This window comes from Oncorhynchus mykiss, chromosome 4 (assembly GCF_057628025.1).
Source record: "Oncorhynchus mykiss isolate SJ-2025 chromosome 4, ASM5762802v1, whole genome shotgun sequence".
NCBI classification, from domain to species: domain Eukaryota; kingdom Metazoa; phylum Chordata; class Actinopteri; order Salmoniformes; family Salmonidae; genus Oncorhynchus; species Oncorhynchus mykiss.
Window position 1 is genome coordinate 34,207,791 of NC_143025.1, and position 121,896 is coordinate 34,329,686.

General features: G+C 42.5%; 1 protein-coding gene across 4 annotated transcripts; it reads left to right on the top strand.

The window, feature by feature from the left end:
- The first annotated feature begins 30,700 nt into the window (after positions 1-30,700).
- Positions 30,701-116,929, top strand: LOC110520992 (pre-B-cell leukemia transcription factor 1). Of its 4 annotated transcripts, XM_036968787.2 has the most exons (10): positions 30,701-31,540; positions 32,880-32,953; positions 102,255-102,502; positions 104,143-104,205; positions 106,015-106,205; positions 107,407-107,542; positions 108,722-108,881; positions 109,745-109,857; positions 110,314-110,403; positions 113,421-116,929. In XM_036968787.2, the coding sequence occupies exons 1-10, from the start codon at positions 31,356-31,358 to the stop codon at positions 113,511-113,513; spliced, it is 1,353 nt and encodes a 450-aa protein (XP_036824682.1). In that variant the 5' UTR covers positions 30,701-31,355; the 3' UTR covers positions 113,514-116,929. The 4 variants fall into 4 exon arrangements, with proteins under 4 accessions (XP_036824682.1, XP_036824684.1, XP_036824683.1 ...); XM_036968789.2 differs by lacking the exon at positions 109,745-109,857; XM_036968788.2 differs by lacking the exon at positions 104,143-104,205 and having other exon boundaries at positions 30,711-31,540.
- Positions 116,930-121,896: the final 4,967 nt, after the last annotated feature.

The window sequence follows — 121,896 nt, forward strand, 5'->3', positions numbered from 1 at the left end:
TGGGTGTCGATATGTTCTCCACTCAGATTTGTAGTGTGGGCAGGTTCGCCAAATATATCACTCACTATAAAGGGAGGGAGTCAGCCTAGGGAAGGGAGAGAGAGAGAGAGAGAGAGAGAGAGAGCGGAAGAGAGAGCAGGAGAGTGAGAGAGGTAGAGAGAGAAGTGTGGGGGAGAGAAACCGACCAAGAGGCCACTGTTGTTTTTTGTAAAACAAGAAAAATAGGCTCCCCTGATGCCTTTCGTGCGGAGCCAGACGGAAGTTATTTCTCATTTTAGTGGCTCTCTCAGTAAATACCATGCCTGGGCGTCTGTGGTCCTGGCTTGAACCCTAGCGTGACCTCCCTCTCCCCTCACTTCTCTCTGATGATCCTCCCATGGTTCTGTGCTCAAGGCTGTCCAGGAAGTCGGGGCGCCGTTGTGAGGTAGGCTTCATCCCAAATGGCACTTTATTCCCTATATAGTGCAGTACTTTTGACCAGAGCCCAATGTGTATATAGTGTATAGTGCACTATATAGGGAATAGGGTGCCATTTTTGACTTAGCAGCCGCAGAGTCCAGGGCCTGTAATTCACAGCCTGCTAGATCGTCTGACACACAGTATTGATTTTTGTTCCCCCAATCTCCAGGAGAGAAGCAAAGAAAAGATTAAAAACACTGTCAGTTTGGAGTTGAATAAGAATGCTGCACAGGGGAGATACCTTGGAGAGCAGGGGGTCAGGGCTGAGGTATGTCTCCTTATGGGTTTCTTGGCCCCAGCTCCAGCCCCATGTCTTTAAATGTTGACTTTATTTAACTAGGCAAGTCAGTTAAGAAAAAAGTATTATTTACAATTACAGCCTTCCAGGGAACAGTTTAGGAGCAGAACAACAGATTTTTACCTTGTCAGCTTGGGGATTCGATCCAGCAACCTTGCAGGTATTGTCCCAACACTCTACCCACGAAGCTACCTGCCACCCCATTCCACAAACAATGCAGTCAATCCAAAGCCATACACTGGCTGAAATCAGTTGATGATAAGACTTAAATGCAACAAGTACTGATATTGTATAATGTAATAACACTCACAATTTCTGATGTATCGTATGGTTTACTTCTATTGTCCTGCATAAGTACAATCAGGACTATGCCTCTACTGTCTTTAATTCCAATTAGACTAGTTTGTATTTCTCCCTGACCAATATGGCTGCCATTTTTATTTTATTCTGGAACTTTGAGGGTTTATTACATGCCCCGTCTAGTAATTTAATAGGATCTAAACTCAGCAAAAAAAAGAAATGTCCCTTTTACAGGACCCTGTCATTCAAAGATCAAATAACTTCACATATCTTCATTGTAAAGGGTTTAAACACTGTTTCCCATGCTTGTTCAATGAACCATAAACAATTAATGAACATGCACTGGAACTGTAGTTAAGACACTAACAACTTACAGACAGCAGGTAATTAAGGTCACAGTTATGAAAACTTAGGACACTAAAGCGGCCTTTCTACTGACTCTGAAAAACACCAAAAGAAAGATGCTCAGTGTCCCTGCTCATCTGCGCGAACGTGCCTTAGGCATACTGCAAGGAGGCATGAGGACTGCAGATGTGGCAGAGCAATACATTGCAATGTCCATACTGTGAGACGCCTAAGACAGCGCTACAGGGAGACAGGACGGACAGCTGATCGTCCTCACAGTGGCAGACCACATGTAACAACACCTGCACAGGATTGGTACATTCGAACATCACACCTGGGGGACAGGTACAGGATGACAACAACAACTGCCCGAGTTACACCAGGAACGCATAATCCCTCCATCAGTGCTCAGACTGTCCGCAATAGGCTAAGAGAGGCTGGACTGAGGGCTTGTAGGCCTGTTGTAAGGCAGGTCCTCACCAGACATCACCGGCAACAACGTTTCTTATGGGCACAAACCCACTGTCACTGGACGAGACAGGACTGGCAAAAAGTGCTCTTCTCTGATGAGTCGCGGTTTTGTCTCACCAGGGGTGATAGTCGGATTTGCATTTATCATCGAAGGAATGAGTGTTACACCGAGGCCTCACCGAGGTACTCTGGAGCACGATCGATTTGGAGGTGGAGGGTCTGTTATTGTCTGGGGCAGTGTGTCACAGCATCATCAGACTGAGCTTGTTGTCATTGCAGGCAATCTCAATGCTGTGCGTTACAGGAAAGACATCCTCCTCCCTCATGTGGTACCCTTCCTGCAGGCTCATCCTGCCATGACTCTCCAGCATGACAATGCAACCAGCCATACTGCTCGTTCTGTGCGTGATTTCCTGCAAGACAGGAATGTCAGTGTTCTGCCATGGCCAGCAATGAGCCCGGATCTCAATCCCATTGAGCACGTCTGGGACCTGTTGGATCTAAGGGTGAGGGCTAGGTCCATTCCCCCCAGAAATGGAACTTGCAGGTGCCTTGGTTGAAGAGTGGGTAACATCTCACAGCAAGAATTGGCAAATCTGGTGCAGTCCACGAGGAGGAGATGCACTGCAGTACTTAATGCAGCTGCTGGCCACACCAGATACTGACTGTTGCTTTTGATTTTGACCCCCCCCCCGTTTGTTCAGGGACACATTATACAATTTCTGTTTGTCACATGTCTGTGGAACTTGTTCGGTTTATGTCTCAGTTGTTGATTCTTGTTATGTTCATACAAATATTTACACATGTTAAGTGTACTGAAAATAAATGCAGTTGACAGTCAGAGGACGTTTCTTTTTTTTGCTGAGTGTGGAACAGCAATTGAAAAATATTTGGTTCTACTACCTGATATCTTTTTTAAAAAACACGTTAGAAAGGATTACCTACACATACTGACCAGCTCATGTTATATACAGAAGCATGCTACATGGCAGACCAATCCGCACTCTTCTCTCGGGCATATCCAGCCCATTCATTATCTCAGCCAATCATGGCTAGCTGGAAGGTTCCTGTCTTTTCCATGGCTAAACCAACTAGGCTCGTAATTTAACAATTGTATTTGTTTTTACATATCCATTCAAATTTGTTTTTAAGGCCCATTAAAGGTCACGTGTTCCAGAAGGCAGTTATTCCCAAAAACGCATTTTGATAAAAAAATAAAAAAAGTTTACGTTCAAATGGCTCTCCTGTGAAGTAGTGACGTGCGACAGTACTTTACAGTACTTTCCTGAAACTAGTCACATATGTTATAACATTAACTTCAAATAAGAGCAGAGGATCACATGTGAAATTCACATGTTTTTTCTGTAAGGGAGGACATGTATGGTGAAATGCCATCATAAATTCAACACAACAAATTTGCTGGTTGTTGTTGTTTGAATTTTTGTATATTCCCTGCTGTTTATTGTGTTGTCTGGTAGGTCAGATTTCCAATGTATTCATTACATATGGCAAAATAAACTTGCAACAAATAAAATGTAGAGACATGTCCAGTAAAATAAACGACATAAAGATTAATAGTAAATGACAGTAAAGGGCATTACTGGGGACATGACTTGCAATGTCGAGCCATATCAGTTTTGTGACCTTTCTGTAGCTTCCTCAAACAAAATACATGCTTCAAAGGAAATTCTAGTTGGTGTGCTCCATGAATTTCAAACTTACGTATTGTACTTTTCTAATAATGTATATGATTTATGAGATTTATCAAAAATATTTCCACACTTCTTAATGCTTAGACAATAAAGCACATAGCAGAACTTAAGGAACATTATCTTGAACTATAATTTCACTCCCTTTGAATCAGGTTACAAAAGACAATGTGTGATTCAACCAATTTATTTACACCTTCAAACAACACAAGATAGACAGACAGCACAAAGCACAAGGTGTTCCTCCTTGCTTGTAAGGCCTTAAATATTTAAAGAGCGAACATGTGTTTGGGCAAGGGTGCTGCAAAGCATGTCAGATAAACTTCTAAGACTACAGATCTGCTCTGTCTATGTGAGCATAACAAACAACATCCCAAAGGAAAGACGGCACTTTATCAAACTTAAGCCAATAAATAATAGAACAAGCAAGTTGAACATATGTACCTTGTGTGTCAACATCTAAGGGAAAACTGCCACACGCTAATTTGGAACCTTGTATTACATCCTAAGAACTATATAATTTGTGTCTATCATTGTGTCTGTCAAAAGTAGAGAGAAAACAATGTGAACTTTTTAAACCAAGGCCTAGCTTTATTTCCATTACTTGGGATCAATCCCTGCAAAAAGAGATCCACTGCATTAGATAGACAGAAAGATTGACACTATGGACAGTGAGACAAATGCAATTGATAGAACGATAGAGCGAGATGTGCTATAGAACGATAGAGTAATAAAACAATAGACTGATAGATAGATTGAATGACAGAACAGCAGATATACAGTGCATTCGGAAAATATTCAGACCCTTTCACCTTTCCAAATCTTGTTACGTTACAGACTTATTCTAAAATGTATTTTTTTTTAAACTATCTCATCAAACAACTCACAGTACCCCATAATTACAAAGCACAAACAGGGTTTTAGACATTTTAGCAAATAAAAAAATAAATAAAAATAAATATCACGTCATGTCACATTTACATCAGTATTCAGACTCTTTACTCAGTACTTTGTTGAAGCACCTTTGGCAGTGATTACAGACTCGAGTCTTCTTGGGTATGACACTACAAGCGTGGCACACCTGTATTTGGGAAGCTTCTCCCATTCTTCTCTGCAGATCCTCTCAAGCTCTGTCAGGTTGGATGGGGAGTGTCGCTGCACAGCTATTTCTGAACGCACTGTATTTTTATGTGTTACAGCCTGAATTTAAAATAGTTAAAATGTAGATTTTGTGTGACTGGCATACACACAATGCCAATCATATCAAAGTGGAATTACATTTTTAGAAATTTGTACAAATTCATTACAAATTAAAGGCTGGAATGTCTTGAGTCAATACGTATTCAACCACTTTGTTATGGCAAGCCTAAATAAGTTCAGGAGTCAATAACCTTAATCATTGAATATCCCTTTGAGCATGGTGAAGTTATTAATTACACTTTGGATTGTGTATCAATACACCCAGTCACTACAAAGATACAGGAGTCCTTCCAAACTCAGTTGTCGGAGAAACTGCTCAGGAATTTTACCAGGAGGCCAATATTGACTTTAACATGTTTACAGAGTTGAATGGCTGTGTGGAAAACTGAGGATGGACCAACAATATTGTATTAACTCCACAATGCTAACATAAATGACAGAGTGAAAAGAATGATGCCTGTACATAAGAAAAATATTACAAAACATGCAACCTGTTTGCAATAAGGCACTAAAGTAAAACTGACCAAAATGTGGCTAAGAAATTAACGTTATGTCCTAAATACAAAGCGTTATATTTAGGGCAAATCTAGCACAACACCTCAATGTGCACCACCCTATATATTTTCAAGCATGGTGTTGGCTGCATCATGTATGGGTATGCTTGTCATCAGCAAGGGTTAGGGAGTTTTTTAAATTGTATAATATATATATATAAAGAAACGGAATAGAGCTAAGCACAGGCAAAATCCTTCAGGAAAATCTGGTTCAGTCTGCTTTCCAACAGAAACAGGGGAACAAATTCAACTTTCAGCAGGTCAATAACCTTAAAGACAAGGGCAAATATACACTGTTGCTTGCTTACCAAGCTGAGTTGCTTACCAAGACGACATTGAATGTTCCTGAGGTGCCTTAGTTAAAGTTTTGACTTAAATCGGCTTGATAATCTATGGCAAGATTTAAAAATGTATCTTGCAAAGATCAACAACCAACTTGACAGATCTTGAAGAATTTAAAAAGAATAATTTGCAAATAATGTACAATCCAGGTGTGGAAAGCTCTTTGAGACTTACCCAGAAAGACTCACAGCTGTAAACACTGCCAAATGTTATTCTGACATATATTGATTCAGTGTTGTGAATACTTGTGTAAATAACATATTTCTGTATTTAATTTTCAATATATTTGCAAAAATGTCAAAAAACACGTTTTCACTTTGTCATTATGGAGTATCGTGTGTAGATGGCAGATAAAATAAATGTTTTAATCAATTTTGAATTCTGCCTGTAATAACAAAATGTGAAATTAGTCAAGGGGTATGAATACTTTCTGAAGGCACTGTACATAGATAGATACTGTAGATATCTTGTGAGAAGTGATTAGACATGGCTGGTCCATGAGGAGACATTTAGGAGACAGAGAGTGACAGTACGCTGTTTGTGATCTCTACAGAGGGAGGGTGGGTGGGAGGGAGGGAGGGAGGGAGGATAACTGAGAAGGAAAGGAGAGCAGGAGAAATGTGCCATCCCTAATGCCTCATGGCAAATCATGTTCAGCTGATAAGACAATATTTCATGTGGGGTCAGGGCCAATAAGAGCCCTTTTCAACACCATAGAGATGAATAGAGCTTGACTGTCCTATGTGATCAAGATGCAGACAGCAAACAACCAGCGCTGTGGTTGTGACCGAAATGGCACCCTATTCCCTATATAGTGCACTACTTCTTGACCAGAGCCATATGGGCCCTGGTCAGAAGTAGTGCACCATAAAGGGAATAGGGTGCAAATTGGGATGCAGTTGTGATTCTAACATGGGTGGGCAGGAGCACTGACAATCTCACTCACTCATAATAATGCTAACTGTTATGTAGCTTGGAATAATAAAACCTTTAAAAGTGATTGAGAGGTGAAAGCAGTGTGAGATCATTAATCGGGACATCTCAGTGTGTGTGTGTGTGTGTGTGTGTGTGTGTGTGTGTGTGTGTGTGTGTGTGTGTGTGTGTGTGTGTGTGTGTGAGCATGCATGCGTGTGTGTGTTCACTATAGTGTGTTGAGCGATTGACAAGAATAAGTCTGACAAAACAGATGCTTGTTTTATATTGTCAGCTGTAAATGAAGGGTTAGAGGGTGATAAAAGATTGGCTATACAGTCCATTTAACAGTGTAGCTAAAATGCCAACCATAGCCCCTAGCACTACAAAATAACTATTGCACAGTTAGAAATGGACAACTGTAAAATTGTCAGATAGATAAACATGTGAAACAAACAAAAATAAAAAGATACTAAACATGTCCCCGATAGATACGAGACATATTAGTGTTGTGGTCCTTGCTGTTCAATACACACACACACACACACACACACACACACACACACACACACACACACACACACACACACACACACACACACACACACACACACACACACACACACACACACCTTTTTAAGTGGGAGAACTTGCACAATTGGTGGCTGACTAAATACTTTTTTGCCCCACTGTAACACGTCTCTGGATTACATCTTCAAACTAAGGGCAACTATGGCATTCATGACATAGATGGAGGTCCATCAATGTATATGGGTAAGATAGTCTAACTAGCTACATTTTCAGATATTATACGTTTCAAATTTGGTCAGAAAGTCATTTTCATTTCAAGTTAAAGCGTACTGTTAGCTAGCTAATGTTAGCTGGCTGGCTCGCAAGTTTAGGTTACATGTATGATCTGTGTAGTAATATTATTTGTATCTCAGAGCCATTTGCATTACCAGTTATATCCTAATGTTAGCTAGCTAGCTAACATTGAACCTGGTTGGTTAGCTACCTGCAGATCCATGTAGGGTGGTAACGTTATGAGTTATCATTATGGTTCATTGTTTAGCTAGCTACATGTCTAAACAAAAGACTCCACTATGCAAGTAACCATTTCACTACACCTTCTGTGTCCTGTGCATGTGACAAATACAATTTTATTTTATTTGATATAGTATGTATTTACCAGAGACGGTAAAGTCAGACTAGGATTTGACTTTAAGCCAACGAGAAAGTGTGTACAAGTTTGAAAATGATCCTGTAGAATGCCCTGCTAATATTTCGTCACTCTCACAACCCTAAGTTATTTTCTGTAATTGGCTCACCATTAACTTGTAAATAATGATCTTGCTGGGAGTTTATTTTCCTATAATAATGAAGACAAATGAGCTAAAGTGAAGCCGTTCTCAGCTACATGATATGGTCATTATTTGAACTGGTTATTATTTCACCACTATGGCCTAATCTCCCTAATCTTACTACATTTGCACACACTGTAGATATATTTTTCTATTGTGTTATTGACTGTACGTTTGTTTATCCCATGTGTAACTCTGTGTTGTTTGTGCCGCACTGCTTTGCTTTATCTTGGCCAGGTCGCAGTTGTAAAAGAGAACTTGTTCTCAACTGGCCTACCTGGTTAAATAAAGGTGAAAAAAAAACAACAACATTTAAACGGATGCATTTATTGGTGTTAATACCCCACAATAGAATGTTCCTGATGTCACTGCGACAACTGTCGATATAAATATTATAAACCAGACTTTAGTCTTGAAATCTTTGGTTGTTTAGTACATGGCCCCACATGTGAATCCTTAAAGAGATGGGTGGGGCTAAGGCTTAAGAGGGTGTGAACGATGCTGAATGGGTGTAGACACGGAAGAGCTCTCCAGTAGGTGTACCAAAATATTCAAGGGCCCTTTTCTCAAAAGTGAGGTAACAAGTTGATCAACTTTCAAAGCAGAATTACTTTCCCATTGTTCTTCAACTGTAGTGTATGATATACTATTTTCTAGCCCTGAGTCTCTACCATTATCCAATGTAAAAAACACAATTTCAAATTTTGCTACATGAGACCGAATCGAACCGGTCAGCCACATATGACAACATGTAAAAGCAACATGAAACGACACGTGAAAACATTTGAGCACATGTAAAAACAGGTTCTGTGCTTAGTTCTATTCCATTTATTTTTTCCTAAAAATCTCCCTAGTCCTTGCCGATGACAAGCATACCCTTAACATGATGCTTGAAAATATGTAAAGTGGTATTCATTAATGTGTTGTGTTGGATTTGCCCCAAATATAACGCTTTGTATTCAGGACATTAAGTTAATTTCTTTGTCACATTAGTGCCTTATTGCAAACAGGATGCATGTTTTGGAATATTTTTAATTCTGTAAAGGCTTCCTCCGTTTCACTCTGTCATTCAGGTTAGTGTTCTCCCATCCTCTCCCGTAACTGTTTTAAAGTCACCTTTGGCCTCCTTGTATGTGTGGGGTACAGAGATAAGTTAGTCCTTCAAAAATGATGTTAAACACTATTATTTTATACAGAGTGAGTTCATGCAACTTATTATGTGAGTTGTTAAGCAGATTTCGACTTCTGAACCTATTTAGGCTTGACATTATGGGGTATTGTGTTAAGGCCAGTGACACAAAATCTCAATTGAATGAATTTTAAATTCAGGCTGTAACACAACAAAATGTAGAAACAGTCAAGGGGTGTGAACACTTTCTGAAGGAACTGTATTATTCTGTTTTATTGTTACTCCTGAATCACTATGATAAGTATAATATTTTATCTTGGGTCTATTTTTAACAAAGCTGAGATTTACTTTGGAGTCCAAAGTGTAGGAATACATGAGAAATCAGTTATTATCACAGGCATGGCGGCATTTCAGGAAGATCAGAATGCCATGAACCAGGAGGTTGTGAGTTCAAATTCCAGATGAGGACATGTTGAATAATAATTACTGTATAAATAAACATACACAATGTAGTCATGTATGTCAAAGTGTGTAAAACATGTAAGTTAAAACCTCTGAGACTGTTTTGTGACATTCCAGAGACATCCTAACAACTTACCTAGTTTGCAAGTTAAAATCTGTGAAAAATATTCTAATATCATTTGAATCCACATGTGAAAGGTTATGTGATTGCATGTGAAAATCCAAATGTGAAATATCATCACATGTGAAGTGTTCAAGAACCACATGATTTCACATGTGGAAGGTTATGTGATCACATGAAAATCCGTGTGAAACTTCACGTGAAATTTGATCACATGTGAAGTGAACCAAAAACATGTGGTGCAAAACATGTCGAAATGTCACATGTAAAGTCATGTGATTTTCCACATGTGAAATCATGTGTTTTCCCTAAGGGCTGTGCTGCTGACAATAATATAAGATTTTCAAATATCAGAAACACATGCATATACTGTAGGTGAATGTTCACTAGAGTACAATCGTTGATTTATGATTTAATTCCATGTAACACCACATACATACTGTGCATGTTAATATCTTATCTGATATTAAAATGTACTTTATTAAAATAAGCTTGCTTCGGGGAAAATGGGACAGCTTCAAGTTGCACACACCCACACCCACACACACACACGCACGCTCACACACAGCAGCTGCCTGCCACCCTTCTCCTGACAGTAGGGCCTGCTCCGCTCATTCTCACAACATTGGAAGGTGCAGTGCCCAGTTGATAATCACTGTGATAATTGCCTTGAAACGGAACCTAAACAGTACAGAAACTAATTTCACACATGCACTATCGTTCAAAAGTTTGGGGTCACTTAGAACTGTCCTTGTTTTTGAAAGAAAATGAATTTTTTTGTCCATTAAAATAACATCAAATTGATCAGAAATACAGTGTAGACATTGTTAAGTTTTATTGCTTCTTTAATCAGAACAACTGTTTTCAGCTGTGCTAACATAATTGCAAAAGTGATTTCTAATTATAAATTATCCTTTTAAAATGATGAACTTGGATTAGCTGACACAACGTGCCATTGGAACACAGGAGTGATGGTTGCTGATAATGGGCCTCTGTACGCCTATGTAAATATTCCATAAAAAATCATCCGTTTCCAGCTCAATAGTCATTTACAACATTAACAATGTCTACACTGTATTTCTGATCAATTTGATGTTATTGTAATGGTTAAATGTTTTGCTTTTCTTTCAAAATCAAGGACATTTCTAAGTGACTCCAAACTTTTGAACGGTAGCGTATATTGTAACCACAGGTTACATAAATGAAGTAAAGTCTGATGAAAGAGAAAGGGGGAGAATGGGTTGATGAGTTGATGAGTGAGGGGAAGCACACGATGCATTATTATGTAATCATCGATTATGAATGAAGAACAGGGCAGGCCATTCTATTGTATTGATATATTCTAATTATAACGTCAAAATGGTATGTACCCTATATCAGTCCACCAAATCAGTCTACTCTGGCGTCCTTGGAGGACACAGTGAGAGTGTGCATCATTTACAATGGCAAGAAGACCAAGACTTATGGATGCACACTAGATGCTACAAGATCTGAATGAAAATGGCTCAGATGTTGGGGAAGAAATGAATCATGACATCGCTGATGTTTATTCTTCTGATTCTGAGCCTCAGCCTGAACCTACACCTCAGAGGCCACGGTCATTGGCGAACAAGTAGCTTGCAAATAAAACAAGTCTGGCCGGCACCATGAACAAAGTGAGTTGGGAGCTCCCTCCGCGCAATATAAGGCACCTGCACAGCCATTGTATTGACGAATAACAAGACAAAAACCGGATACTATTACGCACTACTATCGAACAAAGGTATGTCTAAGTAAAGCTCATAAAGTGTATGAGCATCTACAATGATTCAGACTGGACACACTTCACCCTCCCCCTCATCATGCCTTTACTCCTGCCTCAGAGGGGTGATTATGAGGGGCCAAAATGTATAAGATAGAATCCTTTTAAATCCTGAGAAATCTCATTTTCTTGATAATTTCTACATGATAGCATGTAAACGACAGAGGGCTAATCCTGCTTGCTATATTTCTATATATATATATATATATATTCTATGTTCCCATCTTTCCTTGTCTCTTTCTACCCCTTTTTTTGTGCTCTTTACAGTGCATTCAGGAAAGTACTGAGACCCCTTCTCTTTTTCCACATTTTGTTACGTTACAGCCTTATTCTAAAATTGATTAAATAAAATAAAAAATCATCAATCTACACACCATTCCCCAAAATGACAAAGCAAAAATAGGTTTTTAGAACTCTTTTCACATTTATAAAAAAATTTAAAAACTGTTTCTACAACTTGATTAGAGTCCACATGTGGTAAATTCAACTGATTAGACTTAATTTGGAAAGGCATTCACCTGTCAATATAAGGTCCCACAGTTGACAGTGCATGTCAGAGCAAAAGCCAAGCCATGAGGTCGAAGAAATTGTCCATAGAGCTCCGAGAAAGGATTCTGTCGAGGCACAGATCTGGGGAAGGGTACCAAAACATTTCTGCAGCATTGAAGGTACACAAGAACACAGTGGCCTCCATCATTCTTAAATGGAAGAAGATTGGAACCACCAAGACTCTTCCTAGAGCTGGCCACACGACCAAACTGAGCAATCGGGGAAGAAGGGCCTTGGTCAGGGAGGTGACCAAGAACCCAATGGTCACTCTGACAGAGCTCCAGAGTTCCTCTGTGGAGATGGGAGAACCTTCCAGAAGGACAACCATCTCTGCACCAATCAGGCCTTTATGGTAGAGTGGCCAGACGAAAGCCACTCCTCAGTAAAAGGCACATGACAGCCCGCTTGGAGTTTGCCAAATGGCATCTAAAAGACTCTCGGACCATGAGAAACAAGATTCTCTTGTTTGATGAAACGAAGACTGAACTCTTTGGCGTGAATACCAAGTGTCACATCTGGAGGAAATCGGGAGGAAATCATCATGCTGTCGGGATCTTTTTTAGAGTCATGGACTGGGAGACTGTTTAGGATCGAGGGATGAACGGAGAAAAGTAAAGAGAGATCTTTGATGAAAACCTGTTCCAGTGCTCAGGACCTCAGACTGGGGTGAAGGTTCACCTTCCAACAGGACAACGACCCTAAGCACACAGCCAGGATAACACAGGAGTGGCTTCGGGACAAGTCTCTGAATGTTATTGAGCGGCCCAGCCAAAGCCCAGACTTGAATCCTATCTAACATCTCGGTATAGACCTCAAAATAACTGTGCATTGACCCTCCCATCCAACCTGACAGAGCTTGAGAGGATCTGCAGAGGAGAATGTGAGACACTCCCCAAATACCTATGTGGCTAGCTTGTAGCATCATCGCTGCCAAAGGTGCTTTAGGAAAGTACTGAGTAAAGGTTCTGAATACTTATGTAAATGTCCTATTTCAGTTTTTTGTATTTTATACATTTGCAAAATATTCTAAAAACCTGTTTTTGCTTTGTCATTTTGGGGTATTGTGTGTAGATTGATGAGGGGGGGGGAAACAATTTATTCAATTTTAGACTAAGGCTTTAACGTAACAAAGTATGGAAAAAGTCTGTTTACTTTCCGAATGCAGTGTATAAGGGAAACTTTTATAATGACTACTGATATTTGGGTTGTTCCACGAAATGAGTGCTGATATTTTTTGTAGATATTTTAAAAGCCTGTTATATTTAATGAAGTGCCCTTTAAATTAACACTCAGTGGTATAAAATAACCCCATTATTAGTATTAATAACCTGATTTGAACCGAAACGATGCCCATCATTATCATATTTCCCAGCATGCTCTATTGCTGGTTGATTTTTAGAATTGTTTGTTTCAATATCTATGTTTTTGCATGTACATTGATTGATTCATTAATCTTATGCTACTCAAATATAAATAACATACAATTTTTCTAAACTATTCCAATCTGTTACTTGGACATTTTGCACACGTTACTGAAATAGTTGTTCCAGTTAACATGCTTAAGGTGGGTCTCATACTGTATCATAGACTTCTTTACACTGGTAACCATTCTTAATGCAGGTTGAGAAATACACATCATTTTGCAAGCAAGCAGAATGTGCAATTTAAATCATGAGTTTAAAACTGTATTGGGATAAAACAAAACTTAAAAAAAAAAGAATTTATTGAGTAAGTATTGTTGTAAAGAACATAATATAATGACAACATTTTCACAAGCATGTCTCTGTCACTAGAAAACACAGTAATGGCTCGTACTGGTAACTAAGACATTTACTTGAAAAGGACCCTGGGAAATATGCAAATAAGGCTTAAAACCCTACAACAGGGCTGTACAATTCAAGTCCTGAAGAACCATCCCACAAAGGGTTCCCCTATGGCATCGCTCTCAATAACCTTATTTGCTTCCAACTTGCACATTTATTTTCAATCTGTCCTTCAACACATTCTAATGAAACAGTGTACATGTATTGACATGTTTTTTATTAGCTGTCTGCGGTGGGTAAGAGTTTGTTTGGAGACTGTCTATCGATCCATTGCTAAACACTTGACTTTTAATCAATCCATTTTTATTTCATACAATGCCGTTTAGCATTTTAGATACAATAGATCATGTTAGAATCTGATATGAGATCTGAGTGGTGATTATATTGACGTCGAGGTATATGACAATGTGATGCAACACATTTGACAAGGTATTAATGTATATTCATTTTCTTATAAGCTCTCATTACCGGAGCGCCAAGTCTAGGTCCAAAAGACTTCTAAACAGCTTCTACCCCGAAGCCATAAGACTCCTGAACATCTAATCAAATGGCTACCCAGACTGTACAGAGTACCCCACCCTACCCCCCTGTACCGGTACAGAGTACCCCCCTATGTACCCCCCTGTATAGTATCGCTGTTGTTATTTTGCTGCTGCTCTTTAATTACTTGCTACTTTTATTTCTTATTCATATTTTTTTTTCAACTGCATTTTTGGTTAGGGGCTCGTAAGTACTGTAAGCATTTCACTGTAAGGCGTATTCGGCGCATGTGACTAATACAATTTGATTTGATTATATAAATATGTAATATAGCTTATATCTGCCACTGTGTATTGTACATTTTTATTGTGGTAATCTTAGTAGTCGTAGAATCATAACTGCAGTCATTACAATATTAACCATTTTTTATTTTAGTATAGCACTAAATTGCCGATTCTGTTTATGCAAGCCCATTTTCAAATGTGTAGGCCACGCACGCACACACACACACACACACACACACACACACACACACACACACACACACACACACACAAACGCACGGGCCTCTACAGCACATCACAAACACACAGCTGAAGCCCAGGTGGATTGGGGAACAAGCTGTTTACACCAGCATCCTTCCCCTCCTCCTCCCCTCCCTCCTCCTCCTCCTCCACTCCCTCCCCCTCCCCCAGTCAGCAGAGCTGTCAGACAGGCAGCGCTTATAACGAAGGAGAAAATATTTTATTCAGATTTATTAATTTGAAAATAAAGCATGCCTGTCGACGGAGGGACAGTTCTTCTCAATCTGTCATCGTGGAGCCACTCGGCACTGACACCGGGATTCATTTGTCTTGTCGGCTCTGACAGTTGGATTCTCCCGGCGGTCCGAGGAGAGGGATCGCCCAGGGATTGTGCGAGCCGGATAAAACACATTCCGACAAGGAACAGCCTCTTCATTAATGCAAATGAGACCAGAAAAATGCTGGCTACTCCAGCTCCTGCAACAGCTACTTGGCTGCACCCTCCTGGATCCGTCTCTGTTATTTTGGGTGGGTATGGAGAGTGGCTCTGGGTATGTAAGGGCCTAGAGCTGTGACACTCAAACACTCTGCAGCTGTGACACTCAAACACAGAAATGGACATCAGGACAAACTTCTGGATCTCTTACTTCACTTTTACTAGTACTTTCCAGGTAGGCTAGTGTTGTTTGCGTATTGAGGAAAATATGACACGCGAAACCTCTGTTCTTTCTTGAGATTTAAAAAAAGAATATTAGAAAAAAATCACAGAGACATGCCAACTCCACAATATAACACCTAAGAGTGTGCACACATGTTCTCATGTCTCCCCATTCTCCCTAACTGGATACTACAGGCCCATTTCAATTGACTGTTTCCTCTTGATCCTTGTTTACACTGTGATTGAATATCATATATTGTGTAACATGTCAAGGGTTTTCATGTTACTGTGACTGTGTCTCCATTTTAACCAAAGGGCAGGGGACTCAGAGGCTGTGGTTGCGTGGTGCCTCGCTGTAAAGGGCTGGATGAGCAGAGAGCAGGACGAGTTGTATTTTATTTTGCCGAGAGTCCTTTGACATTTATCTCTCTCCACCTGCTCTATGACGCTGATTCCAAGTGACAGGCTCTCCTTTCTCACCCTCTCTGTCTTTCTCTCCATCCTCTCTGTCTCTCTGTCCTGCTGTCTCTCTTCCTCTCTGTTTCTCTCCATCCATCCATCCTCTCTCTCGCCCTCTCTTACTGTCTTTCTCTCTATCATCTCTGTCTTTCATTCTCTCACTCTCTTTTTCTCTCCATCCTCTGCTTGTCCTCCCTGTCTTCAATATCTCTCATTGCCCCTCTTCCGCATCACTTGTTCTCTACCCCCCGCCCCCCATGGCTCAGGTAGTTTGTACCTCTCAACCCCCTCATGCCCCCTCCACTCCAACTAGCCACTCAAATCACAATAACATAAATATAACCCAGTGGGGACGTGGGAGGATAGTTAAAAATAAATAGCTGTCAATCAAATATCATGTGACAGGAGAAAGAGAAAGTCTGCATCCCGAACGGCATTCTATTCCCTATGTAGTGCACTACTTTAGGTCAAAAGTAGTGGACTTTATAGGGAATAGTGTGACATTTAGGACGAAGACTCAGAGAAAGTTGGGGATGGTCATGGCGAAGACATGCGTGATGGGATTGCTTGCTCCTCGCCATTCCTAAGGTTTAAAGTGGGATAGCTTTTCCAATCCTTCAATTATCTAAATGGAGGAGATGGGGATAGAGCAGGCCTTGCCACTGTAGCTATCCTATAATGCTCAGATTGGTTAATTGGTTATCTGCTGAAACAAGGAGTTGAGTCCCAAATGGCACCCTATTCCCTATATAGCGCACTACTTTTGACCAGAGAGCTTGGTCAAAAGTAGTGCGCTACATATGGAATAGGGTGCCATTTGGGGCACAATCGAGGTAGCAGCAGTATTTCACTCAGAGGCCTCTCCTTGTCAATAACACAGACAGGAGGAGAGTGCAGGGGGCCTCTCAACACAATCTCTCTGTATCTCTGGGTGACCTGTATGTACAGTCAGTATCATAAGTATTCACCACAATCTGATTTGTTTTTACCTGTTGTTGCATTAAAAAGTGGGATTGAAATAGATTTAAAGGTTATGTTTTTTTGTCATTGATCTACACAAAATACTCCATAATGTCAGAGTGAAAATAAAATTATACAAATTTTGTCACGCTCTGACCTTTATTTCCTTTGTTTTGTCGTTATTTAGTATGGTCAGGGCGTAAGTTGGGGTGGGCAGTCTATGTTTGTTTTTCTATGATTTGGGGATTTCTATGTTTCGGCCTAGTATGGTTCTCAATCAGAGGCAGGTGTCATTAGTTGTCTCTGATTGATAATCATACTTAGGTAGCCTGGGTTTCACTGTTTGTTTGTGGGTGATTGTCTATGTTAGTTGTTTGTGTCAGCACAGTTCTCATTATAGCGTCATGGTCGTTATTCGTTTATTGTTTTGTAGTCAGTGTTCAGTGCTTTCTTTAATTAATAAATCATCATGAACACATACCACGCTGCATTTTGGTCCGCTCCTTACGACGATCGTGACAGAATCACCCACCACAACAGGACCAAGCGGCGTGGTGACAGGCAGCGGCAGCAGGAGCAGCGCAAGGAGGACTGGACATGGGAGGACCTTTTGGGAGGAGCTCCTGGCGGGAAGAGATCGCCTCCCATGGGAACAGGTGGAGGCAGCTATGAGAGCAGAGGCAGCCGGAGAGAGGAACTGGCGATACGAGGGAACACGGCTGGCAAGGAAGCCCGAGAGGCAGCCCCAAAAATGTATTGGGGGGTGGCACACAGGAAGCGTGGCGAAGCCAGGTAGGAGACCTGCGCCAACTTACTGTGCTTACCGGAGGGCGAGAGAGACCAGGCAGGCACCGTGTTATGCTGTGGAGCGCACGGTGTCCCCAGTGCGGGTGCATAGCCCGGTGCGGTACATACCAGCTCCTCGCATCGGCCGGGCTAGAGTGGGCATCGAGCCAGGTGCCATGAAGCCGGCTCTACGCATCTGGTCTCCAGTGCGTCTCCTTGGGCCGGCGTACATGGCACCAGCCTTACGCATGGTGTCCCTGGTTCGCCAGCACAGCCCAGTGCGGGCTATTCCACCTCGCCGCACTGGCTGGGCGACTGGGAGCATTCAACCAGGTAAGGTTGGGCAGGCTCGGTGCTCAAGAGCTCCAGTGCGCCTGCACAGTCCGGCCTATCCAGTACCACCTCCACGCACCAGCCCTCCAGTGGCAGCCCCCCGCACCAGGCTGTCTCTCCGTCTCATCCCTACAGAGCCCCTCAGTCCAGCGCTGCCGGAGCCTCCCGCCTGTCAGGCTTTGTAGGTTATTGTCCCTCTGAAAGGTGAATTCCTCTCCCAGTTTCTGATGTAAAGCAGACTGAAGCAGGTTTTCCTCTAGGATTTTGGCTGTGCTTAGTTCCATCCCATTTATTTTTATCATAAAAACTTCCCAGTCTTTGCCAATGTCAATCATACCCATAACATGATGCAGCCACCACCATGCTTTAAAATAAGGAGGCAGTTACAACACAGTGTAGTGTTGGATTTGCCCCAAACATGAGGCTGTGTATAAGTGTATTTCTTTGCTGTCTTTTTTTGCAGTATTACTATAGTGTCTTGTTGCATACCGATGCATGTTTTGGCAAAATGTTATTCTGTATATTTGTATTCTTTTTTTTTGTATGTCATTTATTGTGGAATCACCACAGTTGTGTTTATCCATCCTCAGTTTTCTCCCATCACAGCCCTTGAATTTAACATCACCAATGGCCTTATGGTGACATCCTTGAGCAGTTTCATTCCGGTCCCGCAGCTCCGTTCAGAAGGATGACTGTATCTTTGATGTGTCTGGGTGTCCCGCAAGATGATCAGGCTGAAAGCGAAGGAGATCTACTCCACCGTGAGTGACAGTGGGGCCTCTGATTTTTCAGCTAGCGCAGGCTGGCGTGACAAAATCCTCGAGCGCAATGGCTTTTCAGTATGATGGCACACCACTGTTAGAAATAGACACTGGCTCAAATTGAAGCCTGTTCCTAATTAGCGCCGGCTGTGTTCAGTGATCGAAGTAAATAAACGGCCGGCTATTAATTGAAGTTTTACGGTGTGTCAACATTTGGTTCAGATACCTTTTTCAATACAGCGGCCGTATGAACATCCTGTACATAATGTATCAACATGATTAAAACACCTGAAATTAAACATATTTTCCAACAGGGTGTGTTTCACTCTGTTTTCATTGTGATTTGAACGTAGCTACCTTGAAAAGTAATCTTAATAGCAAAGGCTTCAGCACTTGACCCTCCCCATCAGTTCGTTAACCTGACAATAAAATAAGTTCTCATGCTTCCAAAACGGCATCCAGTCTGCCCATTCAAAAACCATCTGACACCCCTCCTCCTCCTCACACATTCTCCGATTGAGCAAATGACTCCACCGGCCACTTACTTCATCAATTGCCTTCAATAATTTTAAAAGCCTTTTTTATGTTGTTGTTTTTCCTCTCGTATAGTAAATGGTGCCATAATTTAATATTTTTTAACGCATGTTAATGTGTTGTTTAACCTTCTCGCAACAATCAGGCGTCTCTAAAAGGTTAACCTTGAACGTGAGCCAGTGCAGGCAGCGGTACAATAATGCGTCAATCTTTGAAAAACATCTCTGTCTAATGGATTGGTGGTTGATTGCCCGGCCCCGTCTCGAGGTAGATGCCGTATATATTGGATAGGCATTAAAACCAGCATTTCTCAATTTTCTCCCTGCCACCCCTCAGGGTCAATGGATCGCTGGGGAGACGAAAGGCTGAGTCAGCTGTACTGTTCTGTTGCCTCTTAATTTATCTCCGGGTTAGATTAGAGCTTCATTTAAGGCTCCACCACTCCACTACCACCACAGGCGGGAAATTAAGGGAGATTTTCTTTGGACTAAGAGACATTTTGCAAAGTTTGGGATGCATGCAGGCAGCGTTAACATGTGCATCAAATGGAGCTCAAGTCGACATGTTATTTTATCAAAGGTCTTTCTACGGGGAAAGGGGAACCGGATATATATATATATATATTTTTTTTTTGTTATTTTTTTGTTATTTTTTTAATTTTACCCCTTTTTCTCCCCAATTTTGTGGTATCCAATTGTTTTAGTAGCTACTATCTTGTCTCATCGCTACAAGTCCCGTACGGGCTCGGGAGAGACGAAGGTTGAAAGTCATGCGTCCTCCGATACACAACCCAACCAAGCCGCACTGCTTCTTAACACAGCCTGCATCCAACCCGGAAGCCAGCCGCACCAATGTGTCGGAGGAAACACCGTGCACCTGGCAACCTTGGTTAGCGCGCACTGCGCCCGGCCCGCCACAGGAGTCACTGGTGCGCGATGAGACAAGGATATCCCTACCGTCCAACCCCTCCCTAACCCGGACGACGCTAGGCCAATTATGCGTCGCCCCACGGACCTCCCGGTCGCGGCCTGTTACGACAGAGCCTGGGCGCGAACCCAGAGTCTCTGGTGGTAGATTACTTTCTATTGCTTAAGTAAAAAAAAGAATAATAGCTACCATACAAAAAAAATATCCTTTGTGTCTATCAGCAACATGAATGCTATGTGTTGCTGGAAGCTACAGAATGTGAATGGATGCTATGTCACACACACTTTGTACATAACCTTCTCTGCAACTAGTGAAACACTATCAATACTGCAAATAAACAACGTCATGATGTATGTGACAGGCAGCTTGTACAGACACCCTCAGACTTCAATGGCTAAATGAAAGAAAGTAAAGGCTCTCCCTGTGTATAACTGGTTTCTAATGGTACATAACAACACATACAGTATCTGACAGAGAATGTCTCTCAATGGTTAAGCTATTAGAAGTCACAATGATGCAGCATTTCAGCTACGTTATCAAGCTTTAACCACCAAGCCACAGCATCAATACTCCATCCCCAGGCTTCCTGGTGTGTTCCACTGCTCATTCACTCATACAGTTGTCTGTCTTCACCCTAGACTATTTACTGAGCCCCAAATGGCACCATAAAGTGCACTTTATAGGGAATAGGGTGCAATTTGGGACGCAGATGGTGTGTAAAAGGGGCCTCTAAGCTGTGAACGGTACATGTGAGATGCCTGTGATACACTACTGTGACAGTGGTTGAGCTGGTTGAGCAATGGGGCCTGTCGTGTTCTGGAGCCCCTGTCCAAGTACAGTTCCCTTTTGTTCCATGATGTATCGATCCTTTCAGACCTCCCTTCCCCAATGTACTCCACACTCTGGTTCTCTCTCTCTCTCGCTCATTCTCTCACTCTGCTCCAATACCAGCTTCTGTCGTGTCTCCCATTTCAGACCTCCCTTCCCCAATGTACTCCTCTCGTTCTCTCTCGTTCTCTCTCTTGTTCTCTCACTCCGTTCCAACCAGTTTTTAAATCCCTCCTTCATTTTCATTCACAGTTCACACCTCAGAAGCCTTCCCCACAAAACAGACCCCCCCCCCCGTGGCATAACTTCCTCAATGGGAGATCCCCTGCTTCCTTTGTTTTTATGCTCCACTATGTGACTGATGGGCTGTATGTCCCAAGACTCCTGGCAGTATGTAAGGGTTGTGGAACGGTGGGTCTTCTTGCTTTTATCAAAAGCAATTAATGCACAGAAACTATTACATAACATGAAGGTGAATCTAGTTGTCCTGATCACTCATAGGCTACAGTTTTATATATTTGTTTTGTGTGATGTGATATCGTTTGTCCAATATTAGTCTCTGGTGACAGACTGTTAGATTTGTTTCTGGGTTTCAATTTTTGTCCGATATCTATAGTTCTATCTTGAACATACAGTAGTTGCAATAGCTGCAGGGATATAGATCTGTCTCCCCGATACTGACTGTAGATGACACTGTTCCTATTTCTTGTTATCATTGATGGATGAATTACTCCATTATTTGCTCATCGATTGATAGGCTCAGCCCCATCCCTGTCTTGTAAAAGAATGTACCATGTACCAATGTATATATATATATATATATATATATATATATATCTGTTACTGTCTCAGGGGAGGGCAGACATCAATGTGTTCACCTCACCATCTATTGTTTTGAGAAATAAGGATGTTATGTTTTTCTGTACACAACTCCAGACAAGAAAAGTCACAAGTCAGAAAGAAGATGACTTTGAGAGTCAGCCGTCCGTCGTCTTAGTAAACATAGAAGCAGTGAATAGATGAGGCCTCATTCTCACACTTTGTCCCCCGGACTCTCTCTCTCCTATCCCACGCCAATGGAGGGACCGATCAGTCTGAAGAATTGTAAAGTGACTGTTCTGCAGTGCTTTTCTGATTAAATGTTCTTCCATACTTTGGGTGAGATCCCAATCCTTTTATTTCCTTTTCCCCCTGACAATATCCTACATGGCTTTAGCCACAAGAATCAAAGACAGACACAAAAATGCAGGGAAGGGAAGTCCTAAAGCCATTCGGAGTGAGACAGAGAGATGTTGAGTTGACCTGAAGCCAAGAGTTGACCTGAAGCCAAGAGTAGAGGGGAAAGAGCAGCACTGTGTCTCAGCTACTATACACTGGGCCAGGGTTTCCCAACTGGCAGTCCGTGGGTGGTTTTATTTGCCCCACGCATAATAGAGAGAGAGACAAGTGATCATATACAAATGTAAGCCAGGTTTAAAATGATTATGTTTTAGTCAAATATTATTATTACGATCAATTTGTAGTGTACAAATGATTTGTAATTATGTTTTAGCCCCTCGACCATCTGCTTCAGAATCTAGTTGATGAGCCCTGCAATAGGCACTAGATGGGGACCTACACTACACTAGCTAGGGGAACTACACTACACTAGCTAGTGGAACTACACTACACTAGCTTGGGGAACTACACTACACTAGCTAGGGGAACTAGGGCAGCAGGTGTTTAGGGCATTGGGCTAGTAATCGAAAGGTTGCTGGTTCAAATGCCTGAGCTGACAAAGTGAAAAATCTGTCGATGTGCTCTTGAGCAACCCTAATTTGCTCCAGGAGCACTGTACTGCTATGGCTGACCCTGTAAAAAAAACACATTTCACTGCACCTATACGTTATATGTGACAATAAAATAATACAACTTACACTGCACCACTGTCAGCTCTCATTTGCTTCAGCCAGATCTGAGCCTAACAAACAGGGGTGAGCACTGCACACACACACGATTTGTGGCTGATAATGGTAGAGAGTGTGTTTTCTGTTGCATTGTGTTGTCTCCCTGGCGTGATTAACATTGAGGCTCTTTCATAGATGAGAAACGTGATATAAGGCATGTCATGAATCAATGTCTACTGAAATACAGCGATAGTACTGTTAAAGTCCATCTTTTTCAAATGCTACCTGTCAGGTGTCTCTCTTCATGTTGTATCAGAGAGAACTGATACCACATTTGTATAATTTCATTACTTTTGTATAATTTCAGCCAGTAGTTTAAAAAGTGGTGGTCACGAGCATAAATGGGTCCCTGTTTTTTTGTGTTCGAATTTCTTGTGCTTATTATCCCGAAGTGCATTTTTTAAGTAGTCATGAGAGTGATACACTATAGGTAATGGTACAAGTCAAATAAATCTACAGAATGCGAATGAATTTGATAGAGTCTTTGGATTACACTTTCTACATAGAAAATGCATTCTGTTATGTTCTTCTAAACACAACCTTGAGATAAAAAGTCATCTCTCTTGCAAAAGAGATTTAAAAAAATGTTACGTTATCGACAGAAGAAGCAAAGCAAAGCCACCCTAGTTCTATATGTACGTGTGAGGGGCTCGGGCTGCTGCTCCCCCCATAGTGTTATATTTGACAGGACTGTTAGAAGCTGCTGCCGTCGTAACTTATAATAACTGGGATTATATTACAGAGAGTCATATTAGCCAGGGCAATATTGTCTCATATGAAATGAACAAATACATTGCAAAGACAATCCTTATTATACAACTGATCACTGCTGCAGTTAATGTCGCCATTTTGGTTTATTAGCATTTTTTAAAATTGTATTTCAATTGGTTTGTGCATGAATGATCACGTGTTCTTCCTTATGGTTTTGAGAGTGTGGTTTTACCTACACTACCGTTCAAAAAAGTTTGGGGTCACTCAGAAATGTCCTTGTTTTTTAAAGATAAGCACATTTTTTGGGGCCATTAAAATAACATTACAACACCAGTTTCAACGTCAACAGTGAAGAGGCGACTCTGGGATGCTGGCCTTCCAGGCAGAGTTGCAAAGACAAAAGCCATATCTCAGACTGGCCAATAAAAATAAAAGATGACGATGTGCAAAAGAACACAGACACTGGACAGAGGAACTCTGCCTAGATGGCCAGCATCCCGGAGTAGCCTCTTCACTGTTGACGTTGAGACTGGTGTTTTGCGGTACTATTTGAGTTTCAGAAGAAAGGTATTTGTTTCTGCCCATTTTGAGCGTGTAATCGAACCCACAAATGCTGATGCTCCAGATACTCAACTAGTCTAAAGAAGGCCAGTTTTATTGCTTCTTTATCAGAACAATGGTTTTCAGCTGTGCTAACATAATTACAAAAATTATAAACTTGGATTAGCTAACACAACGTTCCATTGGAACACATCAGTGATGGTTGCTGATAATGGGACTTTGGTTTGGACAACAATGGAGGCCAAAATTGAACAGAGAGTAAGAGGGGTGAGAACTAGAGGAGGCCGAGGAGGAGGAAGAGGAGGACGAGGAGGTGAAGAAGTAAGAGGAGGAAGAGGTGACGTAGGATGGGGGAGAAGGAGAGGATGAGGAAGAGGAAGGGGAAAGGGAGTCAGGAACACAATAACTGATGAAATCAGAGCTCCTGTGGTTGACCATGTTGTCAACAATGGAATGAGCATGAGGGAGGCTGTGCAACGGTTTCAACCAAATCTGAACCGCTATACTGTTGCAGGTATCATCCGGATATTTCTAAATGAGAACCGGTAAGTAACTGTAAATGCTGTAGTCTTACTGGTACAGTCATATGTACTATACTTTCATAATGAGAAGGATCACTGAAACCATTCAAATGTTTTTACAGAATTGGTGGAAGAGGTCGACTGTTCACCCCAGAGCAGGAGACCCACATTGTAAATATGGTCATTGCAAACAACTTCATCAGACTCAGAGACCTGCAGATTATGGCAGATAACACCATATTCCAAAACGTCAACAGAGTGAGTCTCTCCGCACTGTCTCGTCTACTGAAACGCAAAATAATTAGGATGAAGAGGCTGTACAGATTCCCTTTCAAAAGAAACTCAGACCGTGTAAAACAACTGAGATATGAATATGTGCAGGTAAGCTATACTATCCTGTCATTGGTACTGGATCTGGAAGTGTATGGTGCTACATCATATTGCCTGATCCCTGTCATTTCATACTGTGTTACATTGTTTTGTCTTGTCTCTTTCAGAGAGTCAGGGAGCTAGAAGCAGATGCAGTGCATCATAAGCTAATATATGTGGACGAGGCAGGTTTCAACCCTGCAAAAACAGCAGAAATATCATCAGACACCGTGCCATCATCAACGTCCCGGGACAACATGGTGGCAACATAACAATGTGTGCGGCTATTAGTAAAAACGACGTCCTTCACCATCATGCAATCCTAGACCCATACAACACTGCACACATTATCACATTTCTGGACACCCTCCACAACAGACTAATCCCTAATGACCAGGGGCCAGAGCATCCCAGGTACTTTATCATCTGGGACAATGTTAGTTTCCACCGGGCTGCTGTGGTTCTCAATTGGTTCACAGGTCACCCACTTTTCATCGACACTCAATCTCCCCCCATACTCTCCGTTCTTGAATCCTATTGAAGAATTCTTCTCTGCATGGCGTTGGAAGGTGTATGATCTCCAGCCCCACGAACGCATGCTCCTTCTACAGGCAATGGAGGAGGCTTGTGGAGACGTCGGTCAGGGGTCATGCCAGGCCTGGATAAGGCACTCCAGTCGATACTTTCCACGCAGACTAGCTCAAGAAAACATCGCATGTGATGTGGATGAAGTCTTATGGCCAGACCCACAAAGAAGGTAGGATGTAGCCTCATTTTTTTCTGTTCTTTTTTTTCTAGCCCAAATGTTTTTGTTTTCTTCTACTGCACTGTTGTTTGAGGAGTGTTAGGACATTTTGAGAGAGAAAAATATTGAACTTTTTTTTCTTTATTTGTATTGACAGTGTGTTACGTTCGTAATACACATCCGTACTTTACACATTTGGGTACCTTGGTGTATGTGTGTTTACTACATGTATGACAAAACTTTATTGCAAACGGCTATTCCCTGCACACAGAAAAAGCAAAAGCCACAAGTTTTTAATGTAGCGTAGTTGGTGCTTTCAGTGCTTATTGAAATGATGGTTTGTGTGTACTGTATTGACTCAACTACACCATTTATTTAAAGAGTTTGAAGAGTTTTTCAAGAATTGTTTGCTTTTGCAAGAGATGTATAATATTATGCTGGTCTTAGTGTGTAGAGTTTTGCAGAAATAGCCTATTGTTTCAAAGATAGTACCTAAGCACTCAGAAATGACTGTAAATAAGAATGTATTATTGGTTAATGTGTCTTGTGGCATAGAACAGAATAGAATAACATCAGCATATGTTTAGCTAGCTAAATATCTTGGCTGATAAGAGAGCTCAGCAGATGTTACTTAGTGTAAGGATGTCTGGTGCTGCAACAACATACACCCCCTCAGGTATTCTCATTATTCTCTCACTTAGCAGATGGCAGGAAAACTTGCTACACTTACCCCTTCTACATCATACATATTCTGACTTCTATTTACATAGCCACTGACTCACAGGCAGCTGAGGCGAGTAAGAGAGAGAGAGAGAGAGTGTGTGTGTGTGTGTGTGTGTGTGTGTGTGTGTGTGTGTGTGTGTGTGTGTGTGTGTGTGTGTGTGTGTGTGTGTGTGTGTGTGCATGCGTTTGTTGTGTGTGTGCGTGTGTGTGTGTGTGCATGCGTTTGTTGTGTGTGTGCGTGTGTGTGCACACAGCAAGAGATAGTACCAAGCTCAAGGATACAACTGCAGCTTACTGGCTTCACCTGGGACTGTAGGAGAAGAGAGTCTGACATGTCACTGTCAGTACAGCTCAAACTTGATATGCTAAACAGCTGTATTCCAATGGGCTCAGCTCATTTGTATATTTTTGATTGTACTGTAAATGTTATTCTTGTTATAGTCAAGAAAAATATATGATACAGCACATTCAGCTTAGAACACTGTTGGGTTCTAGGGAACATGTCCGATTTGATTGAAAAATTAAGTGGTTTGTTACTCTAGACAATTTTTGCCTACATGAGTATTCTATTCCATTCTATTCAATTCCTAAAAATCTCCCTTTTTAACCTGAGTGCAAATCTAGCTTTCTGAATAGTACAGCATTGTTCATACTTTACTTCCACACTAGAGAGCTTGGCTCTCCCCCTAGCATCCTCCCTTAGCTGTATATGCCCACTACAGCAGCAGGAGGAGTGGTACTAAAGGACTGAGGGCTGTGCTGTGGGTTGTGTCCCAAATGCCCCCTCCCCCCCATTCCCCATAGGGCTCTGGTCAAAAGTAGTGTACTATATAGGGAAAAGGGTGTCATTTGGGACAACGCCCTGTGCTGTGCAGCCTGGGCCTTAAGGGCACTTTTCAGCCTGGCCAGACGCACGCGGGCCTTACTGCTTGGCTGCGCACCATGGGTCACCGGCTTACATTAGGAGCACCCAGCCAAACCCAGCCATGCGGGGCCCTCCAACATACAGACAGCACTGTAGACCTACCTACCTGAAATACTAACAAACAATGTGAGAGCAGTGTGTAGTCTCAGTGCACCAAAATGCAAATGTAAATTTGCACAGATACAAGCATGGTTATAGGCTATTCTAAATAAAATGTGACATTGTATCAAATTAAATATGAATAACATATGGCAATGTTGTTATTAAAAGGTTGCCTTCAATGTATTTCAGTGGGATCATTCTACTTAGTAGGTGGATTCTTCTTCTCTGGTGTTAATCTTTAAATAAGTAGGCCTACCTTATCTATCTAATAATTTTCCTAAATGAAGGGGATTGTCAATTGTTTTGATTCATGTAGGCTACCTAGGCAACAGGCAGGGGAAATGAAATGGACTGGTGTGGAGAGAAAATGGAGACACGTCTGTGGTCAGAGGGGAAAAATACAGCAGACCTCTTGTGTCAACCACTATTATTTATTTGTAGTTCAGGTTCTATCCATCACATGGCTGCCACTGAACAGCCTAGTCTCATAGACTAGACGTAACATAGCAAAAGTATATCCAGGACACTTGAATTAGCATGATATGTTACATTTGGTATGGTTACATAAGACAGAAGATTACCTAAGTCAAAAACTAAAGGAGTTTGGTTGGTCGGGTGTATAACGAGAAAGTCTAGTAACCGAAAGGTTGTGTGTTCAAATCTCATCACGGAGAACTTTAGCATTTTAGAAACTTCCTAACTACTTACTACTTTTTTAGCTAATTTGCAACTACACAGCATGTTAGCTATGTTAGCTTCCCTTAACCTTAAACTTTTTACACGTTTGTCCAAATATCTCTAACGGTCGCCCTAGCGTGAGTTGTTTCATGCACGTGAAGTAAGAATGCACTCACCGTCCAAAATGTGATTGTTACGCAACAAGACAGTTAACACAGGTTACCTACTAATTATCTATAGGCTATGTTTCAACTTGTCAATTTACAATTATTTTCTAACAAGTTGTATTTTCTAACAACAGTTTGAAATGAGGTGTGTTCCGCCTCCTCATTAATTCACATAGAAGTAGCCCATTTCAGTGTTTGAGGGCAGTTTATGTTTGAGGCTTACTGAGTCAGACAAACTTCCCTCTTCTAGAAGAGCCCTTTCCCATTTTTTCTGCACATCAAGTATGCAGACATTTGCACAGTCTTGCACGAACTGGCACATTTTCTGGCTGGCGCTCACATTGTTACATTGTTGTTTTCTTTACAAATCAAAACTTTGGACATGCGTGCGTTCCTATCAAAATAAGTGCCTTATTTTCTGTATATCGTGTTGTCGTTTGTACTGTAGCATACAGTATGTATGTATGTATGTATGTATGCATGTATGTATGTATGTATGTATGTATGTATGCATGTATGTATGGAGAATAATGTATTTATAGTTTTATTCACGTTTTCAAGTACTGGTGACAAATAAGGCATATTGCATAGATTGGATTGGACACCTATGATGTGTGTAAAATACTTTTTGGGGTATTTTGTTGCACTGATTATAATGAGCTAACGCTAAGCTATTTGCAGGCTTTGTGTATCGCCATGTTTATTGACATTATACAATGCATTCTGGGTGTCACTTAAATATATGTCAGACCAACGATGTTATAATGAGGTGAGGGAATGGTTCACTTACCTTTTGAGTAAACTTCCGGAAGTGAATGATGGGATGTGAAGGATCGTAGACGACACACCCCCTTCAACATGCATACTGCAAACTGACCAAACTCATCTTGTCTCCAATTATTGTCTTTGGTTGAAGAGGAAAAAAATGTGGCGGTGCGCACAAACTACCATTGTCAGATTACTTTAGATCTTTTAGAAAGTGCTTGTTTCGATCAATGTTGAGCTCACCCGTGATGTGATGAATTATAAACATGAATTGCTATTAGCTAAGTCATTTTGTGGTTTCTGTCAGACCAGAGTTCTCTAAATATGACCGCTTATGTTACGTCAATCTTTCTTTAGTTAGCGCTAGGACTACTGTAGCCTACATTTTCCGGTTTGGATGATTGTGTATGCTGTGGCTACTTATGTGAATGTCTGAACATTCCCAGCTAGCACAGTGGATCTGGGGCGATTCCGGCTGAGAGTCGGGGCACTCGGCTGGGAGTCAGACTCAGCCGACTCATGTGTTTTACAAGGGTATGTTTGGCAGCATGAGTGAAGGATGCTTTTATGCGAAATAGGAAACCAATTCTAGATTTAACTTTGGATTGGAGATATTTGATGTGAGTCTGGAAGGAGAGTTTACAGTCTAACCAGACACCTAGGTGTTTGTAGTTGTCCACATATTCTAAGTCAGAACCGTCCAGAGTAGTGATGTTGGACGGGCGGGCAGGTGCAGACAGCGATCGGTTGAAGAGCATGCATTTAGTTTTACTTGTATTTAAGAGCAATTGGAGGCCACGGAAGGAGAGTTGTATGGCATTGAAGCTCGTCTGGAGGTTTGTTAACACAGTGTCCAAAGAAGGAATAGGGTCGCTTCTAGGCCGATTCCTCATTGTTAGCTGGTTTGCATCCAAAAATAAACTGGTCACATTCAGGACATAACTTTGTAAGGACTGTGATTGTGCAAAATGCTTCTGTGAAAAAACAGTGTGGTTAGCTCAAATGCTCACTGTTGCGTCAATCGAAACTGGACGTTCTAAATAAGCATTTGAATCATACCCGGTTTGAGCGTAAGCTGCAGGGACCACTGTAGAATGATCACACCTGTTTGTTGGTACATGTGAAAAGGTTAACCCTTCCCCTAACCTTAACCTTTTAACCTAACTCCTAACCTTAACCCTAACCCTTAACCATAACCCATAGCCTAGCTAACATTAGCCGGCTAGCTAACGTGTTCCACCTAGCCACCTAGCTAATGTTAGACACAACAAATTGGAGATCATAACATATCATACGTTTTGGAAATTCACAACACTTTGTAGGATTTGCAATGCGTAACAAATCATACAAAAAACATATATTGGGTTAACGTACATAATAATACGAAATGCTCTGAAACCAGGTTGCTCCCAGTGCTTGCATGTGGCAACATCTGTGGCAACATCTCCTGCATCCCTCCTTCACACAGCGCTATGATTGAAGTTTCACGAGAGGCACCTCAAGGTGGGGCTAAATGGTCTCTATTCCCAATAATTTCGCGTAGGCGGAGTCTCACTTTCATACTCTAGCTATGTGCTGCCTTTCAGTGACTACCGTGCGGTACTGTAGCCTACTCAGCAAAAGCAAGCGGATGGGATAAGTCGAAATAGCTTGCACTTCAGGTTTCCAAAACCCTCCTTCGATACCGCCCAGTCTCTCGGAGAAAAAGTGATTGTGTTTCGGGAAGACACAGGCTCTGACACATGAAAGGAAAACGCATACAGATTCCAATGTTGTAGTTGAAGACAGTTTATCTTTTCCACGCACAGTCTGATCTGCTAAAGGGAGTATTTCATATCAGATTTCACGTTCAGTTCTGACCAGCTGGGAGAGCAGAGAGAGGGAGAGAGAGGGCTTGTTTCTCTTCCCCTCCGACTCTGGGTCTTGGAACTCAGGAAAGCGAACCACGACGTGGAACCCTAAACCTGTGTAGGCAAGATAAAACGTACGTCAGAAATTGTTAAGGATTCTCTTTTGCGAGATTGACACAGAGGTGAGAACAAATAGATCGTAAGAGATGGACGAGCAGCCGCGGTTGATGCACTCTCATGCCGGAGTAGGGATGGCAGGGCATCCCGGCCTGTCTCAACACATGGAAGGCACCGGAGGAACGGACGGCGATGGGAGAAAACAGGACATTGGAGACATTTTACAGCAAATAATGACCATCACAGATCAAAGTCTGGACGAAGCTCAAGCTAGGTAAGGTGCTCGGGACCTACCTGGTCAGAATGGACAGCGATTCGTTACGGCAACTACTCTATGCATTCAATAACGATGGATAATAAGACATTTCAAGAAAGTCAGATTTGTAGTGAAAAATATTATATTGATGAATTGAAAATAATTCGGTTTTCGCGCCCAACAGCCTACAATAATGATAAGCGGGCAAGCGGGCATTTGGAAAAATGATGACATCCAAAGTGCACCAGTTACTAAATGTACACTTTGAAGTTCTATTATTATTCATATTTAGAAAACAGATACTTTTTCTCCTGACTTCCAGAAATTATACACAGTAAAATTGCAGCAGTTTAGCCTACAGGCTGCAACTATAGATTCAAAGTGTTTTCACACTACTGACAAATCAATAAAGACTCGCAAATTTGACATCTCAAGTTTGTGCATGCGATTTGTCATCAAAATAACAAGCATCACGTTGATTGACAACATCATCATTTTGATGAACTTTTGTGCAAACACACCTCTCTCTGTCACTCCAGGCACAATATAACTGATAAGACATAGCCGTAATCTAATATAAATCGATACTAAACTATTAGGTTATCATTTGTTATTTACATGGAAAATACAATGGGCTATTGATAGTAATAGCAGAAAATAATTTGCATCCTGTTATTAGATATTTTGTTGACTCAGACGCTAAAGAGAAGTGCTCAGACGGGCACGGTGCGCGTATTGTATGTGTTTAGCCTACATCGGCGAGGACGAGGAGCAGAGAGGAATCTGATAAAATGCCATGAAACTCTTTGGACAACATTTTCCGCTGTCGCCTGTTTCACTGCAATATACATGACTGTAATTTATACAAAGTCAACAACCAACAAGACATATGATAATTGTTGACAAAACTTTACCTTTCTAAACAACAAAAATACATCTTCAAAGATATAAATTGTTGTTGGTATTGTTGCTCAATCAGTCCATAACTCAGCATGATTTTTTTGCATTATATTTTTAGGCAGTAACAAGTAGCCATATATTCTAGTTTACTTTCTTTACTTGCGTCCAGTAATAATAATACTATTATTTATAATAATAATAGGCCTATACATATTAACTTTTCATTTTTAAATAGTACATATGCTATTTTGCTTTTGAAATTAAGCATGCATGTACAAAACACAGCAGGCTCTCAAAAAAATGTTGACGTGATGCGCAATTGTATCACATAATTGCCAGTCTCAATAATTTGCGGCCCATGTTTCAATAAACCCGTTATAGCATACATATGTTTTTAAGATATAACACTTTTGTGATTTACGATCATTTTTTTTTTATTTACTTTGTTTTGTTTTAGGAAACACGCCTTGAATTGCCACAGGATGAAGCCTGCTCTCTTCAACGTCTTGTGTGAAATCAAAGAAAAGACAGGTAGGCCCAATGTTTCATAAAGTTATCTACTGGTAAGGTATTGATTGCACATCAAATATAGACCTAGCCTGCACAATTTGAAGCGGAAACTATTTATACTATTGGCTACAGAAGCCCGCGTAAAGGGGATATATTGTATGCGCTCTGATGCGCGCATAGGACTCATAAATGTCTTCACTGAAAGCGCGTTTTACAATTCACAGCCATTCCTATCCACAAACTTGTTGCAGGACATGCATGATTGTTTTTCGATGTGCTTTGAATTACATATAAGGTATACAAATGGTTTATTATACTTGTGTGTTTGCCTTGTGTTGTCGTGTGATCCATTTTGTGCTGTTACACACTATGTAGGCCTACAGTCAGTGCTACTACATTGGAAATCCTTATCAATTATTGTGTCAAACATCTGAGCGCTAAATTACCATCTGCATCATCATTTTTCCCCCTTGTGTGTTAGCTGTCAAGTCTCTCTGCTGAGTGTGTCTCATTTAATTCACTTGTGTCTGTTTTTTCATTTGTCTGTGCTGTTGTGAGAGACATTGTCGCCAGAACAATTTCACCAAGAGCAGATGCAGTGACATTAGGCTTAGGGAGAGGCATAACATACGTCCTCTTTCCAGAATACAAACCCCTTTTCCCTTGACATTTCTGAAATTGGCACAGATAGAATTCAGCTTTGTTTGGTGTGTATATAAAGTACTGTGCCTATAGAAAGTGTACACTCTCTTGAACTTTTTTCAAATTTTGTTGTGTTACAAAGTGGGATTGAAATATATTTAATTGTACATTTCTGTCATTGATCTGCACAGAATACTCCATAATGTCGAAGTGAAAATAAAATTCTACAAATGTTCACACATTTATAAACAAGTAATGACTAAAATATAGTTGTTGCATAAGTATTCACCCCCTTTGTTTAGGCAAGCTGAAATTAGTTCAAAAGTCAAATTTGGCTTAACAAATTACATAATAAGGTAGATGGACTCACTCTGTGTGAAATAATAAGGGTTGACACCAGTGGCAGTCAGTGCCGTTTTAGATTAGAGAGGCCAATTTTCTTACGAGCATAGTCTTATTTCTATTACATCATATTGGATCACAGTCATTCATATTCCATTCACCCAGCTCAATGTAACACTGATAGGTTTAGGTTACTATATGATACTCGAGTTTGCCCTATACCCATCATGTGGTTGCTACAACCTAGCCTACAAATGAAAGTTTATAACGTAGGTGCACAGGTCCCGAACCAAATTGGATGAATCAAGGTGACAGACAATGGGGCCTTCTGAGTGGCGCAGCAGTCTAAGGCAATGCATCGCAGTGCTTGAGGTGTCACTACAGACCCGGGTCCGATCCCGGGCTGTGACGCAGCCGGCGGTGACCGGGGGAACCATGAGCCGGTGCACAATCTGCCCAGCTTCGTCCGGGTTAGGGGAGGGTTTGGCCGGAAGAGATAGCCTTGTCCCATCACGCTCTAGCAACTCCTGTGGCGGGTCGTGCGCATGCATGCTGACACCATCGGCAGTTGTACGGTGTTTCCTCTGACACATTGGTGCGGCTGGCTTCCGAGTTAAGCGAGCAGTGTGTCAAGAAGCAGTGCAGCTTGGCAGGGTAGTGTTTCGGAGGACGCATGGCTCTCGACCTTCGCTTCTCCCGAGTCCGTATGGGAGTTGTAGCAATGCGACAAGACTGTAACTACCAATTGGGGTGAAAAAGGGGTAAAAAAACTGCAAAATTTTTGTCTGCCAAAAATTCCCGGATGTCGTACTACATTCTCCAAAATACGAAGTATACCAACAGTGGACACTATTTCAGTGCTTTTAGGGCCCATAATGCAATTCTTCAGAAAATGGGCGTGGCTTCACATTGTTTTCAAATTTGAAGAAAATGGCAGAAAATATGCAGCCGAAGTACAACGAGAGCATATACAAAATAATTGCTTTAACTAATTATGAGAAAAGTTTTAAAAAATGTTGAGTAATATAATAAAGTAATGCCTTTTCAAATAAGTTACCTTACACGTTATGTTGGCTGACAATTTGTTTGCAACTCTATCCTCACAAACCACATAACATATCATTACAGCAGTATGTACCGATATGTTAGCTAGCTACCTAACGTTAGTTGGCTACTAATACATCAACTTACCAGCATATTAACTATATGCTATCTAACTAACTACCCAATGTTTATTGACGTGATTATTCCCGTCATTCTTAGCTTAGCTGTGTGGTATAGTCGTTGTGTGTTCTCAATGGACATTCAGGTGCTTTCGTATATTCACTCTGACTATCTACTCTGATTTCAGAGCACTCTCGTCTGAGTGTGCCAGAGCGCAGAATAACTGATGATGATTTTACTTGCGCTCAACACCAGTTGAACATGCCCGGTGTCAGTAAACGTCGGCAAAAAAGCGTAATTCAATTGTTGCCAGCAGCACAGTTACAGTCACCAACACTCTGGATCAGTGGTGTAAAGCACAAAAATACTTTAAAGTACTACTTATTTAGTTTTTTGGTGTATCTGTACTTTACTATTTATATTTTTGGCAACTTTTACTTTTACTCCACTACATTCCTAAAGAAAATGATGTACTTTTTACTCCATACATTTTCCCTGACACCCAAAAGTATTAGTTACATTTTGGCAGGAAAATGGTCCAATTCACACACTTATCAAGAGAACATCCCTGGTCATCCTTACTGCCTCTGATCTGGCAGACTCACTAAACACAAATGCTTCGTTTGTAAATTATGTCTGAGTGTTGGAGTGTGCCCCTGGCTATCCGTCAATTTTTTTAAAAACAACTAGAAAATTGTGACATCTGGTTTGCTTTATATAAGGAATTGGAAATTATTTATACTTTTACATGAACTTTTGATAGATAAGTACATTTTAGCATTTCATTTACTTTTGATACTTAAGTATATTTACAACCAAATACTTTTAGACTTTTACTCAAGTAGGATTTTACTGGATGACTTTCACTTTTACTTGAGTCATTTTCTATTAAGATATATTTACTTTTACTCAAGTATGACAATTTAGTACTTTTTCTACCACTGCTCTGGATAACATGAAAACTGCCTTACCAGCTCTGCTAGGGCGAGTAAAATGGTCAGAGTGAGGTCATTTGTGTCTGGAAGTAGTTAGAAAGCTAGCCAACATTAGCTTGGGTGCTTGACTGTCATTGTAACGCCAGAATGCTCGAATCAACCCTATTCGTAGGCCCGGGCATCTAGTGTGCGCTCCGGGAGCGCACTGCTAGTGTGTTTTCATCAGTTATTTGGTGACGTGAATATATTTTGTATAGTTTTATCTAAAAAGCATAACTTTTTAAATGTTTCACTATTTATATTTTTATAAAATTCACTGAGTAGGATGGTTCACCACTTCCTCCTCTGAGGAGCCACCCCTGGTTGATCTGATTTTTGAATGACTACCCCTTCCTCTGTTCCCAATATATATATAGCATCTGTAAGGTCCCTCAGTCAAGTATTGAAATTCAAACACAGTCAACTACAAAGACGAGGGAGCTTTTCAAAAGCCTCAAATAAGGGCTATGATTGGTAGATGGTAATAATAAAAAATCTGACATTGAATATATATTTAAGCATGGTCAAGTTAACAATTATGCTGTGGATGGTGTATTAAACCACCAAGACACATCAAAGATGCAGTCGTACTTCTGAACTGAGCTGCAGGACAGGAAGGAAACTGCTTAGGGATATCACCATGAGGCCATTGGTGATTTTAAAACAGCTACAGAGTTCAATGGCTGTGATGGAAGAAAAATGACATTGTAGTGTCTCCGCAATAATGACCTAAATGACAGAGGGAAAATAATAATACAAATATACAGAATATTCCAAAAAAATTGCTTATACTGTATGTATGCAACAAGGCACTAAAGTAATACTGCAAAAAAAACATGGCAAAATAGTGCACTTTTTGGCCTATATGCAAAGGCTTATCTTTGGGGCAAACCCAACACAACACATCTCTGAGTAACTGCCTCCTTATGTTGAAGCATGGTGGTGGCTGCATCATGTTATGGTTATGCTTGACATCGGCAAAGACTGGGGAGTTTTTCGGGATGAAAAGAAACAGGATGGAGCTAAGCACAGGCAAAATCCTGGAGGAAACCCTGCTTCAGTGTGCTCTACACCAGACACTGGGAGAGGATTTGACCTTTCAGCAGGACAATAACCTACAACACAAAGCCAGATCTACACTGGAGTTGCTTACCAAGAAGACAGTGAATGTTTCTGAGTGGCCAAGTTAAAGTTTTTACTTAAATCTACTTGAAAATCTACAGCAAGACTTGAAAATTGCTGTCTAGCCATAATCCCCAACACCTTGACAGAGCATGAAGAATTCTGAAAAGAATAATGGGCAAATATTGCACATTCCAGGTGTGCAAGGCTCGTATGAGACTTACCCCAGAAGATTCACAGCTGTAATTGCTGCCAGAGGTGTTTCTAACATGTACTGACTAAGGGGGTTGAATACTTATCTAATAAAGGTATGTTGGGGTTTTATTTTTCATTAATCGTACCAACAACAAGAAATCCACTTTGACATGACATTTTGTGTAAATCGTTGACAAAAAATGACAATTAAATCCATTTGAATTCCACTTTGTAACACAATACAATGTTAAGGAATCCAAGGGGGCTGTAGACTTTCTATAGGCACTGTGTCTTGTCCATTATTTGCCCTTTCTAAGACATGGCGTGGAATAGGGACTCGTTTAAATGTGCACTTAGATGTATTGAAATTCTATCGCTGTGTGCGTTTAATATGGAAGCATGTCCACTGTGTTTCATTGTCATTGGTGCATTAAGTAAAATTGGATAGATAGATAGGTAGATAGGTAGATAGATAGAGGCCACCACCTTCCACCTCCACCCTCCCACCAACCTAGTCCTCCTGCCCCATGTAGCTCACTCTCAATCTGGCCAGTGTCTCAGGAGAGCAGGGGGCCTTTTGAGGCCTGCTGGCTCTCTCTCCTTTCTCTGTTCTCTAGGTAGGGTTTTGGAGGGGGAGTGAGTGGCACAGTTATGCATAGTGTTTTACTCCCTGTCGTTTCTCTGAGTTCATCCAAAGTTCGTCTCTGCATGGAGCAGAAAGTAACTTGGATCTGGCCCTGGCTGGGAGTGCTGTGCACCCTATGCTTATTTTCTCTCAGTCTCGCTCTAAGCCGGCTACGACCCCAACAACCCAATAGCCCAGGTTTCTGTTTCTCCTGAAGGAGAATACTCTGACTCTGACCCCCTCCTCTTCTCAGAGGAGGTTTAGTTACACATACCCACTGTGGGTGGAGGACATTAGGGTTCATTGCATCAAGTGAATATAGATATATGGATGTACAAGATAGATGGTTTTGTACATCTCTACTCTTTTATATACTGTGTGAGACATTGTTTCATCTGCTCCCTAGTGTTGCTGTATAAGGTGTTAGAATTAAATTGTCACCAGTAGTTTTGAAAATATTTTTTGAAAATGTCTGCTGCTGAACCCTGGAGTATATCTCTGTCAAGTAAACCTTGACTGGGTCCTCTTGGCTGGGTACCAAAGTATTAAAAACGTTATGATGATTCTCCATGTAAAAAGAGCTTACCTGTTAAAAAAACAACAACATTATTACGACTCTACCTGCCACAGTACAGACTACAGACTAGCCCTAGTGAGGCTATGTAGGGTTGAGCCGGTTTGTCGGTGAGCACGGTTACTGTTAGGTCTTAAAGTAAATAAAGCTCAGCGCAGAACCTACTGACTGCACAGACCTCTGATGCTGCAACTCTGGAATCTGTCTTGTTTTTAACCATTAAATATGTATGAATGCACCAGATGCATTAGAAAGGCTATTTTGTAGTCTGGTTTTTACACCACCTGATTTTCACTTAGGATAATTGTGTTGTTAACATCTTATTGTAACATTTATTTATTTGTATAATTTTGTCATAGCAAAATTGAGGTCTAAGAATTGAGATAAGTGCATATAGCACATTACATTATATATTTTTTTATTAAATGAAAAGTGGCCTAGTTTTTAGTCAGAACCTTCATTCACAGTTTTTTGATTTTGTGAATATATCATTATTCGTGGAATTTGGTTTTAGCAAATGTAATTGTCTTTCCCCTCAATCTCCACGACGCGTTTTACTTCTCTGACTGTCCACAGTACCAGAGCAACTGACATCACCTGCAGGAGTCAGGGCAGAACATAATGCCATGCTCAGGGAGGCAGGACAGGCAGGCAGCGCTGTGTAACCCAGTGCCTGAACTCTTGACCCACTCTGTGTATTTGTACTGGGATAAAGCGGTGTGGTGTGGTGAGCGAACGGTGCCTAGCAGAATGACTGCTCACTATAAACAAGCACAATGCTGTGCTCAGCTCACACCCCACAGGAAAGGAGAAGAAGAACGAACAGTTGATTTTTTTCCCCCTGCCAGGCATCTTTCTTTTCTTTTTCTTTTTTTTTATTCTCACAGACACTGGTTTATTTTTTCCCTCCTTGACCTCATATTTTGGTTGTCTTTCTCTACTGAAAGGAATGCTGCTGTTCACTAAAAGGCCTACCGTGTGTGCATGTCTGTGTCTCTGTGTGTGTGTGTGTGTGTGTGTTTCTCTGTCTGTAATACGTAATAAAAAGAGACAAGAAAATGTCTAATTTACTTTCATAGATTCTTAGAACTAAACATTGTTTGACCACTTACCCCTTAGGTCACGTTGGAGTACAGTCAGAGTAAGGAAGATAAGTTAAAATTAGCCTTAGGGTCTTGTCTATGACAGTAGGCTACATGTCCCAGCAATACCCACCCAGAACCATGTAATAAGAGGTTTTGGCACAGGGTACATTCCACAAATATACCCAAACAATTTGACTCCAATGCTATTGTGCCATGAAACCTTAACCTTCTGCAAACTCAACGCATTATAACATATACAAACTCAATCTAACATCAGGGTTTTTCAAATAAATAACATGTTTTAAGTGTCATTCATTTCCTATCTTAAACACACAATTAATTCATCACAAAACCTGAATATAGAGGATTGCAAAAATATATGTTTCTATCGTGTTTTAAAAACATTTCCACAGTTTGTTTTTTGGAACTGTTCTAAAGAACTGTCCTTCTCCTTTTTGAGAAGCAAACTGTTGACATCCAAAATTGTGCTTTAGAACAAGTTCGAAAACGAATTGACTTCTGTAAACACCTCATCAACGTCATAAATCTCCACCAGTGTCAAACAACCTCTCTGGGACTGAGATGCTCGCTCACTAAATCTTGGGGTGTGTCCCAAATGGAACGCCAAACATTTCTTCCCGACTACTAAAAGTAGTGCACTATATATGGCGTAGGGTGCCATTTGAGACGCATCCCTACTGCTCTGACTGGCTGTTTCGTTTTTTTCCCCTCTCAACCTCAACAAAAGGCTAGTTTTCTGGTGGCCCGTGTTTGAATAGTGTAAGGTTTCACGCCTGGGGGATGCTCCATTTATAAAAATGACTAGTGGAATGATGTAATGTTATTTTTTGAAGGGTGAAAATGGGGTGTTTTACAGAGGGCAGCGGAGTAATAATTGACGTGGGTGAAATGAGCCAGAGATCTGATTATAGATAGGTGTATTGTACAGTACATTACATTGAGTTGTCAGTCCATTCAGATGGCTTGGCATCTGCCTATTTTTACTAGAGAATATAGAGTCTATTCAGAACCCTACACACTATAGCACACCATTGTCATATAAACCATTTATGTCAGCCGTCATGATCCACAGAAAATATAATATTAATTTTACCTTCGTAAACCAGTGTGGTATAGAAACTCATAGGAATGAACAATTTGACTGTATATACAGTATTTTTTAAAGATTAGCACAATGGTGTATTTTGAGTGTGTATCTAAGTTTATTGCCAATGCCAAACTGATGGTAGTCGAAAGATTAATGTTGACACATCAGTTCTCTCTCTATATAAATCCCCCTGGTGTCACTTTGGTATGTGATGTAAAGTGTGTTTCCCAAACGCACCCTGTTCGTTCTATAGTGCACTACTTTTTGACCAGGGCCCCAGCATTTGGGATGCTGACATAGGCTAGGCCGGGGCCTGTTCAGAGGTAATGTAAACTAGCAGCCTGTAACAGTTTATTTTCCATCCTATCAATGCAGGATGATGTAAATGTCTACTCAGAGTGTTGTGTCACGGTGATATGCATCCCCCTCCCATCCCTGTCTGTTTACGGACTAGCTGGGCGTGTTGCTAATACGTGCAGCAGCTTTTGTCTTTCCTTTTATCCAGCCCACTCTTCTATGCTGATGCTGCAGCATTCAGTGTGTGTGTGTGTGTGTGTGTGTGTGTGTGTGTGTGTGTGTGTGTGTGTGTGTGTGTGTGTGTGTGTGTGTGTGTGTGTGTGTGTGTGTGTGCTTGCAGCACTCACAGGAGAAACAGAAACACAAAGCTGTACTCTCCTCCACAGCTGTTTCCCTCCTATCTCTCTGTTTAATCATCCATCCAGCTGAAGCTCTAATTCTACTGCTCACAGAGTCACAGAAACACAGGCAGTGGCAAAGTGGGAAAATGTGACAATGTGCGTTTTTTTGTTGTTGAGAAGCCTTCAAAAAGCTTTGCTCTTCACCTCTTTTTATTAGCAGCATTATTATGAATACAGTATGAAGGGATTCGTCGTATTATTGAGTCCCATGCTATGTTAGGTTTGTGTTTTTCCCTCCAATCTTACAGGATCACCTTATCAATTATGGAAATGATCAGAAGGCCTAACTGATACATGTTAACCACATTAAGGGGTTTAATCATAGAATTATTAGTGTGATGTGATTGGGTAATTAACAATGGCATCGCAATGGTGGTGACTGTGAAATTGATCGAGCTGTTTCGCGTTGATTTGTTGTTTTTCCCCTCATTATTTTTGTGTGATATTATCCCAATGATGATAACAGGGAGCAACCTTCTATGTTGTGTGTGAACGTGAGTAGCGAAGACAGAAAGACAGAGAGGCCTGAGAAAAAATAAACACAAGTGGAATGACTAACATAAGTCAAACTCCTATTTCATAGGCTGGTGACCTAGCTACTAAAAGCACTGTAATTTGTTCCTATTATAGCATCAGCGGCAATGCTAAATGCTATTCATTAAAAATGCAGATTATGTGCTTGTGATCTCCAAAATAAAGCATGTTCCAGTCAGGGTGGTGAATGAAATTTATCAAATGGATAGCTGTTTGGTTGGATTTAGCCCTCATGCCTCACCAGACTGAATTAACAGACCACAGTATCCACTGCTTTTTTAAGATGGGGATATGGTAGCTTAAATCGGACTCTGCTTGCTTTCAAAATAGCTCTATTTGCAATAAGGTTTGGTCTGCCATAGCTTCCTCTAATATGTTCTGAATTTAATCAAATCTGCAAATGTGTTATGTACATTAAATTGAACATGCAATTGCACTTTCGAATGCGGTTGCCATACCAACCCCCCAGGAGTTCATTTTTCTTAATGCAGGGCTCGGAATCTAATTTCTTACACTCTCCCCTGCTGCTAGGAGCTGCTCCGAGCAGGCGCTACCTCAAGGCTTCCACGGTACCACTGACAGAGCCCCGGTCTACTATCACAGCCTTCAAACACTGGAGCTCTTATAGAGAGAGATGGTGAGAGAGGGGGGGGGTGAGAGAGGGAGAGAGAGAGCAAGGGAGAGGGAGAGCAGAGAGAGAGAGTGACAGAGCAAAGAGAGCGAGAGAGAGAGAGAGAGGAAGATGTCTCTCTCCACGTAGTGGAAATGACACAAATTAATATACACTACTTAAACCAGACTAAGATTAATGGTTGCCTTTCGTGGCAGCTTAGTCCCACTGTCAGTTGCAGAGTGCTCGTTGGACAAAATCAACACTAATCAACATTTATTCCACTTTTGCCCTGGGCCCTCAGGAGTCTTGCAGGCGGCAGGACTGTGTTACCCCTCTCCCCCCCTCGCCTTCCCCCGTCCGTCTTGCTACGCTTTTCACCTCCAATCCAGCTCCTTCATACATCACCCTGCTCCCTCCCTCCTTCCCGCCCCCCGGCCTGGCTCCTCGCAGGGGAGATCGCCCCCTCCCATCAGGACACATTACAGTCATGATAGATTTTTTATTTTCATTTGCCTCTGATATTTAACACTTTAAAGCAGTTGCTCTGGCACTTTACATTACAGGAGGTGTGTGTGTGTGTGTGTGTGTGTGTGTGTGCGTGCGTGCGTGCGTGCGCGCGCTTCTGAGTATATTTTGTAATCAGAGTGATCTGTGACATTATCTGTCCTCAATCTCACATTGAATAATCACTAGCAAGATGTGTGTTGCGTTGTGTGTATGCATTATGTACATATTTGAGTGTGTTTTTCTGAAAGTAACATTATGTATGTGTATGGCCCATGACTAGGAAACTGAGCACCTCTTTCTCTCCCAATAGGGCTTGTATTTCCTTCAGAGTGAAAGACAAGGCGATCTCCCGTGTATATATGTGTCCTCATTTCAAAGAAACATAATATCAATTTCTGTGAAGTTATCAGATTGCGTTGCTGTCTTTCATTCTAGTGTTGCCCCCAATTTTGTTGTACTACATATTGTATATACACTATGCAGACCTAGACCAAGTATCTATCCGTGTTTGACTAAAATTGAATTATTGTAAGGATATGGATTTTTTTCAGCATTCATTAGATTAAACAGACTACCTTTCACATCACTTGTGACATTGATCATTGTACAGATAACATTGCTACTGTTTCATCTGTGTTCATGCAGAGTAGGGATGTGACAAATCAAACATTTTCTTAATGTTTTAAAGATTTTTGGGTTTTCTGTTAAAACGATACAAAATATTGATAAAATTCCATGTGAATTCACAATGCATAAAAAAGTCCCATTGCGCAATCACAGATATATACCGCAGTTCTAGATAGTCATAGATACATTGGGCTTTCTGTAACCAGCGCTGTGATTTTCTTACGCCGTCTCTTATTGCCTACAATGCATCGTCTAAAAAGTAACATAGGCCTACACATAGTGGCTCCATTTTTTAAATCCTAAAACACCAAACTAGGCCTACATAATTATAAATTAGGCCATCATCACTGCCAAGCGTGAATGATAATTCTTCACGTTTTACGTGTGAAACATCCATGCATCTGCATGCCAACCATTTGATCCCAATCAATTTCAAGGGAATATGCATTTCGATCTTATTCTGCTTGAATGATGTAAGTAGCCTAACTATTGTATAATCAACGTTTAAAGCAGAGGGAGTTAAGAAGCTACTCTTCCACCTGTATTTTGTTTCAATCAAATCATAGGGTGCTAGGGGGTATCTAGCCCCCCCCCCCCCCTAAGGACAATGTCTAATTGCTGAAACAAAAAATATACATTTAAAAAAAAATGGTATGTGGATGAAGGTCATGCTTAGGTGAAAAATCTATAAAGGGAAATAAATGGTTACAGTTTACACTTTTTTAGTTATTTCATTAAATGTTGTTTTTTAGAAAAGGAGAGTTTTTTTTTTACCCCCCGGGGGTGCCAGTTACAAATATTTTTATTTATTTCACATTTATTTAACCAGGTAGGCCAGTTGAAAACAAGTTCTCATTTACAACTGTGACCTGGCCAAGATAAAGCAAAGCAGTGCGACAAAAACAACAACACAGAGTAACACATGGGATAAACAATTTTCTGAGTAGAGTGTTGGAGGCTATTTTGTAAATGGCATCGCCGAAGTCAAGGATTGGTAGGATAGTCAGTTTTACGAGGGTATGTTTGGCAGAATGAGTGAAGGAGGCTTTGTTGCAAAATAGGAAGCCGATTCTATATTTAACTTTGAATTGGAGATGCTTAATGTGAGTCTGGAAGGAGAGTTTAAAGTATAGCCAGACACCTAGGTATTTATAGTTGTCCACATATTCAGTCAAGTCAGAACCATCCAGAGTAGTGATACTAGTCGGGCGGGCGGGTGCAGGCAGCGATCGGTTGAAGAGCATGCATTTCGATTTACTAGCATTTAAGAGCAGTTGGAGGCCACGGAAAGAGTGTTGTATGGCGTTGAAGCTCGTTTGGAGGTTTGTTAACACAGTGTCCAAAGAAGGGCCAGATGTATACAGAATAGTGTCGTCTGCGTAGAGATGGATCAAAGAATCATCCGCAGCAAGATGACATCAGTGATATACACAGAGAAATGAGTCGGCCCGAGAATTGAACCCTGTGGCACCCCCATAGAGACTGCCGGAGGTCCGGACAACAGGCCCTCCGATTTGACACACTGAACTCTATCTGAGAAGTACTTAGTGAACCAGGCGAGGCAGTCATTAGAGAAACCAAGGCTGTTGAGTCTGCCGGTAAAAATACGGTGATCGACAGAGTCGAAAGCCTTGGCCAGTTCGATGAAGGCGGCTGCACAGTACTGTCTTTTATCGATGGCGGTTATGATATCGTTTAGGACCTTGAGCGTGGCTGAGGTGCACCTGTGACCAGCACAGAAACCAGATTGCATAGCGGAGAAGGTACAGTGGGATTCGAAATGGTCAGTGATCTGTTTGTTCACTTGGCGTTTGAAGACTTTAGAAAGGCAGGGCAGGGTGGATATAGGTCTGGAACAGTTTGGGTGTAGAGTGTCTCCCCCTTTGAAGAGGGGAATGACCGCGGCCACTTTCCAATCTTTGGGAATCTCAGACAATACGAAAGAGAGGTTGAACAGACTAGTAATAGCGGTTGCAACAATGGCGGCGGATAATTTTAGGAAGTGAGGGTCCAGATTGTCAAGCCCAGCTGATTTGTAGGGATCCATATTCTGCAGCTCTTTCAGAACATCAGCTGTCTGAAATTGGGTGAAGGAGAAGCGGGAGGGGCTTGGGCCAGTTGCTGCGGGCGGTGCAGAGCTGTTGACCGGGGTTTGGATAGCCAGGTGGAAAGCATGGCCAGCCGTAGAGAAATGCTTATTGAAATTCTCGATTATCGTCTATTTACAGTGCCTTGCGAAAGTATTCGGCCCCCTTGAACTTTGCGACCTTTTGCCACATTTCAGGCTTCAAACATAAAGATATAAAACTGTATTTTTTTGTGAAGAATCAACAACAAGTGGGACACAATCATGAAGTGGAACGACATTTATTGGATATTTCAAACTTTTTTAACAAATCAAAAACTGAAAAATTGGGCGTGCAAAATTATTCAGCCCCCTTAAGTTAATACTTTGTAGCGCCACCTTTTGCTGCGATTACAGCTGTAAGTCGCTTGGGGTATGTCTCTATCAGTTTTGCACATCGAGAGACTGACATTTTTTCCCATTCCTCCTTGCAAAACAGCTCGAGCTCAGTGAGGTTGGATGGAGAGCATTTGTGAACAGCAGTTTTCAGTTCTTTCCACAGATTCTCGATTGGATTCAGGTCTGGACTTTGACTTGGCCATTCTAACACCTGGATATGTTTATTTTTGAACGATTCCATTGTAGATTTTGCTTTATGTTTTGGATCATTGTCTTGTTGGAAGACAAATCTCCGTCCCAGTCTCAGGTCTTTTGCAGACTCCATCAGGTTTTCTTCCAGAATGGTCCTGTATTTGGCTCCATCCATCTTCCCATCAATTTTAACCATCTTCCCTGTCCCTGCTGAAGAAAAGCAGGCCCAAACCATGATGCTGCCACCACCATGTTTGACAGTGGGGATGGTGTGTTCAGGGTGATGCGCTGTGTTGCTTTTATACCAAACATAACGTTTTGCATTGTTGCCAGAGGGACGGCCAGGTCTTGGTAGATTTGCAGTGGTCTGATACTCCTTCCATTTCAATATTATCGCTTGCACAGTGCTCATTGGGATGTTTAAAGCTTGGGAAATCTTTTTGTATCCAAATCCGGCTTTAAACTTCTTCACAACAGTATCTCGGACCTGCCTAGTGTGTTCCTTGTTCTTCATGATGCTCTCTGCGCTTTTAACGGACCTCTGAGACTATCACAGTGCAGGTGCATTTATACGAAGACTTGATTACACACAGGTGGATTGTATTTATCATCATTAGTCATTCAGGTCAACATTGGATCATTCAGAGATCCTCACTGAACTTCTGGATAGAGTTTGCTGGACTGAAAGTAAAGGGGCTGAATAATTTTGCACGCCCAATTTTTCAGTTTTTGATTTGTTAAAAAGTTTGAAATATCCAATAAATGTCGTTCCACTTCATGATTGTGTCCCACTTGTTGTTGATTCTTCACAAAAAAATACAGTTTTATATCTTTATGTTTGAAGCCTGCAATGTGGCAAAAGGTCGCAAAGTTCAAAGGGGCCGAATACTTTCGCAAGGCACTGTATCAGTGGTGACAATGTTTCCTACTCAGTGCAGTGGGCAACTGGGAGGAGGTGCTCTTATTCTCCATGGACTTTACAGTGTCCCAAAACCTTTTGGAATTAGTGCTGCAGGATGCAAATTTCTGTTTGAAAAAGCTAACCTTTGCTTTCTAACTGACTCTGTGTATTCGTTCCTGACTTCCCTGAAAAGTTGCATTCGCGGGGACTATTTGATGCTAGTGCAGTAAGCCACAGGGTGTTTTTGTGCTGAAAGGGGCATGCTTATTTAAGATGAGGAGGAAAGCACTTTTAAAGAACAACCAGGCATCCTCTACTGATGGGATGAGGTCAATATCCTTCCAGGATACCTGGCCAGGTCGATTAGAAAGGCCTGCTCGCAGAAGTGTTTTCTGGGCATTTGACAGTGATGAGGAGTGGTCGTTTGACCGCGGACCCATAACGGAGATCCTGGTTGAAAACAGCAGAGGTGTATTTAAAGGGCAAGTTGGTCAGGATGATATCTATGAGAGTGCCCATGTTTACGGATTTGGGGTTGTACCTGGTATGTTCCTTGATAATTTGTGTGAGATTGAGGGCATCTAGCATAGATTGTAGAACGTCCGCGGTTTTAAGCATATCCCAGTTTAGGTCACCTAACTGTACGAACTCTGAAAATAGATGGGGGGAAAATCAATTCACATATGGTGTCCAGGGCACAGCTGGGATCTTCTGGAGAGATGGATCTTTAAAAGTAGAAGCTCAAACAGTTTGGGCATAGACCTGGATAGTATGACAGATCTCTGCAGGCTATCTCTACAGTAGATTGCAATTCCGCCCCCTTTAGCAGTTCTGTCTTGACCAAAAATGTTGTAATTTGGGATGGAAATTTCTGTATTTTTGGTGGCCTTCCTAAGCCAGGATTCAGACACGGCTAGGACATCAGGGTTGGCAGAGTGTGCTAAAGCAGTGAATAGAGCAAACTTAGGGAGGAGGCTCCTGATGTTAACATGCATGAACCCAAGGCTTTTACAGTTGCAGAAGTCAACAAATGAGAGCCCCTTGGGACACACAGGGCAGGAATAAAGGAGGACTAGGATGAGGCTACGGCTAAAGGCTATAAGAACTGGTCGTCTAGTGCTTTGGGAACAGAGAATAAAAGGAGCAGATTTCTGGGCGTGGTAGGATAGATTCAGAGTATAGTATACAGACAAGGGTATGGTAGGGTGCAAGTAAACCTAGACATTGAGTGACGATGAGAGAGGTTGCATTTCTGGAGGCGCCAGTTAAGCTAGGTGCAGTCTCCGCATGTGTGGGGGTGGGACAAGGGGACTATCTGAGGCATGTTGAGCAGGACTAGGGGCTCCGCAGTAAAATAAAACAATGAGAGCTGCTCTAAACAACAGTATTCAAGGCATATTGACATAGAGAGAGGCATAAAGCAATCCCAGGTTTTGATTGAGAGAGCTAGACAACAACGGGTGAGACGGCAACGGGTAAACAGCTAGGACAACAACAACGGGTAAATGGCGATGAATGGGCAGAGAGGGTCAGTTTGCTACACACAGGGCCTGAGTTCGAGGCTGTGGCCGACAGATAAACTAAATGAATTACCGTGTTAATGAACAGTCCAGCATGCATCAGCTGTGTAACAGAGTGATCATAGGGTCCAATGAGCAGCAATAGATGAAACAGGGAGCCGTTCGGTAGTCGATTACTATGATAGGCGAGCGGGAGACACAGCGTTCAGGAAGCTAGCGGGCTGGGGCTAGTAGATGGATCATCGCCAACATCCACGACGCAGAGGCCGGTTGAGAGCACATCGGCCGAATTATGTCAGCAGACCAGCAGACCCGTCGTGATGGAATCGGCGAGGCATAGGGTTTCACACAAGTGTGTTAAAATCCATTTAATCAGTTTTATTTAGAAATTCTTTAGTAACTAATACTATAAAGTAACATTAACTGTAAAGCTATCAGTCACTAGTAGAAACATTTACAACTGCATTTAAGTTAACTTTTTTCTGTATTTTACCTCAGACGATCTGATAGTAAGGTTGCTAGCTAGCACTCCTAGCAGCTTATGCTAACTAGATAGCTAGCTAGCATTTACTGCTAGTGAAGTTGCTAGCTAGCAAGCCTCTAGGGGCCAGTTAACCCCCTAAACACACTCATCCAACATATTACTAACGTTACCTTTCTCTCTCTAAACAAGTGGATTTTTTTTTTTATCTTAAGGCTTTCCTACTTGTATATCTAAAAAAACAATTATAGATATAACTTCATTTAAATATATCTTCAACTTTTTCTGAATTTAACTTACCACAAAATTGTTTTGTTGAAATATCTAAAAAAATTGTGATGAGGTAGAGGACATTTGGCAGCAGTGGCAGCCAGTGAAATTTGGTGACATCTAGTGGTCTTAATGTAATTACAGGTGGGGGGTAGGGAGGGGGCGGGGCAGTTACCCCAGGAGGTTAGTTACCCCAGGAGGTTAGTTACCCCCCCACAGTATTTAGCCTAGTGGCTGTTGAGTTATGGCCACATGAGAAAAAAATGTAGCCTAATTGTGTGGTGTTTTTGGTTTAACAATAGAGCTTAACATTATACTAGGCTATTTATTCTATTTGGTTTGTTATGTAGAATACTGATTAATCAGTAAGTGATCTTGTAAGACATATTGATGAAACTTTAATCTAAACTTTATTAAACGAGCACCATTCTGAGAAGTGGCGGGGACAGAATCGGTTTGGGTCTCACATTACGTCCTCCTCAGATGGTTAAGCATTGTGCCTGTACTATCATTACTGTACCTCAATTCCACCTCACAACGTTTGCATTTCACCACCTTCTCATTTAACTTCTCAAAAGTGTTCACTGCTATTGCTTGCCTTTCCATTTCTCCAACTGTTAACGACGATAACGTGTGAAGTGCTTTATATCCGTGGCAAATCATTTGAAGGATGCATACAGTGCATACAGTATTTGTTTATTTTAAAATGTTCCCTTTACGATGATGACTGGGACCTGTTAGTGGTAGTTTTGTGATAACTGCACTGTGGTTTAAATTTTGTGGGAAAAAAACATTGTTTTTCAGTCAGTGATTTTTTCTTAACGTTAACACTACCAATTTAGTATAAACGTTTAAACGATCACACCCCTAATGCAGAGCAAAGATGAAAAGATTCCTCTGTTTCACAGAACAGCCTAAATATCCTTGGTAGAAACCACCCGTCTAACGTTATGCAAATCTTTTCTAATTAGACAGTCTAATGCATGGCAGTAATCAGCTGCTGGTGCTCATTATATCTTCCTGTCTCCCCACTGTGTCACTGGGAAACATGCTCTGGAGGAACATTTTATCTCTACCTTTTAGTCTCTAAATATGCTGGATTCCCAATACAACAGAAATGAATCAAAGTCATTTAAGGCTAATAGTACCACAGAGTTAAATTGTATTTTCCTACACATCCTTTGATGACAAAATAAGTTTAACAAAACAATTATATCTGCGCCCGCTGAGGACAGATACATGTGCTGGTATCTATCCTTTACATAATGTATTCGACCCTGCGCCCTCTCAACTGTCTTTATAAGGTTTGAATACAACCATAGTCATTGTTGTGCCACCAACTGGCATCCTCGAAGCGACACCAACCAAGAGCTTTGTCAGCTCTCCATGACTAACGTCACAAATGGCAACCCTATTTGCTATATAGTGCATTACTTTTGACCAGCACCTTATGAGCCCTGGTCAGATGTGGTGCACTACTGTATATAGGGAATAGGGTACCAATTGGGACAGGCACTATCTCAGGTGCCAATCGGAATAGATCAGCCAGCTTCATGGCATGGCCGCTTGGCAGGGGAGTGTGTGTGTCTGTGTCTGTGTGTGTGTAAATGTAGAAGGAGTGTGTTGGGCCTCGTGCCCCCTGAAAGGAAACAAATGTTCCGTAGCAGAAACGCAGCGCTGTGGTGGTTTTGGACAGTTTCCCGTTACACAGACACAAGTGACATTTCGGGTAACTTTTAGCACGGGAAGAGAGGGGGGAGGAGGAAGGGAGGAGGGGGGAGGAAGAGAGGGGAGGGGGAATGCTGCTGTATCAGTGGAGGACAGGGCAGTGTGGTAAAGTAGGGTTGGTGAGTTAGGAGTGTGTTATGATATGTAGCTAATGTAACAATAATGTAATCAAAAGCTCACTGATGAGTGGAAGTGTTTTGGGTATTTCAGATAGCTTAACAATTTTATTTTGAATAACTCATGCATGTCATGCAAATATATACCAACATGCAGAATTGTACTAAATATGAATTCTGCGTATGGATTTGATCCTAAAACCTTTTAAGAGACTCTTACATTAGCTACATTAAAACCCATCCAATGCTTTGTTTACTGTACCTTTCTAAAATATATTTCTCCCAGTGTGGAGAGGTAATGATTGCTTGCTAAACCGATATTGCATTTTATGTCAGAGTCCCTAAACATTTAAAGACAAAACAAACAATAGCAAAGCAATTGTCTGCTAATATAGAATTTTCCATTTTCACTTAGGGCTGTGATTAGGGTTGGTGTAAACTCTGCTTTGTGTAGGGAAGCTTTTGTCGTGTTGCATTTCTCTGAGCATGAGATGTTATTATAAGCCAACCTTGGCCCTGTTAGATTAGTTGACAGGTCTTTGTTATCCATCGAGGGCCTTGTACAGTAAATAGTTATTCTTACTGAAGTCCAGTTTGTGTTCTATAAATGGCTATCGTTTCCATTCGGTGATGCTGTGCAGTAATACACACCAGCACCTTTGGCTTGGAAGGAGAAAGAAAAAAAGCGGATGTACGATTCGACTGATGACTGAAGTGACATTCAGTGTTTTTCACTATAGGCCTTGGATAAAAATAGTGCAATGTAGGGAATAGGGTGCCATTTGGGAAACACACTAGGACTTTCTTGTGGGAAGAGTTGGGATGGTGTGACTGTGACGATAGACGGGTTTATATACAGACAATTGGCACATCTCCAAATTGCGACCTTCTCGGCCTCACCTCTTTTCCCCGGGCATGTGCCCTTGAGCGTGTGATTCCTGTTAGAACTCAGGCTGCGTCACAAATAGAACATTATTCCCTAAGGGCCCTGTTCATCCGGAGTGCACTATATAGGGAATAGGTTGCAATTTGGGATCTATTCTGAGTGTCACTCCTGTGGCCCTCGCTCCTTTGTTCCAGAGCTATAGCTGGCATGGCATTTTTATGACTGGTACTGTAGTGCTGCCTGAACTAAAGGTGGAAGTGCAGGCAGAGGGTCTACTCTGAAATGGAGGAAGTGTACGCTATAGCTATAACTATGCCACATGCAATGGCAGAAGGTCTAATCACACACACAATGGAAAATACTGCTCTCTGTCCTTGGGGACAGTGTGGACTGTCTATATACTGCAGAAAATATGACAGAATGTGAAGTGTGCACAATAAACATTTCATTTTTACATACATGTGAACTAGAGCAGGTCAAGAATGGAGATTTGGTGTTGGTGAGTGATGTTTCTATAGTTATTGTGTGTAAGATGTTGCGGATTTTGCTGTTAGCGGTAGGATCATTGGAATTTGATTGTGTGCTACAATCGCCCCTGTCCTGTTCGTATCAATGTTGTTTTACTCAATTGTGTGCAAGTGTCCATTGATAACATTGTCATTGGTTGCTTGCGCCTCTGAAATGCGCATCACCGCTCCAGTGTTTTCTTATTTCCCTCTGCTATGAAGAGATTGTGTTGATAGCTTTATATTCTGTCAACAGAGGCAAGATAAAGAGGGGTTTAGGAGTTTGGAGGATAGGATAACCTTGATAAAACGTTCATCTCAATGACACTGATTTTCTCCATCTATCTTCATCCATTATGAAATATGCAAATGGCACTGTGGGATGGGAACGGATGGGAGTACAATACAGTGCTGTTAAATGGGCCATTTCAAATGTTCTGTGTACCATGCTGACTTCCAAATTTACCACCATCCAATTCAGTGCATGCTCAAGTGTTTTTCCCGCTCTCTCTCTCTCTATCTCCTACACTTCACTCTCTTTTATCATTTATCTCCCGCTCTCTCTCTCTCGCTCCCTCCATCTCTCTAGATTTGGTCGTGTCTTCTTTCCCCTTTTTTCTCCCTCCTCCCCCACTCTGTCTTTCTCTTCCCTTGCCCCCTTTCTCTTTCTATCCTGCCTTGCCTTACACATTACAGATATACTGCACAGTGTCAGAGTGGCTACTTATAAAATATTAACAGCATGTAGAGAATTTTATATCGACACATTGCTTTTCATTTTTAACTACAGTACCAGTCACAAGTTTGGACACACCTACTCATTCAAGGGTTTTTCTTTATTTTTTACTATTTTCTACATTGTAGAATAATAGTGAAGACATCAAAACTATGAAATAACACATATGGAACCAAAAAAGTGTTAAACAAATCAAAAAATATTTTATATTTTAGATTCTTCAAAGTCGCCCTCCTTTGCATTGATGATAGCTTTGCACATTCTTGGCATTCTCTCAACCAGCTTCATGAGGAATGCTTTTCAGTCTTGAAGGAGTTCGCACAAATGCTGAGCACTTGTGTCATGCATAAATTAGATGTCCTAACCGACTTGCCAAAACTATAGTTTGTTCACAAGAAATTTGTGGAGTGGTTGAAAAACGAGTTTTAATGACTCCAACCTAAGTGTATGTAAACTTCCGACTTCAACTATAGTACTGTAGTGTTTTTTTATACAGTATGTAAAAAAATGTTATCCAGTTTAATGTTAGAGAATATTTTGTGTATTAAATCCATTTGAATCCCACTTTGTAACACAACAAAATGTGGGAAAAAGTCAAGGGGTGTGAATACTTTCTGAAGGCACTCTGAAGGCATCTTTTTCTGCATACTATCTGTTCAGTGTTAAGACGTTGCATATTATGTATCCTTTTGTGATTTAGGCTAGGTGTTTATTGGGACTTTTATCATCTCAGTTTTTATGCTTTTATGAGAGAGGACCAGACCCTTTTAGAAACACCACTGCTCACATTTGGGATAGTGTTTAACAGATGGTATTTGACAGATTATTAATATACACATAACTTTTAATAGCCAAGATAAACAAATATATAGGTCCAATTAAAATTTGAGCGTGCTCGATAGGCAACCAGCTTATAACGAGGAAGATATTACATCACAAAATAAAGGATGGTGGTGCTCAGTGCTTGTGGATTAAGAATTGTATTGTACTAAGCGTCAGTTTAAACTGAGTGTGCGTCCCAAATGACACCCTATTCCCCGACACCCTATTTATATAGTGCACTACTTCTGACTAGAGCCCCTTATGGGCCCTCTGGGCCCAAATAGGGAATAGGGTGCCATTTGGGACGTATCCTGAGTGTCTGTGAGGGAGGTTGGACTTTTGGAGATTTACAGTATCTGCTCATGCTGATGATTGATTCAGTGCCTCTATTTTATCTCTCTGGTTCATAACTGGCCTCCCGGAGCACTTTGGGCCCTGTGGGCGGGTTTAGGGGATGGCCTCTGGTGTCTACTGTTTGGTTGGATGATGGCTTCCTATAAAGAGGGAGCTGTCAATCAAATGATGGGCCTCCCAAATCCTAATGTACGTCCAAAATGGCACCCTATTCCCTATATAGTACGCTAATTTTGACCAGGGCCTGTAGTGCACTTTGTCGGGAATAGGGTGCCATTTGGGACTCTGCCCTAAAGAGGAGCGTTGGTTTGTTCTGAGGCTGTTCTGCTATTAGAGCAGGGACTGGAGCAGAATAATGACTTTTGTTGCATCAAGTGCATATCTGTATCTGTCTGCTGGCCAGGCTATATGGCCAAACCAGAGGTTACCATACAAATCCCATGAATGTAAAATTTCAATTTGAATATACATAATAGCACAAAGACAGGCACAAAGGTGGAGAGATACAGTTCCATGGATGAAGGTGATATAGTGATGTAGTTTCAGTCAATACATTCAGATGTAATGCCATCCATTTGGTTTTTCATTGATGCGTTTTGACAGAGGAAAAGGAATGATGTTTTGTTTTTAGCAAAGGTGTGGTTAAAAATTCATAATAACGCTCGATGCTTGGTAATCCACAAGTTGTGTTTGTGCCGTAAAACGGTATGAATTATGTAGCCACTCCTAGTGAATGGGATGCCTGTTAACACTTGAATGGATTGCATAGAGGACATTTGATTATCGCACACAGTATTGCAATGGGAATAGACTTCTTCAAAAGTAGTGCACAATATAGGGAATATGTTTGGGTGGCGTAGAGATATCGGCAGCGCGGTGCAGAGGGGAGGCGCTGCCACTTGTTTTACTCTCTGACCGGAGTCACAGGAAGATGACAAAGTGGCTCAGTTTTCCTTTTAATTAATCCTAGCTTGCTGACAGCTACCTGTGCTACACATCATCATTAGCAGAGAGGAGAGGGAGGAAGACCCGTCCACACATTAACGATAAGAGAGGAGGATACACCTCGTTAACTCATTTTTCTTCCTCCGTTTATTGGCTTTATTTATTATTTTACAGCAACACAGTCATCCCACATACAATATTTCCTTGGAACACTCTGACGCTGTTGCCTTCTCCCAGACATAGAATCGGCACCCAATTTTCTACATAGTGCACTACACCACTATGGGTCCTGCTCAAAACTAGTGCACTAAATAGGGAATTGGGTGCAATTAGGGACATATTCAGAGACTGCCAGTGGAGATCAGCACTGTGGGAAAGGGCCAACGAATGACACCGGAGGCTCAGGAGGCAGTAGTAGCAAAGACAGTACCGTTTGAAGATATGCAGAAACTGCTTCTCCAATAGAAATACCCAATCACGCTTTCAGGCGACGTCATGGCGACGTTGGCTAGCTATGCTCATTCACAGAAAACATCATCGGGTCTGACGGTTGTCTCGCGCCGAACTTCGCTTGTGCAGGCTGTCAAATCAAAGGCACTCCTTCAATATGAAGTTGGTTTTGACGAAAATGAAAACGTATCAGTTTGTCACTTTCACGAGGTTGTAGTAATAACATGTTCAACTACTTAAGATATTATTTTGAATCTAGGTTGTGCCTTTAAATTTCTAGAAAATTAACAGCTAAAGAAGAATTGTTCTCTTCTCTCATTGATTTCTCAAACCCCAAAGCATTTTCTGGTCTGCTTGGTCTGCTTTGCAAGCATTCCTGGAAGTTTCGCAATGTTGCACCTCTGGGTTTAGAAACTATTCGGTAATAGATTGCAGAATCCGATGAACTTCTAGACCTAGTGCTTAGATGTAGATTATTTTATTTATTTACTTTGCCTGCGACCTGCCTTTTTGCGAGGAATGGAAAAAACACCCCAAAAAGGGTCCAGCATTTTAGAGGCAATTTCATCCACATCTTCCTGCTGTTCCACCTGCCAGTACCTGACACATTTATTCAAAGAAGTGACATGAAATACTGGAAGCCAAAACGACTAATGCTATTCCCCTCCTCCACCGCTTTCTCACGAACTGCGTCCCAAATTGCACCCTATTCCATATATAGCGCATAATTTACCAGAGCCCCATTGGTCCTGGTCAAAAGTAGTACTCTGTATGGGAAAAGGGTGCCATTTAGGATGCAGCATCACATCTTCTTATTTTGTGGCTAGCGGTCCCATTACCTCTCCACGGATTATTTTTGTAGTCATTTGAATTGATCTGCGGTGAAGCCAGACAAAGATTGCTACATATTTAATGTCTTTCACCAGGTAGGCACGTTGAGGCTGTCGGTTGAATAGGAATGCTGTGACATTAATCAATTAATTGCAGCCGTGTATCTGAATGCTGCTGCACTGTTAAAATGAAGTGCTTTGCAACACCAAAACTAGTGGCAACTGAGCTGCCACCAACTTGAAGGAGACAAAACCTTAACTTTTCTGGAGTATTGAAACACATCATCCTGAGATGTTTTGAAACACTACATGGTGTGTTGTAACACCACTTAATCAAGTGTTGTGCAATACCTTGCACTATCGAAAATGGTTGAAAACACTATTTGTGTATTCCAGGTTCCATTTAGTGCAGAATTAGATACCTTCTCTTTTGGTGTCGTTTCCTCTCTCTATAGCGTCAAAACACTATTATGGTGTTTCAAATCCTGTCTATTGCAGAATTAGATCACTTCTTCTGGAGTATTTTAATGTTTAACATAGATTTATCTGTATGATCATTTGCCAGTTTGACCCATTTTGTCAGACATTGTTGCGCACAGTGCTCAATCCACCAGCAGTAACTAGAGATTTTACAGCAAGCATTGCAGGATACTGTACTTGGAAATGTACATCATTGAACGTAATTTTGTCTAAAGTTTTGATATCCGTTCGTCATGATCCAGTACACCTCATGTCACAACAAGCTGATTAATACTAATAAAGAAATATAATTTTCTTTCTTTAAACATGCATACAACATTGTGTATAAGAAAGTCAAAAATGTTTGAATACCCACAATCCTCTGAAAACAGAGCCATGTGGCAAAATAGGAAATGCAAGGAGATAAAAGCCAGTTGTCCAATGAGTTCAATCACTCAATCTTCTCTATCTTTGGTTATCCTCATAAAAGATACTTACATTTTGAGAAACATAATAAATTAGATTTTTCTTAAATGTTTTGGTAAAATGAAATAATAATAATTGAAATGACTTGCATTCATTTATATTTTTTTAATCCGTTTCAAATTGTCTCCTTCTGTTTTTCTAATCTGTATAAATAAATAACTGAAATAAGTGGGATTCCACAAAAAATATTCTCCATAGGCCCTTATCATCAATCAATATTTAGGCTATAAACCATTTCCATTTCTAAACCACTGATTGCATGAGAGATACAGTCTGCAAATAGTTTTTTTGTATGTGTGTTTTGATGCTGCCTTTTACATGCACTGAAACCCCCAAAAGTGTTTTCACAACACTCTCTTAAAAACACCAATATTCAGATGGAAGAACCACTTCGGGTGTTTCAGAGTACTTCTATTCTGTTTTAAAACACATTCTATGTATCAGAACACTGGGTTTATATTGGGTTTACAGTCAAACACCCTCCAGATCTCAGGCTAGGTGCACTACTTTTCATGGTTTCATTATACAACGTGGTGTTTTGAGTCTTTCTATTTTTATAGTGTGGAGTTCAAAGTGATCTTTTTTTATGATGTAAATGAAGAGTGAAGGCTAGGTGGATCAACGACGGCGTGTCAACACAAACACACACACACGCACGCATGCACGCACACACACACAAACAAATAGAAAATAAAATAGAAACGTCCTCTCAAGCAAAAAAGAAATGTCCTCTCACTGTCAACTGCGTTTATTTTCAGCAAACATAACATGTGTAAATATTTGTATGAACATAACAAGATTAAAAAACTGAGTCAAAAACTGAACAAGTTCCACAGACATGTGACTAAATGAAATGGAATAATGTGTCCCTGAAAAAGGGGGGGGTCAAAATCAAAATCAAAAGTAACAGTCAGTCTCTGGTGTGGCCACCAGCTGCATTAAGTACTGCAGTGCATCTCCTCTTCATGGACTGCACCGGATTTGCCAGTTCTTGCTGTGAGATGTTACCCCACTCTTCCACCAAGGCACCTGCAATTTCCATGACATTTCTGGGGGGAATGGCCCTAGCCCTTACCCTCCGATCCAACAGGTCCCAGACGTGCTCAATGGGATTTCGATCCGGGCTCCTCGCTGGCCATGGCAGAACAATGACATTCCTGTCTTGCAGGAAATCACGCACAGAACGAGCAGTATGGCTGGTGGCATTGTCATGCTGGAGAGTCATGTCAGGATGAGCCTGCAGGAAGGGTACTACATGAGGGAGGAGGATGTGTTCCCTGTAACGCACAGCAAGCTCAGTCCGATGATGCTGTGACACACCGCCCCAGACCGTGACGGACCCCCCACCTCCAAATCGATCTTGCTCCAGAGTACAGGCCTCGGTGTAACGCTCATTCCTTTGACCATAAACGCGAATCCGAGAACACCGCGAATCGTCAGTGAAGAGCACTTTTTTCCAGTCACCTCTGGTCCAGCGACGTTGGGTTTGTGCCCATAGGCGACGTTGTTGCCGGTGATGTCTGTTGAGGACCTGCCTTTTAACAGGCCTACAAGCCCTCAGTCCAGCCTCTCTCAGCCTATTGTGGACAGTCTGAGCACTGATGGAGGGATTGTGCATTCCTGGTGTAACTCAGGCAGTTGTTGTTGCCATCGTGTACCTGTCCCGCAGGTGTGATGTTCCGATGTACCTATTCTGTGCAGGTGTTGTTACACGTGGTCTGCTACTGCGAGGATGATCAGCTGTCCGCCCTGCCTCCCTGTAGCGCTGTCTTAGGTGTCTCACAGTACAGACATTGCCATTTATTGCCCTGGCCACATCTGTAGTCCTCATGCTTCCTTGCAGCATGCCTAAGGCACGTTCACGCAGATGAGCAGGGACCCTGGGCATCTTCCTTTTTGGTGTTTTTCAGCGTTAGTAGAAAGGCCTCTTTAGTGTCCTAAGTTTTCATAACCTTGACCTTAATTGCCTACTGTCTGTAAGCTGTTAGTGTCTTAATGACCGTTCCACAGGTGCATGTTCATTAATTGTTTATGTTCATTGAACAAGCATGGGAAACAGTGATTAAACCCTTTACAATGAAGATCTGTGAAGTCATTAGGATTTTTACGAATTATCTTTGAAAGACAAGGTCCTCTATAGGGGCCGTTTCTTTTTTTGCTGAGTTTACATACAGTGAATTTGGAAAGTATTCAGACCCCTGATTTTTTCCACGTTTTGTTACGTTACAGCCGTTTTCCAAAATGGAATAATTTTGGGTTCTCCGTCATCAATCTGCCTTTGGCTGCGATTACATCCTTGAGTCTTCTTGGGTATGACGCTACAAGCTTGGCACACCTGAATTTTGGGAGTTTCTCCCATTCTTCTCTGCAGATTCTCTCTAGCTCTGTCAGGTTATATGGGGAGTGTCGCTGCTAAGCTATTTTCAGGTCTCTCCAGTGATGTTAGATCGGGTCAAGTTCAATCTCTGGCTGGGCCACTCAAGAACGTTCAGAGACTTGTCCCGAAGCCACTCCTGCATTGTCTTGGCTGTGTGCTCATGGGTTGTGGTCCTGTTGGAAGGTGAACCTTCGCCACAGTCTGAGGTCCTGAGCACTCTGGAGCAGGTTTTCATCAAGGATCTCTCTGTACTTTGCTCCATTCATCTTTCCCTCAATCCTGACTAGTCTCCCAGATCCTGCCTCTGAAAAACTCCCCTGTAGCATGATCTTGCCACCACCATGCTTCACCGTAGGGATTGTGCCAGTTCTCCTCCAGATGTGACACTTGGCATTCACGCCAAAAAGTTCAATCTTGGTTTCATCAGACCAGAGAATCTTGATTCTCATGGTCTGAGAATCCTTTAGGTGCCTTTTGGCAAACTCCAAGCGGGCTGTCGTGCTTTTTACTGAGGAGTAGCTTCCGTCTGGCCACTCTACCATAAAGGCCTGATTGGCGGAGTGCTGCAGAGATTGTGGTCCTTCTGGAAGGTTCTCCCATCTCCCCAGAGGAACTCTGGATTTCTGTCAGAGTGACCATCGGGTTCTTAGTCACCTCCCTTTTTTGGTTCCCTTCCCCAGATCTGTGCCTTGTCACAATCCTGTCTCGGAGCTCTACAGACAATTTCTTCGACCCCATGGCTTGGTTTTTGCTCTGACATGCACTGTCAACTGTGGGACTTTATATAGGCAGGTGTGTGCCTTACAGATCATGTCCAATCAAATGAATTTACCATAGGTGGACTCCAATCAAGTTGTAAAAACATATCAAGGAGGATCAATGGAAATAGAATGCACCTGAGCTCAGTTTCAGGTCTCACAGCACAGGGTCTGAAAACTTACAGTTGAAGTTCTACAAAATCATTTTGTATTTTTTCCTGTTGAGGGCTATAAATCCATCTGTGAACATCACAGTGAGATGAAACTGCTATTGTTGCATCCGCTAGACTCTCATGTTTCATATATGCTAGGTTCACAGGCTCAGGAAATCGTCCCTTTCTCTGGATAGGCCAGAAAATGTGACGTGTGCAAATAATAATTTGTGAACCTCCCAGTTGTGCCGTTCACAGAGCGTGCTCTACATAGAAATATAGTTTGGAACTGTTCCAGAACCGCTCGAAGTTTAGGTCTGGGAATTGCTAGGTACCTCACGATACGATATTATCACAATACTTAGGTGCCGATACGATATGTATTGCAATTCTCAGGATTCTATATGTATTGCAATTAGATACTGTGATTTTATTGAGATTTTGATGTTCCCAAACATATTGGTCAGCTATGTCTGCTGTAGAGAGAAAAGAGAGAGCATGAGAAAATGAGTTTTGATCAGTCATGGAAATAAATGTGCTGAAAACATGTTGGCTCACTATTCAAAAAGAAGATGGATAACAAGCTATAGGATGGAAAATGCAGGAGTTTTGGTGCTGGTATTGCTGACAAGCGCTAGCTAATGCGATCTAGATATATGTATTTTACAAATCGATACTTGGAGTCAAAGAATGAATATAAAATTGTCCCAAATTTTTCCCCCGTCATACATTTTTAAGGGCTGACAGACCAAGAATGTATTGTTTCGGTCCTAATGCCGTTTGCTTTGATCTTTGGGACCTAAGGTCTGAAGGTCTTCGGCCCAGATGACTCTGTCCCCTTAGCTGCTGCTGTCAGGGACTGACAGACCTCATGTTTATTTCATCCTGCGTCTTCCTGGGCTGTCTCGTTTCCATATTTTCCCATGTCATTAACGTGGGGAGCGAGGAGGAGCGGTGGGAGGGGGAGTGAGGAGGAGCAGGTACCCTGTAGTGGCTGCTCCTAATGAATTCCACTGTGGCTGCTCCCCTCAACCATGGGGCGAGAGAGGGAGGGAGGGAGAGGGAGAGGGAGAGGGAGAGGGAGAGAGAGAGAGTAGTATGAGTAGTATGTGTGTGTGAGTGAGTTCACATGTATATGTTAGCATGTGTATACACCCACATTTGTTGAACCAACTCTTGTCCAGGGCTTAGGATTTGGACTAATGAATGAATGGTTGAAGCCTGAGAGATTCAAATATACAGTATGTGTACAGTGGTCAGGAAGACAACTGAAATGAAAGATTATAGCTGTGTACTTAGACCAAGACAAAAAACCTCACAGCAGAAGTTGAACGACGTGAGTGAATTCACCTACATCAATGAAAGCATGAGTCTGTCGTCAGAGGCATCGAGAGCGTCTTGGTGATCTGCTAATTGTGCTTAAGTTGTCAATGTTATAAGGCTAACGAGAGTAGACGGGCTATTGAGCTGCGAGGTGCCTGGGACAGGCATAGCAGTAGCATTGCTTCTCTGACTGGGACTGACTACAGAACAGGGTTACATACTGGAAGGTTGCAAGTGCTTTCGGGCAGTACATGAGGGTAGTCTGTTTGGGAGAGGGCTAGCTATTGTTACAATACCAGGTAGCGCTTGCTAGTCACGATATCAGTAGTGTTCGGCTTGCACCAGGCTTGTGCTTCTCTATAAACATATCTGGCAGCTAAGTGAGGCTAGCTCTGTGACGTCCACTTATGTGCATTTCCCAGTGGACTAAGTAAAAATCAGAAATGACCGCTACTGGGCAATCTGAGGAGGAGGAGGCATCCCTATGTGTCTTTCTCTCTCTCTGACAGTGTCAGCAGATGGAAAATTGTGTCTATCAATTCACCATAGCAGCGTGTCTCTCTGTCTCTGTCTCTGTCTCGACTGGGACTGGGACTGGGAGGAGAGCTGGGGGTGTGGTGAGGATAACGTATCTGTGCTGGTCATAGGAGGTGGCGATGGAGACTGCCTGGTCTGCAGACTAGAACATGGGAAAGTCCACCCCAAATATCACCTCAAAGACCAATCCATCATTGAAGACTAGAGGTCGACCGATTATGATTTTTCAACGCCGATACCGATACCGATTATTGCGGGACCAAAAAAGCCGATACCAATTAATCGGCCGATTTAAAAAAATATATATTTGCAATAATGACAATTACAACAATACTGAAAGAACAGTTATTTTAACTTAATATAATACATCAATAAAAATCTATTTAGCCTCAAATATATAATGAAACATGTTCAATTTGGTTTAAATAATGCAAAAACAAAGTGTTGGAGAAGTAAAAGTGCAATATGTGCCATGTAAAAAAGCTAACGTTTGAGTTCCTTGCTCAGAACATGAGAACATATGAAAGTTGGTGCTTCCTTTTAACATGAGACTTCAATATTCCAAGTTAAGAGGTTTTAGGTTGTAGTTAATATAGTATTTTTAGGACTATTTCTCTCTATACCATTTGTATTTCATATACCTTTGTCTATTGGATGTTCTTGTAGGCACTATGGTATTGCCAGTGTAACAGTATAGCTTCCGTCCCTCTCCTCGCCCCTACCTGGGCTCGCACCAGAAACACATTGACAACAGCCACACTCGAAGCATCGTTACCCATCGCTCCACAAAAGCCGCGGACCTGGCAGAGCACGGGGAATAACCACTCCAAGTCTCAGAGCGAGTGACGTTTGAAACGCTATTAGAGCACACCCAGCTAACTAGCTAGCCATTTCACATCGGTTACACCAGCCATTAGTCTGATAGGCTTGAAGTCATAAACAGCGCTGTGCTTGCGAAGAGCTGCTGGCAAAATGCACGAAAGTGCTGTTTGAATGAATGCTTACGAGCCTGCTGCTGCCTACCATCGCTCAGTCAGACTGCTCTATCAAATCATAGACTTAATTATAACATAATAACACACAGAAATACGAGCCTTTGGTCATTAATATGGTCGAATCCGGAAACTATCATTTCGAAGAAGAAAAAAAAGTTTATTATTTCAGTGAAATACGGAACCGTTCGGTATTTTATCTAACGGATGGCATCCCTAAGTCTAAATATTCTTGTTACATTGCACAACCTTCAATGTTATGTCATAATTACGTAAAATTCTGGCAAATTAGTTTGCAATGAGCCAGGCTGCCCAAACTGTTGCATATACCCTGACTCTGCGTGCAATGAACACAAGAGAAATTACACAATTTCACCTGGTTAATATTGCCTGCTAACCTGGATTTATTTTAGCTAAATATTCAGATTTAAAAATATATACCTCTGTGTATTGATTTTAAGAAAGGCAGTGGTGTTTATGGTTAGGTACAGTCGTGCAACGATTGTGCTTTTTTCGCATATGCGCTTTTGTTAAATCATCCCCCAGCGTTGCATTGATTATATGCAATGCAGGACACGCTAGATAAACGAGTAATATCATCAACCATGTGTAGTTATAACTAGTGATTATGATTGATTGATTGTTTTTTATAAGATAAGTTTAATGCTAGCTAGCAACTTACCTTGGCTTCTACTGCATTCGCATAACAGGCAGGCTCCTCATGGAGTGCAATGAGAGGCATGTGGTTAGAGCGTTGGACGAGTTAACTGTAAGGTTGCAAGATTGGATCCCCCGAGCTGACAAGGTGAAAATCTGTCGTTCTGCCCCTGAACAAGGCAGTTAACCCACCGTTCCTAGGCCATCATTGAAAATAAGAATGTGTTCTTAACTGACTTGCCTAGTTAAATAAAGGTATAAAATAAATAATAAATAAAAAATGGCAAAATCGGCGCCCAGAAACACCGATTTCCGATTGTTATGAAAACTTGAAATCGGCCCTAATTAATCGGCAATTCCGATTAATCGGTCGACCTCCATCTAAGACTGCTGATAAATGGGGGACTGGGGAAATAACTGTTTTCCCATGTAAGTGATAATGATTTAGAGTAAGGCTATCCAACCCTGTTTCTGGAGAGACACCCTCCTGCAGGTTTTCGCTCCAACCTCCGTTGTAACTAACCTGACTCAGCTTATCAACCAGCTAATTATTAGAATCAGGTGCGCTAGATTAGGGTTGGAGTGAAAACCGACAGGAGGGTAGCTCTCCAGGAACAGGGTTGGAGAGCCCAGATTTAGAGTGATTCATTGCGGTGTTGTGACTGTGATCATCACTGTTGTGACTTCACCAGTTGTATCTGATCTGAAGATGGGTCGGCCATGTCTTTGAGGGGAAGATAAAACACAGAGCTTAGATGACCTGACCATTATATTGTTCTCCCCCTATATGAGTAGGTCCCGCCCCTGTCCTCAATGAGGTATCCCTCTGCACTGCAACACTTGATACTCAAGAAGCACAGTCAGTAGCACTGACCCACAGAAGCCATTGGCTACACACCTGCTGAGCTTTCCAGAATGAGGCTCCAGTATAGGTGGGAGTGATTCTGAAAGTCCAGTGTCTCTGACGGCGATCCCCTCCCCATATTACCCAGAGTACATTGGTGCCATGGTGCATCACCTTGGCCCTCCCATCAGCTTGTTAGACTGAAAGAATGTGCAGCTTTAATTAAAGATATGTAAATATCCTTCAATGAGCTGCATTTGCACATTAAGAGAGATTTGCGGAATCAGCGGCATAATACATTTTAATTAAGGATTCATTAAAAAATAATGGGGATTTCAGTTTGCCTGGCTGGCGTACTGGGCCGGGTGTGTAGAGCAGTAGATGGGATGCTGCCTAGTGTCTGCTGTGAGCTCATCAGAGACATTTTGAGCACCGTGGATTTCTGCTTGATGCATGCTGCTTCGCTTTGACAGGAGCTGGGGGAGCATCTCAAGGTCTCCCTAAATACAAAAGCTCTCCCAGTCCCTCTCTCCCACTCCGAACGGGAAAAAAAGGGACAGTTTTACGGGTGGTGGGAGGGTCTCTCCCAATGCTTTGGCTTAATTAAATTTTCTCTCCCCCTCCTCCCTCTCTCCTCATCCCCCCCTTCCCACTCTCCACATTCTCGTTCGCCTGGTGGAGCAGCAGAGTGGCTCTGAGACACGGAACACTAGTTGTGCTGGCAATTATGTTAATGGGTTGCTATTAGGCCATGATTCCGTGTGAGCGATCGGGGAGAGGAAGAGCCCCGGCGGCAGAAAGCGATAACAGAGCGTGCGCCTCGTTGATACCGCTCCAGCAGCATCATTTGCATAATGAACCCTCCCCACTAACGAGGGGTGTGGCTTTAGCGGCAGCAGCAGCCACAAGCTCGTCAGGAAACTCAGGAGTCTCGTAGCAGCGTGAGGCGAGGACACTAGAGGAACTGAGGAAGCACAACGTGACAAACAAGATGCATCGTGAAGCATCAAATCTTCATTACAACTGTATAATTATTCAGTTGGTACCCCCACACATCTCATTTGTGTTTGGGATATACAGGACACATTTGTGAAGTATCCAGTCATAGGTTCTGACACCTCTCACTCACACTTGCGTTGGGGCCTCCTATGTTAAAAGTCTTCTCAACGAGAGAGGGTCAGACAGAGAGAGGGGTCAGACAGAGAGAGAGAGTCAGACAGAGAGAGAGTCAGAGAGCGAGACAGAGGGAGGAGAAAGAGAGAGAGACAGAAAGAGGGTGAGAGAAACAGAGAAAGAGAGTAGTGAGAGAGAGAGAGAGAGAGACAGAGAGACAGAGGGAGAGACATAAATACACACATGCATATTAATAACTATAGCTCCCATGGTGCTGCAGTGATGTTCCTCTTCAATCCCACCTCTGAATTCCAGGTATATATCTGATCCAGCTGATACATCCACAAAGCATTGTGCATCTGACTGGTATCACCCTGGGACTATGAGGCCCCATGCAGATGCCTGCCTGGCAGAAGTAAAAGGGAGATGAGCAGGGAACGCTCTAATTCATGCTGCTATGTTTATTTTTGATATATTTGTAGGAGCTCCTTTTCTCCCATCATATTAATACTCTCCAAGGCTATGTGCTGATGTTATTGATCCCAACCTTCACAATTCATTACTAATCTGCTGGAGCCGAACTACATCTTTGTTTATGCATCGTCTACTCTCTCTCCCTCTCTCGCTTTCTCTCCGTCTCTCCCTCTCTCGGTTTGGATGTGTTATTTGTGCATAGCTGTGTTGTCCATGGCCAACGTGTGTGTGTGTATCTGTGTCTGTGTTTGTGGTGTGTGTGTGTCAGCAGCGCTCTGTGTTTGTTTATGTGCAACACACTGTGTGTGTTCCTGCGGTTTGTAAGGCCTGTCGTCTGTAGACCCGGCCTCAGGCTTTGACCAGAACGATCCTGGCTGTGTGCGTGCGGGGCATTAGTGCGTGCGTTGCGTGCGTGTGTTTGTGGGCGTGTGTCTGTGTGCGTGTCTGTGTGTGTGGAGCTGGATCCCTAGTGCTCCCTCCTCCCCCTTCGCTCGGACGTGACTGCTATGCTGATGAAGGCGCGGAATCAATAATTTAGGCCCGAGCCTTAATGGTGGGGTGAGGAAAACCGATACATCTGAGTCAGAGATTACATTTGAAAGGCACAGCCTTGCAGCCAAGATCAAGTGAAACACTAACAGGAGGCTGAAAGGATAGTTAACCGCAAAAGGAAGCGTCTTACTTTGTTTTCCCTTAAATGTGCCGGGCACATTTAGTGTTTGCGGGAACTCCTATCACAGTAAATGCTGAGTCGGTATCTATATACACTGCTCTTTCCATGACATAGACTGACCAGGTGAATCCAGGTGAAAGCTATGATCGGTTTGACTGTTAAGAACTGCAATGCTGCTGGGTTTTTCACGCTCAACAGTTTCCCGTGTGTATCAGGAATGGTCCACCACTCAAAGGACATCCAGACAACTTGACACAACTGTGGGAAGAATTGGAGTCAACATGGGCCAGCATCCCTGTGGACCGCTTTCGACACCTTGTAGAGTCCATGCCCCCACGATTGAAAGCTGTTCTGAGGGCAAAAGGGGGTGCAACTCAATATTATGAAGGTGCTCCTAATGTTTTGTATAGTCAGTGTATGTTCTTGTTTACCTATCCTCTTTCTATGGCCTGCACTCAGTAGATTGCGCGAGGCTATGCTAGTCTTGGAAATCACTCTGAATAAGACCATCGTGCAGCCAAATGATGTGCATTAGAAGTAAATCTAATTGACGATGGGAAAAGTTTGACAATCTGTAGACGATCACAATCATGGCCAACTCAAGCGCCCTCTGTGGTGGAATAATGGTCCTCAGAGCCTTTTTCAGGTCATCTTCCTTTAGAGAGTACAGAGCAGAGCCTTTAGCTCTGAGCGTTGTGCAGCCCTCCACACGTCCCCCCCAGGGAAACATCCATGCATCTATTAAAGGTTTACTCCACATTGCATCAACAAGGCCTAAGCAGAGAACATTGCTCTCCTCTCTGAAGCAGTCACTCCCTCAATTATTAAAGAAAGCCTGGGTTCTGACACTCTGTTTTAACTTTGCCCTGAATTAGAGGGCAGAGGAGAAAGGAGACACAGGCAGAGGATAGTATCCCCAGCCAAGCCTCAGTTTTATTCCCCTCTCCCCAGAACCTGAGAGAAAAGACAAAGAGAGAAATGGTGACAGTTTTACATTCACTCAGTTTCTGTCTATTAGGAAATCCTATTTTTGTTGGAAACTTGGAGCGGATAGTGCAACATTCATAGGGATTTCATATTTCAGACGTTTCCCTCTTCAAACAGAATTATGTATTGTGGCTTGTGTTGCAATTTTCCATCACTGCATGCAGTGTCACTGTCAATGGCAAAAGGGCTGTATGCAAACAATTATAGCAGGGACACATTTGGTCAGGACTGGTTCTGTGATTGATGTGTGAGGGCTGTGGTTTTAACCCTAATGAAGTCCAAATGGTCGAGATAACAACGTTTGTTATTGACTTCTCTCTGACAAACACTAATAACAGACCTCATTGTATCCTCAGTACAAACGGCACCCTCTTGGGGCTCAGGTTAAAGTAGTGCACTATATAGGGAATATGAGTCATTTAGGATACAGACTATGGTAGTGAGAGAAATTAGAAAAATGAACAGTAAACAAACAAAACATGAGACAGGATTCTACATTATTCCAGTCATCATTTGTAATAGGAGGAGGATTCAGTTATTTCTTGGCTGTGTTAGAGCCTTGATGTGATCGTTTACTTTTTCATTCAAGCATTGAAGCAGACCTGATGGAAAAGTCTTCTGGCTTTAGGCAACAATATTATGTTATATAAACTCCATCCATTGTCTGTCTGAATTGTTGCTGTCTCAAAACTACAATTAAATATTGATATCCATGTAAACACACATCCCATATTCTGCCACAGCACAGTCACAGCTATCACACTCCCAAATGGCACCCTATTTCCTATAGGGCACTACTTTTGACCAGTGCTCAGGGTTAGCCCATAGGGTTCTGGTCAAAAGTAGTGCACTATAGGGAATGGACTACATTTAGGACGCATCCTGAGCTGGAGTCAGAAAGGAATAGGTGGCTATTAGCTTGAATAATAGTCCCATAGTTTTCTCTTGACTTGTCATTTACGGTGACAAACCAAAGTGTTCAAACGCCAAATTGAAATTCATGTTCCTTCGTTGTCCCGCCAAGCTGTCAATAAATTTGAATCCTTCTGTAAGTAAGAGCGAACATGCATGTGGATGTTTGGAGACGCATATAGGAATCAATTGTTCCGTGCCGTGAAAGTGGGAGTAATTTCCTCATCCCAACAGACATAAATAATATTTCCCTCGTTCAGACAAAAGACAGACACAGGATTAGCAGTGGATAATTGATTCACAGACACAGTTAGATTTATTCAGCTTCATCCACAATCAATCAACACAGGACTCTGAAGAGGTTTTGTTGTTTGAAAGAAACATATGTCTTTGATTGTCATACATTGTCCACATGGGTGTCATCCAAAATAATATGTTCTAGATTCTGATTCCAGAGTTCTGGAATTCTGCAATAAGATTCTATGTGCTGTCTGTGAGTCCAGTATTCTTCATCTGTCTTGCCTCCATTAGTTTTATGAGAATGGCTATTCTCTTTGTTCAATGTATTGTTGTTGCATAGTCCTCGGCTTGTGAGATCCCTCAAGAATGCGTGAACATCTGCCACATGGAGCATTGACAGTCAGTAGCTGCATGCTAAAATAGATGAAGGAATTTCGGAGGAAATTCTTTGCTCAAAAGGAAAGGCGTCTATTTTTTTTCCCTTCTCTCTCTCTCTCTCTCTCTCTCTCTCTCTCTCTCTCTCTCTCTCTCTCTCTCTCTCACTCTCACTCTCTCTCTCTGAATTATATATCTCCCACCAGCAGCCAGAGTTGTTTTTTCTGTTTTTTCCTCTATCTTTGCGTGATATTTCAGGGTTGACTCGATGGCTTTGTGGAATAGAAACATTATAGACTCTTACTGTCAGAGTGTTAACTGTGATCTATAGAACAACTGAGGGGGAGGGGAGGTGTGAGTGTGTGTGTTTCTTTGTGTTTCTGTGTGTGTGTGTGTGTGTGTGCGTGTGTGTGTGTGCCTGCCCACCTGCGTGTATTTGTGCGTGTGTGTACCATGAGCCGTGTCTTGAAGCTTCCATAACAGCCTCTGTCCTGGGAGAGGGGGAGCCATCCACATATACGAAATGAATGAGGTAATGTGCAGGGAGGTAATGTGCAGGGAGGTAATGGGTTTATGCAACATACTGGAACAGAGGAGCTCATTAGATACCGCGGATACCCCTAAGGGCCCTGGTCAAAAGTAGTGCACTATGTAGGGCATAGGGTACCATTTGGCGCACAGCCATAGACTGGGATGACTGTGGTTCTCTGTGGCTCAGTTGGTAAGTGTGTGGCGCTAGCAACACCAAGGTTGTGGGTTCAGTTTCTCCAGGGGTCACATTCACTGTACTGCTTCCTTTGCCACTGCAGGCATGGGATTTAGGATGGAAAAAATGGGAAGTCAGTGTTTTCAATTTGTGTCGGATAAGTACATTAAAGTACAGGTGTGTAGTTCACGTCAGACAAATTATAGTTACCAGTATATCTGCACTGTACATGTTTTATACATTCATGGGGAAATGTAATCAATATGCAAACATGAAATGATTAGAGTATATTGTGCCAGTGACCAAGTTGTCATATTAAATATTTGCAATGAGAATAGTCTGTAGTTATTACTCCACATGCAACCTGTCTGTGTTTACCCCTGTGTATAGAGCCCACTGTGCTAGCTGCTGCGTTAGTATGAATCCTGTGACTCTCTCCCTGGTACCTGTCTTGGTTTGCCAAGGGCACTAGAAAGGTCACTGCCTACGCACAACTTATAGGAATGAGGTGGTGTGTACATGAGGGAGGCATGGGTGAGTGACAGTACTGTTGATATATATGTGTAGGAGTCAGTGTGTGTTATACATACAGTATGTCTATGAATCCTGTGAGCCCCAATGTAATCTGGTCGCATATGTGAGAGTAGACTGAACTCTCTAAATGTATAGATTTTACTGAGTGGAAAAGCCTGGAATGGGCATTTTGCCATGTACTGTGCTCTCACATCGCTGGCCACTAAGCTTAATGTAGTTGACTTACAATCTCACTCTATGTAACCATGCACAAATAAAGTATAGTACTGTAGATGAGGTGATATTTACAATATATAAGTATGATACACTATGTTATGATAGCATTTTGTTCATGTGATGTCTATTGGCTTAGTATCTCTCTACTATCCCTTTGTGAGGGGCAAGCAGGGAGGCAGGCAGGCAGGGAGGCAGGCAGGCAGGGAGGCAGGCAGGCAGGCAGGGAGGCAGGCAGGCAGGCAGGGAGGCAGGCAGGGAGGGAGGTAGTTGTTGCTGGATTGGTTTCTGGGCTGAGAGGATGCAGGCAGGCAGGCAGGCAGGCAGGCAGGGAGGCAGGCAGGCAGGCAGGCAGGCAGGCAGGCAGGCAGGCAGGCAGGCAGGCAGGCAGGCAGGCAGGCAGGCAGGCAGGCAGGCAGGCAGGCAGGCAGGCAGGCGGCAGGCAGGCAGGGAGGGAGGGAGGGAGGCAGGGAGGGAGGGAGGGAGGGAGGTAGTTGCTGGATTGGTTTCTGGGCTGAGGGAGGCAGTGAGGAGGCTGGCAGAGTTTCTGGTCTATTTCCAGCTCTGCTTCTCATTCTAGGTGACTGGGGGGACAGTGTGTCATTAAAGGGCCGTCCTCTGCCTCTACCCAAGTGTGAAATGCAGCGCCTTAGAGATGCTGGTCTGCTTTTGTTTGTTCCATCAGAGTGTCGCAACATGGAAATCCTGGACAGAGGGACTGTGCTGCTTTTTAGGGTCAAGGATAACCATGGCGGAACGTTTTTTTGTCATGCCTTGTTCATATTAAACCAGCCTTTTCTTGACTGCACCTGACTGAACCCTAGTCTACATTTGTCATTGATCATAAATCAATAACCTTTCTTTAAGGTATTGATTGGTAAATGTCAGAAACATCAGCTTTATCTGAAATCTATGTTATAAGGATAAATTGTGCTCCCAGTTCCCACAGTGTGAATTGCAGTGTAGATTCTGAGGAAAAAGTGTAGATCAGTAATATATCACAATGTATCTTATTTAGATAGTGACACTACATTTTCGGGGTTTCCTCGAAGGTAAATGTCAGAATGTCAGACTGAGCCAGATCGGAGCATAGAGAACAGTCTCCTGAGACCTATAATGATAACAGTAAAACAGCCCCAATTATTCCTCAGTTGACCGTTTTTAAACAATTTCATAGTTGATTCAAAGATATAAAACTTTATTGGGTAAAAGGAGGAGGGACAGGTGACAGTGTGCAGTATGGTTTTCCAGGCGCAAGTTTACACTGTCTATGTTACAACCCCTCTGTGACATTTAAAACTTTATTGGACAATACTTTGAAATCTGGAGGAAGTATATGAAGTGAGGAATTTATTTGATTTTGTGCCCTGTATGTGTAGACAGCATGGTGATTGAAAGATTGCGTTGTAGACGCAACCAGCTGAACTCAGTTTGTATCCCCCCTATTCCCTACATAGTGCACTAGTTTTGACCAAGACCCATAGGGTAGTGCATTAAATGTGGAAAAGCGGCGCACAGTTGGTCCAGCGTCTACCTTGGCCCAGGTTTGGCCGGGGTAGACCATCATTGTAAATAAGAATGTGTTCTTAACTGACTTGCCTAGTTAAATAAAGGTTTAGAAAATGTATCCCTCATCAATCTACACACAATACCCCATAATGACAAAGCCAAAAAGTTTTTTTTAGAAATGTTTGCAAATGTCTTAAAAATAACAAACTGAAATACAGAAGGGCCTTGGTCAGGGTGGTGACCAAGACCCTGATGGTCACTCTGACAGAGCTCCAGGGTTCCTCTGTGGAGATGGGCGAACCTTCCAGAAGGACAACCATCTCTGCAGCACTCCACCAACAGGCCTTTGTGGCAAAGTGGCCAGATGGAAGCCACTCCTCAGTAAAAAAGGCACATGACAGGCTGCTTGGAGTTTGCCAAAAGGCACCTCAGACCAGACTCTCAGACCATGAAAAACAAGATTCTCAGGTCTGATGAAACCAAGATTGAACTCTTTGGCCTGAATGCCAAGCGTCTGGAGGAAACCTGGCACCATCCCTGCGGTGAAGTATGGTGGTGGAAGCATCATGCTGTGGGAATATTTTTCTGTGGCAGGTTCTGGGAGACTAGTCAGGATCGAGGGAAAGATGAACGGCGCAAAGTACAGAGAGATCCTTGATGAAAACCTGCTCCAGAGCGCTCAGGACCTCAGTTTGGGGCGAAGGTTCACCTTCCAACAGGACAACGACCCTTAGCACACAGCAAAGACAACGCAGGAATGGCTTGGTTTTCAAAAAACCTGTTTTTGCGTAGTCATAATGGGGTATTGTGTGTAGATTGGTGATGGAACATTTTTGGGGGAATCAATTTTAGAATAAGAATGTCAGGTAACAAAATGTGGAAAAAGTCAAGTGGTCTGAATACTTTCCGAATGCTCCGTAGTTCTTCAGCACATATTGTGTTGGCAGCTGGGAGGATCAGGTATAGAATCCCTTTGCTAAGGCGGCTGTGTGATCGTGAGGCATGTGTGCATCTGCCTCAGCCGCTGTCGAGAGGAGAATTTCAAAAGAGCTTGGTATATAACGTACCAGTCCCTTTCTACTGCCTAGCTCGTCTTGAGTCCGTGTGAATTTCAGATGATTCCTTAATACCTTTCTGAGGGTTCGCAAAAAGTATAAATCATGCGGGGATGTTTAAATGCAACCAAACGTCTCATTAAACACGTGACTTATGTCGACTATGACACATAACATATTCATAATTGTTTTATTAGCATTTTTTTACGTTTTTAGAAACCAGAATGATAATGCTTAAACTTTACTGTCTCGCTGTCAAAGTATATCACATTTGTGTGCAGCTGACCTCTAGTCTTGTGTGTAATGTGCTGCTCTCAGGTAAAGTATTTTTTCCCCCAATATCATTCATCTTTGGGGAGAGGCTTTTATTACAGGATCCTATTGAAGCCCACTGCCTACACCAGGCCATGAATCTAGTGCAGGGCAGTTGCAACCACAGCTACACTCACCTCCGGTTCTGTCAAAGACATCTTTGATCAAGGTTTTCCACAGTGTTTTCACAGGCTCGGAAATAGGTTTTCCGACAAGATGCAGTAGGTGTGTTTTTTCACTGATGCATCTCCCAGATGTGAATTACAGATTCATTTTCTCCAAATCCTTTCACAGATGTTTGGTATTTTGCAGACCTTACATGAAGGAATACTGTACATCTTGACAACATAGTTTTTGTGCCTCTTTGCTATGCTCACCCTTGGGAGTGTTGTCAAGTCACCTGCTATGCTACGCAGACATTGTTTATGCATGCAAGAGTCTGAACCTGTTCACTTTATGGGAGCCCTGTACCTCTCTACCTGTCTACCTCTCACTTCAGCAAGATTTTTAATGCGTCTGTCTAAGAATCCCAAAGTCGTTTTTGTTTTGAGAGTGTGTCTGGGAGTGTGTCTGAGTTACTGTTGTTTACCCAGCCTGGCTCTGCGGATGTTAGAGTTGGTATTGATTAGCGAGACAGAGAGCGCGTCTGAGAGAGAATCCTAGCTGTTGTTTCGGTGAAGTGAGGCATCTGAGTAAGAGGCATCTGTCTAGACGCAGCCCTGCTAACAGCCAAACATCTCCCGTCACATCATCACCAGCATGATGTAAGCCATGCCTACTCACAGTGGCCTCCCCATCTAATTGACCATGCAGATAACAAAACAAACAGGCAGACATGAAACTGACACCAGATGAAATGCAGACAAGAACTAAAGAACCCATGGTACTATAATTGGTGCCAGGAGGAGGTGTAACATTGAAGTGGTTCTGCTCTGCTCAGTCATGATAATCTAAGAGGAGCAGGTGGAGGACAGCTGAAAGTTGAGCATTGTGAGCCTGGGATGGTTTGAACCAGGGCTGCATTCCCTCTCTCTTTTGGAGGGTGTTTTTCTTTCTTTTTTACCCAGGATGCTCTGCTCTGGTGGCTCTTGTTGCAATTAAAGGGAAGTGTCCGCCAGAGGCTATCTGTGCTGTGTGTGTGGGTGTGTGTGTGTGTGTGTCCGTCAGAGGGCTATCTGTGCTCTGTGTGGCCCATATGTTTGGCTGCTGATAGAGCGTGGATTACTGTGTTAGGGCCTGAGATAACAGGCTGTTTATAACCTTGGCAGAGTCTGGGGCCTAATCTGGCAGCAGCATATTTCCCCTCAGCTCCCTGATAAAGGCCTGTTAGCAGCTTTATCACACGGCCAGATAAAGGCAGAGCCAGAGCGAGACGAGCAGGGCAGAGTACAACACAGAGCCCCAATCTGGCACTGCACACACACTCACGCATGCACACACACACACACGCATGTATACACACGCGGTTCTACTGCACGGTTATTTTTAGAAGCCCTGTCCCCCTTAGATACACTGCCGGAAAGAGCAATCAATTTCTACATCTGCCTTTAGAGGCAACATGGAGACCAGCAGACTAAATTAAAAGGACCATGTCCTCATTCGTCATTGGGTCTTTTGTTTACAAGTTGGTAAATACTGAATGGTGGGAGTGCAGCAGTACAGGTTTGTCTGAAACTAAAGACTAGGAAGTTTGAGGTTATATAAGACCGGCAGTGAAGAACAATGAAATGGTTACTGTGCCATATTTAAAGGCCCAGTGCAGTCAAAATACAAATGTTCCTGTGTTTTGTATCATATTGTACAACAGCTGATGAACCTAACACTGCAAACGTGTGAAAATGTGTGTTCATTGTTATTTCCTGATAGTTTCTTCTTGAAAATACGATCTACACAGGACCTTCTAATCAGCAGGTTTACATGGGATGGAGTTTCGGCTTCCCATGGTGACATCACAAATTGGTTAATAGACCAATAACAAAGAGAGTTCCAAACTCTCGTTTTCAGTTTCCCCCTCCCCACTCAGACCACTCCCAGTCAGCCCTAGCAAAATTCTTGCCTGAGAAATATTTTTTGTTGTTGCTAAAAAGCCATTTTTGCCCATTTTAAAGGAAATCTATCACAGTAAAGTACAGTACTTAATTGTTCCCCAATTTTGGGGGGATATTGATATAAAAACATCTGCATTAGGCCTTTAAGTATGCTTTTAAGCAATGTGACTTATTAATACTTACTGGGCGATACAAAACTATTGAGTTAGCATATCTCATATCCCAAAGCCAACACCTTCTTTGGCCGCCTTTCCTTCCAGTTCTCTGCTGCCAATGACTGGAACAAATTGCAAAAATCGCTGAAGCTGGAGACTTATATTTCCCTCACTAACTTTAAACATCAGCTATCTGAGCAGCTAACTGATCGCTGCAACTGTACATAGCCCATCTGTAAATAGCCCACCCAATCTACCTACCTCATCCCCATATTGTTTTTATTTAATTTTCTGCTCTTTGCACACCAGTATTACTACTTGCACATCACTATCTGCTCATCTATCACTTAAGTGTTCATTTGCTAGATTGTAATTACTTCGCTTCTATGGCCCATGAACGAGGATTATTGTCTACCTCCTCACACCATTTGCACACACTGTATATAGACTTTCTTTTTTTTCTATTGTGTCATTGACTGTATGTTTGTTTTACTCCATGTGTAACTCTGTGTTGTTGTTTGTGTCCCCACTGCTTTGCTTTATCTTGGCCAGGTCGCAGTTGTAAATGAGATATTGTTCTCAACTATCTTACCTGGTTAAATAAAGGTGAAATAAAATAAAATAAAAAACTATTGAGATGCAGTGGAGATTATTTTCCTTCGTTAACTTTAACAGAGAGTAGAGATTATTTCCCTTGGTTAACTTGATCACACTATCATTTTCATGTGAGTCTTTGTGTTTGTACTTCTTCTGAGGCTGCTAGGTATTATGGGTAAAGTGTATCTGCCTGGTATACTCGTCCCCTCCACCCAAAACCCAACTCTACCCCCATCCCCGGCATGACGGCTCTGCCTCAGCACAATTATAAAGCCCTCCTTTCAGAGGCAGGGAAGGAAAATTGTCATCCTCTATAAATTGCCTGTACTTTTCCTGTAGCTTAAAGAAGACCTTTCGTTCGTTCCGCTCTCGTTCAATTGCTCTTTCCTGCCTGCTCTCTCTCTCCGCTTTCCCTCTTTCAGGAAAATTGCTTTCCCGCAATCAACAGAGTTTTTTCTGCACTTAGGGGTAAATACAGGTAGCCTGAAGCATTAGCATACCATTATTCAGGTAAGTGTCAAGCCTTTAGCAGTTCCCTCTGCATCAGAGCACAGTGTGAGCTAGCAGGGTTATCAGGAGTGGGGGGACAAGGGGGATAAAGACTGTGACTTCAGTCAAGACTGGGTAGTTGGTGAAGAGTTTGAATTGCCTAAAAATGCTGAACTGCTAAACCTGTAATTTATTTATTTGTGTTTTTTACATCTAGTCAATTGAAATAAACAATTAGGTGCCTCATTCTTCAGAAATATATGAATAATTCAAGATGATTCCAACTATTGGTAAGTGCACATGACAACAGCTGCTCCTTTTGCAGGATGAAGTCATTCTCAGCTAGATGTGGTGTCCAAGACAGGCCTGTGTAGTGCAGCATAGAGGAGATGATGACAAAGAGGAGTAGAGAGGAGACGAGAGAGAGGAGATGAGAGAGAGGAGCGGAGAGAGAGGAGCGGAGAGAGAGAGGAGTGGAGAGAGAGAGAGGAGCGGAGAGAGAGAGGAGACAAGAGAGAGGAGCGGAGAGAGAGAGGAGCGGAGAGAGAGAGGAGCGGAGAGAGAGGAGCGGAGAGAGAGAGGAGTGGAGAGAGAGAGAGGAGCGGAGAGAGAGAGAGAGGAGATGAGAGAGGAGCAGAGAGAGAGAGGAGTGGAGAGAGAGAGAGGAGCGGAGAGAGAGAAGAGACGAGAGAGAGGAGCGGAGAGAGAGGATCGGAGAGAGAGAGGAGCGGAGAGAGAGGAGACGAGAGAGAGCAGCGGAGAGAGAGAGGAGCGGAGAGAGGAGCGGAGAGAGAGGGGAGACGAGAGAGAGGAGATGAGCGAGAGGAGCGGAGAGAGAGAGGAGCGGAGAGAGAGAGGAGCGGAGAGAGAGGAGCGGAGAGAGAGAGAGGAGACGAGAGAGAGGAGATGAGCGAGAGGAGCGGAGAGAGAGAGGAGCATAGAGAGAGGAGCGGAGAGAGATGAGCGGAGAGAGAGAGGAGACGAGAGAGAGGAGATGAGCGAGAGGAGCGGAGAGAGAGAGGAGCGGAGAGAGAGAGGAGCGGAGAGAGAGGAGCGGAGAGAGAGAGAGGAGACGAGAGAGAGGAGATGAGAGAGAGGAGCATAGAGAGAGGAGCGGAGAGAGATGAGCGGAGAGAGAGAGGAGAGGAGAGAGAGGAGATGAGAGAGAGAGGAGCATAGAGAGAGGAGTGGAGAGAGATGAGCAGAGAGAGAGGAGCAGAGAGAGATGAGCAGAGAGAGATGAGCAGAGAGAGAGGAGCGGAGAGAGAGGAGCGGAGAGAGATGAGCAGAGAGAGAGGGAGCCGAGAGAGAGGATCTGGATGCAGGCAGGAGGGTATGTAGCATCTAGGTCAGACTACTGCTTTTATCATCCAGCCAGCACACTACAGTATGCCGAGGAGAGGAAAGGACACAACAAACCAAAAGTGAAAAGCAAACTTGATTGTGAAAACAGTATGATAAAGCATATCTCAAAATACCAGCATTAGCTGGACATTATTCTGAACCATGTTAGATTCTGAGAGCTTAGGGTCACAGAAAGTAAACAAAATATCTCCTCTTCAAAACTCATCAGGGTGTTTTATACATGTTTACCCAATATTAGCCAATAATTACTGAAAATATAAAAATATTATTTGAAATCATAGTTTTAGCTCTTACTATAATAATAATAATAATTGAAACAAATATTTTCACTCACTAAAGGGTAATGGAAGTTAAAGCCCCACAAAGCACAAGTTACATGCTGTGTTAGGCTTCCTCATTCAACCTGGTGAACCGTCCCTATCAGTACCACCACTACCCTCCTAATCCACCTCTCACTCTGCTTCATCATTTAATATTCTTTTGTACACCTCTCCTCTGGGAGGGACGGGCTGTGATGTGCAGCAGGCCTGATCTCTCACCCTTTCCAGGGAGTCTCTTTCTTTCTTTCTCACTCTCTTTTCTCCCTCCTCTGACCCCCCTCCCTCCCACCCACCCTCCCCCCCTCCCTCCCCGCTATCTAACTTTCTCCTCCACCCCCCACCCCTCTGCTACTCCTCTCTTCCACTCCGTTCTTTTTTGTCTCTTGATTGACAACAGGGGTTCGTCTAGACCTAAATTTGCATCTGCTCCATGACCCAGATAGGGCTCTCCTGTCCTCGTCTCCCTTACCCCTTCCTTGCCCTCCCCTCCTCTCCCCTTTTCTACCCTCCAGTCCACTCAGTCACTCACAGTAAATCTTCACTACTTGTGTTTCATCTTATAATACAGGGTGGGTCTGGTGTCTTAGAGCTGGAAAGTACTAGTGTCACCAAGTGTACAAAACCCTATAACTTTAATCATTAAACTCTCTATCTCTCTCTCTCTCTCTCTCTCTCTCTCTCTCTCTCTCTCTCTCTCTCTCTCTCTCTCATTTAAACAAATGCAGACAACCTGTGCACTGCATATGGCTAACTTCTGCACTTTTATCACAAGCTTTAAACTAATAATACACTGTAACACTGCAAATAATTGTTTTTTTTAACACTGCCACATTCTCCTTGAAATGATTGCTTATTTTCATTCATTCATTTTCTAGTCCACTCCATTTCATACGATATGTTCCTATCTGCTATGAACCATCACCTGGGGAGCCTTTTCCAGCGGCTATACTGAATGCGCTTTCATTTTCCCAGACTGAATAGGCCTGCAATCATAATGACATTGTCTGCATTCCACATGGCTCCTTATTCCCTCTATACTGCACTGGGCTCTGGTCAAAAGTAGTGCCCTATATAAGGAAGAGATTGCCATTTGGGACGCAGGCCATGTCATGAACAGTCCCTGCAGTGGACTGTATTGGATACATTACAGTTTACAGTATATATTGTACTATATATTCACTGTGATGTAAAGTACCACAAAACCTATTATTTCTCTGGCTAAAGAACAGGTAGGATTCCCAGCGGCACTGTAATGTTTAAACGAGAGACGGAGAAAGAGAGAGAAGAGAGAGAGCAGTCTGGAAGGCCCTAATGCCATGCCGATGTGATGCTCAACACTGACTTCTCTCTCTGCTGCGTTTCCTTAAACTGCCGAGTAAGAGCCCCATTAATAATGCAGCTCATTAAAGTGTGTAATTAATCCGTGGCCATGTAACAGGGAGAGACTGGGGCACACCAGGGATGAAACAGGGAGGGAGGCTCACCAGGGATGAAACAGGGAGAGACTGGGGCACACCAGGGATGAAACAGGGAGGGAGGCTCACCAGGGATGAAACAGGGAGAGACTGGGGCACACCAGGGATGAAACAAGGAGGGAGGCTCACCAGGGGACAGGAGGCTGGGGAGGGAGCTGGAGTTGTGCTCTCCAGGGGAGCTGGAGAGGGAGGAAGAGGAGGAGGGGGGAACAGGAGGAGGAAGGGGGAGCTGTGTAACCACTAGGGTATAAAATAACATTATCTACTCACGTTCGCATATGCCAATTCATGGACCATCTATAACCAGGTTGCTTCCGGTTTACACGGCACAATGTGAGCAGTGTCGACGTCATCACGTCTTCCAAAAACATGGCAGACATTGGGTGAATATAAAATGTTCATATCTTCGGCTGTGAGTGATGAAAAACAAAATTGGGCCTCAGTGACAATTATTTGAATAATTCAGTGGACATTTTGTGCACAAATGTGATGAGTAAAGTGTCTTATTAGGAATTTTCAAATCTGACTTCTCTATGTGGCCGTCTATGGCACTTGTCTTTCTGGGCCGGGCATCAGTTAAATTGCAGTACCGAAGCAAAACTGTAGGAGCAGTCGAAACCATGCTTCTAGACCGGAACCCTGGCCCCTTGTGTGTAACAGGGATAGACTGGGGCGCACCATAAGGGGAGCAGGAGGAGAGGAAAGGGGGGAGAGCAATACAACACCCCCACTATGAGGGAGCCAGCCTCCACAGCAACACAGGATGCCTGGTGCATCATTAATGTCTCAATGGAAGAAGATAAATAGATAGAATGAGATAGTGTGTGCGTGTGTGTGAGAGTGAGTGAGTGAGTGCGTGCGTGAGTGCGTGTGTGTGAGAGTGAGTGAGTGAGTGAGTGAGTTGAGTGAGTGAGTTGAGTGAGTGAGAAACAGAGAAACAGAGGGAGAGAAACAGAGGGAGAGGCAAATACACACACATGCATATTAATAACTATAGCTCCCATGGTGTTCTTTTGGGGACTTTGGTGCGGCATGCACAGAGACATCTTCAGGCATCAAAGAAAATCAAGAATGCAGCATGTGTACTAGAGTGCAGAGGGTGAGGGGTGTGTTTGAAAGTCTATGTGTGTGAATGCATGCGTGTGTGTGTGTGTGTGTGTGTGTGTGTGTGTGTGTGTGTGTGTGTGCTTGTGCTTGTCCTAGTTCAATAATGAATGTGGGGGAACATGCTTTGATGTGTCTGTTTGTAATACATGCTGAGGTCAGTATATCTTGGATAATATTTATATTGTGGATATGGATTTAACCTGGAAGTGACAGCGATTTTACTACTTTGCAGATATGAAACAAACAGAAAATCATATCAGTCAAAAATATCAAATTCCCAGTTTATGCTACAAAATCAACTTCATAAGAGGTTTTAAAAATAGGTTATATTTGACTTAACATTCCATGACGTACAATAAGGCATTGTTGGCAGAATAGATGGATGCAGTACAATGCATGATTGATATGTAGCTTCCCTTTGGGATGCACTGTTTCAGTTTCATTTACTCAATATTTTGGACAAAACTAACGAATGTAACTAAGTCTGGGAATGTCAACACAATCAAACTAGCAAGGGCAATGATCATTACGTCAGTAATAATGTGGATGATATGCTAGCGTATCTGTTTATGTAGCAAGCTACAAACACAGAGCCTAACGTTAGCTAACTAGCTAGCTGCTGGGGGGGATGTCATGTCATTGGAGGAGTGGCTGAGTGACTGACTTTTTCCCCTCATATTGTTTTTCGGTGGCTACACAGCTAGAGATGAACGTGTCATTTGGTTAGCTAGACTCCCGTGGTATTTAGCTACATATTTGCAGAAATCCAAAATACAAGTGTATTTTGTGGCTTTTTCCGACGCGTTCTAATGATCTAAAGTCACTCTGTTGCAACTCTCTGTAAACAAACACATAGTCCAGTTCAAAGTGAATTATGGCAGGCCAGTATGCTGCTTAAAGGCCTACTGTAGCTCTGATTGGCTATGGCTCACTGGTCTGGGTAGACTCTGGTACTGGACAAGACAGGTGTTTTTATTAGGTTTTATTTACTGCAGTGTCTATTAATTGTCCAAACACTCGGCCACGTTACCACTATATTGCTATAGAATTAGTATACATATATAGTATACGTATAGTATACGTAAAATGTGAAAAGATTCTCGCTTGTCAGAAAATGTTAAAAGGTGTCATTCTTTCAGGGCTGTATACTAACAGATTTTAATAAGATGTTATGTTGCTACAATGCTGTCAGTTCCACTTTAAAAGAAGGTTTAACTTGTTGGGTAAGGTTGAGAAAAGATGACGAAATCTCTGGAGTGTTCTCACTTTTGAATCTCTAGAGAAATGCTCGCTCAGCATACAATTTTATGCAATTTTTAGCAAGACGAGGAGATGACCTAACGCCAAAGCAATGTGTGATCTGTTTGTGTTTGAGCACATAGCTTAAAGGACTTTTCTCCGGCTAAGTGAGTAAAGACATTACACCCCCCATTTACAGTAAAAACTCCATTATATGCACACAACTATGCACAGTAGTTCATCCAAACACAGCAACACTTCCAGTACCAGGTAGGCTTCAGTTCAGTAAAAGCTGCAGGCTAGCCGAACTCAGACACTATCCCAGCCTCTACTCTTTCAGTCAACTTCAATCACAGGCCCTCATCTGCTCCAGATGTGGACTAATTTACTGCGACTTGGCTAATCATGGTGATTAAGGATTAATTACTGTTAATCACTTTTACATAAGCTGGTTGGCAGTAGGAGAGCTGTGCTGAATGAGAGATAACCCCCAAGTTAAAACAGTTAGATAGATTGGGGGATGGAGTGGAAAGGGAGGAACAGAGGCAGCCGTGCTCTCCATGCTGCTGGGGTTTACAGAGAGTCAGCTTGGGATATCGACTATCCACTTGACCAATGAGCACTCCTCTCACACTCCAGTGACATCTGAAAGACCCTACCCTACACTCGCTCTAACACCACACAATACCATTGTAAACTTCATAAGAACACCCCCCCCCCCCCTCCACTTTATGCAGTTGCACTGTCCGTCTGTAAAATATTGGTTATTAATTCTGAAGCATGAATTTGCCTTTAATCCATCTATGGTGTCCTTCCTATTCAGGGAGGTAGGTAGCCTAGCAGTTAGAACGTTGGGCAAGTAACTGAAAGTTTGCTGGTTTGAATAACTGAGCTGACGAGATGAAAAATCTGCCGATATGCCCTTGAGCAAGGCACTTAACCCTTGTTTTCTCCAGGGGTGCAGTACTACTATGGCTGACTCTGTAGAATAACACATTTCACTGCACCTATCAGGTGTACGTAACAATATACATGCTGATCTCATAGGCATGTTTGTCTCTGCCCTTCAGTCTGTCATTCTGGGTGGCCCATGGTGGGCGCGTTTGTTTGACCGTCCACTCACCCTTCAGAAGGACAGAGAGGACAAAGAAACACTTGAACGCCATTAACTCACACTGACAAGAGAACCACAGAGATCTGGTCGTGACCAAACATTGGCTGAGTGAGTGCTCATCTCTCTGCTTGGTCACGGCGCTCATGATTGCAGTGTGCACAGTCACCTTTAGCTCTCTGGTCTGGTTTGAGGCATCAGTGACATGTTCATCTGATCTCCTGAAGGAATGGTTTTAATAAGGGGAGGAGCTAGGGAGGAGTGGGAGGCCAACGTTGATGACATGGCCCAGTCCCAGTCAACACAGCCCCTCAGGCACTTAGATCAGGACAGGCACCCCAGTCTGGTGCCTGCTGCCTGGATAACTTAGACAACACTACAGTTGAGTGACTGGCTCCTCTATTTTTTTTATATATATGTTTTTATTTAAACTTTATTTAACTATTGACTGGCAATGGGTTATGTTCACATATAGAAGAGATTTGCAGCAACTGTATCATATCAGCAGTCAGCGTCGTCATAGTTCGGCTCACCAACAGTCAATATCAGCTCGAGTGACTAATGAAATCTGTCAATTCGGATGGATGGAATAGAGTTGCTATTCCGTTGTTTCCTGGAAAACATTGTCACTCTTTAACGTTGCTTCATAGATGTTAATATAGCACGACATTCCACGAAGCCTCAGGCTTCTTTTTTATTGTATTAATGGTATCCTACACCATGAACTCAAATGGGATCCGATCAAGCATCTCAAATCACATATTTAAAGCTTCTTCATAAAAGACAGAGGAATTTGACAGAAGAAATGTATTTGAGAAAATGTATTTGACCCGAGGCCCAATATAGTGTCTCTACCTTGAATAATGAACAGGATCTTTCTTATGAATACCGTTCACTTAAGATCCCAGCTCGTAGGAGTGATGGGACAGGCGTCTCTCCACTGCAGCAGGGACAGCATCATAACTACCCGCCCCTAGGCCTGGCTATGGCTTGTACTGATTATAATTGCCATTGTTAGAGGTGGCTGCAGTGAAAGAGGGTGAGAGGACACAGCTAACAAAAATGTAGGCCTTCGTCCCAAATGGCACCCTATTCCCTATGTAGTGCCTGACTTTTGTCCAGAGCCCTCTGGTGCCATTTGGGACGCACCCCAAAGGGTAGCTAGCACTCGCTGCGATCTGCTCACTTTGGAACTGCTGGTCACAAACTCGTGGGACGGCGTAAACGACAACAAGCCACCAAAGCAAGCTAATGTTTAATGCAAAGCATGTCAGCTCCTCTCCCGCCCCCTGTCACCTTCTGAAGAGCACGGGGGATTATTCTCTTAATTGACATTTTATCTTATTGCTTATATCTCCTTTAGCTTAATAGCCTTCATCTATTGTGCCTTTCGTGTGTCTGCTCTAGTATCTTCCTCGATGTGACTAATGGGCATTTAAATGGTATGAGTAGGCTCCCTCTCTCACTGCTGTTACACTTGGCCTATTCTACAGTATTTACATATTTTTTTTAAATGGTAGGCCTTTATCAATCTGAAATCATCCTTAGGAAATAAAATATTGGACCAGTAAAAACAAAATGCTATTGACTGTAAACATAATTGACCACAATCATAAAGGATTTATATGTCTGTACATTTATATTCTGTCTTAATTATTTTCAACATTACCCATGAGCTGCAGCTTCACCTCTGACAACTGGCTCAGTTTACATGCTTCATAGTTTATAAAGGCACAGAGCGGGAACAGACAACACTACTAAAAGACTGACCTGGCCTGGCTTTAACAATTTGATGCCTGTCGTTATCCTCCCGGTGTGTGTTGGTTCCCTTTCCGTTCCACTACCCTCGTGACTGTATAATGAATTATGCCGATGTTGAATTAGCATGTAGCTGTCGCTTCAGCTCTGCTGCCTGCCTTGTGACAGGACCACCTCGGCACACGCTCCTCACTGGCGTTGGGAGAGAGGGGGCCGCTGTGATTTATTAACTTCTAAAGCCACAATGAAGTGTGCCCACTGAATCACCAATGCAAACAAATAGGGCCAGTGCTGTCACTGTAAATTAATCTAGACAAGCCCACCACAATCCCCCAACCAGAAAGGGTTAATTATGCAAAGGACTTTGGCTTAGCCACACACACACCATAATGTTCCCAGCAAGCACATTGGATTTCTTGGAAGTTGTGGGAATGTACGTTTTTGTTTTCCCATCGGTTCTGGGAATAAAGCCATAAGTTTCCTTTTGTGTTCTGAGAACGGAAGTGAACTTTCCCCTGATCTGGGAACTTTAGTTTAAAGGTTGCAGGGGTGTTCTGAGAACGTTTTACTATGGTTCCCTGAATGTTTTCTTGGGAGGTTTATTAACATTCTGAAAACGGAAATGTTGGTTATTTGAAGGTAATTAAATAATGTTCTGAGAACATGGTCCAATAAGACTTAATAACACTGCTCGCTTAGGTTAACTGTTTTGAACTCCAAGCACAGATAGAAATGTTACGTGTGCTTCCTCTCTGGCCTCTAGGTCACCAGGCTGCTCGTTAGTGCGCACACCTGTCACCAGCATTACGCGCATAATGACGCTCACCTGGACTCCATCACCTCCTTGATTACCTGCCCTATATGTCACTCCCCATGTCGGTGCGCTGTACATGTTTCTTATTATGTTGCGTTTATTTATTAAAACACTCACTCCCTGAACTTGCTTCCCGACTCTCAGCGCATATCGTTATAGAATGACGTTTCACCAAAGGAAAGCATCAGGGGGTGATTTTTGTGTTGGAGGTGATGATGGGTCCGGGTGGCCTCAGCCAGTTTGTCGGGTTCCCCTGCCTCAGCTGGCTCGACGAGTTTCCATACCTCAACGGGATCGATAGGCTCCCATGCCTCAGCTGGTGAACAGGTTCCCATGCCTCGACCGAGGCAACTGGGGAGGTCTCAGCCAGCGCATCAGGCTCTCACGCCTTAGCCGGTTTGTCAGGTTTCTGCGCCTTAGCGGAGGCGACCGGTCTGCTCCGGATCCCCGGGATTGTCCCTTTGGTTGGCGTCCTGTGGCTGGAGCCGTACGCACCGGGGAGGGGTTACCGTCACGTATGGTCTCTCTCCGGCGCTCTATGTTGCCATGCTCCTGCGTCTAAGCAGGATTGACAGGTTTCCCGTGCCTCAGCAGAGGCGACCGGTCCACTCCCGATCCCCGGGATCGTCCCTTTGGTCTGGAGCCGCCTGTCGGGGACTGGGTATTGTCACATGTGCTCCCTCCCCGGCTTCTAGGACACCAGGCTGCTCGTTATGGTCCACACCTGTCACCATCATGACACGCACCTGCGCGTCAGCAGACTCACATGGACTCCATCACCTCCTTGATTACCTGCCCTATTTATGTCACTACCTTTGGTTCCTTCCCCAGGCGTCATTGTTTCCGTTTCATGTCTGTGCGTTGTTCGTGTTTCTTGTTTTGTATTATGTTGCGTTTATTTATTAAAACACTCATTCACTGAACTTGCTTCCCGACTCTCAGCGCACATTGTTATAATAACACATGGAAATGAATTTGCTTTGGCGTTAATCATGCAAAAACATTCTGTTTTATTGTGGCACGGCATCAGTGAGATTCGATCACACTGCATGACTCTCTTTCCATGGAATTAGTCCACTGCGCCACCAGGATGGAGCTAGCATGCCATAATTTTTTTAGCTCATATTGTTCATTTTTGTTTATTCAAAACAGACCCCATTTCAAAGGAAACAAGCACTCATTAAGATCAGGTGTGGCCAATTAGTGGGCACGGCCAACACACCTGAACACACTTAACAAACAAGATGGAGGCTAGAGAGTTTTGTTGATTCCCAATGTCAAACCAGTTGGAGAACATTCCTAAAATATTAACAAAATTTGTATTAAATGTAACCATCTTCGAACTTCAAGGAAACGTTCTGTTATTAAAGTAATGAAATAAAGTTCCTTAATTGTGTTGAGAATGTTTCAAAGTCAAGCAACTATCCTGCATCATTCCAGAAAGATGTTGGAAGGTTGTATGCAAAATAACAATAGGACAACTACGCTTTCCCGAAGCTCTAAGAAACATGGTTCTCAGAACATTATGTGTTAGCTGGGTTGATGTTGGTTTTTTATAGTTGAGTTTTCTTCAGGTGAGAGAACAACATTAGAAACCATATACATTATTCCTTTCAATAGAGTTATTTGAATTCTAAAATGTTTTCATCTGTTCCTACATATGTTTCTTTCTTAAATACGCAGAGATATTTAATATTTTTCATTTTCTCTTTTTTCCACTTTAAAAAATATTTACTCAATCACATTGTGTATTACTCTAGTGAGCATGACCACCGTCCCTTTTCCCTAACTGCTAGTTGAACACAACTAACTTCACCCTGTTTTCATAATGCTACTCTTAGCACTAAAGTAAGTATGCTAACTATAATGCCAGACCCTGTGCCCTACTCAGTCCTAATCAATATTCAGACCAGACTAGTGTGTGTGTCCTGTGCATGGTGTCTAGTAGGTGACTGGCCCGGCCCTGCTGACCCTGACGTAACACAGCAGATCACGTTACAGCATCGCTATGCAAAATGGAGAGGCTCCAAAGGTGTCTGTTGTCTGTCTGTCAGCCCACGCAGTTTGAGACCGCAGCACAGTGACCCGTCATCTCTGTCAGAGGCACCCTGGGCTGTCACATGCACACGCACGCACACACGCGCACACACACACACACACACACACACACACACACACACACACACACACACACACACACACACACACACACACACACCAGTGTACAGTGGTTCCTCCTTTAAAAGTTGCGTCATACTGCGGCACACCTTGCGTGCTGCTGCAGCATTCTGTGGCATTTTTTTTGTCAGCCATTTTTTCTGTTAATGCGAGTTTAGCTAGTTTGACCACCAGAGGGCATCTTTGAGAAGCATTTCATAGTCTTCCATATTGGCATTAACAGAGAATTGAAAACCTTGTTTGTAATAACATAGTAAATGGGATTGATTTTAAGAAATGTGGCTTAATTCATTTTATTAATATTATGGTGTTTCTATTCAGAGAAAAACGAAGGGGGGGGTCACACCTAACTCGGCTATTAGACAATTCTTTAGTAAAGGTTGAATAGTCTATTGTTCAGCTAATAGCCCATCCTGCTACGCTTGTGAAAAACTAATAATATTACTTTTTATAGCCTGGATTGTTATTCCCGTCTCATTCCTCGCTCTCTTCCACGCGTCATTATCTGCCTGAGGGGCTCGCTTGTGGGCGTGCTGGCAGGATGTACTGTTTTTTATTCTATATATATGAATTACAAATCAGCCTTTCCTTAAATCATGTTTCTAGTCTATTGCATAGTTACAATGTGTAATCATTGATCTCCCAGGAGCAGGAGTGGTAAACACTGTTGAAGTTTATAATTGTAATACATCATTCAAGGAATGGAGTTTGATACACCTGGTAATGGATATGACTGAAAAAAACCTTTGTTTGTCTCTACGTTAACTAACATATTCTTCTCAATTGTACATTTTTTGCTTGACTCGTTATGACGTTATAATTATTTACATTTGCATCCACCGTAATGTTTTGTCAGCCATCTTTGCTGAAGAAAGTCCCCAGAGACGGGTGGCTCTCGTCAAATTCATCATTGGAACCACTCGATATGATTGGTCCTATAAAAACCTTGGGACCCAAATGCATAATGAGTGCTCTAACTCCCCCTTGTGGTGGTCTGGAGCAATCAAGCCGTGACGCTGGGTACCTCGAAGTCCCGCGGTGTAAGCTCACAACTTTTAAAAGAGGAACCACTGTACGCTGGTGTGAAGAGCTATAATATCTGGAATGGAGTCAAACATGTGGTTTCCATATGTTTGATGTGTTTGATAGCGTTCCATTAATTCCATCCCAGACATTACAATGAGCCCTTCCTCCTATAGCTCCTCCCACCAGCCTCCCCTGACACACACAGACACACACATACACCTTGACCATACATGTCTCTAACTTTGACAGAACGGCCGAACATCATTAATTAAACATCAGGGTTTCCCCTATCATCAGACAGCCATGGCGAGCTTCCACAGAAATTCCCCTGTCAACATGTCGGAGAAATCTAGTTTGGGATTAAGTTTTGTAATAGCTTTTGACAGCCCTGTTCGTTGGTGTTGGTATTGGTTCGCCTCCCCTAACCCTATAGGATAAGATATCTGGACCGCGGACTGCCGTGGGTACGGGGTGTACTGTGCTGTAACTATCAGGGCTTGATATTCTTATGCTGTTTAAATGACCTGTCCAGTGAAAATCTCACTTTAAAAAGGTTAATATTCAGTTAATTCATACACAGATAATGTTGTTGACTCATCCTATACACGTATTTGTGGCCAAAGCATACATTTGAGAAAAAACCCAACCTCAAACTTGAATCTCAAACAGACCATTTCAAAAATGCTTGCTATTTTTGAGGATGAGCTTTCCAATTATTGGTTTACTCGTGTTAATATTTTTAATGACTGGTATATGCCCACACCATTTCAACACATAACATGTTATACTTAATTTCCATTTTTTTGGAAGGAAAACTATTTAACTCATATTGTAATTAATTGATATTGATATTTGATTGAAATCTTGAAACATTGGACAGTTACATTAAAAAGAGCTGAATCACTTGGATAAGGAACACAGGCAGGCAGGCAGACAGGCGTGCAGGCAGTGTCCTGGAAGAGAGCTAGCTATAGCTTAATCCCCCTTCCCCAAGGCTTTGAATAGAATGGCACCTGAGGGGATGGCTACCGTTTTACGTTTTCTGTGCATCGGCAAGACAGAACAGCTACCTCCGGTAAGACGATGGGTGGTGGTCTGTGTCTATTTGTCAATAACAGCTGGTGCGTGTAATCTAATATTAAAGAAGTCTCAAGGTTTTGATTGCCTGAGGTAGAGTACCTCATGATAAACTGTAGACCACACTATATACCAAGATAGTTTTTTATTGTAGCTGTCTTTTTACCACCACAAACTGATGCAGGCACTAAGACCGAACTCAACGAGCTGTATAAGGCCATTTGCAAACAAGAAAATGCGAAAATGCGCTCCTAGTGGCTGGGGACTTTGATGCAGGAAATCTTAAATCCTTTTTACCAAATTTCGACCAGCATGTCATGTGCAACCAGAGAAAAAGCAACTCTAGACCACCTTCACTCCACACACAGAGACGTGTACAAAACTCTCCCTCGCTCTTCATTTTGCAAATCTGACCATAATTCTGTCCTCCTCATTCCTGCTTACAAGCTAAAACTAAAGCAGGAAGAACCCGTGACTAGCTCAATACGGAAGTGGTCAGATGATGCAGATACTAAGCTACAGAACTGTTTTGCTAGCACAGACTGGAATATGTTCTGGGATTCATCTGATGGCATTGAGGAGTATACAATATCAGTCATCGGCTTCATTAATAAATGCATCGATGACATCGCCCCCACAGTGACCGTACGTACATACCCCAACCAGAAGTCATGGATTACAGGCAACATCCACACTGAGCTAAAGGATAGAGCTGCTGCTTTCAAGGAGAGGGACACTGACACTTATAAGAAATCCCTTCGATGAACCATCAAACAGGCAACGTGTCAATACAGGACTAAGATTGAATCCTACTACACCGGCTCTGACGCTCGTCGGATGTGGCAGAGCTTGCAAACTATTACGGACTACAAAGGGAAACCCAGCCACGAGCTGCCCAATGACATAAGCCTACCAGGCGAGCTAAACGACTTCTATGTGCGCTTCGAGGCAAGCAACAATGAAGCATGCATAACAGCACCAGATGTTCCGGACGACTGTGTGATCATGCTCTCCATAGCTGATGTGAGTAAGACCTTTAAATAGGTCAACATTCACAAGGCCCCAGGGCCATATGGATTACCAGGACATGTACTCAGAGTATGCGCTGACCAACTGGCACATGTCTTCACTGACATTTTCAACCTGTTCCTGACTGAGTCTGTAATACCTACATGTTCCAAGCAGACCACCATAGTCCCTGTGCCCAAAAGCGGCAAGGTAACCTGCCTAAATGACTACTGACCCATAGCGCTCTCTTCTGTAGCTATGAAGTGCTTTGAAAGGCTGCTCATGGCTCGCATCAACACCATCATCCCAGAAACCCTAGACCCATTCCAATTTTCATACAGCCCCAACAGATCCACAGATGATGCAATCTCTATTGCACTCCACACTGGCCTTTCTGACCTGGACAAAAGGAACAGCTACATGATAATGCTGTTCATTGACTACAGCTCATCATTCAACACCACAGTGCCCTCAAAGCTCATCACTAAGCTAAGAACCCTGGGACTGAACACCTACATCTGCAATTGGAACCTGGACTTCCTGACATGCCGCCCCCAGGTGGTAAGGGTAGGCAACAACACATCACATAGGGTTGCGTGCTTAGTCCCCTCCTTTACTCCCTCTTGATCCACGACTGCGTGGCCAAGCACAACTACTACACTATCATTAAGTTTGCCGATGACACAACGTTCGTAGGCCTGATCACAGACTATGATGAGACAGCAATTAGGGAGGAAGTCAGAGACCTGGCAGTGTGGTGCCAGGACAACAAACTCTCCCTCAACGATCGTGGACTACAGGAAAAGGAGGGCCGAGCACGCCCCTATTCCCATCGACGGGGCTGTAGTGGAGCAGGTCGAGAGCTTCAAGTTCCTTGGTGTCCACATCACCAAGAAACTATCATGGTCCAAACACACCGAGACTGTTGTGAAGAGGGCACGACAACGCTTTTCCCCCCTCAGGAGACTGAAAAGATCTGGCAAGGGTCCTCAGATCCTCAAAATGTTCTACAGCTGCACCATCGAGAGTTGAATCACCACCTGGTATGGCAACTGCTCATCATCTGACCGCAAGGCACTACAAAGAGTACTGCGGCCCAGTACTTCACTGGGGCCAAGCTTCCTGCCATCCAGGGCCTTTATACCAGGCGGTGTCAGAGAAAGGCCCTAAAAATTGTCAAAGATTCCAGCCACCCAAGTTATAGAATATTCTCTCTTCTACTGCACGGCAAGCGGTACCAGAGCACCAAGTCTAGGTCCAAAAGGCTCCTTAACAACTTCTACCACAAGCCATAAGACTGCTGAGCAGTTAATCAAATGGCTACCCAGACAATTTACATTGAACTCCCCCTACCTCCTCGCCGTCTTTTTTACGCTGCTGCTACTTGCTGTTTATTATCTATGCACAGTCACTTTACCCCTACCTAAATGTACATCTAAATGTGAATGTATTCCCTCGACTAAACTGTACCCCCACACATTGACTCGGGTACCGGTACACCCAGTATATAGCCTCGTTATTGTTATTATATTGGTTAAGGGCTTGTAAGTAAACATTTCACGGTAATGTTGACACCTGTTGTATTCGGCGCATGTGACAAATACAATTTGATTTGATATACTACCAAATATTGTCACTGCTGTCCAAACACTGACATACAGACACAAAGCTTGTATATTTTGGGAGGGTGGGAGACAGATCCTCTTATGGTGTTTTATTGTTTATTATATTCCCCCACTTTGTTTATGTTTTTCAATCAAACCAGCTTGCTACTGGTATTCCAGTGCCTGTGGAGGATATTCCTTTATTTTGTCATTTGCTACCGTGGTCTATAGAGTCAAGTGAATATTTCCCTTCCTATATTAGCTGGTTATAACCCGCATCTGTCTGCATAAGGTGTCTCCCACAGCCGATCCCCTCCTCTCCTCTTCTCTTCCTCTCTGACATGCTTCAGTCTCTCTCAGAGAGAGGAGTGAGATTTGTCCCTTGACCTTGTTCAATTAAGGCTCGCTCCAAACTCAGGGTTAAGCTGAAATGATCTACCGCTCGGTTCTAGCAGTTCAATTCATATTTCAACATCCAATGATGTTCCCCTCACAGAAAGCCACGAGCCTAGCCTGTAGCTGGGTGATTGGTAAATGGAAAATACAGATGGAGAGAATGTTACACTTCCTGAGAGAGAGAGAGAGAGAGAGAGAGAGAGAGAGAGAGAGCTCTCCAAATAGAGGTGTAAATCATCACCATGCCTAATATTCCCAGTTTATCCTCAAAGAACACGGCTGTTTCCTGAGCAGCTTCTTGGAAAGGAAATAAATATTCTCCTATAAACGACCAGACAGTCAGAAATTCAGCTATCCAAAAGCCATGTGCCCCCAGGGTTTTTATTTTATTTAATATAGATTTGATTTGTAAAAGGCCAGAGTTGAATTAATGTCATGGTCTCCCATTGGTTTAGTTAGAATTTATTTTCAGTGGTTGACATTTTTCCTGGATGCCTGGACTGTGTGTTTGCAGTGACGACGAAACTGACCAATGATTGTCATCAGTCTGTCCTTTGTTGCTCGATCCATTGACCCTCCACTGCGAACAGTATGCATCCATCCACACTGATGCCTGCCTGCTCACTGTCTATATAGGCAAACAAAGAGACTACCTGCCAAGAGGGAGTCGATTAGGCCTAAACAATGCCCTCACTGTTTTCAAAGACACCTTTCGATCTCTCCAGAAAGAGAGCGAGAGAGATGCTGGGGGGTATCAATAAACGTATCAGCCTGCTATGGCACAATAATATACAGTATTGTGCAGGAATAAAGTTTGGCTTCGCGCCTATACCTAGTGGGAATAACATGTCAGGGACGCCTGGGGAGTTGATGAATAAGGCATTACGCACACACACAGACACACAGACACACAGACACACAGACACACACACACACACACACACACACACACACACAGACACACACAGACACACACAGACACACACAGACACACACACACACACACACACACACACACACACACACACACACACACACACACACACACACACACACACAGACAACAAGCCATCAATGAAAGGGAAAGGGAGTCCATTAGAGACTTATGGCAAACGTGATGTTCTCTGGTGAGGGGAGAGGAGGAGGAGACGGGGGAGATAAAAGGAAGAGGAGGAGACAGGAGGAGGAGGGAGGGGAGACAGGAGGAGGAGGAAGGGAGATGGGAGAAGGGGGAGATAGGAGGGGAAGGAGTTAAGATCCCACACGGATAATTGTTTATCCCTGGGAGAACCCTCAATGTTTGTCTGAGGGTGGCTAAGTAAGTTCAGCAGCACTATTGGACAGGGAGAGCAGAGCAGAGCAGACCTGGGTTCAAACGCTATTTGAAGTCTGTCAAATACTTTAAGTGTTTGCTTTAGCCTGCCTGGAGTGCCATATGGGAAGAGTTTTGTGTCTATTCTATTGGTCCATTGCGACAGGCAAGCTCAATCAAGCCCAGCTAAAGTATTTGAAATTATTTCAAATAGTGTTTGAACCCAGGTCTGGAGCAGCACAGCACAAACCCAAGGCTGGGAAACATTAGGATGAATCAATTAGCCTGCCATTAGCCACTAAAGTGGCCCTCAATGACTCGTGTAATTATGACCCACAGCAAAGACCGTTTTACTGAGGCACATTGTTCCCCCCTTTCTTTCTTTTCTTTATTTATTGTATTTGTTTAAGATAATCCGTTCCGTGGTTTTAATTATGTGCATTAGGTTCAGGGCGGAATAAATCAATCATAATTTGCCTCCATCAGGGCAGAATCGCCTCCAGACCAGGCAGAGGCAGCCAGACACACTACAGGTCCCAGATCCCTGGTTCAGCCGACTGTTTCTATGCGGTTCCTGTCTGCGGAAACCATATACCCAAATAACTCCAATATTTTACATATCAATTATATTATACTATATACATACCTAAATAATATACTCCAATATCCTTGGAGGCAAACACACACTGCAGCAGTTTCTTTGGTTCTGTCTCTCATACGAGCTAAAAAATGCTCCTTTGGGGTCTTGTCTGTCTCATACGACCTGATAATTCTCCTCTGGGGGTCCTGTCTGTCTCTCATAAGACCTGATAATTCTCCTCTGGGGGTCCCATCTGTGTAAACCAAATGCCCAAATGACTCCAGGGTGAAACCAGGATACAGGGAGGATGAAGGGATTGAACAGTGACAGTTTCTTGTAGCTATTGTATTGCTCAGAAAACAATTCTGTCTTTGCATCACATGTATGAAAACGCAGGAAAACGCTGGGAATGTTCAGATTATGCTAATTAAATGATAGTATTAATCATGTCCCTAGCCTATAGCCTTCCACAAATAACGACTTTCTACTAACTACAGTATCACATAAATCTTTCATTTTTTTCTGCCGCATTTTGTTGCTGAACTTTGTTCTTAGTTCACTATTTAAATGTGGATCAAATATTTTCCTTCTCTGTTTTTCTCTACGAGGAAGATCCTATAAACTCTGACCTGCAGTAGAACGGTCCCTCTCTTATAAGACTGATGGGGGAGGTACTTCAGGCCAAGTAAAATAAACACTTTGTGAATGTTAAAGACATACTCCAGCTATTTTTTTCCTTTTATTTTTTCCTTTTCCAAGACTTGGCAGACGAGAATCAAATCATTGCCTGAATGCAGGAGGGGTTTTTGGGAGCATCCCAAATGGCGCCCTAGTCCGTATCTAGTACACAACTTTTGCACTACAAAAGTACCGCATTGTAAAGGGAATAGACTGCCATTTGGGACATATCCTTTATGTTCCGTTTTCATTTGACAGTCTAGACATTTTATGACTTTGGGAAGAAATCTGAGAGAGTTTTCTCAGTTTTCAGCTGCAAACAGCTGTGAAGAGGAGAAGAGCATCCTCCCTAGCTTTTGTGTGCTCTTTGAGTCCCAAAATTCTGTTAACTGTGCGACTTAGTTGGGAGCCTTTATCCCTGCCCTTTAACCAATGGACAGGAAAGATCGTGTGAACTTGCAGTAAACAATAGACTTGGTTTAGTCATCTAGGTTTACTCAAAGTCCAAAATGTAATTTAACTTGCATACAGTATCAGTAAATATTTAATTCCCACTATTCTAGAAATGTATTCCTGTGGTATTATCCTATGAGGAATTAAAGGTGATAACAATATTGTTCAACAAATTTTTACACAGGGTTATACTACTTTCAAATCAAAGTTTATTGGTCGGGCACACAGATTTGCAGATGTTATCGCAGATGCAGCGAAGTGCTTGTGTTTCTAGCTCCAACATTACAGTGTAAGACCTAGCAATAAAATAACAATACACACATAATATAGTATGAGCCATGACTAGAGTACAATATATAGTAAGTCCCATTTATGGTACCAATATGCCTGGCAAAAACCAAACACTGCATTTCACATTTAAGAACCTCATACCAACAGTTAAGCACGGTGGTGGTTGTGTGATAGTTTGGGGATGCTTTGCCGCCTCATGACCTGAATGACTTGCCTAAATAGAAGGAACCATGAATTCTGCTCTGTATCAGATAATTCTACAGGAGAATGTCAGGCCATCTGTCTGTGAGCTGAAGCTGGAGCGCAGCTGGGTTATGCAGCCAGACGATGATGATCAAAAACACACAATCAAGTCGACATGAAAAGTTTTGGAATGGCCTCGTCAAAGTCCAGACCTAATCCAAATGTAGATGTTTTTGCGAACTTGAAACGAGCAGTTCATGCTTGAAAACCCACAAATGGCGCTGAGTTAAAGCAGCTCTGCATGGTATAGTGGGCCAAAATTCCTCCACGGCGACGTGAGTGAAGCATTTCGTTGGAGTCTTTGCAACTAAAGGTGACACAATCGGTTATTGAGTGAAAGGGGGGCAATGCATTTTTCACACACAGGGGCATTGGGTGTTGCAGGACTGTTGCGTTACTTGTTCACTCAGGTTCCCTTGATCTAATACTAGGTTTTGGTTGAAGATCTGATAGCATTTAGTATCAAAAATGTGCAAAAGTAAATACAATTAGACAGGGGACAAATACATTTTCACAGCACTGTATATGTTGTACTGTTTAGAAATTAAAGCACTTTATGTCTCTAGAAACATATTCTATTCATATTTACAATAAAAGTGACTCCAAAACATCACAATACATTATTTACCATTCATTTCTATTGGACACGACATAACCCGAAACACATCCAAAACAAACTGCAAATGCATCCAACAAGTTAGAGAGTCGGAGTGGCTGTAAAAGACAAGTTCAGCGTCCAAAATGGTACCATATTCCCTATATAGTGCACTGTTTTTGACCAGGGCAAGGAGTACACGATATAGGGAATAGGGTGTCATTCCAGACACGCACACACCCAGGGGGATTCCCCTCTCTCCACCTTATCCCCACCTTTTCAGTGTGATGAAGGACATTTTCTAACGACACAGGGGAGAGCAGCGGGGGTAGCCTCCCTCTGGCTGTACAGCCGGCCCCTTTCTCATCCCGCTAAACCCCCACCCAGCCCAGACACCCCCACCCTAACCACCCCACCCCAGCCATCCCATCCTATGGCTGGGGCAGCGATTTAATCTGGGTTTAATGCTACAAACTACTCCCATTGTTTCTGGATTAATGAAGTATTCCCTGCCTGTTCCATTTTGTTCAGAGACAATGAAACATGTGAGGAGGGTTAATGTTTTAAATAGCAATTCTCAAACATTGGCCTTAAAGTCAGTAAGTCATACAGTGCCTTCGGAAAGCATTCAGACTCCTTGACTTTTTCCACATGTTGTTACGTTACAGCCTTATTTTAAAATTGATTTTAAAAAAAAATATATATATATAATTCTCAGCCATCTAATACACAATACTTCATAAGGAAAAAGTGCAAACAGGTTTTTAGAAATGTTTGCAAATGTATAATACCTTATTTACATAAGTATTCAGACCCTTTGCTATGAGACTCAAAATTAAGCTCAGGTGCATCCTATTTCCATTGATCATCCTTGAGATGTTTCTACAACTTGATTGGAGGCCAACTGTGGTAAATTACATTTATTTGACATGATTTGGAAAGGCACACACCTGTCTTTATAAGGTCCTGCAGTTGACAGTGCATGTCAGAGCAAAAACCAAACCATGAGGTTGAAGGAATTGTCCGTAGATCTCTGAGACTGGATTGTGTCGAGGCACAGATCTGGGAAAGGGTACCAAAACATTTCTGCAGCATTGAAGGTCCCCAAGAACACAGTGGCCTCCATCATTCTTCAATGGAAGAAGTTTGGAACCACCAAGACTTTTTCTAGAGCTGGCCACCCTGCCAAACTGAGCAATCGGGGAGAAGGGCCTTGGTCAGGGAGGTGACCAAGAACCTGATGGTCACTGACAGCGCTATAGAGTTCCTCTGTGGAGATGGGAGAATCTTCTAGAAGGACTACCATCTCTGCAGCACTCCACTATTCAGGTCTCTATGGTAGAGTGGCCAGATGGAAGCCACTCCTCAGTAAAAGGCACATGACAGCCCGCTTGGAGTTTGCCAAAAGGGACCTGAAGACTCTCAGACCACAAGATTCTCTGGTCTGATGAAACCAAGATTGAACTCTTTGGCCTGAATGCGAAGCGTCACATCTGGAGGAAACCTGGCAACATCCCTACGTTGAAGCATGGTGGTGGCAGCATCATGCTGTGGGGATGTTTTTCAGATGCAGGGACTGTGAGACTAGTTAGGATCGAGGGAAAGATGAATGGAACCAAGTACAGAGATCCTTGATGAAAACCTGCTCGAGAGCGCTCAGACTGGGGGCGAAGGCTCACCTTCCAACAGGACAACGACCCTAAGCACACAGCCAAGACAACGCAGGAGTGGCTTTGGGACAAGTCTCTGAATGTCCTTGAGTGGCCCAGCCAGACCCCGGACTTGAACCCGATCAAACATCTCTGGAAAGACCTGAAAATAGCTGTGCAGTGACGCTCCCCATCCAACCTGACAGAGCTTGAGAGAAACTACAGAGAAGAATGGAAGAAACTCCCCAAATACAGGTGTGCCAAGCTTGTAGCGTCATACCCAAGAAGACTCTATGCTGTAATCGCTGCCAAAGGTGCTTCAACAAAGTACTGAGTAAGGGGTCTGAATCCTTATGTAAATGTGATATTTCAGTTTATTTTATTTTATAAATTAGCAACCATTTCTAAAAACGTGTTTTTTCTTTGTCATTAAGGTGTATTGTGTGTAGATTGATGAGAAAAAAAACAGATTTAATCCATTTTAGAATAAGGCTGTAACGTAACAAAATGTGGAAAAAGTCAAGGGGTCTGAATACTTTCCCGAAGGCACCGTATATACATTCTGCATATTTAACATTTTAAATTGAACCTTTAATTAACTAGGCAAGACAGTTAAGATCAAATTCTTATTTACAATGACGGCCTACCCCGGCCAAACCCGAGCGACGCGGGGCCCAATCACGGCAGGATGTGATGCAGCCTGGATAAGTGGCTGTAGCCTTTAAAGTAATGACATGGTGTATGCTACATTTGATGCACTTGCCTTCCCTGTTATCAGTTTGAATTCATAGACAGTGGGAGAAGGTGTTTGTAGTAGGAATGGATAGATCTGTGAGTGTGTGTTATTTCAGAAAGTGGAAGGTCGGCCTTGTCTACCCTAATGAACAGCGAGGGAGACCTCTAGAGGCAGGAAAGGGAACAGCATGAATACCTTCACTCTGCCACTCCACACGCACTGCCAAGTCCAGTGCTTGGCCTCACAATGTGCACTATCGCTCAATGACAGACTTCAGTTGTCGCCCAGATCCTTACGCTTTAAGAACCAGCAATGTTAGGGCATTGTAAGAATAGTAAACAAGCACCACGGTAAGAGCATCAGTCAGTGTGTTTTCTGTGTGAATGCATGGAGGTCACATTTACACACTGAACTGGTAATCAGTGAAGTACAAAACCACCATTATCCACAGTTCAATGTGTCCCAATACTGATATAAGGCACCTAAGACACCAGTGATGTCACCGAGGTGATGTCCCCACATGGCACCCTAATCCCTGTATAGTGCACTACTTTCGACCAAAACCCTGTGGGCCCTAGACAAAAGTAGTGCACTATAAAGTGAATAGGGTGCCATTTGGGATGCCAAAACTGAGTCCTCAGAGACGATGCCTCATTCATTATCAGAGCGTAAACCCCATTTATAGTATTTGTTTATTTATTCCTCCAATATCACAAATTGCTTTATGACATATGTATTGAATACCAAGCAGTCCTGGCCAATGCTCTGGTAGTTATTATTGAAGTTGCATTTTAAGTTAATGAAATTATATAAATTGAGTTTTGTTATAGTGTAGTCTTGCCAGAGTCTAGCGCCGTAGCCTTTATTCTGGCACGGAGATGAACCATAAAGAGGAAGGTGATTTATCAACTGGATGAACCCTGTCCTGACAGGGATGTCCTACTGCCAGCTACACTACACTATGTACTTCTACTGCCATTTACACTACACACTGTACTCGAGTAGTCTCAGTCTGAGCCTGCTGGCTTTTACAGTCCACATGGATGCACCACCAAGCGTTACCGCGGAGAAAAGAAAACAATTCTGCCACGCCGTTGCTCTCCAGACCAAAGGAGGAGGATGTGTCAGGCATGGTGTGTGTGTTCTGTGTGTCAGGCGTGGAGTCAGGCAGGGCGTGGAGTCAGGCAAGGCGTGGAGTGCTGCCTACAGCCGACAGCTTGTTATGCTGTCACAGCGCTGTGTGTGAGTGACCTATGGTGTCACGACGCTGTGATTGGTGACCTGTGTGACTGACCTCTGACCCTTCCTGTCGTTTGCAGTGCTGAGTATCCGTGGCGCTCAGGAGGAGGAGCCTCCAGATGCCCAGCTCATGCGATTGGACAACATGTTGCTGGCGGAGGGCGTGTCTGGACCTGAGAAAGGGGGCGGTTCTGCAGCGGCTGCGGCTGCAGCTGCAGCCTCAGGAGGCGGGGCAGGAGCGGATAACTCAGCGGAACACTCGGACTACAGAGCCAAGCTCTCTCAGATCAGGCAGATCTACCACACAGAGCTGGAGAAATACGAACAGGTAAGGATGGACAGGATACACTCACCCCTCAGAGAACTACTGTCTTAGGTGTCTTTTACCATAATCACACACTCTAACCATGTAACCCAAACGCACCAGCTCCACCCAACACCATTCCCATCACAGTGATTGTTTGTTAACCTATGACTACCTGAAGAATGATGAGTGATAAAGGTACAGACGCACAAATATCATACCACCAAGACATGTTTAACCTCTCAGCATTTGGAGAATTACAATAACAGGGGAGGTCAGCATTTTCGGGGGGTATGATGTTTGTGCGCCTGTAACTTTCTCAATCATCATTATTCACGATTTATTCAGAATTGATCTGTAATCATGGTAGCATCCACATTCATGTAGAAGTGTTTAGAAAAATATTATATTCTTATTTACAATAAAAGGGACTCCAAAATAACACAATACATTATTTACCATTTCATTTCTATTGGGCTCAAAATAATCTGAAACAAGACAAAGAACAAAAGCATCCAACAAATGTGTAGAGTCACAAACTTGATGTAATCATGGTGAGCTAGGAATATGGGACCAAATACGCAACGTTTGACTACTTTCATACACATATAAGTGAATTTGTCCCAATACTTTTGGTCCTCTTATGTACGGTTCACCCGATATGGATGAAAATACCCTCAAATTAAAGCTGACAGTCTGGTTTTGAAATTATACAATGGGCTAAGAGGTTAAAGTGCAAAGTGCTGGAATACAGAGCCAAAAACTAAAATGAAGTGTCACTGTCCCAATAGTTTTGGAGCTCACTGTATAGGCCATTTAGCAGATGTTTTTATCCAAAGCGACTGTATGCATACATTTTACATATGGGTGGTCCCGGGAATCAAACCCACAATCCTGGCATGCAAGCATCATGCTCTACCAACTGAGCCATACATCTTTTTATATTTACATCCCAATTTAAGGAGACTTTCTACATTTATGGCATCCATCTAAAGATGTGACAGATTTTCTCTCATCTCCATTGCATCCCTATGTAATGTGCAGTTTCCTTCTCTTCTCCTCCATGTCATTATCTACCATGCCAATAAATCAGAGTGGATTTTACTGCATAACGTTGTCTACTTCCTAACCAATATACACACAGTCAAATGTTAAGGCCCTGACTGGCTGGAATGAATGCATGCCCTGTTTGATGAAATGCAAATGTATTTTCCGTATAGTCCCAGACACTGCTTACATTTATATAAAAAAGCAAAGTCAGTGTTGTGATGTTAATCTAGTCTAGAGACAGGGTTTAGTGTTGTGATGTAAGTCTAGTCTGTAAACAGGATTCAGTGTTGTGATGTTAGTCTAGTCTGTAGACAGGGTTGCCATCCTGAAACACGCACACAGTGGAGTAGGGTAAAGTTGCCTCTAGACGCTGATCTTGGATCGGTTTTGCATTGTCCCCGCTAATGGTTAAGTTGAGGATTGGAGAAGGGGAAGCTGATCCTAGATCTGTACCTAGGGGAAACTTCACCCCGGAGCCACATACAATAGGCAGGACTGTAGCAGTCGGAAGTAGTGTGGAAAACAGTCCTGCGACTATGCCACCATTACATGCTGACAATGTGCTATATAATTATATATAATATGTAATATATCTGTAATATACTGTATTTAAGATGGTATCCCAGTGCGGATGGAGGGGGGACAGTTACACAGGGAGTCATGGCAACGGAAACAAGGTACTCCTCCACTGCAGACCACTGCCCAACCATACACTATATAGAGAGATAATATATTTTATAGTCATAATATCATTAGTTAATAACATTATTTTACTTTGGTTAGGTGGTTTACCAAATAGACACCCTTCGGGAGGTGTTGAATCAAATACATTTTTCCACATCTGACTAGTTTTTTATAAAGCTGGGTTAGTAACTAAATCTATTCGCAAATCCAATGTGAACCTTGGCTCCAGTGTTTTTATTTACAACCCAGAGCTTTCTAAACCCAGCATTTTATACCACGCTTCCCTCCCTTACAATCTCAGTGATAGGGAACAGACCTTCACTGTCAGGATCAGGATTAGGAACTGGATGGCAACCCAGTCTTTTAAAGCCGTAGTGTTGCTTACGGAGAAAAATAAATACTATAACTCACTTATCATTTATCACCACAATTTATTTGTGGTTTTAACAGTTTTTTTTTCTTTATTATTTTTCTATATATTTCTTTCTTTCTACATGTTTATTTGTAATCGATGCTATGTCTGCTTGCTTTAGATGCTTCCAGTAGCATCATAATCAGTACATTGCACTATACCATGTTTGCATGTATTTTGTTTCAGACAAGGCCCACATACACATGATCCAGGATATACATTTGTGTGTGTGTGTGTGTGTGTGTGTGTGTTGTTACGATGACATTATGTCTATAGTCTATCTGGGGCTGTGCCAGATGGCTTCACTGTCATCCCCATGCATCACTGTATGACACCAACCGCATGACTACTCTGCACCTTCCCTCTCATATCATCACCACCTATTCACTGTCATTTACATTCGTTGTACAGACATTTTGGTATTGTTGTACTTTGTCTTGTTACTGTCTCTCTTCATTCACATCCTTCTGCTTTGATAACTATTGCTTTCATGTCAATAAGGGCCCTTTGAGATGAGTGTGAATATGACAGACATATTGTAGAGTGATGGAGAGAGAGAGAGAGAGAGAGAGAGAGAGAGAGAGAGAGAGAGAGAGAGAAAGTGAGGGGGAGAATTAGAAGGAGAAAGAGAACAAGACACGACAGAGAAAGAGGGAGAGGGAGAACAAGACAGAGTTCTAGAGAAAGAGAAAAAGACAGGGAGAGAGACAGAGGGAGAGAGACAGAGGGAGAGAGACAGAGGCATACTGTAATATCATGTCAGGTTCACGCCTAGTGCCACACAGGAGGGTGAGTGTATCATCATGGCATGTTCATCTCTCAACCCGCTCAGCTGCGACTCGACTGCGGTAAGAAGAGAAGGTTTGCTGCTCGTCAGCAGGGACTAGCAGCTGTCATTTCTCCGTGTCTCCTTTCTGAAAAACGACACTTACAGTTGCCATTGCCACTTCTGTTTAATATGAAAAATATCACCACTTATATTCCCCCTTGACTTCACAACATGGAAGCATTCCCATGAACTACATACATTAAACACCTCTTCATTTGCATCAAATTTTTCCTTTCTGTCTTTGTGCATGACCTTGACTGATGTAGAATACCATACAGTATATTTTTGCACTGTATACAAACACTGCATTAATCCAATGCTAGTGGACACCTCCCAGCCCGTCAATAGCCATATAGTATATCACCATCATCATGGTGAGGCTGCTATGAAAACTCTCACCAACAACATTTCTTTTGACAGTCTAGATAGAAGAAACTGATGTCACTCGGGACAAGAGTGTCTGCTAAATGACTCAAATGAGAATGTAACAAACCAGATTGCTCTATCTATCTGATCACCTCTCTCTCTCTCTGTCTGTGTCGTCCCCCCCCCCCCCTGCAGGCTTGTAACGAGTTCACCACCCATGTGATGAACCTGCTGAGGGAGCAGAGTCGCACGCGGCCCATCTCTCCCAAGGAGATCGAGCGCATGGTGGGGATCATCCACCGCAAGTTCAGCTCCATCCAGATGCAGCTCAAACAGAGCACCTGCGAGGCCGTCATGATCCTGCGCTCCCGCTTCCTCGACGCCAGGTGTGTGTCTGTGTGTGTGCCTACAGCTGTGCAAATGACCGTGTGCAAAGTCACTGTGCCACTGCAATGTTTTTGTTGACTCGCACAGCTAGCTACAGTATTTCCATACCTGTAACTGCATTATTCACATCAGGTGCTTTTACAGCGACGTTGACAGCGTGTTATTCTACAGCTTACCACCACTCTATACAACATCATCACAACTGATCTTCGCTGATCATCTATTGGTGCCATTTGAACCAGCACATACAGCCTTGCTTCTTGGCCGCTGACAATTATCTCCTCTCTCCAGGCTCCATAACGCTAAATATTTCCCTTTTTTAATATAATCCCTTGTTCCTTTTGATGCATGTTTTGGATTTGCATACATTTCTCCGAGGATAAATCTCACTCTGAGTCGGAGTCGGAAGCATAACATTTAAATTAGGCTTGGGCTCTTCTTACAAAGCTTCCCCCCCCCCCCCTATTCTTCTGCAAATGATTGTGGCTGTGGTGCAGGGAGGGAGGGAGGGAGACAGGGGAAGAAGGGAAGGGCTTTCAGTTAGAGAGTGAGTGAGAGAGAGAGAGAGAGGCACTGCCTCCCTACCAGTCTCAGCTTTACTGATTAATCTGCAGCCTGCCCTAGCACCATGCTGTGCACATTTACATATTCTCAAGCAGGCTTTTGGAGTGCGGGACGAAGATTTCAGCACAAATCTCTTTCACCAGTCAATCGATGCGATGCATGGAGGCAAGCATTTTACAGGGTTCCCGACCTAGCTTATGTAAAGCCCTCTCATGAGATGTGGCACATGCAGACATAACCTGATAGAGGGTGGAGATGGAGAAGGAGGAAGAGATGGAGGGGTCAGTGAACTGAACTAGCATCAGCGCGTGCTTACGGCACGTTTTCTAGTCTTTAATAAGGAAGGCCAGTGTTCTGTTGTTTGTCAGGATTTGCAGGCATTGTTCATTTCTATTAGTGAACCTCCGCAAAGAAAACATATTTCGTACCAGCTTAGGCAGCTGTATTGAAATGGGGTGGCAGTTGTATGGAAGGTATTGGATCAAATTGGGTGGTAGTTGTGTTGTTACTGTATGAGGTGCCCCAGTTTTGCCTGTATTACCACAAGTGGCTTTGACACATTTCCTCTCTCATTTCCTATTTTACATAGTGTTTATTCCGGTCCTAACTAACCAATTTCTATCATTCTCCTTGTAGACGGAAAAGACGGAACTTCAACAAACAGGCGACAGAGATCCTGAATGAGTACTTCTACTCGCACCTGTCTAACCCCTACCCTAGTGAAGAGGCCAAGGAGGAGCTGGCCAAGAAGTGCTCCATCACAGTTTCACAGGTACAGTACAGTGCCACCTGTCTTCTGGAAGGCCACAGTACACGTAGAACAGAACTAGAGGCAGTAGTGGATAATGTGGAAGGCCATTATAATCATTTTCACAATTTCACAGTACTATTCCAACCTCCTTGTGTGGAAATATACATACAAAACTGGAAAATCTGTTTTTTGACTGCGCTGAGCCTTTAAGATGTGAGCATTACATTATTTTCTTAATTCATAGGCTACATCACAGGGACTAAATTGATAGTGTAATATGATGATTGATCATGTAATTAAGAATGCACCAACAATACCAAGGTAAACAGCTGTCATGTTATGTGTTTCTCGTCCATCATCTCCTCAAACGGTTTCATTAAGTTTATGCAAAATTATTTTGAGGATGCATCTGGGCGTTGTTTGATGATAACAACGTGCTTCAGGGTCTGAATGATTAGTTGAGCATCTGTCTGTGCCCCAAATGGCACCCTTTTCCTTATGTAGTCCACTATTTTTGACCAGAGCCCTTTTTGACCAGGTCCCATAGAGAATAGAGTTCCATTTGGGACTCGACCTCTGTGTTCCTGGGTCTATGATAAAATAAAATGCTTACCTACCTTCTCTCTGCATTCGTTCAAACTCAGCAACCGGATTGATTTAGTTTTTTATTTTAATGTTATTTATCATTAGCGCTACCTGGCTTATCCTGGTAGCTTCATCGGGGAGTCCATTAGCTGTAATGGGTGTTAGATAGTGGATGTTGACTGATTGGTGCTAGCGTGAGCTCTGATGATAGCTGCAGTCATACTGACATAATGAGACGGTTACTGGCAATCATTCCCTTCTGCCACTAATGTGGATTCACAGTACTGGTCTACGTAGCGAGTGGTAGTACTCACTACTACCTAAAGGGCTCTGTTCCAAACGACACCCTATTCCCTATATACTGCACTACCTTTGACCAGGGCCCATTGGCCTCTGGTTAAAAGTAGTGCACTATAAAGGGTATAGGATGCCATTTGGGACTCAGGCGAAGTCTTTCTTCAGTGTCGGATAGGATATGCCAGACAGTGGAGGGCCATGCATGCAGAGCTCATTCGGATTCTGATTTCACACATTTGCTCAGTAAAAAAGTGGGAAATATATTTGTGTAACATTAACATTGTGTAAGCATTTACAAGTAGCACGTTGTTTGTACAGGTTTCCAACTGGTTCGGAAATAAAAGAATCAGATACAAGAAAAACATTGGAAAGTTCCAGGAAGAAGCCAACATGTACGCTGCCAAAACTGCTGTGAACGCGACCAACGTATCCTCACACGGGAGCCAGGCTAACTCGCCCTCCACTCCAAATTCTGCAGGTGAGACTAAAGAATAATACCAATGGGTTATTTGGAAGGCTCTGAATGCACTCTCTATCAGTCAAGGGCATTTTTCTATGCTCAAGTCAAAAGAACAAAAGGAAAAATGGCTTTGTCCAAGAGTAGGATACCACGACCCCATGTCAAGTCTCCCAATACTTCCTTCGCTGTTGTCTTCTTTTCAATTAACACACCTTTTATTGTACTTTAACTCAAGATAGAACATTTACATTTTGTTGTACCAATTGAATTTACTGAATTCATTGATCTTGTTGACCACGTATTACAGTTTTACAGAAACACATAACATATCATTCATGATACTTTGACTGTAGAGACATCCTACCATTCTACTTTCATGTTGACAAATAGTCACAACTACAACACATCTGACGACTGTACGCGACTCACCGTTCCCTCAGCTTTATGCTGCCACTCTCTAACCTGTCCGCTCGCTCTGGCCCTAGCCCTAACACTAGCGCTACTTCTAACTTTTTTCGCTCGCAGGGTTGGGTAACTCCAGTCCTCGAGGGCCAGATTGGTGTCACACTTTTCCTCCATCCCTAGCAAAGACCGCTGATTTAATCAAATTGCATTCTAAACTGAAGCTCATGATTGGGTGATTATTGGAGTCAGGTGTGTTAGCTGGGGCTAGGGGCAAAACTGGGACACCAAGCAGGCCCTTGAGGACTGGAATTTTCCACCCCTGCGTCCAGCGCTAACTGCATTTGTTTGCCTGCTGACACTTTGCATGGTGCTTCTCCGGGTCTAACCCTGGACGGGGCCAAGTGGCTGAATCCTGCTCTGCTTGCTCCTCTTTCTCGCTGCTCTGTGATTCCAGTGCTCCCTCTCTCCTCTTCCAGGTTCTGCTGGATCTTTTAACATGTCAAACTCCGGCGACTTGTTCATGAGCGTGCAGTCTCTCAATGGGGACTCGTACCAAGGGGCTCAGGTGGGAGCCAACGTGCAGTCACAGGTAGGGCCCTATAACTAAACAGTGCAGAAGATACTACTATAGGAACAGATCCACCTCCCTAAGAAAAGGCCTTGTAATCTATCCTAAACGCACTACAGGCATCTCAGTACTCCCCCAGTGTCTACATAACTATGGGCTCCTAATAGCGCCACACCATAGGGTTTTCAAGGTATCGTCTTCCACCATACTAAAACATTACAGCGAGTGTAAGGATGAAAATAATTCAGTGCTCTCTGCAGCTCTCACTAATTTCATCCTTTCGACAGTCTTCTCAACACGTAATGACATGTTTTGGTTATCTTTCTCCGTATTGTCCATGGCTGGATGTATTTCCTGTGTGTTTTCTCTGCCTGTACTGTGTATCACGCTCCTTCTTGTCTTTGTCTTACAGTGTTAGTCTTGTTTATCTTCTGTGCTCTGACCTTGCTTTGTCTGTGTTCCTCTGTTGTGTTTCAGGTGGATACCCTTCGCCATGTTATCAGTCAGACAGGCGGATACAGTGAGGGCCTCACAGCCAGCCAGATGTACAGTCCGCAGGGCATCAATGTAAGGAGAAAAAAAAAACACACGTTTCTTCCCGCTTTCTTTTCCCCCTACCAATTATTTCAAAGCCATAGGGCTCAGAATGCCACTTAGTAGGACTTGTCTCAGCTCCACCACAGTCACCTAGTTGATTGCTTCTGTATCGGTCACGCCATGGGCAGAACGCCAGAACGGCGTGGGGCCGGCCACACACACACACACGGAGCGGCCGCCTGAGCCTGTCACGTCCAATCAGCTCTCCCTTAGCACCTGCAGCCAATTGCGGCCGTGCAGGAATGGCACAAACAGGTGACACATCCTTTGACGCGAGGATCGTTCGTCCCACTAATGCCCTCACCGACCACCTGATCCTAATCATCACTGCGGATCCAGAGGCCCCTATCAGAACAACCCCAGAGTAGAGTCACACTAAAAATAAAACTAGCCAAACTGCTAGCCCCTCGACAGAGCACTGAGGGGCATAACATGGGGGCGTATTTCCACCATGTTATATTTTTTTCTTCTTTTTTAGAGGATGGGGGGGTTTGGATTTGGGGGAAGTGTGTGTGTGTTTTGGGTGAGGGCAGAGGAGAGGAGGGGAGGGAGGGGGAGGTTAGCTGGCGGCTGCAAACAGCAGGGAAATTCACAGCGACAAGCCGTGTCGTAAAAGGGAAAATCAATAAGACAGACACAAGGAGAGCGGAGTGTGGACTTGGGACAGCAATCCAAGCGCATTGCTCAGATCATGCTCCCGCCACACTAATGGCCCTGACAGCGAGCCGCGGCAGTGTGGGTCGGTGAGAGCTACGACGAGAGAGAGAGGACGGTCACAGGCACACACAGCCACGCGGCTAGGCTTCTGGCTCCCTCTCCCGTCGTGCCTCAATGGCCATATGATAATGAGATGAAATGCCTCCTGTAAAACAAAAGTGGGGTATGCAGTGTGTATTCAAATCCCCCCCTCCTTTCCTGGCTTGCTCTCCACTCTACGCTCATCTCCACTCTACACTCATCTCCCTCCCACAGAACAGGCTGTGATAACCCCGAGAGAGCACTACGGACGTGTTCAAGCCCTGTTCTCAGACAACACCCTGACTTTATGGATAGTCTTTATGCTTGGACCCCGTACCACGTCCTAAAATGCCACAATATTCTCTTTTTTTCTCCACACACTTTCATAGCTTTTTAAGAACCTTCTTACTGCGTAATACGAGAAGGATATCGTGTTTTCTGATTTTTGAGAGACAAATGTAACAGCAGACTAGGCCTACGTTGTTATCCTTTCCTTCCATACCAATATGGTTCTCCATTCTTAATGTAGGATTTGGGGAGATATAATAACTGTAATCATATCTTACGGAAATCATTTATACATTTTAGAATTTTGGAGTGGGGTTGACTAGCTTATTTCCTTGCCTCTCTGCAGCATTTTACTGCAATAGTATTTGTGTCAAAGGGAAATTTCACAATTAGCTTACTTCATGTTCATCATCTCCAGCACCACCCCAACGTCAACATACAGTATGTGAAAATGACGCGTTTCTATGTTTTGTAGTAAAAGAGAGAGGAAGGTAAGTGTTTCCAATGATATCATCAACCAATTGGTAGGCAATTAGTAGGCAATGCCTACTCATAATTGGCTAAAATCACACGATGCACACCAATGGTGTCATTGGAAACACTTATCTTCCGCTATCTTTTTTAATACAAAACATAGAAACGCGCCATTTTCACATATGTTGATGTTGGGGTGGTGCTGGAGATGAATATGAAGTTGAAAATGACACATTTACCTCAGCGTCGAACCTATTCACAAAGCAAAGCCCAGGAAAGCTGTCACCTTAGAAACAGTGTATCAACCTTTATGCTCGTCCAGCTTTACAGATGGATGAGAGAGAGAGAGAGAGAGAGAGAGAGAGAGAGAGAGAGAGAGAGAGAGAGAGAGAGAGAGAGAGAGAGAGAGAGAGAGAGAGAGAGAGAGAGAGAGAGAGAGAGAGAGAGAGAGAGAGAGAGAGAGAGAGAGAGAGAGAGAGAGAGAGAGAGAGAGAGAGAGAGAGAGAGAGAGAGAGGTCGGCAGTACGTCCTATCTGTGAAACGAGGAAAAGACTCCCCTCTCTCTGTGTTGATAATGACTGAGCAGTTACATAATGGGTTTTGTGGTAGACAAGAGCAGTAATTACAGTTTGGAAATAGACAGAGAGAGTGTCACCAAAGTCAGACATTTGAAGACATTTCTTTTTCCTCCATTTTTGATTACAGACTTTCTTCTGGCTAAAATAACAGGCTTTGAAATGAAAGGCTGTCAAGGACCATTTCCAGTTTTTCTGATCGCATGAAATTTGCTATTAATATCTCAATGCTCTTTAGCAGGCCTGTCTCCGGGATTGGAAATGGCTTACGCGTCCGTCATTGTGTTTTCATTCAACGTCACAATTGGCGACCATTGATTCCTCTTATGACTGTTTGGGGACTTTTGTTTTAAGGTCCTTGTCAGACATTGTCACTGTTATTATTATGTGTGTTGCATTTATCTCAACCCCAGTGATACAAGAATGCAGTATTGTTTTTGAAGTGAAGACAAAATTGTCTTCATTATAGAAATGTGAGCACATTGCATGTGATCTGAGAGGTACATATATGTGATTTACAGAATTTTCAGTTGCTTTAAACAAGTACAATTTTTGTGACAATTCTGTTCTGAAATATGAGGTCTAGGTTACTGTAATTTGAGTGAATCAGATCTTCGTCCAATACAGATTTGGCTTGAGGCTTTAGTGGAATGTTGGTTTTGTTGTGTTGGGGTTGTTCTAGCATTAGTAAAGCTCATACCGTACCTACTACACATGTCCCCAGGACTTCACAGATATGGCATTCAGTACTGCAGATAAGATGATATTATAAACGAATTGAACTGTATAATGAATATGTACTCTGATTGAGAAGGGAAAAAAAGAAGAAGCAAAGACATAGGGTATAATTAGTGTCCTATGCCTGGGCTCATAATTCCTCCCTCCATTCTGTCTCTCCTGTCTCTCTCTCAGGCAAACGGAGGCTGGCAGGATGCTACCACCCCCTCATCAGTGACATCCCCCACAGAAGGACCCGGAAGTGTTCACTCGGACACGTCCAACTGATCCCTCCACCCTTCTCCTCCACCGCCGTCCAGACAGCCCCAACCTCCACCCTCGATCATCTAGCCAGCTTCCCAGCCAGCCCCCCCCCCATCAGGACTGGAGGTGACACACTAGACTCGTCACAGGGCAGGAGACCTCTCTCTACGGGTGGGGACTACAGAATGAAACACCATCACCACCACCAGACAGTTCTTTACAACCAACCATGACACAGTCAGTCAGTCAGTAGCCTGAGTAGGGCTCTTTTCTTCCACCTATCTACAACCCCCTCACTGTCTGTTTGTACAGTTTTCTTCGCCATATATCCATGTTGCCTCATTGTGTGATCATCTGACTTATAAACACAGTAGGAAAACAGTTACAACAACACGTGTATACAGTATGGCCCGTATCTTGTAGATTTAAATGCTTTTCACACTACCTCTATTGAAAATAACAAGAAAACAACAACAACAACGGGACATCTTCTAAATAAGCTTTGTTTTTTGTTGTTGTAATTACTGGTATAGACAGTAGCTCTCAATCTCCTCTTGTCCTGTCTCAAGGCTTGTTTTTAAGGACAGTTTTGGCTTTGTGACAAGTTTCACCCTATATAATGACTTAATTCACAACATAAAATACATTCTATTAAAATTGTCCAGTGCCAAAGTTCAACACAGGAGATGAATTTGTATAATATGAATTGTGCTTGTAAATAAAACATCCCTCTGACATTTCATATGAAAAATGGTTCATTACTGTATTTAATTACATTTCATGTTAGTAGAGTATCAACAGGGTGCTTGGAAAAGGAGATTCAACCTTTCCTACTCATTCTAAGCATTCCGTTTCAGAGCTTCTACATTTGGCCAATAAGACATTAAACATTTTTTTACTGCAAGAATGGTAGCCTATGTTTTCTGCTCATACTGAATGCAGCATAGCATGAGTGATGAACAATGCACAAGCAAACATTATGAGAGTAACAGTATGCTCCAGAATAAATGGAAGAGACTGTTTGGAAGGTCAGAAGGGAATGGATCGTGGTGATTCTAGCTACTGGAATTCTAATAAATTCACTGCTCTTGAAATATTGTTTGTAGTGTGCACTGCATCCAGAGACCATTGACCTGCAGAGTTTAAAATCTACCCAGAACACTTAATCAATGAGTACATTAGCATCAATTATAATAAGCCAATATGTCTTTAAGCACAGTGACTTACAGTGATTACCCTGGGTAACACTTATATTTGTCAAAGAGAAGAAAACAGTACAGAGAACACACATTAATGATAGTTGTACTCTATTCTATACAGTCTACATATACGGAACATATGGTGTGTATACATACTGTACACACACATACACTACCATTATCACCATCAATGTACATCAGTGTTATCGTAATAGCCAAATACTGCTGGTAACCAAAATCACTTGTTTAAGTGCAACAAAAAAAAAGTCATTTTTAATGTAGATTTTAATTCTGATTTTGTGGTATGATGTTGTAGTAATTGAAGACACGACTACACATGATGAAATATCTCTCAAAATTACCGTCTTTGTTTGGTGTTTTTGGTGCTAGTTAGCTCTTTTATTTCCTATTTCTCAGTAGTATATTTCTGTCCATTTATTATTGTCACCCGGTTTGAATTTCTCCATTCAACCTCATCACTCATATCATCCTGTTTTTACATTTTGGTTATCAAGGTTGGTCTTTATTCACTCTTATGTTTCATTATCCTCCTAGCATATGGCGGCAGTCTAAATTACGCAAATACAAAATACAAAAATTGAAATTAGATTTATTAATTTGGTTGTATTTGATTTTAGCTACAGTATTTATTTACACACAAATACATATTGCCTTCTTGGGCATTTTAACATATCCACCATACTATTACGTAGATACCAAAAAATAACTACAAAAGCTTCAGCTCTATACATTGGGATCAGCTTGACCAACTCGACTTTGTTTGATTTGTAAAATTGTGTATTAACTGAAGTACTCCACATGCATCTCATAGGAATGTTCAGCTACTCTTTCTGTACTCAGAACACCAAAATGCAGTCCGAACACAGTAGTGTTTGTTTATAGAAATTAAATGGAAAAGACTAACCCTGATGGCACACAGACAGATACAGACGGTTGGATATATGTTCTCACGTTGTGAATAAATACATTTGGCTACTGTTTTACTTTTCTTTCGCTTGGTTACAGGAGTTACAGTACGTTCTATTTTATTTTCTTACTAGCATAATGTGAATTAGCCCAAGAATGCTCTATGTATGTAGATGTGCACCTTTATTCTTGTTTTTTGTTTTTTGGGGGAATTGGACAGTATCCATTTTCAAAACAAAGCAGCTAGAGTAAATGTTTGACAGAGACAGACAGACAGACAGTAGGACACAGTTCCTTTCACATTACGGATATAATCCGCTCACTGGTTCACTTTGTACTTTCTAAAGCATTGACACAAAAGCATGCTTCTAAAAATGGGTACTGTCTTGTTAATTAAAGGTGATGTGAAAGGTTTGTGTGAACACTATCTCGTGACAGTGTTTTTAGCCCAACTAAATCCATGGTAATAGATATATACATTATATAGTATTTCAAATCATAACCACCATCTGTATAGATAACTACAGTACCACACAGCTGAATCCACCATAGACTGCATATCACAGAACTTAGCTCTTCCTTCACAAACTACATTTTATATTTGATGTACTTATTGGAGACGTGGACGTGTACTATGATGAGTGAAGCAAAATCTTGTTCTTTTTTTGATAACTACAAATGGCTTAATTTGCTCCCACATCTGATAGTCCAGTTGACGGACAACACATAGGTACACTATGAGTGGAGTATGTTTGAGTGGTCTTTCGATACAGATTTTAGCCATGTGGCAAGCAGAACAGTAGCTTTTGTGATGCGTTGCCCGTAAAATAAGTAAAAGTTACTCTACTTTTCACATTGCCTTTCCAGTATCATCATTATTATTGAAAGCTTCATGTAATGATGCTTTTAGTTTTTGGATATAAAAGGGAGGGAAAAAAATAACTATAAAAAAGAAAGAAGAACCTGAACAATTTGTAAAACATCAAATGTTTTCTTTGTGGCATGTCTTTTGTTCTTTAATAAAATACCGTACTGCAGTGTTTTTGAATGTTACTTATTTTTTATAAAGATTTCAGAGTGAAATCATGGATCCTTTTCTTGACAGGTTTGACATTTTAAGATCTCTCTGCATATGTAAAAAAATAAATAAATAAAAAAATAATAAAAAAAAGTATAACATTGGAAACTGCAAAACTACTCCGATTTAAAATCCGTTTTCTGTGGAGAAATAAATAGCTAACAAGGTGTAGGTTTTTTGGTCTCTTTCTTTGTACTGTTAATGCATATTCCAAATAAATTGTTTCTTTTGTTGCATACTTTTGTATTGTCCTCATTGGTTTTTCTTGTCACACACATACTATGGAGATTTCCATACATGAAATGAATTTATTCAGCCCCGTCCCATAGCTTTATAACAAAACCAAGTAGTGGGGATGCAGCTGACTGAAAAACAAATCAAGGAGTGTGAATTTAAGACATATAAGACTTCAGTAACAGGGTCAGGGTCATAAGTTACTGTAGGACACAAGTTTACACGTCTCAGACTTGTCAGTCCTTCACCTCTGGATAGGATTGCACATCACACTTCAAAAACATGCTTAAGCATTGGGGGCATTTTCTCACTGTTGACATAACGCCAGAGCTGGGGTGAGCTGGAGAGGGTGTGAAGGGGATATTTTCTCAGTTTTCTAAGTGAGTGAAAGCTGTGTGCTTACAGCAAGCAGACAGACGCCCCCGGTTCCCCCTCCTACCTCCTACACATAGCAGAGGGGAGGAGGGGGGGATAAGGAACTAGGAAAGGTTTCCAAAACGATCAGAGAGCAGCCAAATCACAGAGCGTGACGGAGACTGTGGGAGTGACATATGCAAACATGATCAAATATAATTACATGGGGATGTCTCCTTGTTTCTATCAAAGGGTTTCTTGTCGGCTCTGTTAGGAGGATGAAAGAGAGGAACTGTTGGATGTGTACTGTATGCTTTAATATATTCACCATGGCTTTACAAACCAAAAAGGTATTGTGAGTTTAATTACTGTACGTTGCTCTCTTGAAAAGGCATAAATCCCATACTGAGTAGAAAATCAGTTGCACTTACTATTCAAGTGCTTTAATCATCAGCAAAACAACCTGGTTAATGAGTTTGACCTGTACCTTGCTGCCCATTCAAACACTTGTCGTGAATTCACTGTACTGTAAGCTATCCTACTGAATGCACAGAGCAATTGGGGATGCACAGAACTCTACACAGTGCATGTAGCAATATTATATATTCTGTGGTAATGGGTTATATTTTTCTTATAAATATGCAATACGCATAATCCCTTTAACATGCTTTGGTTTTTAGGTGGTATTTAGTATGTCAATATTGATCTACAAGGGGAAGCCGCTTGTTCTATGTCTTGTACTTGGGCAAATTAAAGGGACTTGTATTTTAAAAAGCTCTGGCATTTCTCTAGTTCTATCAATACACACTCCTTTTTCCAGCTGCACTTCATGAATAAATTACTTCTCAAACATAAATTGTTTTTGCCATATTGGCTGTTTTAGATGCGTCTTTTTGAAAGGTCAGCAGCCAAGGGACCGATGTCTGAGAAACAAATTAAGTTAGGAAGAAGACCGATGCCAACCAAAGTGGTGGTGTTTATTGCTGGCCACTGTTTGTAGTCCCTCACAATCCATATTTTTCATTTGTGCTTGATTTTGTGTTTGTTTTCTGCTATAGTATCCAATAACACACATTTGTTGAGCATACGCTGTCTCAGTGCTAATACATAGCTTATGTCATATCTATACTTTCAACCTAATGCATGTCGCATGTCGCACACAAATCCCTTGCCAATGGCAACACAATGCATAATGTATCAAGTTTAGTGTTATTCACAGTGTGCGTAAAGAAAACCAATGCCTGCCAGCACATTACACATACACTGTAGGAATACAATAACCATCATACACCGTATGAAGGGCTGCAATGCAAGCCTGAGGGAATGGCTATGGAAGCAGAGACTGATGGCAGGGTCTGAGGGGCTGTGGTCTGATTGCAGGGGCTGAAGGGTTGTGGTCCTGGGGGGCAGGAGATTATGGAGGTCCCTCATGGACTGAAATGGATGGAACTCTGGTCTAAGTGTGTGCCTATTTGTATTGGTTTTCAGTTTGGCAAAGTCACTTGAGCAAAATGTTGTTGGAAGGAATGCTTGCGTTTCTTCTTACCTTTGCATTGCCACCCACAGATCTGTAATGAATTCTTCTGATCCTCTGGTGCTGGAAGTTTCATAAAGGAGACATGTTCGAAACGATTTTACAAATCAGTGTGTCATCATGGTCTTTCATGTCTTAAACCGTGTAATAATTTTACATTTGGGAGATATGGTCCATTTCCTAGTGTGGGAGTTTGATGTTGTAGGCTATAATGTTGCTTTATAATGTTAGCCTAAAGCTTTCTTAATGAGCCAGATATGGACCTTATCATCTTCTTCCAAAAAATGTAGAGCCTATATTTCCCTCAAACTGTGCCCAAAGACATTATTTCAAGAGAATTCAAAGCCAAAGACAAGCCATCTTGGAATATAAATCCAAAACAAACTGAGAAATGCTAAACATGATCCTCTCTAGATGATCCGGGACATATATATATATATACTGGTATTACAATCACCTTGCATTCAAATCCAGAACCAAGACTCTCTTGCTGGGCTATATACAGTGCCTTGCAAAATTATTCACCCCCATTGGCATTTTTCCTATTTTGCAGCTTTACAACCTGTAGTTTAAATTGATTTGATTTGGATTTCATGCAATGGACATACACAAAATAGTCCAAATTGGTGAAGTGCAATAAAAAATGGAAAAAAGGTGCATGCATATGTATTCACCCCTTTTGCTATGAATCCCCTAAATAAGACCTGGTGCAACCAATTACCTTCAGAAGTCACATAATTAGTTGAATAAAGTCCACATGTGTGCAATCTCAGTGTCACATGATCTGTCACATGATCTCAGTATATACAGTGGGGCAAAAAAAGTATTTAGCCAACCACCAATTGTGCAAGTTCTCCCACTTAAAAAGATGAGAGAGGCCTGTAATTTTCATCATAGGTACACTTCAACTATGACAGACAAAATGAAAAAAAAAAAAGAAAAGAAAATCACAAGGTAGGAATTTTTATGAATTTATTTGCAAATTATGGTGGAAAATAAGTATTTGGTCACCTACAAACAAGCAAGATTTCTGGCTCTCACAGACCTGTAACTTCTTCTTTAAGAGGCTCCTCTGTCCTCCACTCGTTACCTGTATTAATGGCACCTGTTTCAACTTGTTATCAGTATAAAAGACACCTGTCCACAACCTCAAACAGTCACACTCCAAACTCCACTATGGCCAACACCAAAGAGCTGTCAAAAGACACCAGAAACAAAATTGTAGACCTGCACCAGGCTGGGAAGACTGAATCTGCAATAGGTAAGCAGCTTGGTTTGAAGAAATCAACTGTGGGAGCAATTATTAGGAAATGGAAGACATACAAGACCACTGATAATCTCCCTCGATCTGGGGCTCCACGCAAGATCTCACCCCGTGGGGTCATAATGATCACAAGAACGGTGAGCAAAAATCCCAGAACCACACAGAGGGACGTAGTGAATGACCTGCAGAGAGCTGGGACCAAAGTAACAAAGCCTACGATCAGTAACACACTACACCGCCAGGGACTCAAATCCTGCAGTGCCAGACGTGTCCCCCTGCTTAAGCCAGTACATGTCCAGGCCCGTCTGAAGTTTGCTAGAGAGCATTTGGATGATCCAAAAGAAGATTGGGAGAATGTCATATGGTCAGATGAAACCAAAATATTTGTTTTTTGGTAAACTCAACTCGTCGTGTTTGGAGGACAAAGAATGCTGAGTTGCATCCAAAGAACACCATACCTACTGTGAAGCATGGGGGTGGAAACATCATGCATTGGGGCTGTTTTTCTGCAAAGGGACCAGGACGACTGATCTGTGTAAAGGAAAGAATGAATGGGGCCATGTATCGTCAGATTTTGAGTGAAAACCTCCTTCCAATCAGCAAGGGCATTGAAGATGAAACGTGGCTGGGTCTTTCAGCATGACAATGATCCCAAACACACCGCCCGGGCAACGAAGGAGTGGCTTCGTAAGAAGCATTTCATGGTCCTGGAGTGGCCTAGCCAGTCTCCAGATCTCAACCCCATAGAAAATCTTTGGAGGGAGTTGAAAGTCCATGTTGCCCAGCAACAGCCCTAAAACATCACTGCTCTAGAGGAGATCTGCATGGAGGAATGGGCCAAAATACCAGCAACAGTGTGTGAAAACCTTGTGAAGACTTACAGAAAACGTTTGACCTCTGTCATTGCCAACAAAGGGTTTATAACAAAGTTTTGAGATAAACTTTTGTTATTGACCAAATACGTATTTTCCACCATAATTTGCAAATAAATTCATAAAAAATCCTACAATGTGATTTTCTGGATTTTTTTCTCATTTTGTCTGTCATAGTTGAAGTGTACCTATGATGAAAATTATAGGCCTCTCTCATCTTTTTACGTGGTAGAACTTGCACAATTGGTGGCTGACTAAATGCTTTTTTTGCCCCACTGTATACTCCTGTTCTGAAAGGCCCCAGCGTCTGCAACACCAATAAGCAAGGGGCATCACCAAGAATGCGGCACCTTGAACACCAAGGAGCTCTCCAAACAGGTCAAGGACAAAGTTGTGGAGAAGTACAGATCAGGGTTGGGTTATAAAAAATATCTGAAACTTTGAACCATTAAATCCATTATTAAAAAATGGAAAGAATATGGCACCACAACAAACCTGCCAATAGAGGGCCGCCTACCAAAACTCATGGACCAGGCAAGGAGGGCATTAATATGAGAGGCAACAAAGAGACCAAAGATAACCCTGAAGGATCTGCAAAGCTCCACGACGGAGATTGGAGTAACTGTCCATAGGACCACTTTAAGCCGTACACTCCACAGAGCTTGGCTTTACGGAAGAGTGGCCAGAAAAAAGCCACTGCTTAAAGAAAAAAATAAGCAAACACGTTTGGTGTTTGCCAAAGGCATGTGGGAGACTCCCCAAATATATGGAAGAAGGTACTCGGTTCAGATGAGACTAAAATGAGCTTTTTGACCATCAAGGAAAATGCTATGTCTGGCGTAAACCCAACACCTCTCATCACCCTGAGAACACCATCCCCACAGTGAAGCGCGATAGTGGCAGCATCATGCAGTGGGCATGTTTTTCATCGGCAGGGACTGGGAA

Coding starts and splice junctions, on each gene's coding strand:
- LOC110520992 (XM_036968787.2), top strand. CDS start 31,356: ATGGACGAGCAGCCGCGGTTGATGCACTCTCATGCCGGAGTAGGGATG. Junction 104,206..106,014: donor GTCATGGCAACGGAAACAAG/GTACTCCTCCAC, acceptor CCCCCCCTGCAG/GCTTGTAACGAGTTCACCAC. Junction 107,543..108,721: donor GCTCCATCACAGTTTCACAG/GTACAGTACAGT, acceptor TTGTTTGTACAG/GTTTCCAACTGGTTCGGAAA.